This window comes from Oncorhynchus kisutch, linkage group LG12, assembly GCF_002021735.2.
Source record: "Oncorhynchus kisutch isolate 150728-3 linkage group LG12, Okis_V2, whole genome shotgun sequence".
In the NCBI taxonomy this organism is placed as follows: domain Eukaryota; kingdom Metazoa; phylum Chordata; class Actinopteri; order Salmoniformes; family Salmonidae; genus Oncorhynchus; species Oncorhynchus kisutch.
Genome location: NC_034185.2, coordinates 56,922,128 through 57,040,167, shown reverse-complemented (window position 1 = coordinate 57,040,167; position 118,040 = coordinate 56,922,128). Strand labels below are relative to the sequence as shown.

The following is a 118,040-nucleotide window of genomic DNA, read 5'->3' as shown; positions in this document are numbered from 1 at the left end:
GCACCTGAAAGTAGACCTGGTCTTTTATTTCATCATGGCCCCAGTCAGACCACTTAGCATAGTGACAGTGTTCAGCTTATGACATAACAATGTTACAGAAGTCTCAACACTGTCCTTTTCAGAAAAAAATGTGGGTGGCCAGCTGGCAAGTGTCTACACTGAAATGTTCAACTTTTCGCTGACCCAGTTTGTAATACCTTTACAGGGGTTTGTGCTTAGTTCCCCTCCTGTTCATCCAGAACTGCATGGAGTCGTGCGTGGCCAACACCATTAAGTTTGCTGACAACATGGCATTGGTAGGCCCGATCACCGACGATGAGACAGCCTATCCCTCAACGTCAGCAAAGGTGCTGCTCGTGGACTACAGGAAACAGAGGGTGCCTTACTGCTTGGTAGGGCAACTGCAAGGCGCTACAGAGTAGTGCGTACGGCCCAGTACACCACTAGGGCCAAACTCCCTGCCATCCAGAGCCTCTGTACCAGGCGGTGTCAGAGGAAGGCCCTAAAAATTGTCAGACTGTTCTCTCTGCTACCGCACGGCAAGCAGTACCGATGCACCAAGTCTGGAACCAACAGGACTCTAAATGGCGTCTACCCCAAACCATAAGACCTACTAAGTAGTTAGTCTGGGTAGCTATTTGAGTAACTATAAACTCAACATATAAAGTGGTGTTCTCATGTTTCATGAGCTGAAATATCCCAGAAAATGTATATATGCACAAAAAGCTTATTTCTCTAAAATTGTGTGTGCAAATGACTTTACATCCCAGTTCGTGAGCATTTCTCCTTTGCCAAGATAATCCATCCACCTGACAGGTGTGGCATATCAAGAAGCTGATTAAACAGTATGATCATTACACCTTGTGCTGGAGACAAGGCCATTCTAAAATGTGCAGTTTTGTCACAACACAATGCCACAGAAGTTGAGGGATCATGCCATTGGCATGATCACCGCAGGAATGTCTACCAGAGCTGTTGCCAGAGAATTTAATGTTAAATTCTCTACCATAAGCCACCTCACGACCACGTGTAACCACGCCAGCCCAGGACCTCCACATCCGGCTTCTTCACCTGCGAGATCGTCTGAGATCAGCAGGGTCTTGACCTGACTGCAGTTCAGGCATCGTAACCAACTTCAGTGTGCAAATCCTCACTTTCGATGTCAACTGGCACGCTGGAGAAGTGTACTTTTCACGGATGAATCCTGTTTTCAACTGTACCTGGTAGACTGCATGTACTGTATGGCCTTGTGTGGGCGACCGGTTTTCCGACGTCAAAGTTGTGAACAGAGTGCCCCATGGTGGCCGTGGGCAGGCCACAATCAACAGATCAACTCTATGCAAAGGAGATGTCGTGCTGCGTAAGGCAATTGGTGGTCACACCAGATACTGCCTGGTTTTCTGATCCCCACACCTACTTTTTAAGGTATCTGTGACCAACACATGCATATCTGTATTCCTAGTCATGTGAAATCCATAGATTAGGGCCAAATCAATTTATTTAAATTGACTGCTTTCCTTATACAGTATGAACTGTAACTTAGTAAAATCTTTGAAATGGTTTGTTTTTGTCCAGTGTGACTGCATTGACCCTCTTTGCACTAACTTATTTTGAATAATCACATATGCTGCTTCTACTGTTAATTATCTATCCTGTCACTTTTATTCCTAGTTATGTGCATATCTACCTCAATTACCTCGTACCCCTGCACATTGACTCGGTACTGGTACCCTGTGTATATAGCCACGTTACTCATTATGTATCTATTATTACTTGTATTTTTGTGAGGGGGTTTTCTATTTATTTTCTTTCTCTCTGGATTGTTGGGAAGGGCCCGTAAGTAAGCATTTAGAAGAATATGATGTACACTGTGATTTTGCTCTAGTGTATTAGGATAACAATCTCAATTCCCTTGAACCAGGCTAATATTTAGATATTCTATCTTGGTGGGAAAAGTTTTTCCAGAGTGCGATTTAGGCAACAGCAAAAAATGAAAGTGATAAAAACCAATGCAGGGTGAGAAGAACAGATGAAGAAATGAGAGAAACAGAAATAAATGTGAAACAGTCTGTAGAATGTTGGGAGAGAGGAAAAAGAGGTAGCTGAGAGAGAAAAGGGGCCACAGAAGCCGCCATGTGCGCCGGGTGCAGCCGTGAAATGGGACTGATCCAATAGATTCTGTTTATCTGGCACGACTACACAGTGAAAGCTATTGGAAATCTGGGGGAGATTTGGAAGTGGGCTGTGGATTTTTCGAGAGCGAAATGAGCAAAAGTAATACTGTCGGGTTCTGTTGCTGCAGTCTGGCATCCGGGAGTATTTTCAGATCAGCTTTTAATGAGGTTAATGGTGATTCTGTCTACAAGGGTGGCTGGCGGAAGGGGGTTATAATATTATAAATGTCTCTTTTTGCTTTTTTTGTCTCTGCTGTTTTCCATCTCCATCCCTCTTTCATTATCTATTGAATTCTTAAGTCTATGAGCAAAAAAAAAAAACATTTGATCAGTTCATGTTAGCAAAACAAACATGCATTTGGATAACATGCTAAATTCTCTCCCTCTCAACTCTCGTTCTTCTCTTCCTGGCACATCTTAATTAGTCATCTGGCTCTCTATCCCTCCTCCCATCCTCCTACTCCAATTTTCCCAGTCCTGGATCTATATATACAGATTGGATAAGCCAGTGGCCCGAGCTGTGTGCATTCCCTCTGGTTTTCCTCTTTCAGACTCGATGTTACTTACAAACTGCAAATCAAAAAATGACTTTGTTAACGGTTTTATTGGAATCTCTTGATAGTTTTGCAAACAGTAATGGCAAATATCTGCTTCAAGATATACAGTTTGTAGTAGGAACTAGTTTTTATTCACGCTGAAGGATATTCATGTACTGTGGATAGTTGCTGACAAATATTGTACAAAGCATTGGATTAAAAATGTATTTTGGGATAAAAACAAACCAGGTGCTATCAATAGGAAATGCTGAGCTTGGATGTGGCTTTGGGGATATGGCTTAGTCAATATACGGGGTTAATCTTTGTTAAAATGTTTAATGCTGTGGCTCCATTACAACTAACTGTCAAATAATCGGTGACGTAGGACAGAAATCGATGGTAAGCTACATAGTGAGCTCAAAGTATTAGGACAGTGACACATTGTTGGTTGTTTTGGCTCTGTACTGCAGCACTTTGGATTTGGAATGATACAATGACTGGAGGTTAAAGAGTAGACTGTCAACTTTAATTTGAGGGTATTTTCATCATCGGGTGAATCGTTTAGAAAGTACAGCACTTTTTGTACATTGTCGTCGTCCCCCCCATTTTAGGGGACCAAAAGTAATAGCACAAATTCACTTGTGTAATAAAGTAGTCTAAAGTTCAGTATTTGGTCCCATATCCTAGCATTATGATACACTTTAACCTCTCATAGTCATTGCATCATTTCAAATCTAAAAGTGCTGAAGTAGAGCCAAAACACGTGTCACTGTCCCAATACTTTTGGAGTTTACTGAACATCCATGTCCTTGCACAGAGAATTTAATGCTGTAAAGGTTGAGTAATATGCTTTTTTGTTTAGAATCTATCAGAATTGAAAGTCCTCATTTGATCTATATGCATACTGTAATTGAGATGGTTGGAAATCCCTTTGTACAAATGCATAGTGTTGTACTGTAGAAGGATGAGCAGATAACCACTAACTTATTTCTGAACAAGGCAGTAGGCCATATACAGTAGAACTTCCATTGGGAGCACTGCAAAATCTGAGACCAAGCCAACTAAACCTGTGAACAGTCATGATGCATCCATATCTCAATGATACAAATGGTTGTTTCTAGAAATCCCAGGGTAGCACAGTTTGGGTTCTATATTATCACCAGTATTGGAGTCGCATTCATTTAGGTGTCACTTTCAGTCAACCCAATAGTTATACCCCAATAAGCCTTTTCCTCTAATTCAAATGGTATGTCCAGATTATTTCCTAAATAGATTGGAAGTGTAGTCAAATGAATCCCAAGTGTGGTGACCACATCAACCTGTGAGTTGGAACCTTAATAGCTGAACAAACTGAAGAGGCAAGAGTATTTTCAACCTACTCTATTTCAGCTTTAATCAGTTTTTTGATTGCTTGATTTTAGTGTGGTGCTATTAAATCACATATCGCCAAGGGGTTTGGTAATCATGTCAACAGCATTGATCCATAGTTTGGTACTGTCTACTCTCTCTAACAAAGAAATTACATATGTTTGCCTATTTTTTTTAGTCACATTGACATAAAATGCAAAATAAAAGTACAAAACAAATCAGATAAACAGTTAACATTATTTGTAAAGGAAGAAGAAAAAGACGACATACATTTCTGTTCTTTCTCTAACATTCAGGTAGGTAAGTGTCTGTCACAATGTTTGGTACTTTCATAACTCACTCTAACCCGTTGGCTTTTTGTAGCCTGGTCCCAGATCTGTTTGTACTGTCTTGCCAACTCCTGCCAATCATTATCATGTTTGGCATCACAATGGCTGGCAAGAGTTGACAATACTGCACAAACAGATTTGGGAGCAGGCTAGCTTTTTTGTGTGAACCTTGTGCCATTTCTTTCTATGACCCAAAACGACAACATAAAGTGGGAGCCGCATGAACTGCAGATATTCCAACAATATGTAAATTAAAGGAAAAATCCACTCAAACTACCGATTTTTTTTTTAAATTTGTTTCATTAGTCCCCTGTTGATACAGTCTCAATGTTTTGCATGTCAGCAGTCAAAGTTTCAAGATATACGTTTTTTCAATAAGCAAAGTAACTTTGGTGCTTTCAAGACAAAAAAAAACGGGATAAAATCATGTTGGTGATCTTCAGGGTTAGAAAGTCAGAGCTCTAGAAATATGCCAGAGTTTCCAACTTGGAATTCCGAGTTGAAAGACGGTTCAAATTCTACATCTTGACAATTTGACAATTTGACTAATGAAGTAAACTTTTTTTTTATTCTTTTAAACGATTAACAGTGGACTAATGAAACCAATACCAAAATAGTTTCGGACCGGATTATTCCTTTTAAAGTAGAAATGTTTTTTACACTACTCAAACATAATGACTCTGTATTATTTACAATATATACTGTAAAATGTTAAATCAGGTGAGATAAAAAGGCACAATTTTCCCTTCTTAAATACAATGTAAACATCTCATCAAAAAAAGCATGCATAAACATTTCACTTTACAAAAAAAGTTCTGTTTTTAGACAAAGTACTTAAATATTGTTTCCAGCAAAATATAATTCTTTCAAAAATACTTTTCCCATCCGTCCTATGAACCTTTTTTGACACTTTTTGAAAAATAAAAAGGAGAGGGTAAAGGAGTAAAACGAGAAGAAAAAGAATAGCAGTTCTTTACAGCGTGTCTTTAGGGTCCTTCAGTTCACAACTTCAACACAGCAATGTACAAAAGGGATATGGATGGACAGTCTGCAAAATGAGACCGTTTAAGCATAGGGACTGGCTTTCTTTAATCGTGATCCTCCTGCTATTGTCTGTTCTATACGTCCAACTCTGGACAGCTTCCTACAAAGTAGAACCTATAGTGAAACACCAACAGCACCTTAAAGGGGAGTTCACATTTTTGAAGTGAACTATCCCTTTAAACTATAGGCCTTATTCATGCAGGGTCTCTCCGTATATATTCACATTTAGTTATCAACCAGACACACAACGTTCTAGCTGGGTTAATGCCTCAATTGTCACATCTCTTCTGTACAAATCTAATTCAGGCAATTAGGATATTCCGCATAATCCTATAGAACGTAGGAAAACTAACAATGCCCTCGAAAAAAGCAGATCAACTTTGCTCGTGCTTGCCAGGGGAAAAAAACAACAACCACACACCCTCACAAATGAGGTGAAACGATGGAACCAAACGCCCCCTCTGTTTTTCCTCTCGAAAGACTCTCTCTCACGCTATTCAGTAGCATCATAGTGTTCCACAATGATTAAGCAGTCAGTCAATCTGGTGTGAAACAAGTAAGAATCAGACCTGGGTTCAAGTACTATTTGAAATTGTTTCAAATTCTTTAATGTACTTAATTGAGCTTGACTTTTGCAATGGAACCAATTGAAATGCAAACCCCACCCACCTGACAGTCCTGGCAGACTAAAGCAAACGCTCTAAGTAGTTTGAAAGGTTTCAAATCAAGTTTGAACCCAGGTCTGGTAAGAATGGTCCAGATGACTGGCCATACATCTAGAGTTGGCCCAAAGACAAGATGGACAACACAAAATCAGGACAGGTGGTCAATGCAATGAGTCAATCATTTATCAGCAGTATCAACATGTACTTCCAAAACAGTTTCTGTACAACAGTGGGGGAAATGTGACTGTAACCTAAGCAAGTGCCATTGCATTTACTGTATGTATTTGCCTCTTGCCAGGTAAATTTGAATACATTATGCATTTACTTAAAGCACTGACTGTAGAGTAATGGCATTTTCCAACGTCCAGTTCCAATATCAACGCCATACAGTATGTTTGAAGGTTATTGTATCTAATCAGGGTTGGGGAGTTACATGTAATCTGATTACAAAAAAATGCAACTGTAATCAGTTACTTTACCAGCACAAATATTATCCGATTACGGATGCCTACTTTTAAAAACCTAGATTACTTTTAAATTCAGAATGTATGTTTGTGAAAAATCCATTACGACACCTTTCTGTTTTCTTAATGAGAAAGGCGCAAGTTTAAGTTTGTTCCACCTGAGCGGGTCTGATCACAAGTCTGAGACCACTGACACACACAATGCGTTTGATGGATTATTTTTGTCATCTTCTGTCTCTTAAGGGCAAAGTAATCCAAAAGTACCTGGAAGTAATCAGATTGCATTACTGAGTTTGGGTAATACGAAAATACGTTACTGATGAACATTTTAGACAGGTAGCTAGTAACAGATTACATTTAGAAAGTAACCTATCCAACCCTGTATCTAATGTTGATAATGTTAGTTACCAGAAAAGTGTTATTTCGTCATCTTTGCGTTTACAAAAAGAAGCACCTTAGGTGTGAATTGTCTGGTTTATGAAACCGAAAACCTTTGCAACAACACTCTTACAAAATGCTTCATTACTATTTCTGGAAACGGTAGATAAGTGTCGGTTGACTTCACAAAGGGTGCTGGTTTGGATGCACTGTAAGTACGTAGAAATAGACCAAGAAATGGGTGCTCTGATGTTTTCACTATGCTGTATAACTCAGGGGTTCTCAGTGGGCTCCACATCTCAAAAATGTATCATTTATTTTTGTACTTTTATTATTACTAACAGACTAAACAAATCTGGGCCAAGGGATCTGTGGAATAATACTATATAAAGGGTGTAATACATATTATTAATCTACTGTACAATTGATGTTCTTAACCCTGGGGAACATCGGCCTGGGAGGCTCACAGGGATATTGGTATCCACAGTACTCAATCAAAATTATCAATATTCCAAATTAATTATTCCCCCAAAATGTTTTTATATGCACTGTAATTCAACATTTAAACAGCTAAGTTTTATCTCTGCCTCATGGCAAAATGTGTAGAATTTTGGGATATTAGCTTTAAAGCTACAACAACGAGAAATCGACCCCATGACAAAATGTGTAGAATTGCAGGAATTTACCTTTGAAAATGGCAACGTTTTCTCTCCGATGCCAAGGGCCTTTTTCCCAGGGCCCAAGACTTGGTTCGTCCAGCCATGCACTGCCAAAGTCCTAGTAAAAATCATTTTATGCCATTTTTAGTCATTAGTTGTGTTCTGATTATGAATGGGTTTCTGATTTGCTATGAAAAAGGTGTCACAGCCCCAAAAAGTTGAGAACCCCTGGATAACTAACTGGGTGTACCGCCGTCAACCGCATTAAGATGTGAGGGAAAAGTCGTCATTGTGAATCCATCATGTGTTTCCATACTCCTGCACCTATTTTGGATGGAATTAATCTACTGACAAATGTTGCGTAGTTAATCATCTACATATCAGAAAGCCTTCACGTATGACATGGCAGATTCACTTTTAACTGTTACTCAACTTTTTTCACACTTGATCACACAAAACACCGTACTTTGAAAATTCTTAATTTTGAAGTTTTTGCATATTAATAAGAGTTTACGTTTTTGATCGTTATACAACGTTAAAACAATTTAAGTTATGTGGGCATTTGGGTGTTGTAATGCACACCACTGCAGAACAAAAGTGGAATTGGTTAGCTTTTTATGCAACTATTCAGTTTATTGTTAAGCTTGTATAGCCCTTGGAGTATGTTCAAATAGACCTTGATCCTCTCACAGAAACCCTACATTTAGTCTTTGTCATGAAAAAAGTATATGTTGCCATGTAACCTAATGACAATACACTGCATAGCAACATCTAAGCATTGTTTTCCATATTGTCAGAGTAGTAGTATCCATGAATCAATGCAAAAGCACAGTTATCTGACATTTTTCAGGATGGTAAGATGGTCTGTGTGTTACTGTGTGCGTGCTGCATTACTGTACACGTGGGTCTGTGTGAATGTATGGATTGTAGCGCAACCAAAAAAATGTATGGCTTCGTATCCATAGAAAAACATCATCGTCTTTGGGGGGTGCGCACGCTAAGGGTCGGGATGCTGCTTTGTCACATTTTTAAAAGTCCTCGTCAGTGCGTTTTCCTTGGCTCTGAGATGTCACTCACTCAGCGTCACCTCTAACCGGCGGACGGAGACTGCAGTGTGGGGGACTCAACTTCCTCCACCTCTCTTCCTGTCCCTCACGTGTCACTTCCTGTCCCATTTGAGAAAGGAGAGGGGGCAGCAGATCGACTGGCTGGCATAGTAGTTAGGCCACTCCTGAGGCTAGGGTCCTTCTTTAGCCTTCCTCCTCTCCCACTCCTCCCCCTCATTATTTCATTCTCTCTCCTCTCTTCCTCCCAAGGACTCAGTACAGTCACTTCTTGTGGAAGTAGAGGGTGTGTGTGTTGCCCGACTCCACCTTTGGTATCTGGTCACTGATTATCTCCACCAGCATCTCTGGAAACTCCACCTTCAGAGCCTGAGACTCACGGAACGTGTAGAAACAGAAGTCTAGCAGGTTCCCCACCAGCTAGAGGACAGAGAGAGAGAGGTTATTGATTGATCCCTCCATGTTATTTGTCACATAGAGACTAACAGTGAAATGTGTCCTTCCCAACAATGCAGAGAAATGTAGAAAAAAAGAACATGGAATAAATACACATTGAGAGCGGAGGAGGGAGAGCGGGAAGGAGTTGTAGTTTGATAGAGTCCAGCTGTGTTTGCATAGGGATTTCATTGGCTTATCATGAAGTGTGAATAATACACAGTACAATCAAAGCCTCGTTCTTGGAAGTTGGGGTTAACTTTGTGCCCTGGGAAACTTGAATTGGCATTTCCCTTTTCTGACGTGTGTTCGTTTACCGTACCTTATTCAGAGTGATGCCACCTACCATAGCCAGATCCTTAGGTTAACGTTGTCATGGCATTGTGTTCGGTTACCTTACTGTACCTTATTCAGAGTGATGCCACCTACCATAGCCAGATCCTTAGGTTAACGTTGTCATGGCATTGTGTTCGGTTACCTTACCGTACCTTATTCAGAGTGATGCCACCTACCATAGCCAGATCCTTAGGTTAACGTTGTCATGGCATTGTGTTCGGTTACCTTACCGTACCTTATTCAGAGTGATGCCACCTACCATAGCCAGATCCTTAGGTTAACGTTGTCATGGCATTGATGACTAATTGTTTATCGGTTAGGGGTCACGACTCATGAGTCTGACGTACCACTAGGGGGTGCTACTGATTCTCAATAGACGATACCTCTTCTACATAGGGCATCGTTTCCAAAACTAGGTGTTGCATGAATTGAAAATGGGATCACGAGGGAAACTCTGGAGGGGGGGAATAAATATAATAATGGCTTGGTTCATAGAACCAGGGTTACGTCAGTAACCTCTGGTAGCTGCTAGATGCAGTTGTAATAAACAGAGCGGTTTTTGTTTTCTTCCTACAAATGCGTCTCTTTTGAACGGTTTAAGCTACAAAATATTATGACCCCATCACTGAAGGAGAAGACTCTCAGGAACACATGTCTACAATGCCCACAAACAGTGCAGAACAGAGTGGACAAGACCAGGCACTAAATCAGACGGGGGCACTAAATGACCAGGCACTAAATGAAGATCTATGATCTTCAGTGTAGAAAAGAACAAGGTTATTGCCTGATGATCTTCTGAACTTCCCAATACCTTTCTGATGCATGTCAATCACTTCAAATCCTACTTCCTTCAAAAGTATGGTTTGGCAGACTGATTTTAGACTGTCATAGCCCCAATATCAGGGACTTTTCCCAGCATTTGTGAGATGTGAGTAGTTTCCCTAATGCTTCTAGCTCCTAATGTTTCACCACATGCTAAGTTGTCCTTGCATAACCCCTGCAGTCAGTGCATTTAGTTAGGGGGACAGTTGTATTGACCCACCACTCTGAGCCTGGACATTGATTCCTCCATGTTCCATTTATTCACCAATATAGGGCAATCTCTGCCCATTCCAAAATAAACACCCTTTAGGGCTAGTCATTGGAATGTAATCTGTTGTTTCAGAGATACTACCATACATTTTTAAACTCCAGTCAGGGGACCTGCTATTTGAACTTGCTCTGTGTATGTGAAATGGCTAGCTAGTTAGCGGTGGTGCGTGTTAATAGCGTTTCAATCGGTGACGTCACTCGCTCTGAGGCCTTGAAGTAGAGATTTGGATTTGTGGAGCGATGTGTAACAATGCTTCGTGGGTGTCAGTTGTCTGTGTGCAGAGGGTCCCTGGTTCGAGCCCGGGTCAGGGCGAGGGGACGGATGAAAGCTATACTGTTACATATGCATAGCATAGAGGAGGCTTGTTGATGGGACTTGGCATGGTGATGTGGGTCCAGTGCCTGATGTTATGGATACAGTGATGTGGGTCCAGTACTTACATCATGCATGGCGTCCAGTAGCTTGGTGAGCTGGAAGAAGCGTTGCCACGTCTGTCCAGAGTTGTTGGTGGCCTTGCCCACAGACCTCCTCAGCTCCTTGATGTAGTTCACTCTCATCTCCTCAAACGCTGCCTGGTTCTTTAGACCCTCTTTGGGAACTAAGAGGAGAGAGGAAGCCAAAAGGTAAGTATTAATGGGAGGTGTAAACAACTAGCCTGCATAACAAGACTACATAAAATGTATTGTATAAGCACATGGCAATTTGACCTAAACTTGACCTTACCGAGAACATTTGATTTGACCACCCTACAGTTATAACCATGACATAAGTTGTCATAACATGTCATTTTAATCAATTACCTTTTTTATTCTTTTTTTTTTTTCATTATTGTTGACCAACCACATCAACCCTTTGTCCCTTCACCCATTAATTCAGTACATGGTAGTTGTCCTCTTTTTTTTTTTACTTAAAGCGTCAGTCAAATTTATATATTTTTTTTATTTCACCTTTATTTAACCAGGTAGGCTAGTTGAGAACAAGTTCTCATTTGCAACTGCGACCTGGCCAAGATAAAGCATAGCAGTGTGAGCAGACAACAAAGAGTTACACATGGAGTAAACAATTAACAAGTCAATAACACAGTAGAAAAAAAAGAAAAAAAGAGTCTATATACATTGTGTGCAAAAGGCATGAGGAGGTATTAACACTGGAGTGATGAATGATCAGATGGTCATATACAGGTAGAGATATTGGTGTGCAAAAGAGCAGAAAAGTAAATAAATATAAACAGTATGGGGAAGAGGTAGGTACAATTGGGTGGGCTATTTACCGATGGACTATGTACAGCTGCAGCGATCGGTTAGCTGCTCAGATAGCAGATGTTTGAAGTTGGTGAGGGAGATAAGTCTCTAACTTCAGCGATTTTTGCAATTCGTTCCAGTCACAGGCAGCAGAGAACTGGAACGAAAGGAGGCCAAATGAGGTGTTGGCTTTAGGGATGATCAGTGAGATACACCTGCTGGAGCGCCTGCTACGGGTGGGTGTTACCATCATGACCAGTGAACTGAGATAAGGCGGAGCTTTACCTAGCATGGACTTGTAGATGACCTGGAGCCAGTGGGTCTGGCGACGAATATGTAGCGAGGGCCAGCCGACTAGAGCATACAGGTCGCAGTGGTGGGTGGTATAAGGTGCTTTAGTAACAAAACGGATGGCACTGTGATAGACTGCATCCAGTTTGCTGAGTAGTGTTGGAAGCCATTTTGTAGATGACATCGCCGAAGTCGAGGATCGGTAGGATAGTCAGTTTTACTAGGGTAAGTTTGGCGGCGTGAGTGAAGGAGGCTTTGTTGCGGAATAGAAAGCCGACTCTAGATTTGATTTTAGATTGGAGATGTTTGATATGAGTATGGAAGGAGAGTTTACAGTCTAGCCAGACACCTAGGTACTTATAGATGTCCACATATTCTAGGTCGGAACCATCCAGGGTGGTGATGCTAGTTGGGCGTGCGGGTGCAGGCAGCGAACGGTTGAAAAGCATGCATTTGGTTTTACTATCGTTTAAGAGCAGTTGGAGGCCACGGAAGGAGTGTTGTGTGGCATTGAAGCTCGTTTGGAGGTTAGATAGCACAGTGTCCAAGGATGGGCCGGAACAATACAGATTTGGTGTCGTCTGCGTAGAGGTGGATCAGGGAATCGCCCGCAGCAAGAGCAACATCATTGATATATACAGAGAATAGAGTCGGCCCGAGAATTGAACCCTGTGGCACCCCCATAGACTGCCAGAGGACCGGACAGCATGCCGGCATAACTGTAAGAGCGTGATGAACATATTGAAACAGGATGTACAGAGTATTTTGAGTGAGAAATGAGTCTTCTCAATATGGATAAAGGTATCCTCTTGATTTCTCCCTTTATATCTCTCGCTCGCTCTCTCTCTTGCTCATATCTCTGTAGAGGACAAACTAACGGCGATATGGCTGCCTGCCAACCTCATCTTAAATGACATTCTGCGTCTGGCTGGCTAATGAATTAAGAAACACCTAGTCTCCCAACGCAGTCTCTCTTAGATCTTTCTTCTAGTGGAGGCCTACAGGAACACTTCTGATATACACTGTGGTGTGATGAACAAAGTGCTGCAGGTACAGTAATCAAACTAACCAGCACAGTGCCTTTATCCCTAGTAGCCTGCAGCTCTGCCACTGTTATTCCACTGCTGCACTGGAGGTTGGTGGCACCTTAATTGGGGAGGGGGTGATGGCTGGAGCAGAATCAGTGGAATTGTATCAGCATGGTTTTTGTTATTGTTGACATTATAGTGAGCTGTCCTCCCCTCAGCAGCCTCCTGTGCACTGTTGATTAGCTGCTACTACTACAGTAGATTATCATAGTACACAGTAACCTACATTATTATGGTCATACAGAGGCATCACATGTTATTCAGACATATATTCAAAACAGGTCTATAGGTCAAAAAACAATTGTTTAGTTTTAAGTGCAATATCACGGGACAGTGTTTTGTTACTCCACACACACACACACACACACACTTAGTGTTGGCACACTAAGGCAGGTGTTCTCTAGCTAATGTTGGTAATTGACTAAGCCGCTTCAGGTAATGATTACCTCAAACCAGAGCAACCAACTGTTCCAAATGACACACTTTAAAGTGTAATTGACATCCTGTTTCATAGGGAGAAGGCTGACACACCGTAGCCCAGGTTAGTAGGCGACCTGCCGGGCTGGTCCCAAATCTGTTGGTGCTGTATAGGCAACTCCTATGGTCAGACGTGGCGTTAGCTGGTCCCAGTTCTGTATGTGCTGTATAGCCAACTCTATGGTCAGAATAATCATGCCGCACTAACAGGACGGGGATCATTCTAGGACCTGCCTGGTCCCAGATCTGATCCAGAGATGGCAAGATAACAACACAAACAGATCTAGGACCAGTCTAGGAGGATAGGCTACCTGCCTGGCTAGATCCTTCTGGTGTCACAGCGTAGCTCGACCTGCCTCACAGCCGTACGCTAATGACAAGCTGCTCTCCTTGTACTGTTTCTATGGTCAGTTTTGGAAACTTTAAAAATTTAAATTTAAAAAAGCTATTTTTGGGGTTGCCTATGGCTGAGTTGAGGCACTGTGTTGACCCCTGAGGCCTGCATTTGACAGATGTAGGATCTTAATTTGATCACCCTGTTACAGGAGACTTTTCCGGCTATGCAGGCCATTTGAAGCGTGTAGTGTATTTGAGGTTTAAAAACGCTTCTGACGTTTGTTAATACCACTTTGAAATTCCAGACTTGATTTTCCCTTGTATGAATCAACCACTACAACGATGCAGGGCCGGCGTTATGGGCGAGCCTTAGGGGGTCTGGCCCCGCCCTACCGTACCTCCTTGCCCATCCAAATAAAATATTGATCTGACTGAGATGCACGCCGACAGACTCGATCTCAGATGAAGTATCAGCGTGAGCGAAACGGCACCCCTCTGTCTCCGTATGTGCAGACCGTGTATCTGATAGTCTGGACAAAAGGAGTATGGCACGTCGTACTTCAATTTGTGGATTGTTTCATATCACATGCATAGGCCTATGCCTATTTGGGAAGCCAGCATTTTGGGCAGCGCGCTTGGCAATAGGCCTAGTTGATTATTTAGTTGCAGTTGTCAGTGAAAATGATCTTAAATGTGGGAAGATAATGTGTCCTTTTAAAGTGTTGCGACGAGAGGAGTGGTTTGTGGCGACGATATGGGCGTCTTTCTCCAGAATACATGCACTCAGCTCTCCAGAATGTGCTCCGCTGTCTGCTGCATTGTTTCATTGTGTGAATTGTTTTCCCCTTTTTGATTAGATTTTTTTTAATCAATTCACCATTACATATGTAACCAGTAGGTCTACTAAATGTACCGTTCATCCCTGTCATCTGGCTATTTTAATTTCTGTTAATGCATGTATTACAGACATTTATTATTCTAAGAGTGGAAATGTTGTTTGCAGAGAAATCTAAGTTAATTTTATATGCATAATTTAGAAGTTTGACAAAAACAAAATTCTTGTTTGGGAAGGCTCCATGTGAGCGATGAGGATGTGGGTGGTTGAGGGAGTGCGTGCCCACAAGCACACCAAACTGCTGAGTTGATACAATATTGCACTTTACTAGTGATGGCTCAAGACCGGTAGAAAGGGAGGCAGATGGGGGGAGTATAGAGATTAATATGATTGACAGAACCTGAATTTTCATCAGGCTTATTTATTAGTTGGCTTTGGGTCTGTTTTACTTAGTTGACGATAGAAGTTATAGGCCTACTGCTGCATTGGCCAATAGGCTATCTGAGTAACATGCACTCATTTCTTTAGCTGCCAAAGATCACGGTGTGTCTATATGGCAAAGGCTGGTGCCTTAGTTGAATTTAAACATTTAGATTTGATCGTTTTCATTCAGATTTTTATGATTAACCAAGTGACAATAATTGAGAAACAAACTTAATTGAAATGAAACTGTTCCACAAACATTTTTATATAAAATACAATCCATTACTGGAAAGTAGAAATGGTAGGATAAATTATAGACTTCCCTAAACTTGAAACTGAGCTGCCTGTGGTCTTTACTATAACGCAATTCCTGGAAAAAAACGGCCCGTTTTTAGAAATCAAATGCCCATCCAACTGATTCTCTGTTACCGGCCCTGCAACAATGTCCATTCATTATAATTCACACTTCCTGTTGCTGCAGGATTATTTTTCCTGCTGTAGCAAACTGGCTCAAATTAATATCCTACATCTGTACGATACTCCGTCTGTAGTAAATGTGGTGCACCTGCAAGTAAACATTAACATGTACTGTGTACACCATGTGTGTCATGTACATATGACAAATACACTTGATTTGATTGTGTTTAATTAGCCTAGATTGAAGCTTTGCATTTGAAGCCTTAACCCAAACCAACATGTGGCAGACAAACACACCTTGCTGTGCTGAGAGCCATGTGAGAAAATAGTTGACAGGGCTTTTTGTTTCTTAGAACATACAGCCACATGCAAGAGTAGGACTAGGACCTGTCAGTTAGCATTGCATCTTGGAGGAAATCGCTCAGCGAATGGCAATGCTCAGTTGTATGTACACAGGCACCACACACACACACACACAGAGGCATAGACACTGTGAGAGATGCAGACGCACACACACAAACCTAGCCTAGAACGTAGCAGAGACCAAGAGCAAAAGAACGACAAAGCAGTAACTAGAGCTCTCTGGAAAAGCATCAAGGCGAGAGAGAGGGATTCTGTTCTTTCTGTTTCGCGCCTTGTTTTGTGGCCCTTATTAACAGGAACATGCTAAAACCAGTGCCACATTTGGGCCCTTTGTTTTCGCCCCACTGACTCGGTCCCTAATTTAATTCAGCTCCAGTTGGCATTGTGTCTAGGGCCGGCAGACTGTCATTTAGGGGTGTGGCCAGCAGACAGTGTCATTTAGGGGCGTGGCCGGCAGTCATTTAGGGGCAATTACTCAAAGCAGGTACCCAACCTAGATGTGTCAACAAGGCTGTATTTCACACGCACGCACATCCATATTTCTTAAGCAGCCCGGGTTTAATAAATAATAAGCACCAAATGGAAGACAACTGACTGAAATAGGGAGGGACTATCTATACCTGAACTTATACCTGAAACGCTTGTTTTCATTTTCCATTGCATAACCTTTTGCTACGGTGCTCCCTAATGAATATGACCCAGGATTTTCTATGAATTGCAACCTGTTGAAACCCTCTTATTTTTTCACAACCTAGAAATACTTGCATTGCTTCTGCCTCATATGTTCTGTACATAGGATATTTTCACAATGACAGCCTATATATTATATTGGGTATCGTTAAACACACGACATGTAGCTTCCTGCTTTAATCTTACCAGCTCATACCTCCAAGACTGTCTTGGCCTTGATTCAAGCCATGATGTACCGGCTTACAAAGGGAAATGCAGGGTATTTCAATAAATAAAGACTGCCGTAAAAATATGCCTGTAGACTGTTCTCCTCCTAGATAAAAACTTAATCCAGAAAGATATCGCATCCTGTCGCACTGGAAACGTTTAATAAAACAATGTCAAAAACAGCCCCACTAATGAATAACACTCAAAGGATTATTATCTCTGACAAATAAATCAGATTATAATAATGGATTGTGGTTTATATAATGATTATAGTGCTTTTTTTTTACTAGTTTTAGAACACTTTACTTTGTGGGGTAACTCGTGTTATCTACCATTTAGTGTAGCAACCATCTAGCAAGCAAGGCTAATGCATATCAAGGCTAGAAACCATTTTATGACAATCATCCACCACAATATTTATTAGGCGGCGTTCTATTACGGAGTATTTTTTTAAAGGATCATGTTTCCATACACTGTCACTTTGGAGCCGAAGAGTTCATCTGTTTTTATCAGATCACACCCATTCTACAGGGTCTCATAAGACACTGCAGGGCAAGTGAACCCTTAACCAAGGTCAAATACAAAAAACACCACGCACAACTACTTCTCTGTACACACCTTTCCACAATAACTCAACACATATTATCCTTATCTCTCTTCATTAGTTGGTGACAGTCTGTCTGTTCAAGAAATATGGAGGAAGATGTTTTCTCTGCCTCGAAAGTATCAGATCTCATTTCACTGTTAGTCACAAATATTAAGAGGATGAAATAGCCTTTTACAAACCTAAAAAGTAAACAACATAAAATTCATAGTCACTTCGGTCTAGAAGGATTGAGATGCTAAAATGAGAGCCTCAATATCATCATCCCCAAGAAGACCTACAGTAGGATGCAATCTCTGATGGGCACTACTGAAACACTTCTGACAGATTCATGCAGCCACATACAATCAGTCAGATACCCACAGCACTCTCTCTCCCTCCATTTGGGCCATGTTTGAAGGAAGTAGAAGAAAAACAGCAGGTTTGGAGTGCTGCCCAGTGCTTGACTGGACTTTATTAAGTACAGCAGGGCTCTTTGGAGAGGCTCTAGAGGATGAGGAGGGAAGAGGCAACAACAACAGACGGACCAGAGAGCTCTCTCTCGTTCGTTCTGTGCTGTTTCTCTCTCGCTCTTTCTACCTCTTCCTCCATCTTACTCTCTCTCCCTGCTCTCGTGTTGTCAGTTTTCTATCCCTCTCTCGCTCACTCGCTCTCTCATTCCATCCTCTCCCCACCGTCCCACTTCCACTCCAACAGCACTCCTGCTTTCAGATTCATTTACTGACACTCCGGTTATGTCAGGCCAGTGTCAATGCCCTTTGGGAATGTTTAGAATTTCGGGACTAAAATGCAATTTTAAAATTACACAAGTGTGTTATGTCATTGATTGATCTCATTTAAGATACACATTTTAGTCAAATGTTTTTAATGCGTATCCCCTGAGTGGGGTCATGGCCAGTGTCGCTGGAGAACCCCTGGAGCAATTAGGGTTAAGTGCCTTGCGCAAGTGCACATCAACAGAATATTTTAAAATGTTTTACCTTGTCGGCTCCAATATTCAAACCAGCAACATCGTCAGTATTTCCTACTTACAAAGCAGGTAGAGGTCTGTAATTTTTATCATAGGTACACATCAACTGTGAGACAGAATCCCCCAAAAAATCCAGAAAATCACGTATTATTTTTAAGTAATTTAATTAGCATTTTATTGCATGACAAGTATTTCATCACCTACCAACCACTAAGAATTACGGCTCTCACAGACCTGTTTGTTTTTCTTTAAGAAGCCCTCCTGTTCTCCACTCATTACCTGTATTAACTGCACCCGTTTGAACTCGTTACCTGTATAAAAGACACCTGTCCACACTCAATCAAACAGACTCCAACCTCTACACAATGGCCAAGACCTGAGAGCTGTGTAAGGACATCAGGGATAAAATTGTAGACCTGCACAAGGTTGCGATTGGCTACAGGACAATAGGCAAGCAGTTGTGAGAAGGCAACGACTGTTGGCGCAATTATTAGAAAATGGAAGAAGTTCAAGATGACAGTCGATCACCCTCGATCTGGGGCTCCATGCAAGATCTCACCTCGTGGGGCATCAATGATCATGAGGAAGGTGATGGATCAGCCCAGAACTACACGGCAGGACCTGGTCAATGACCTGAAGAGAGCTGGGACCACAGTCTCAAAGAAAACCATTAGTAACACACTACGCCGTCATGGTTTAAAATCCTGCAGTGCGCGCAAGGTCTCCCTGCTCAAACCAGTGCATGTCCAGGCCCATCTGAAGTTTGCCAATGACCATCTGGATGATCCAGAGGAATGGGAGACGGTCGTGTGGTCTGATGAGACAAAAATAGAGCTTTTTGGTCTAAACTCCACTCGCCGTGTTTGGAGGAAGAAGGATGAGTACAACCCCAAGAACACCATCCCAACCGTGAAGCATGGAGGTGGAAACATCATTCTTTGGGGATGTTTTTCTGCAAAGGGGACAGGACGACTGCACCGTATTGAGGAGAGGATGAATGGGGCCATGTATCGAGAGATCTTGCCCAACAACCTCCTTCCCTCAGTAAGAGCATTGAAGATGGGTCGTTGCTGGGTCTACCAGCATGACAACGACCCAAAACACACAGCCAGAGCAACTAAGTGGCTCTGTAAGAAGCATCTCAAGGTCCTAGAGTGGCCTAGCCAGTCTCCAGACCTGAATCCAATAGAACATCTTTGGAGGGAGCTGAAAGTCTGTATTGCCCAGCGACAATGTGATTTTCTGGATTCCGTCTCTCACAGTTGAAGTGTACCTATGATAAAAATTACAGACCTCTGCATGCTTTGTAAGTAGGAAACACTGCCGATTTAGCAGGTTATCAAATACTTGTTCTCCCCACTGTAGTTTGGGGGTGGAGGTGCTGCATTTTTGTTGTTGTAATGAAGCCCTGTATTTACTTCCCCAAAGCCAGATTAACTTGTGGATACAATGTTTGTCTCTCTGTGCAGTTTGAAGGAAGTTGTTAACTAGCATTTGCACAATTGCTAACGCTAGTTAGCACTGGCTCGCGAAACTACCTCTAATACCTTCCTCTGTATGCAGAGACGTACAAATGTAATCCATGAGTTTATCCGACTCTGCAGAAGTAGATAAATGGCTTCATTGTCAAAATCCCAAAGCATCCCTTTAATAGTTTGTCATTTTCCGCTCTGTTTGCTCTAACAACACTCCTAGCCAGGCTTCCATTATCAATCAGGCAGAAATCCATGGAAAGCTGAGTAGTGCTGCCTCTGGCTCCACGTGAGACTACCCAGCATCCTCCAAACGGAGGCCCTGCCTGACAAGTCTAATAAACATTCCTACAAATCCGCACGGCAGCAGTTCAAAGCAGAGCAGAGGGCTGAAGCCTGGCCTCCCAAAATAGCTCCCATAACTGGCCTATGTAGCCTTGCCCTCCTGTAGCTCTGCCTGCTCTGCCCCGACTGCGTTTACTGCTGGACGCCAACAAGAACCTTGTTCTCAGTTGCCATATGGTGAAACAATATGGGGGTCTCTTTCTTCATGCCCCGTGTGGCTCAGTTGTTAGAGCATGGCGCTTGCGATGACAGGGTTGTGGGTTCGATTCCCGTGGGGGACCAGTACAAAAATGTGTGCACTCCCTACTGTAAATCGCTCTGGATAAGACTGTCTGCTAAACGCCTAAAATGTAAATCCCTCTCTCACACTGAGATTCTTCTGTGTACTTTCTCACAATTTTACCTCTCGCTCTCCATCGACTGCCCTCTCTTCTCTTTCTCTCTGGCACATTAGTGTCATGACAGGTTGTGTGCCAGAGGTATAGCATTATCGTTGCATCCTGTAGTGTCACCCAATCCCGCTTGCCATGCATACCTAGAATGTATACTACTCCAGCTTATTATAGACATGACCCTGTACACCTATTGTTATTCCCTGGTTCCTGTTTGTGTTCCAACTCCAAGCTCAAACAAATGACAAGTGATGTACCTGTTATTTACTCTGTCAACCTGCTTGTATACTGACATGTGGCTGATACACACTACCTCACTGCAGCTAGCTGTTGATTGGTGCAACACACACACACACACACCATATAGACTATCTTTCTCACTCACACTCTCTCTCACACACTGCTGTATGCACACACTCACTTAGAGTTGGATGTTTTTCTAGCAAAGGAACTCACACTCCCCCCCCCCCCCCCTCTTCCACACACCTTCAGCTGACTTACCTGTGCTGAGCAGCAGCAACACTTTCATGGAGAGGAACTCTTGGTAGGTGAGCTGCAGCCTGACAAACTCCTGGCTCACCTGCCTCATGCCCAGACACAGGTCGTACATGGCTGACTGCTGCATGCGGTCCCTGGGGGAGAAAGGATGGTTGGTCAGTGCCTGAGGCGTATTGGTTCTTGCTCTCACTATACAGCACTGTAAGGTCAGCTCTAAAAACAACTGAGTGCATTCCCACTGGGAACACACTGGTTGAATCAACGTTGTTTCCAAGTCAGTTCGATGAAATTCCATTGAACTAATGTGAAATAGAAGTTGAATTGACGTCTGTGCCAAGTGGGATGGCTCAGTAAGCTCCCATTAGCATTGACTGTATTGTCCAGCCAAACTAATCTCATAGAGTGGGGCAAAAAAGGATTTAGTCAGCCACCAATTGTGCAAGTTCTCCCACTTAAAAAGATGAGAGGCCTGTAATTGTAATCATAGGTACACTTCAACTATGACAGGCAAAATGTGAGAAAAAAAATCCAGAAAAATCACATTGTAGGATTTATAATGAATTTATTTGCAAATTATGGTGGAAAATAAGTATTTGGTCAAAAACAAAAGCTTATCTCAATACTTTGTTATATACCTTTTGTTGGCAATGACAGAGCTCAAACGTTTTCTGTAAGTCTTCAAGGTTTTCACACACTGTTGCTGGTATTTTGGCCCATTCCTCCATGCAGATCTCCTCCTAGAGCAGTGATGTTTTGGGGCTGTTGCTGGGCAACACAGACTTTCAACTCCCTCCAAAGATTTTCTATGGGGTTGAGATCTGGAGACTGGCTAGTCCACTCCAGGACCTTGAAATGCTTCTTACGAAGCCACTCCTTCGTTGCCCGGGCGGTGTGTTTGGGATCATTGTCATGCTGAAAGACCCAACCATGTTTCATCTTCAATGCCCTTGCTGATGGAAGGAGGTTTTCACTCAATCTCACGATACATGGCCCCATTCTTTCCTTTACACGGATCAGTCATCCTGGTCCATTTGCAGAAAAACAGCCCCAAAGCATGCTGTTTCCACCCCCATGCTTCACAGTAGGTATGGTGTTCTTTGGATGCAACTCAGCATTCTTTGTCCTCCAAACACGACGAGTTGAGATTCTACCAAAAAGTTATATTTTGGTTTCATCTGACCATATGACATTCTCCCAATCTTCTTCTGGATCATCCAAATGCTCTCTCAAACTTCATGCGGGCCTGGACATGTACTGGCTTAAGCAGGGGGACACGTCTGGCACTGCAGAGTCCCTGGCGGCGTAGTGTGTTATTGATGGTAGGCTTTGTTACTTTGGTCCCAGCTCTCTGCAGGTCATTCACTAGGTCCCCCCCATGTGGTTCTGGGATTTTTGCTCACCATTTTTGTGATCATTTTGACCCCACTGGGTGAGATCTTGTGTGGAGCCCCAGATCGAGGGAGATTATCAGTGGTCTTGTATGTCTTCCATTTCCTAATAATTGCTTCCACAGTTGATTTCTTCAAACCAAGCTGCTTACCTATTGCAGATTGTCTTCCCAGCCTGGTGCAGGTCTACAACCATGTTTCTGGTGTCCTTTGGTCTTGGCCATAGTGGAGTTTGGAGCGTGACTGTTTGAGGTTGTGGACAGGTCTTTTTTATACTGATAACAAGTTCAAACAGGTGCCATTAATACAGGTAACGAGTGGAGGACAGAGGAGCCTCTTAAAGAAGTTACAGGTCTGTGAGAGCCAGAAATCTTGCTTGTTTGTAGGTGACCAAATACTTATTTTCCACCATTTGCAAATAAATTCATAAAAAATCCTACAATGTGATTTTCTGAATTTTTTTCTCTCATTTTGTCTGTCACAGTTGAAGTGTACCTATGATGAAAATTACAGGCCTCATCTTTTTAAGGGGAGAACTTGCACAATTGGTGGCTGACTAAATACTTTTTTGCCCCACTGTATATCCATGAAAAACAGCCAACATCCCCAAAACACTGACTCATCCATATAAACTCTATGTACATTTCCCACCATCCACCACATGATAACATATTTGTATCCTCCCCCCTACACACACACACACACACACACATACTACTGTGCCTCAACCCTTTGGAACATCTTTCCACATAGTTTATTCTATTCGCTGAGATAGGATGAGTTGAGAGCCAAATTCCTCTAGAGTGCAGAGCACTGAGCACACACACAGTAACACAACGCAGATGACTTAGCTGCTTCAGTACGCTGTGTAAAGGCTGGGTAAGACTTACTGCATCACCCTAGTCATGGTACATGAAAACACACACACACTAGCATACGCACTCCGTCCTAAACAGTCACTCACAAACCATATCAGAGAAGTTGATCTCAATCCTGTCAACGTGCAAAAACAGCAACCAACAACAACGGGGGAAAGTAGAGTAGGTTGGGTGGGATGGAGGGGGAGAGCTAATGAGCAATGTGTTATGCAGATGCTGCAAATCCCAGGGATTTATGGGTTTTGGAAGCCACCTTCTCCACTTTAAATCACCCATCATGTCGAGACTCGAATAATCAAATGCAAGCGGTGTGGCTCCACTTGAAAGGGAGTTCACCATAGGAGCTGCATAGCAAATGGCACCCCATGCCCTATTTAGTGCACTACTTCTGACCAGAGCCCTATGGGGCTAGGGTGCGATTTGGGAGGCAGCTCATTTGATACTACTGCAGAAACCACATAGTAACACTAGGACAGAGGGAGATTCTGCTCTGGATAGAACCGGTCTTAACATTCTGAAACAGATTTGTAGCAACAAGGTAGAATTGGTGCATATGTTCTCATAAGCATAAAGCAGGTTTAAAATACAAATTAGTACAATTAGTTTACTGTATACGATGTACATCTGGCTGCACGAGGCTTGGTTTAGCTGAGTGTGCCTCGTTCTCTTTCTGTCTGACTTTGTCTATCTGACTTAAGAACATATGAAAAATGTATGTGTTTTAGGAGTAGCATTGTGTTGGAGTTCTGCAAACTGCAATTAATTATTGGGAGAACCTTGGGTCTGAGTTATAAAAAGTCTCTACATATTTTGTCTGAAATCAATTTTGCTGAATCATTGCCCAAAATGAGAAGAAACCCACTGCCCCTGGTTTTTCTCTCTCCGGCTCTTACCGTTGCCATGGAGAGAGATTCAGGAAGCAAGAGCGAGGACGTAGAACGTCAGACTCACTTCTGTGAATATCCCTGATAGATAGAGCAACTACAACTCTATAACCCCCACTTCAAATACACTAGTTTGTATTGGGAGTTGTTTTTCTTGGTCCCTGGATATTATTGGCAAATGTCTTTCAGAGTCTTGTTTATACCTGTATCTTCTGTCCTCTTGGGTCAAGAAGGAACTTTGCATGACCTTCTTGACCCTCCTCCGTCAATCACTACAGTTTAGGTCTAGATGCACCCACTACGGGCCCAAAATTTGGAACAATCGTTTTAATAGAGCTTTTGCAAGCTATTATCAAACTTTAATGCATAAATTAAGTTTAAAGAGCCACTGAACACAGATTGGCATGTGTTTTTTCTGTTGCTCATTAGATGAGATTTCAGTCTTGGAAGTGTGTTCCTGACCGATTCTGCATTTGGTTAATGACGTTTGTCCCCCATGAGACACTGTAGATGCAGAAGCCTATTTCACATCCTCATAATCCCTTTCATTCATTTGTATGTTTATGCCAACAATGTTTTAGTAGTGAAATGTTACATCTAAGGTATTTGGTGCAGTATTTCTCAAGTAAAGAATGTGTGGTGTGTTGTCTTATGTAAACAAAGTGGGAGTTGCTGGGTAGGTCTGTCTCACTGTCTATGCTATTGGATAGACAGCAATCACTGCAGCTGTTCACCCCATGTTAATGGACAAATGGACAAATCACCAAATCAAAACACAACCTTCATTTACATGTGACACACAGCGGTTCCAAACTCCATTTTAGACGAGACTGTATGACAAATTATCCTATTTACACGTTGTAGTCAATTTTGACACTAGAATAACCGTTTCTGACTCATATTTGAAGGCAGTCTCTCTTTAATTTAGATGTATTTGTCTTTGACATCAAGCACATTTGTCTTTTTGTTGTTGTCTCAATCAGTAGACCTAACTGAATTAGGATGAAAAATCCAAGTGGGCGGACTATCCAGCTCCAGGCAATCAATTCATTAAACAATGTCAAGACAAGGAAGTCACTAAAGGAGCCATAGAAATCATACAGTTAACAAACTGCTTCCTCCTCGAGAACTAGAGATGAACAAACTGCTTCCTCCTCGAGGACTAGAGATGAACAAACTGCTTCCTCCTCGAGGACTAGAGATGAACAAACTGCTTCCTCCTCGAGGACTAGAGATGAACAAACTGCTTCCTCCTCGAGGACTAGAGATGAACAAACTGCTTCCTCCTCGAGGACTAGAGATGAACAAACGTGGAGAAAGTATGGATTGTTTGATATACTGACGCTGTTAACTGACTGGCAGACAGAGGGGCAGACCATAAGACTAAGACAAACGGGCAGACAAAGGTAGGCCGACAGACAGTTTGAGTGATCGAGTAGCTTCCCTACTCTACGTCTCCTTTAGAGACATACAGGTTAGTTTCTCTACTCTATAGGCCGACAGACGGGTTGGTTTCTCTACTCTATAGGCCGACAGACGGGTTGGTTTCTCTATACGTCTATCTCTACAGGGACATGCTTTGCCTTCCTCCTAACTGGGGACCTTGGCCTGATACCATGGTCAGTCACTGACACACTGGGGATAGTGGGGACACTAGGGTGACATGCAGGTTTTCGTGACAGAGCACTGGACATTCTAGCCGACATCCAGGCCATGCAGTAAATCAAGTTGGTGTAGGATACTTCTCATGGGGATTGTCACCCAGAATACCTGGACCATCTGTCACTCAGACAGGCAGTTCCACTGTAACTGCGTCACACACAGGCATTTCAGAAGGTCTTAGAATATGTATCAGCAGCACATGCTTAGGAAGACATCTACTGTAGGTAACTTTGATCATGGATGGAATTAGTTAAATGATAGACTGTAACTTTCTCATTTTACTTAACATGTAATGGCATTGTATCCAAACATACTTGGTCTCTGCAATAACTTCACTATTGTCTGTCTTTTTGTGTGTCCCAGAAAACCATTGGATTGAAGTCCTTCTTTTACAAAATCAAATAAGCCAACTATCAATTCCACTCCATCTGGGATTGATGCACTTTCCCCAGCCACCTGTAGGGGCCAGTATTCTCCCTCTGCCCTGGACCTGTCCAGGTCCCATACCATTACCCTCCACTTCAATGCACCAGTCATGCACCACAGCTCCAATACGCAGCTGCCCCATATACATTTCCTTCTCCTGTTCAAATATATTAGAGCGGATCACATGCCCCATTGACTCTCCGCTCTGATCAACTGTGCTCTGGGGATCGAGGAGCCGTTCGGTACGTACAAAAGCCTTTGCTTTAGGGAGCAGGGTTATCCGACTTTCAGTCAAGATACTGAGCAGTTTTTGTTCAAGCCCGTCGTCGCTCAGAGAAGTAGAAGGAACTATGGACTTGCCGTTTGGCTTTGTTCGGAACTAACTTTTTTTTCTTCTGAATACTGCATATCTGTAAAGTGTGGCGAGCGAGACGACTAGGTCGGTGGTAGACAGACTTACTCGTTGAAGACGAGGTCGGGGGCGAAGTAGAGCATCTGTCCGTTGGTGTGTTTGTAGGACCTCCAGCTGAGACTGAAGGAGGACAGACACATCCAAGAGTACTGGATCAGGGTGATTTGGTCCTCTATGGGCAGGCCCCGGAAACCTGGAAGTGAGAGGGAACGATTATTGATGTGATATGTTCCTGCATGTTTGATTTGGCAATGAAAGTCCCTGACATCCTCTGTTAATGAAGGCTATTGAATTGAATCGAGGGGACTGATGGGAAGGGAAATGGTGAGGTAGTGAGTCTTAAATTGAGTACAGTAGTGAATGCAGGACCAGTGACTTACCTAGAGACACAGGTACAACAACCCATGAGGCATTCACCCAGTCTTTCCTCTCTGTCGTGTGTGTGTGTGTGTGTGTGTGTGTACGTGTGTGTATACGCATATGGCAAGGTGCCTAGCAGCACCAATATTTGTTCAGACATGAACAAACCACTGCAGAGTATTCACCCGGTGTTGTTTTGTTTTACACAAAATCCCCCAAGGCTTCTAATTATTGGCCTTGTTGTCTATGTGGGCCCTTAAATAGACTAATGGGAAAGTTGCCAATCTCTCACTCCGACTTTATACAGAGCATTACATATGAACTCTGCCTCATAATGCAGAGTCCCAACGAGGATGCCAATGCTGCAACTGAAAGTGACTGATCAGAGCTTAGGTACTATTCCAGGCTTTGCATGTCAGTCGTCAGCCATGCAGCCGCTGCCAAGCCCGCGATGTGTCACGGTATCAATTCATTGTTGAATTAGTGTGTGGGTTGTATTGCTGGCTACGCCTGTGGCTTTTTTTTTTTTAAAGACTCAAAGCTCTTGATTCAAATAACTGGCTTACTGTATGTCAATGGTGCTCCCTGGAATAATCTATAGCTGGGTCTAAGATGCTTATTAAAAGATTAACTTTTGGGTCGCCCATCAAAGTGCTTGAAGACTGAAGACACTCAACAAGTCAATAGTTTACAGTGACTACAGTACAGGATGCTGCACACAGCATATACTAGGCTTCCTGTGTACTGTGGCACTGGGCTGTCCAGACCAAGGCTTGTATATAGTCTACAGCAGCCATGTAGCGCAAAGCAGTCTGCCTTATTAGTGTGAGTCTTCTGGAGTTGAGTTTCTGAGCTTCTATTAGCAGAGCTAAGTCCAAATGTAAACTGAATGCTGTGGAACTTTCAAAGTCAGAGACTCAGAGAGAGAAGGAAAGGGGAGAGAGAGGGGCTGGTTTCCACCTACTGTCTGTCTTTCTATTTATACGCCCGGATACTGCAAGCAGACACCCTGGAAGAGGTATCAAGTATTTGCAATACAGCGAATTAAACGGCATCAAAGAGGTACCTGTGACTGTAAGGCATCTTTTGAATATTTCACCAACTGACAGTTTTTAGGAACTTACTCACCTTTAAAAAAAAAAAAAAATGGTATATTAAAAGTAAAATCTTGCGTAAACGAGTTCGATTTACATTATTTATAAAATGCTGATGAATGTAAATTAGCTCTGTTTCCAAATCTTGATTACATTTTGGCTTTAAATAGGATGCTATCGCTAATCTCATTAAAGCATTGCGGAATAATTTCCTAACGAGATCGGGAAAATTACTGCAGAATATATTCAGAAGGCGCAAATGTTAATACCACACCATGTCAAAATATCCCTGGAGTATAAAATACATGATAGGAGAAATCACTAACAGCCAATACGCCCACTCGAGATTTACCCATGTCTCTGCCCCCAAGCATTTAGAACGGAATAGGATCGGAATAAGTTGACTCTAGACATTTATCTGTTTCAGATGTCCCCATCAAAGATATTACTGTATAGGAAAGGAAGCCACTCTTCCTTACATCCGTAACCGCCCAATCCCATCCAGAACCCCCATGTCTGTCTAACCTGGATGTAGTTTGGCCTCCACCAAAGCCATCAAAAATATTAGGAAAAAAAAGGAAGATACTGTATCTCACTCTAACCTGGAAGTACTTTGGCCCACTTGACCACGCGGATCATCTGTTTCCCAGCCAGCTGGTTGAGGCTGGACAGCAGGTGGTCGGTGGTGTCAGGCTGGGTGTTGTCGTAGCCCGCAAACACCACCTCTGGCTCAATCAGCTCCAACACGCTGCAGATGGAGGGGGGCAGGTAGGGGGTCACCAGCCCACCTCCAGGGCCGTGGGGCACCAGGGCGTTAGTGGGGCTGGTGCTCAGCTCCTTCTCTCCCGAGGACAAGTACCCCCCTCCGGATCCAGGGCACGTCTGCCCCCCCTCCTTGGTGGGGGTCGAGTCTTCGTTCACACCCTTCAGCTTGCCTAGCTTCTTCGACTTCCGCGCTGTAGGGAGGAAGAGGGAATGACGCTACTTAAAGTACAACTTACCATGATGTTTCTGCATTGTGTTGTTTCAAAATGTTCTGTTGAGAGGAGAGCATGTAAAGTAGTGTACGTACTGAAGTAGCTACAAATATTCAAGCTGAATTTGAGCTCAACTTTGTTTGGCAATTGTTGGACTTTTGGAAGCTAAGTGTCGTGTTGACCATTCCATAGGGCGGCGCACAATTGTCCCAGCATCGTTAGGGGAGGGTGTGGTTAGGGGAGGGTGTGGTTAGGGGAGGGTGTGGTTAGGGGAGGGTGTGGTTAGGGGAGGGTGTGGTTAGGGGAGGGTGTGGTTAGGGGAGGGTGTGGTTAGGGGAGGGTGTGGTTAGGGGAGGGTGTGGTTAGGGGAGGGTGTGGTTAGGGGAGGCAGTCATTGTAAAATAAGAATTTGTTCTTAACTAACTTGCCTAGTTAAAGGTTAAATCAAAAATTCAAATAGAATATTTTATCGGCACTTTGATTTCTGTTTGTCAGATGTAGTAGTGCTCAAGATATCCTAACAGAAGTGTTTTCTGCCTCTCTCCAGGGACATTGTAACTTTGAGGGAAAGTATGTTAGGAAGTGAATCAGGATTTGGAGACTGTCCACCTTTGACAATGTACAGTAAGGAAAACATTTGTTCTGTATATTGCAATAGCGGTAAAACGGAAAACCTTTTCTTGCTGTATAAGCAAGTCTATTTTGGTTCCCTGGCAGTATCCAAACTCTGTATCACACGTTAATATTGGCCTTCAAACTTGGCTGTGGATTCTGTAATGATACAGAAAGTCTCAAAGTAGCACCAATTTGACTCCACACACTAACCCTCAACTTTGTTGTTTTTACGGTTCTACGAACTAGTCGGGGCACCGACATATTGAACCCGCCTATGATCAGACTAGGAATCTGATTGGCCGCTCAGCAATAATAGCCGTTAGTCCTAGAAAGCTCCCATTTCCTTGGAATAGGGTGCTATTTCGGATGCATCGGTTCAGATTTAGGATATCTGGCATTTATGATTCCGTACCTCCGAGATTCATCCCGGCTTGGAGACACTTCCGTACTCGACAGGCCGGACAGTTTTTCCTCCGGATCTTATCGATGATACAGTCATTTCTTCCGGCACACAGGTAGTTGTGCTGGCCTTAACACACACACACACACACACAGACACAGACACAGACAGGAAGACAGGAAGTTTAATAGTGAGCCAAATGCTGAGAAACAAGACGGCAGACATATGGAGGACAATAGGATAACTTACAGATGTAGGATCTTAATTTGATCACCCTATTGCAGGAAAACGTTGTGTACTTAATGTTTAAAAATGCTTCTGAAGTTATTTAGACTGACACTTTAGATTTGATTTTCCCTAACGAACATTTTATCAACTCCAACAAAAATGTCCATTAATTATAATCAACATAATCGTTGAAATCCTGTTGGCGGGATTATTTTCCTGCTGTAGAAAACTGGCTCAAGTTAAGATCCTACATCTGTACTCAAATGCATTGGAGTGTTTCCATAATGTACTGTAACAACCTAAAATACCAAGAAATCTTGATACCTTAAGCCATTCTTGCACACAGACATATACAGTACATATACTGAGAATTTCCTCAACTGGTCAGTATGGTCTGATATGATATGAATATTACATCATAGAAACGTAGGCTTTAGAATTGACTGCACATAACATCAAATGGAATTATTCCACTAGAACTATAAATGGTTACTAATGGTGTCTCTGTATGGTACATGGGTACTATATCTAAACACAAGTGTGGCTGGCTGAGGCATCGGTTGTGTGTGTGTGCGCACCCCGTTTATGCGTGTGTGTCCGTGTGTCGGTCTCTCTATCTCTCTCTCTCTATCTCTCTCTCTCTGACTAGTGCCTGGGCTGCTCCAGTCTCTGACAGTGACGCTAACAGGCAGAGAATCCCCCTCTGCCTCCCTGCCTAGCCCACAGCTAAACCAAATGATCTCCTGTTTCAGAGAGCCAGCTTCCGCTCCACTGGACCAGCGCTGTACGTCTCCTCTTCCTCTCCTCTATTCACCCCTCTTCTTTTCCTCTCTACACGTCCGCCAGCCTCAGAGTGCCACACGCGCCCCCACACACGCATTCGTTCCCCGGGCCAGGGACGGCCAGCTCAGCGCGCCTGCTCGCCGCACCACGGAAGCCATACATACACACACAAACACTGTGACTGTCATACACACACACACACACACACACACACACACACACACACACACACACACTGACCCAAGCTATGGCCCGAAAACCTTCACTATGGTATGTCACAGCCACAGGAAGTGGCCAAGCGAGATGCACCGAGTACAGCCAGAAAACAGGATACAGTGACTTTAGTTCATTACATTTCATCTGATGTTGACAAAGTCTGAGTGTCTATGAAAGTGGGGGTCTGCGTACGTGCCACAGGAGGTTGGTGGGACCTTAATTGGGGAGGACGGGCTCGTGGTAATGGCTGGAGCGGAATCAGTGGAATGGTATCAAACACATTAAACACATGGTTTCCAGGTGTTTGATGCCGTTCCATTTGCTCCAGTTCAGCCATTATTATGAGCCGTCCTCCCCTCAGCAGCCTCCACTGGTACATGTATGTGTGTTTTTGTGTGAGAGTGCCTACTGTACGTGCGTACCTGCATGCATGCATGCTCGTTTCTGAGCATGTGTGTGGGAGTGTTGGCATGCAAGCGTATTCTTGCATTGGCCTTCTGTGTGCATGCATGCATAACTGTTTGTCAATGTACAGTATGTGTGACCATACCGTGTGTGTGTGTGTGTGTGTGTGTGTGTAGTCTGATCTCTGCCAGGGGAGAGAGGAGAGGAGAGGCAGCAGCTGTAGCTAGGTCTAGCTCCCTCCAGTCCTCCACTATTTCTGTCTAAATCACATGACTCTTACATAAGCCCATTTTTCTTGCTCTAAAAAACAGTAAACTGCGACACAGGAAACACACAACGCTAACCCCACCCCCCCTCATGCCCTCTTCCCGCCCCCTCACTGGATGGTTCAGACTCTGAAAAAAGGAAAACTTGTCTTGGAGCCCTTCTATCCAGTATCCAGCTCATTCCCATGAATCCTGTTAATAATTGTCAGGAAGTTACACACTCCAAATTGTGTGTACATGTACAGTATTTAGTTTGTTCCTGTATGTATTGGTGGATGAGTGTGGATTTGATGTTTCTCAACATTTACAAAAGGTGTGTTTGCTGATAAGTGATGAATTCCTTTTCCAGGGATTTAGCCCCGTACACTTTATATGAACTGGAAAAATATTGTTTATCCTCATCGGCTCTACAGAGAATCTATTCGTTCACATACTTAGAAACTCAACTTACTCTAACAGATTTCCACATTTCCAGATTCATCACCTAGTCCTCAACTATAATAAATATGAAGATGGCATCCTTCCCCTCCGGCGCCGTCTTATTGGCTCTTAACCAACCATACTATTTTGTTTGTTTTTTCATAACTTGTTTTGTACATAATGTTGCTGCTACGATCTCTTAAGACCGAAAAGAGCTTTTGGACATCAGAACTGCGATTACTCACCTCAGATTAGATGACGAGTTTTTCTTCATTGAGTCAGACGGGAGGGAGATACTACAGACACCCGACCAAGCCCAGATCCCCAGCTTTCGCTGGAGAAGGAAACGGAGATTTTGCGGAAAAAGATCCGGGTGCCTTGTGAAGATCAGGCAAGGAGTGGCTAATCTGCCTTTGCCTTCTGTCCTGCTAGCTAACGTTCAATCGCTGGAAAATAAATGGGACGAACTGAAAGCATGTATATCCTACCAACGGGACATTAAAAACTGTAATATCTTATGTTTCACCAAGTCGTGGCTGAACGACGACATTAAGAACATACAGCTGACAGGTTATACACTATCAGCAGGATAGAACAGCAGCCTCTGCTAAGACACAGGGCGGGAGCCTATGCATATATGTAAACAGCTGGTGCACGATATCTAAGGAAGTCTCGTCTGAGGTAGAGCATCATGACAACCTGTAGACCACATTATGTACCTACAGAGTTTATCTGTATTTGTTGTAGCTGTCTACATACCACCACAGACCGATGCTGGGACTAAAACCGCACTCTGAGCTGTACACCGCCATAAGCAAACAGGAAGGCGGAGCTCCTAGTAGCCTGGGGCTTTAATGCAGGGGAACTTAAATTTAAGTTTTACCTAATTTCTATCAGCATGATAAATGTGCAACCAGAGTGGGGGAAAAAACATTCTAGACCCCCTTTACTCTACACAGAAGTGTACAAAGCTCTCCCTTGCCCTCCATTTGGCAAATCTGACCATAATTCTATCCTCCTGATTCCTGCTTACAAGCAAAAATTAAAGTGAATCACTGGTGCTCCCTGGTCTATAAAAAAAAGTGGTCCGATGAAGCAGATGCTAATCTACAGGACTGGTTTGCTAGCACAGACTGGAATATGTTCCAGGATTCTTCCGATGGCATTGAGTCCACCAATTCAGTCACTGGCTTCATCAATAAGTGCATCAAGGACGTCATCCCCACAGTGCCTGTATGTACATACCTCAATCAAAAGCCATGGATTACATACAACATTCGCACAGAGCTAAAGGGTAGAGCTGCCGTTTTCAAGAAGTGGGACTCTAACTCTGAAGCTTATAAGAAATCCTGCTATGCCATCTGACGAACCATCAAACAGGCAAAGCGTCAATACAGGACTAGGATCGAATCGTACTACACCGGCTCCGACACTTGTCGGATGTGGCAGGGCTTGCAAACTATTACAGACTACAAAGGGAAGCACAGCTGAGAGCTGCCCAGTGACATGAGCCTATCAGACGAGCTAAATAACTTCTATGCTCGCTTCGAGGCAAGTAACACTGAAACATGCATGAGAGCACTAGCTGTACCGAAAGACTTTGATCATGCTCTCAGTAGCCAATGTGAGTAAGACTTTTCAACAGGTCAACATTCACAAGGCTGCAGGGCCAGACGGATTAACAGGACATGTACTCCGAGCATGCGCTGACCAACTGGCAAGTGTCTTCACTGACATTTTCAATCTTAGTGTTCTTGAGCAAAGAGACTAAGGTAACCTGCCAAAATGACTACCGACCCATGGCAGGCTGGTCTTGATGGTGCAGCTTGATGGCGTGACTCCAACACCACCATTTTGGCAGGTTAACTTAGTCTCTTTGCTCAAGAACACTAAGATTGAAAATGTCAGTGAAGACACTTGCCAGAAAGGCTGGTCATGGCTCACATCAACATTGTCCCAGAAACCCTAGACCCACTCCAATTTGCATACCGCACCAACAAATCCACAGATGATGCAATCTATTCCACTCCACACTTCCCTTTCACACTTGGACAAAAGGAACACCTATGTGAGAATGCTATTCATTGACTACAGCTCAGTGTTCAACACCATAGTGCCCTCAAAGCTCATCACTAAGCTAAAGACCCTGGGACTAAACACCTCCGTCTGCAAATGGATCCTGGACTTGCTGACGGGCCGCCCCCAGGTGGTAAGGGTAGGTAACAACACATCTGCCACGCTGATCCTCAACACAGGGCCCCTCGGTTGCGTGCTCAGTCCCCTCCTGTACTCCCTGTCCACTCATGACTGCCATGCCAGGCGCGACTCCAAAACCATAATTAAGTTTGCTGATGACACAACAGTGGTAGGCCTGATCACCAACAATGATGAGACAGCCTATAGGGAAGAGGTCAGGGACCTGACCGTGTGGTGCAAGGACAACAACCTCTCCCTCAACGTGATCAAGACAAAAGAGATGATTGTGGACTACAGGAAAAGGAGGCCCGAGCACGCCCCCATTCTCATCGACGGGGCTGTAGTGGAGCAGGTTGAGAGCTTCAAGTTCCTTGGTATCCACATCACTAACATAGTCCAAGCACACCAAGAAAGTTGTGAAGAGAGCACGACAAAACCTATTCCCCTCAGGAGACTGAAAAGATTTGGCATGGGTCCTCAGATCCTCAAAAGGTTTTACAGCTGCACCATCAAGAGTACCCCCTACGCTGCTGCTACTCTGTTATCTATGCATAGTCACTTTAGTAACTCTACCTACATGTACACATTACCTCTATACCGGTGCCCCCGCACATTGACTGTACCGGTACCCCCTGTATGTAGCCCCGCTATTGTTTTATTTACTGCTGCTCTTTATTTGTTATTCTTATCTCTTACTTTTTTTTAGGTATTTCAAAAAAGACTGCATTGTTGGTTTAAGGGCTTGTCAGTAAGCATTTCACTGTAAGGTCTACACCTGTTGTATTTGGCGCATGTGACAAATACAAATTGATTTGATTTAATCCAAGAAACCATTGCCTCTATTTGTACTCCATAGAAGCATTCCTAGAATGTGAATGTGCACTGATGGACATGGTGGACCATTATTACATCATAATGTTTTCGTATACCAAGGAACAGATCAAATCAACATTATACTTTTATAATGATACCAAAAACACATTTTGTACATAGTTTTCTTTCTATAATGCTATACTTTAATACAATATAAAATCTCCTGCAATCATCGTAAAAGGGCTACGGCTACATTACTACTGTAAGTGCTCAACCAGCTCCAGGAGAGAGAACTCCATTACATTACATGGCAACCGAGGGAGTTCCTGAACGGACTCCATTGATGTCTCATTTTTGTTGCGTTTGTGACATCATCTGGCAACCGGCCTATGAGCGGACCCTGTCTGTCAACTGGAGCATAAAACTGCTATGGGGATATTACTATGTGGGGAATACGATGTCTCCCTATGGGAGACTCTTTTGATCAGCTTTTCTTTCTTTTTTGGCCCAGGTTGCCAGATACTGAGAACGTCCTTGAAAGAAGAGTCTGAGAGGCCCATGTCCTCCACAGATTCAGGTTTAGGCCATACAGTACTGTAGCCTTTAAGCAGTTCCTATTTAAATAGTCTGAACTTGAGACCGTGGCTCGTGTTTCGATATCTGTCCCGCATTGAGTGAAGAGGCGTTGTCTAAGACACTTGTGTCATTAGGCTAGGCTATATTTAGTGTTTACCGAGCGTCACACGCACACACGACGACAACGGAGATCCTGCCAGTGGTATGTCTATTCTAGCCAGGCAATGTCTTTTGACATAGGCCACCTTGGCTGCATACAGCTGTGTAACGACTGTTGTTGTTGAATGAAGGCAGTCGGCTCCTAAATGGCTTTCACTAGAAAAAATGTAAAAAACGCTGGAGAATTTGACACAGGCTCAGAATGAAAAGCAGTAATTTGTTTTCAATGACGACGTCTGTCAGTGGTATTTTTCAATAGAGGTTCTCAACACGTTCCTATTAGATTCATGGTACACCTTGAAGTCATTCAAACACACACACACTCCTATACATTTTGTATTCAAAGAGAGGGAATAGGCACCCCCCAACCAAGTTGATCTGGGTTTCCCATCTACTCCCCTATTATCTCAAACGTCTGTTATTTTACCCCAGGCTCACAGCCTTACATGTCTCCATGGTCATTATTCTTTCACCGGGACATTCTAATTAGGCTTTATTTCAACATGAAGGTATAGTCTATACCCATGAAGGTATAGTCCCCATTCTTTAACCTACCTCTCCATCCTTCCCTCTCACACACACATCTAGTGGCCGATGTGCTCTTGGACCTCCATTTTATTCATTAGGATCCCCATTAGTCAACGCCAGTGGTGACAGCTAGTCTTACTGGGGTCCAACACATAGCGAAAAAGACATTACAGACAAAATACTTTACAATTGACATTTAAAAACATGAACATCAAAGACAATATAATTGATTTCTATTTGGAAGGAAGGGGCAGCGTTCTTTTATAGAGCGGTTTTGAAAATAAACCTTTCCGGCAGTGGGCCAAAACAAACGTGACTTCTCTTCCAAATTAAACAAATGAGAAAGTGCTTCAGTGCCTGTTTCTGGGGCTAATAGGTACACATATACAACCCTCTTGGATTTCCCAACTGCCCTGTCTGTCACAACAGTGTGCGCATGATTTGCTGTTTTTATAAAGTCCCCTGACTCACTGCCGATCCTAAAGGTTAACCTAGTAACCACAGCAACCACATCTGCCCCTACAGGTTGAACTTCCCGCTTTACCACGACAACCACAGTGCTTAGTCCCTCTATAGGAATTCTACTATTTGTGATGCAATAATTCAACAGTCTATGTAATGACATGCATACTGTAGGTGTAGGATAATTGGCACACTTGCATATTTAGCATAATATAGACCTACGCAATTTAATCTGACTTGGTGTGGTAGATAGTCACACAAATGTAATTTCAGATACCTATCAGTCAAAACACACAAACTATATTTTCTTCAAAAACGTTCTGCAAAGCGCAGTCACAACACCCATACACACATCAACAGTACACACACACACACCCCACACCACAACTTTATCAACACTGCCCCTGCACATATCAACCACAAACCAATGGGCCAGTGATAACATTGATAAAGCCCATCTGATTGGCCTGGCGGTGTTATTTGGTTAAACACTTAAGGTGGATCCTACCCAGCGACCCAGTGCTCGGAACCCTCTTTGCATTGATGTCAAAGAACAAAGGTATCAGCCTGGAAGAGGAAGTAGATGGGTGGTGATCGAGGCCTTTAGTGCCACGGGGCAACGAGAGCATGAGTGGCTCCACACACCATCTACATGGGTCATCTCAGGTCAGGTTGAGTTAAGGACACTGAGGAAACACGGAGGGACCGGTCGGTCTGTTGGCTAGAAATTAACTGGCACTCACGGTTACGATACATCCGCATAGCACTGCCATAGGTCTATTATACAATGGACTAGGACTGCTACTAAGACTACTGCCTACCATGCATCTAAGCTGCACAATACTAGAATGACCCAATTAATAGTAACTGGCAACCGCTGATACTTTAGGCTCATTTGGGTCTGGAGCTGGACAAGTTGAAGGCCTGCCGTAGGCCTACATCCACGTAGCACTGTTTATAAGGCCTATACGATAAACCAGGACTGCTGCTAAGGTGACTAGCATTCAGAGCATAGACAATAGTTGAATGAACCTTTGGTAACCCCGGTACTTGACCTACTTACTCATGTTGCTAAACCAATTACTATAATCTGCAAAACAAATATATATATATATAGTATTCAGGCCTAGTGTTTTATCAATGCATCATTCACAGCTGTTGTTGCCTGCAACATTTAATTAATACAACTGTGGTGTGAAAGGGTTCGGCTTCCATTAAATGACACAATTACTTTTAATTATCTAGCATAATTACTAGAGGCTTAAGGAAATTCTGCACCCTCAGTCAGTCACTGTCTGGCCTTGTTCACTAATTACGTTGACAGTCGTTTAATGGGGTCAAGGGGAGGGCACTGTCGTCATGGATTATATAGGTGTCTATAGGCTCTAATACAGGTGTCTGATCAAAAACTGCTTTCACTTGGTAACTTGAATTTCTCGTGGACAGACTAGGTAAATATAAATGTTACGAGCATCTGACCTACAGTAATTAGGTGAGATTTTAGATCTGGATTTACCGGGATTAAGGTAACCTTAACGAACCTAAGAGGTGGTCTTAATGACTTCCTGTTAGTTTATGTAACGTTGTTAGTATGGATTAGATTGCTATAATGCCTGCTTTGATACAATCCATGATTGCTTACTTCACCTTACGTTAAAGGGACAAGTGGTGTTCATTGTATGGTACAACTTGGATAAATATGCCATTTTGGAACACCATGCTTATTGTTATGATGGGTATTAACCAGTTATTCTGCATATAGCATGACTAAATCATATCAAATATATCATAGTAGTCAAAGGACATCACATCTCTATAAAATGTGAAAATGCATATAGCATGATTGTAATAAATATACATTACATCAATGTAGGTTTATTGTAAGTCTGATAGAAGGACATGTATGCCATTCATCTGAGAGGGACTGAATCTAATAAATGGCTGGGTTTCAGACGCTGTTATATGAGACAACCTGAGGCACCCAGTCCAGCTAGAGGAGGCGTCACATCTGATTGGAGCACAGACCTATCAGTAAAAATATAAACCATCTGATTGGAGCACAGACATGTCAGTCAAAATATAAACCATCTGATTGGAGCATGGGCCTGCCAGTCAACTCATAAACAGTACCATTCGTGTCCTCAGATGAACTTTTCCACTGATGCCCAGAGAGAGAGCGAGAGCTTTACATCAGTGTAATGCTAACCATCCCCGTGCCACATACTGCAATACTATACACGGCTAGCCTGTAACACGGTTGAAAGGTTTCACAGTAGACCTTTGAGTTCAATAAAGTAAAATCCAGTAAAATAATAAGTCATGGAATAAAGGAACTGTACTGAATATTATTAAACAGAACGGTATGCCAAACCACTGATGACATGTGAATAATAAGCTAGCAGCACTCAACAGTTAGTCTTACAGACCAGAAAGGGGATGTGTCCCAAATGGCACCCTATTTATTTTAGTGCACTAGTTCTGACCAGAGCCCTATGCACTGTTTAGGAAATAGGGTGCCGTTTGAGACGCATCCCAGAGCAGCAGTCCACATGGAGTGGTTTACAGAGCCCAGCTGTCTTGTATCAACATACTGTCTCTGGGATGACTTCAGGGATAGGGGAGGGGTAAGGATAAGGGAGGGGAGGGGAGGGGTAGTGGAGGGGAGGGGGTAGTAGAGACTAGTTCAATGTGTGAAGATGCTTGGCTTGGAAAGGTACTGTATCCACACTGGGATAGGGTAGGGATAAGGGATGCGAGATGGTTGTAGAGACTAGTTCAATGTGTGAAGATGCTTGGCTTGGAAAGGTACTATATCCACACTGGGATAGGGTAGGAATAAGGGAGGGGGTAGTAGAGACTAGTTCAATGTGTGAAGATGCTTGGCTTGGAAAGGTACTATATCCACACTGGGATAGGGTAGGAATAAGGGAGGGGGTAGTAGAGACTAGTTCAATGTGTGAAGATGCTTGGCTTGGAAAGGTACTATATCCACACTGGGATAGGGTAGGAATAAGGGAGGGGAGGGGTAGTGGTGGGGAGGGGGTAGTAGAGACTAGTTCAATGTGTGAAGATGCTTGGCTTGGAAACGTACTGTATCCACACTGGGATAGGGTAGGAATAAGGGAGGGGAGGGGTAGTGGAGACTAGTTCAATGTGTGAAGATGCTTGGCTTGGAAACGTACTGTATCCACACTGGGATAGGGTAGGAATAAGGGAGGGGAGGGGTAGTGGAGACTAGTTCAATGTGTGAAGATGCTTGGCTTGGAAACGTACTGTATCCACATTTTTCAAACAGCTTTTATATACATTGTCTGCTATGCTAATTCAATTCAAGTCACGTACAAAACCAAATTCCTACGTGAGGTAACAGAGACTACAGTAAGCCTGAAAAGTTAGTTTTGTAGGTACTGTATGCGGTGAAACAACGACCAACAAGGCTCAGAAATGAATGATAATTTGTCTAACTTTATAGGAGATAATGATTCTACAGCAATACCTCTGGGTGTTATTCATAAGCCCCCGTAACCCTTTCCATTTAGCAACAGCTGCTAAGCTCAATAAATGATGCCTTGTGCTCAGCTACACAGAGAAGGCTATTTGTCATATCAACTAAATGTATATAAAAAGACAAACGAACGAGTATTAAAATGCATACACCGTTATTCTCTAAATTACGATGGAATATTTATTCATTGAAATGAGAGATCTTTAAGGGAACAGTTAGTGGGCGAACATTTCCATAATGAATTAAACATCATCCGGTTTCAGTCTGGTGGGAGGCAGCATGGAGTGGAAAGGGAAAGGGAGATACCTAGTCAGTTGTACAACTGAATGCATTCGAAGAGGGGTGCGGGTGGGGGGCTGCCTTAATCGACATCCACGTCATCAGGGGAACAGTGGGTTAACGGCCTTGCTCAGGCAGAACGACAGATTTGGACCTTGTCAGCTCGGGGATTCGATCCAGCAACATTTCGGTTACTGGCCCAAGAGGTGTATATACTGTATATGAGAAGTTCCATTGAGATCAGAGTGGTATACTGTTCAGCTGACCACAGTTTAAAGCTACACTTACCAAACCACCAAAAACTACCATTCACACAAACCCAGTCCATACCTAGTTTACGTCCAACCCAAAATTATAACCTGAATTATAGATTATATTCCAGTTCCTTCCACTACTCACACACTCCGTAGCATTGTCCCAGACCTGTTTGTACAGTATCGCCTAATCCTATGGTTAATGCCGCACAAAGAGATCTGAGACCAGCCTATAGAGTCCTCGACTTTATCATTGAAGGGAAGCGTACACAGGATTTTAATGTGAGCTGACGATGAGTAAAGAATACTAACTAGCTGTGGGTTGTAAATGGGTCTGAGACTCTGAGTCTGTAACTGGGTCTAATGGGCGGAGGCAGTAGGAGGCCATCGTGCCTGTGAGGCAGCTGGGGGGCGCCTTGACAGAAATGAAACATGGATTATTTCTCCCGTTGTATTGACGTTGTTCTGCAGTCTCCTCTCATAGCTCATTATCAGACTCACAGAGGCCAGGTTTTTCACATTGAGGAAGAGGAGGGGAGAGGATGAGGAGAAAGGGGGAGGAGGAGAACTAGAACGTCTCCTCACGTCCTACTTACACCTCTCCGGAGCTCGGTGCTGACACATCACTTTAGTTTTCTTTCTCTCGCTCTTGTTCCCTCTCTCTCGCTTACTTTCTTTCTCAGCCCCTCCTCTCTGTGTCTGTCTGTCTCCCCCTCTCGCTCGCTCTCTGTCTTTCTGTCTGCCTCATTCTCTCACTCCCCCTCCCTTCTATGTCTGTTTCTCTGCCCTCTGTCTCTCTTCTGCAATTCCCCTGTCTTTTTCTCCTACTTTCATTTTATACCCTACCTCTCTTTCCCTCCCCCTTTCTTTCCCACCCCCTCCCCCTTTCTTTCCCTCCCCCTCTACCTCTCATCCTCTCTCCCCCACCCTCCCACTCTTAGCAGCTATGCTGATGTAAGGTAAGCGCTAGCTGGGCTCACTGCACACATCACAAAGGACACACATACTACAGTACAAGCAACCTTGATGACATCAGCCCACTAGTTCACATAGTTTGACCAGGCAGCAGCGGCACCAGAACAGACCCCAGAGTAGTCAGTTCAAACATAATATACAAGACACTACATTACCCACAATTCCTATAGATTGTAACTAGGCTATTCCACATCTAAGAGAGAGAGTGATGGCCTACAATACCTGACAGTATCAGTTTAGATGTGACACAATCTTCTCCTTAAGTAATTTTAAGGAGTAGGATACTTGTCCGGATGCTTATAAGAAATCTCGCTACACCCTCTGACAAACCATTAAACAGGCAACATTCAATACAGGACTAAGATCGAATCGTACTACACCTCTCTGATGCTCCTCAGATGTGGCAGGTCTTGCAAACTATCACGGATTACACAGGGAAACCCATCCGCGAGTTGCCCAGTGACGGGAGCCTACGAGCGAAATGCCTTCTATGTTCGCTTCGAGGCTAGCAACACTGAACCATGCATGAGAGCACCAGCTGTTCCGGATGACTGTGTGATCATGCTCTCCGTAGCCTATGTGAGTAAGACCTTTCAACAGCATGCGCTGACCAGCTGGCAAGTGTCTTCCCTTACATTTTCAACCTCTCCCTGACCCAGTCTGTAATACCTACATGTTTCAAGAACACCACCATAGTCCCTTTGCCCAAGAAGGCCAAGGTAACCTGTCTAAATTACTATCACCCTCTAGCACTCACATCTTTAGCCATGAAATGCTTTGAAAGGCTGGTCATGGCTCACATCAACACCATCATCCCAGACCCCCTGGACCCACTCCAATTCTCCTACTTCCCCGACAGATCCACAGATGACGCAATCTCTATTGCACTCCATACTGCCCTTTCCCACCTGGACAAAAGGAACACTTACGTGAGTATGCTGTTCATTGACTGCAGGAAACAGAGGGCCGAGAACGCCCCCAATCACATCAACTACTTCGTACCCCTGCACATTGACTTGGTACTGGTATTCCTTGTATATTGTCTCGTTATTTTGTTTCCTTTTACATTTCTATTATGATTTCCTGTTACATGTTTTATACATTTGTCTTGAACTCTGCATTGTTAGGAAAGGGCTCGTAAGTAAGCATTTCACGGTAAAGTGTACACCTGTTGTTTTCGGCGCATGTGACAAATACAATTTGATTTGATCATTTGACATGGCTATCTAACACACAGAAAGAGGACATGTTTAGGGGCTAATTGAACAAGTGAACAAAGTAGCAGTTGTTCCACAGAAATCACAGCAGTTTCCCATGAGGCAAACAGTCTACAGATTCCAACTGTGTATCCCATTTGGAATTGAATGAGCCTAAAATAAGAGTGAATAGGCCTGGGTGATAACACTCTTAACCAACCTCATGTGGCCAACTCTGCTGCCTGCTTTCTGCACAAACAGCTGCACACACACACCACACAAACACACAGATCTTCAGCTGTTATATGTTAACTCTTCCCAGCCCTCCCAGGCACGCTCAGAGTGGAATGATATCATTTCTGATCCGATAACCCAGGAGACCTAATCCGGTTTCATAGGGATACATATATTGACTGTTTGTAAATATCATCAAATGAAGACATCATTCAATAGGAGTTGACTGTAGTTCCTCAGTTGACTGCTGAAAAAACACCTACCGACTGCCTTGTTGGTGCTTGCCTGCCTCCTCGGAGAGTGTGTGTGTGTGTGTCCGTGCACGTATGTGTATGAGATTTAGCCCAGCGCCTCACGCTACACACAGTAATGAAAAGCGCATTATGAGTTTTTATTTTTTCCCCAGCTAAAACACAGCATAAAGGGCTGTTATGGGAGAAGTATGTAGTTTGTGAGGTTTTTATGACGTTTTCAGTCATCTTAGGCCACAAACTGTACATGCGGAGCAATTTAACCTTATTTGTTTCTGACTGAGTCATACATTTCTGTTTAAAACTATAAATATTTGACAGGTAATTATCTAGAAGTTCCAAAAATGGAGTCATTCGTAAACACCAGTTTACGACTTCCTTTTAAACTTTATTGGTATTTCTTTAGACTGGTCTGGTGTCACCTCTCTCTGGGTGAGTATGTTTTGGGTTTGGGCTACTTTGTTGCTAGCTCAGCATTTTCTCCTGGAGGTTATTCCTCTGAGACTATATGGACACTGGTGTGAGTTAGCCTAGCAACAGGGCGCTAACTTAACTTAGCACTGAGGTTTAAACCCGCTAATGGAGGGGTTGTGTTTCGCACACAACCAAAATGGCCGACAATTATCTTTAAAGGCCATATTCACATCTTCTGACCAGGCATATTTCTGTCCCCAAACAACTGTACTACTATAGACAGAAAAGCAGATTATAAACAGAAGCTCTTTAAAATGCATTTCACACTTTCTTTAAGACTTTACTTTACAATGTGTCCCATATGGAGTCTGAGGCCATAGAAGGGAGGGTTCCTCAGACTTCAACAGGAGGCACGCTAGTAAGCACCCAAACCCAGACCCAAACGGAAATGCATATCATACTTTTCCTACCTTCTACGGCTCTCTTGAAGAAGACCTTGCAGCTGCCGCATGTAACAACCCCGTAGTGACATCCCGACGCCTCGTCCCCGCAAACCAGACACACTTTGGCTGTGGACGACGGGTGTCTCAGCGACGCGCTGAAACAAAAGCACACACAGAGACGACACAGTTTAGCCTTTAAAGCTGACAAAGTAATTGTTATCCAACAACATCAGAAACGGAGGCCTCTGAGATGCTGTGAAACATTCACAATTTTACTACGTAAACAGTACATTAGCCGCACAATGTGGCTAACCATGAGGATCCCTGCCAACAGAAAAGAGAAAGGACTTTGCACTTGTCAGATTTACTGCAGCGAGTTGGAAATGACGCTGACAGAAACACAGAGGAGACGTCTTTAGCAGGCTAAGAAAAACAAAGGACAGAGAAGAGGCTGTGAGGAGGGGTGTGTGTGTTTTTGTCTGTGTGTGTGTGTGTGTGTGTGTGTGTGTGTGTGTGTGTGTGTGTGTGCGTGCCGTGTGCGTATTTGTGCAAAATAACAGCAAGACTGTGGAGTTGATTTGGCCCAGATGACAGAGTACAGATTAAAGTCAGAAACACTACAGTCAAAAGGCAGAAACTGTTAGCAGATGTTACATTAGGCTAACCTAACAATATCTCCCCTTCAACTACCTATCGCTGATGTCTAAGGTCAACTATGAAACAACTGTTTCCTAAATAATGGATTCTAAGATATGAAGGCTATAGGTCTGACCTACACCGTTGTCCACATGTGGAGAGAGATGTCAAACCAATGTAGATAGACTATCAGCCAAGTTGATAATGGGACAGCTCCCACTATGGACTGACCTGGCTGCAGAGTTCACATCCTGTTATGTCACTGAGTCTTGCTCCATAGTTAATGATTCTCCAGGTGGTAATCAGGGGCGAGGACTTAACTTGTTATTGATGACACGGATAGGTCAAACACTTAGTCACACACACACACACACACACACACACACACACACACACACACACACACACACACACATAGGTGGATCGCTTAGTCACTGGACTCAGGGCATTGTAGGCCACTTATGTACGCGTTGATGTGATGACACATCACACAAGTTTGCTCAATCATGTTCTCCCTTTCTATGTTGTGAGTCATGCTATGGCTTACTGGGTCACTATGGCTTACGGGGTCATTATGGCTTACGGGGACATTTTCTATTAATATGCCAGACGAGTTCACCTATGCCTTAGGTCAACTTAACCAGAGCGTACTGGGGTTACGCAAGAAATACTGAGTGAAGACTCAATATTGTACTGTGTAGCCAGTGTGATTGGTCAATTGGCCTGCTGTACTTAGGCAAGGTCAAAATGAGTCTTTGATAAGATATGGCTATGCTGTTACGGTAGATAAGTTCAAATCTATACTGTAAGTTACACGCACCATAAAATACATCTCTAGAGAGAGGGAGGCAGGGAAGGAAAGAAGTATATATTTTGCCCAAACATTTAAAAACGGACCAGACCTGGGTGCTCCAAATAGTTTCGCTGAATCAGCAGAGATCAGATTAAATCGCTGGGTGAAACCTGACATAGTTTTCGGGGCAGGAACTCGACAGCGGCACAGTGATGTCCTGTGGAAAGGTTTGAAAGTGACCCTTTCAAATGATGCACATGGCATCAGCCTAAATTGCGGGAGTAAACTCTGGAGCAGTCGTGAATACACTGTGTACAGTGGGTAACATATTGAAGGCTTGTTTCTCAGGGCGGGACATTCATTAATGTCAGTTATTAATGTCTACTCCAGATACTGAGTCAGCCGTAACCAAAAGAGGATGTAGATGAGAGACGTAGAAACCAGACAGAGCACAGCGTTGTTATTGACAAGAAGCCTTATTATTCCCTGGGCATTTGAAGTGTTTAATGTAAGTTACATGTGGAGTAAATGTTGTACACGGTAAATATATATGTTTAGTCTATAATACACATTTTTGCTGATTTACACAAAAATAACCTATGCACACAAATAAACACACATGCATAGAAACACACACACACACACACACCCTACCCCCCACCGAAACAACAAAAACAAGGAGATGGGTACAAAAACAGGACATGTCGTATCAAGACATTAAAAACGACCTCCCTCCAGCCCCCCTCCTTCATCTAATTACCTCGCTCATCTCAATCAATAACACACAAGGTGATTGTCTGGTTAGCATTCTCCTGACATCCTTCATCAAACGAGCTATCTTCTCTCACAGACACACACACACTGGCTCTAACACACACACTTCCTGCCAGGGCTTGCTGGAGGGGGTAAACCAACAGCGGCAAGCAGATACGATCAGGAGCGCTGATCTAATTCAACCTTGACCATCTACACACACATTCAATTTCTTAGCGCGATTAGAGGAGTCTCTATCGAGATGCGTGTGTGAGTGGATCTGTCTGGCACTGGGCCTGTGTGTGTGTGTGTGTACGTGTGTGTATGTGTATGTGTGGGTGGTTCTATTTATGATCAGCCTGCTAAGCAGACCTCATTTCCCACAAACCCAGTCATCTTTCCCACACCAAAATGCATTGACTGAACTCTGTAATATCAGCAAAACGATGCAGAGATGTGTGGTGAATACAGGGCCAGTAAGCCAGTTGCCTTGCCACGTCACAATAAACTCATCCACCCACCCCCACCCCATGCCCCCGCCCCTGCCTCGCTGCCGGCCGGTCCCCGACAAGGTGACTTCCCCTCCCTGGGAGGAGTTATGTAGGTCATCCCGACTCCTGCTTATGAAACAAGCAGACAGACAGCGGGCCAAGGCTGGCTGCAGTGACTGTGCACACACACACACAGCTCCAACAGAACTGTAGTATAGTGAAGGAAGACAACACCCAGCCCAGTCAGGATAGAGAACTGACACATACATACAGACATGGATGCATATGAAATGGCACCCTATTCCCTATGGGCTATCTCTGCATACCTGTTTCTGGAATGTTTGTTGAATGTTTTTACATGAACCTACCAAACAAACATTCTGGAATCTAATACTTGTTAGTTGGTATGTCTTTATTTCATTAGCAAATTTCTACTATACAGTTAAACTGTTAAACCTCTATGGCAGTGGTGTTCAACGTTTTTAAGCTGGGACCCAATTTTTTTCGGCAGAATTTCCGGGGACCTTATTTTTCCCCAATAATTTCTTGTGACCCCACCATACCTCAAATCTAATGACACAACCTTAAAATTGGTAATTTCATTTTTAACCAATAAATACATTTGCTCAATAAAATTTAATTTTTCAAATTAGCTTTCTCAAAAATGTGCATTTTTGTACATTTTGGCGACCCCACTGCAGTTCCCCCGCGACCCCGACTTTGCATGGCACTGCTCTATGGAGAAACAGAGACAGTTGTCCATTTGTATGAAGAGCTCTATTGTACTTTCACCAGGATCAGCGTAACCACAGCTCTCTCCGGTAATGTCTGTTTATTGCAATGAGCTCAACCTCTTTTAATACTACAGCCAGATATTAGTGTCATCCTTCCATCTGTTCCTGACTAAAACCGTGCCAACACCCAAATGTGCTTTATAAGGCTGCAGCAACAAACTAACACTAATAATCAGTCATTTTATATGTTTCGCCGAGTACGTGTTGATGAACAGAATCACTTCCTTGGTCTGTGGAAATAATATTCTGGTGTTGTTGGTGTTGTTTTGAACATTAAGTATGCTATCAACCCTTGCAGTTAGCATAAGTATATAACGCAACATTCAACCAGCACTCTGCGATGAATCAGAATCACAATGTCAATCTACCAATTTTTCAGTTCAACTCTTTATACATGGAGTATACCAAACATTAGGGACACCTTCCTAATATTGAGTTGCATCTTCCCCATTTGCCCTCCGGAACAGCTTCAATTGGTCGGTGTATGGACTCTACAAGGTGTCGAAAGCGTTCCACAGGGATGCTGGCCCATTTTGACTCCGTTGCTTCCCACAGTTGTGTCAACTTGGCTGAATGTCCTTTGGGTGGTGGACCATTCTTGATACACACGGGAAACTGTTGAGCATGAAAAATCCAGCAGTGTTGCCGTTTTTGACACAAACAGGTGTGCCTGGCACTTACCACCATACCCCATTCAAAGGCACTTAAATATTTTGTCTTACCCATTCACTCTCTGAATGGCACACATACACAATCCATGTCTCAATTTTCTCAAAGCTTAAACATCATTCTTTAAACTGTCTCCTCCCAATAAGTTATTGACATCAATAAGGGATCATGGATTTACCTGGTCAGTTTATGTCATGAAAAGAGCTGGTATCCTTAACGTTTTGTATACTCAGTGTATATGACTTACTTAGTCTATAATGAATTAATCCTAATATATGTAACTACTTTTAAAGGGTTAGTTCGGGATTTCCCCAGAGTCAGATGAAATCGTGGATACCATTTTTGTCTCTGCATCCAGTATGAAGGAAGTTAGAGGTGGTTTCGCCAAGCATTAGCATAATGATTCGAAGTCCACAGGAATGCTAGCATGCTAGCTGTTCCAATAGGTGACTCCCTAAAACAAACAAACCACTTCAATACAGCTATGACAGGAACGGATTTTTCATAGCAGGTTAGGAGAGCATTTTCCCTATCCTTAATCCTAAACCTTTTCCTAACCTAACTTAACCTAATTCTCCTAACCTGCTACATAAATTATCCTAATCTGCTACAAAAAAGTAACTTCCGGTCATAGCTGTATCAAAGTGGTGTGTTTTAAAGGAATCTCGTTCCCATAGACCTCCAGTCATTGCACTAAAGCTAGTTAGCAATTGCGCTAAAGCTAGTTAGCAACTTTAAACTCCAAGCAGATACATAAAAACAGTATCCAAGAGTTCATCTGACTCTGGGGAAGTAGATAAAGGGCCTCATTGCCAAAATCCTGAACTATCCCTTTAAGAGCCCAATGTTCTACCACCACCAGACACATGCAAAAGCAGGTGATATATCTAGCCTCAAGATACATGTCTAAAAAGGAGCTCTTATTCTTTTCACTCTTGACCCCAGTCTCTTTTACGTTAGACATGTACCATTGGAGACTAACTCAAGCGGACTTCCAATGCTACCAGAAGATCAAAGCCCCCCCCCCCAGTCCTTTTTTATTATATTTCTATACAAAAAGTCCCAGGGAAGCATTTTCATTGTTTGTAGTCTACCTTTAATCTTCAAACAATAACACAGGTGATACAATAGCAGTTTATTTCATTGCACAAATCTCTCGTCAGAATAAGTTGAGCAAACAACCTTTATTTCTCGCCCTGCCTCGCTCCATATGAATCCGTAAAATATCTATGGGATTGATTTCCCCCCGCAATTTCTCACTAGAGACTCTATTTTGTCTCAGGGGACTAAATGATAATGGGAGAACTAGATAAGGCCTGGAGATGTGATTGTGGGTGTGAAGCCAGAAAAGAGCCACTCACTGACTGTGCGGCGAATGCGTTATTGGGCAACAGCAGGACAGATGTTGGAGCTCAAACTAGACACCAGGCTAATTTGGATGTCACACTGGGATAACACTGAGAATACTCAGAATGCTTCAAATATCAGGACACTTTCTCAGCTGTGTAAGGAATGCTTTCTCAGCATGAGTTAAGTTAGTGAAGATGGGTGATTTAGCTATAGTTAATGGTGGCGGTATTAGGGGGAAAGGCAGGGATGCAGCCTCATAGAGGCTCTGTGGATGATAAACAGCCTATTGGATATCCTACAATAATTGTCTGTCGATACAGATGTTTTTTTCATATGTCTTTTATTTATTCACTACAAATCTGTCTTAGTGTGTCAGTTGCCTCTGTATTTTGCCCGGCTAGAGAGAGAAAGAGTTGGTTTGTTTTTACCTCAAGACTGTCAGTAAGCCTCCAAGACCAGAACACAGGTCAGGAAAGGAGTGTGCATTTGGGGTCAGATGAACTCTGAAATGAGGTTGGATGTCGGGAATGGTTACCGTGGAAACTGAACAGAAAATAAGGTATCTGCCGTCATAGACAAAGTAACGGGAGGCAGTCTCAGAAGGTTACTCGTGTAAACGCATTACGTGGGTGATGTTAGATGTCATCGCTGTGACCATGAAGGCAGAACCCATGTGAGGGAATCAAACCCGTTGACCCCGATAAGTACATTAACATTACATATCACGTAAACAACCTGGATAACCTCACAAGGGCCCTGTTGGATAGAAGACAAAGATCTCATCAGGCATGTACTATACTGCTCTCTTTCTATCTCTCTGTCTGTCACTCATATCTGCACTACACACACAGAGCACATAAAGGATAGGGGTCATGGAAGTGTGTGTGTGTTTCAAGTTTTAATGTCATGTGCACAAGTACAGTGAAATGCCTTTATTTCAAGCTCCAAACCCAGCAATGCAGTAATCAATATCAATATAGCACTAAAAATAACAAGGTAGAACAAAAACACACGAGAAATAAGAAGAAGAAATAAGAAACTACATAGAGTCAGTTCCAATACCATATTTACAATGTACAGGGATAGTGGAGTGATAGAGGTACAGTAGATATGTATATGGGTAAGGTGACTAGGCACGTGTGTGTGTTTGTGTAGGCTTAGCTTGGGTACATAGATAGCGATATAGTCACTGAGTCATTCCACTTAGCTATACTGTATTACAGGGGTCAGACAAGAGCCATAGCCTCACTGAACCCACAGTCTTGAAAGAGAAGTACCCTTGACTTGTGCAAACAATAGCGCTACAGTACAGTGACCCGCTATGGTCTAGAGTACACTATTTATATAATCCACACCTCGAAATGTAGAAAGATGTTATGTAAAACAAACGGAGAGAGGGATAGAGAACGGATAAAACAAGTTATGTAACTTGTAGTCAGACAGCCTAAACATTAGGACACCCACTCACCACCTCCCAACGAGACACAGAGGTCTATTGAGGTGGAATTAGAGACTGTTGTTAGGGAGCTACTTTACTTCAGCCTCTGTGAAGGTGACCCAAGCATAAGGCCTGTTTGGAGAGTACCTGAGCACACAGAAATCTGATATGTGTATCCCTACGCCAGACTTCTGTTACAGTGATAGTATGGTTACAGTACTGTACACTGGCCACTGTGGTTGCACGGGTGGTAAAAGGTTAACTGTGGCCAACGCTGCTTTCAATGGGTTCTGATGCTTCTAGCCTTGAGTTGCATTTTTGACAACATATCTACAGTTTTTCACCTTTGAATGTGTATAGATTAAGGCAGACCCTCGCACTTCTCTGAGTCAGAGGGGTTGGGTTAAATGCGGAAGACACATTTCAATTGACTACATTCAGTTGGACAACTGACTAGGTATCCCCCCTTTCCTTTGTTTTGTATTGCTTACTGGGTATTGTCCAATGAATTCTGCAACCACTCCCTCTTCAAATCATGGCCTTTGATGGACTGTCGTTTCTTTTTGCTTAATTGAGCTGTCTACCAAGTAGGGCTATCTTCTGTAAACCACCACTACCTTGTCACAACACAACTGATTGGCTCAAATGCATTAAGAAGGAAAGAAATTCCACAAATGAACCTTTAACAAGGCACACCTGTTAATTGAAATACATTCCAATCTAAAATATGAATATTTGTTTAACACTTTTTTGGTTACTACATGATTCCATATGTGTTATTTCATAGTGCTGATGTTTTCACTATTATTTTACAATGTAGAAAATAGTACAAATAAAGAAGAACCCTTGAATGAGTAGGTGTTCTAAAACTTTTGACTGGTAGTGTACAATGTGGGGCATATCTGGGATTCTGGGTATTTCATCCCAATTTTGGGAAAGGGGGATACCTAGTTTTATTGCGCAACAGAACATGAATTGACTGTCCGATTGTATCTGGGCTGTGATTTCATTCCTTATTGTATCTTATCTGTGTTTGTGCTGTCTGCTCACCGCATAAACTGTCCCTGACCCTCCTGATAACAACAACAGATATTCTCTCTCCCTCTTCTCTCTTCTCTCTCTCTCTCTCTCTCTCTCTCTCTCTCTCTCTCTCTCTATCTCTCTCTGGAGACGAGGAAACATTTTTGACTAGGCATGCGGAATTCTACAAAACTATCCTCTTTGTACAACGTAAAACACCAAATAATGCATGCAGAGCAGAATTAGGCCCGATACCCGCTAATTATCAAAATCCAGAAAAGAGACGTTAAATTCTACAACCTCCTAAAAGGAAGCAATTCCCAAACCTTCCATAACAAAGCCATCACCTACAGAGAAATAAACCTGGAGAAGAGCCCCCTAAGCAAGCTTGTCCTGGGGCTCTGTTCACAAACACACCCCACAGAGCCCCAGGACAGCATCACAATTAGACCCAACCAAATCATGAGAAAACAAAAAGATAATTACTTGACACATTGGAAAGAATTTACCCCAAAAAATGAGCAAACTAGAATGCTATTTGGCCTTAAACAGAGAGTACACAGTGGCAGAATACCTGATCACTGTGACTGACCCAAAATGAAGGAAATCTTAAACTATGTACGGACTCTATCTATCTATGCTATTGAGAAAGGCCGCCAAAGGCAGACCTGGCTCTCAAGAGAAGACAGTCTATGTGCACACTGCCCACACAATGAGGTGGAAACTGAGCTGCACTTCCTAACATCCTGCCAAATGTATGACCATTGTATGACCAGACATATATTTCGCTCAGATTACACAGACCCACAAAGAATTCGAAAACAAATCCAATTTTGATAAACTCCCATATCTACTGGGTGAAATACCACAGTGTGCATCACAGCAGCAATATTTGTGACCTGTTGCAGCAAGAAAAGGGCAACCAGTGAAGAACAAACACCATTGTAAATACAACCTACATGGCTAGCAAAACAGCTCAACCAGATCCACAGGTCTAACTGCACCTCCCCTAGTGTATCTCCTGACATATAGCTGAGAATAGCCCGTTTTATGGCAAGTTAAAGGGATACTTCAGGATGTTTGCAACGAGGCCCTTTATCTACTTCTCCAGAGTCAGACGAAGTAGTGGATACCCTTTTTATCTCTCTGTGTCCATAGCGTTAACGCGATGAATGCAAGTCTATGGGTATCTGCTACCATGCTAGTATTTCACAACACAGTATCCCATTCCCGACCGAGAACTTTGCCCTTACCTTAAATAACCTTGAATACCAGCTGAAAGGTTAGTAGAGACATAGAGCTGACCTGGTATAACCCTCCTTTAAGCTAGAACCTTGACATCTAGTGATTAAAACTAAGCCTGAGGACAAAGTAATCCATTATGCAACTTAAATTTAGCCTCCATCACTCACTGTCACACCTATAGGCCTTGGTCAAATGTAGTGCACTATATATGGTATAATATGGGGTGCCATTACAGATGCAGCACTGACTGTAACTAATTGCCTAAGATAATGAAACCATCTAAGAATGTTCGCGTGAATCTCCACGGTGATGTGAGTGACAGGCTGTTATTAACTTCTGGCTCGAAACTCCCATAATTCCCGGTTGTCAACATCAGAGAGTATAGAGAGACAGAAGTAGTAATACAATCCATCGGCCTCAGTCATGTGATACGGCTTTGAATGAGCTGCTGTCTAACCTAGCGCACAAACTATGTCTCTGTACTACACTCGTAGGAAAAAAAGTTGAATAATATAGGGTTCTTTGGTTTGTCCCCATATGGGAACCCTTTTTGGTGCCAGGTAGAACCCTTTGCAGAGAGGTTTTCATAGAACCACCTGTAAATGGTTCTACTATGTTACCGGTGACTACCTCATTTGACTACCTCATTTTTACATGAGGTGACTGACTACCTCCATGAAGCTGGTTGAGAGAATGTGCAAAGCTGTCATCAAGGCAAAGGGCTACTTTGAAGAATCTCAAATATGAAATGTATTTAGATTTTCAGTTGTAAAGTAAAAATACTTTAAAGTACTACATAAGTAGTTTTTGGGGTATCTGTACTTTACTTTACTATTTATATTTTGGGCAACTTTTACTTTCACTTCACTACATTCCTAAATAAAATAATGTACTTTTTACTCGAACATTTTCCCTGACACCCAAAAGTACTCGTTACATTTTGACAGGAAAATGGTCCAATTCCTGCACTTATCAACAGAACATCCCTGGTCATCTCTACTGCCTGGCGGACTCACTAAACACAAATGCTTTGTTTGTAAATTAATGTCAGAGTGTTGTAGTGTGCCCCTGGCTATCTGTAAGTTTTTAAAAAACAATTAAAAACCAAGAATATTTGCTGTCGGGTTTGCATAATATAAGGAATTAGAATAGTTTCCTTTTACTTTTGATACTTAAGTTAATTTTAGCAATTGCATTTACCTTTGATACTTAAGTATATTTAAAACCAAATAATTTTAGACTTAGAGATGCTTTCTATTAAGGTATCTTCACTTTTACTCAAGTATGACAATTGAGTACTTTTCCAGCACTGTTGATTTGTTTAACACTTTTTGGGTTACTACATGATTTCATATGTGTTATTTCATAGTTTTGACGTCTTCACTATTATTCTACAATGTAGAACATAGTAAAAATAAAGAAAATACCTGGTACAGTATATCCTAAAACCTAGTTATAACCTAACACAGTGGTGTTAGGGAACTCCTAGTTTACCGGCCCCATCAGGCCTGCAAGTCACATTATGCTGGCTTGCAAAGTGATGTGTAAATCCTATTGGAATCCAGATATGCAACAATTTGAACTTTTAATCACCTGCTATCTGCATTCAGAATGACTGCCAGGATAGGCAAGACTGAGTAATGAGACTCCCTAAATCATCTAAACTGGAACAACCATCTCAGGGTGCAATAAGTCCAACTACTAACAGATTGGATTAGTTTAGGAAAATGAATGTAATTTATCTTTGTGTAGCATAAGATTAATCAACCACTCAATGTACATGCAAAACACAAATATTGAAACAAAGATTTCTGAAAATCAAGCTCCAATACAGAATGCTGGGAAATATGATAATGATGGGTGTGGTTTTGAGGGTATTACTTTACACATAGTAAAAATGACACAATCACACTCAACTCTGGTTACTAACACCAACACTGGGATTATTTTACACCACTGAGAGTTAAGTTAATTTAACTTCTGAATCAAGACTAGAAATGTTACACTTAAAAATCAACACATGGTAATATTGGCCAATTGGCTGTGTACCATCCAATACGGGTTCAATTTAAATAAAACATTTAAAAGATAAATACAATGCACTGCTAGTTCACTCATACTCTCTTCTATTCTCCTACTCTCTGCTCAATAAAATCACAGAAAATACTACTTTTAAAGAAAGAAATCATGGCAAAGATATATGTCAGTACTGTATGTAAAATGATTAAAGGAATACCAGATACATGCACAAATATTCCCATATAGGTACAAACATTTTAAAATTCTCACATATCTTTTTAAATTGATCAGATCACTCAAACTCCTGATGTTAAAGTGTTAACACTGAGGTAAACACTAATGCTCAGGCACTATTAAAAATAAATACAAAATACAATACAAAAGCTTATTCAGATTCAGAAGAGTAGAACCCTTCTTGACTCTCAAAGAACACTCCAAAAACGATTCTTGGTATGTTAAAGTTTTTAGGTAGAACCTTTTGTCTTACAAAGAACCCCTGTCTTCCAAATAGGATTCATCAGATTCAAATGGTTCTTGGTAGACCTTCTTAGATCTTTGCTGTTGTTTTGCAACTGAATTATCTACTAGGCCGATAATGAGTAATGATTGATTCCGGTTGTGCCAGCTATGTATCTGACCAGAGAAAACCTCTTGATCAACAGTCGAAGGATGCGTCCCAAAATGCACCATTACCCAATTCCCTACATTGCACTACTTTTGACCAAAGCTCTATGGGCCCTGCCGTTTGGGACGCAACCCAAGTCTGAACCACTTTGATCTGGAGCTGAGACAATATCTGTATTGACTCGAAGAATCAAGGCCTCACAAGTCCAGTACAGCTCTCTGATCAGTTAATGAACCTCATTGTTTCTGTTTTTAGCTGCAAACTTCCAGGAACGTTGTGCTGGAAGAAGCCAGAAAATTCCCAGTAATAGGCCTACACAGTCGGCAACCAGCTGGCAAGACGACTTGTTGAGAAATAAACTTACTGGGCATAGGATTGATTTCCAGGCCATGGGAAATTGTGAGATACCCCAAACAAGAAGCCTTGTCATAAACACAATGAGCTTTAAAAACAGAACAGAACATGAAATAAACACCACCACGCAATGACTTTGATCGTATTTCCCCCCTCAAAATAAACCTGTACAATAGCAAGGAAAACAAGCGAACGAGTTGGCGTTAGGCGTTAAATCTAATCAAACTGAAGAAAAGGCCATGTTTTCAGCACCTTTGGGGTAACCTGGCACACTATTTACACTAATCTAGCTTAGTGGCGTAGCCCATAGACATAAACAGAACCTGCTGCGTCAAAGCTGCACTGCTAAAGCCTGTTTCTCTGAGGCAACAAATCCTCTGCTTTCGGTGACACAGGTGAACTTGTGACCCTTGTCACCCTTAGCGTTTAACCTCCTACCCCCCCACACAGTCAGTTTTGAGTAGCTATGACAAACAGGAAAAGCAAATCTCTAAAGTGCAAGATTATCTTGTGAGGATCAGGCCCTAGCCCTGACCTGAGCCATGCACCTCGACCCAGGCTAACAGCTCTCTCTCTCTCTCTCTCTCTCTCTCTCTCTCTCTCTCTCTCTCTCTCTCTCTCTCTCTCTCTCTCTCTCTCTCTCCCTCCTCCCTCTCTATTGTACTTTGCAGCAACAGTTATTTCACACTTGAACTTTGTGTCGCATCACAGAGTACAGTAGTATTGGGCCAGTAAGATCGATTGTGCACAAGTAGGGAGAAAGTGTAGAGACTCAAGTGTGTGAAGAGGTCATGACCTGAGCATGCATAAATGTAAAGAGTAGGACTCTAGAAGCGCAGCTAAAAACAGATGTTGATCTAGGGCATGCAAGTAAACTATGTACCAATATTTACTTAACCTTTATTTAACTGGGCAAGTCAGTTAAGGACAAATTCTTATTTATAATGACGGCCTACCCTCGACAACGCTGAGACGATTGTGTGCCGCCCCATGAGACTCCCAATTACACCTGGTTGTGATACAGCCTGGAATCAAACCAGGGTCTGTAGTGACACCTCTAGCACTGAGATGCAGTGCCTTAGACCGCTGCACCACTTGGGAGTCCCCTAAAGAAATGATGTTTTAATACTATACAGCGTGTCCCATGTGTTCCACTGCTTCATGCCGTAGTCACGTGACTACAGTAAACCCAGCAGCCAGCCTCCCTTATGAATTCCATCTGTACAATGACCCCTAACCTCCTCTTGAGCTTTGAAGATTGCATCTAGACTGTGTTTACACTACAGCACAATAAACAACGAGCAGCCAAACTCAGGCCCAGACTGCTCCTCCTCCTGCTTGTGAGACAGCCAACTTGACCATTCTCAGTATCTTAATGAGTTAAATGTGAGAGTATGAGAGTCCCTGCAGTTCAATATAAACATTATAGCTACAGTAGCCAGATGTCCGCATACAAGTGAAAATCACTCAGCATTGATACAAAGACAAACACAGTGTTTCCCCTATATTCATTTAACTTGAACAACTAAACCAGATATACAGTATGTAGAAAAGATAATGGCGCTATTATGAGATCATCTTTGAGAACCAACAACCACCAAAATAAAAACTACACATTCAGGGAGAATGTAAAATTCAAAAAATGTCATGGCATGGGGCCCCCATTGTTATTATGTTTGAGTTTTCTCTCAGCCCCATGATAAAAATGTGTAGATTGTAGGAAATTAGCTTTAAAACTGATTTTTTTCTCTCTCTCAGCCCCATGATAAAAACAAGCCTTAAAGGAGGAGGCTGCGCCCATTGACCCCACCCCCCTCTCCTCCCCCCTGTTGATACACTACTATTTAATAGGCCTAGTCTTTCTTTAACATAGCCCACGTTGTGTATTGTATTGAATTGTGCATTAGTACGTTAATGGTTAAAACACACAGTCAAGGTTGGCATAACATTGGAATCTGCAGAAACGTATTCAAAGAATGACCTTCATCGTAACATGAGGATATTTAGAGAAAGTATTCCTCGCTCTAAATCTATGGGTGTTAGCTGGGCACAAAAAGCAGTAATGTAGGTAGGCAATCAATCAATCTTAGGTATTCATAAAGCCCTTTTTACATCAGCAGATGTCACAAAGTGCTTATACAGAAACACAGCCTAAAACCCCAAAGAGCAAGCAATGCAGATGTAGAAGCACAGGCTATACTGGCAGTGACGTGTTGCCAGCAACCATAGACATTAGCATAGCTGTCACATGCAATATCCATCACCTACCACCAGTCAGTGAATTCTAAATAAAAGATTGAATAGGTTTTGGAAGGAGACTGGTTGAGAGATGTCTTATGCAATGGGGATATAGCTTACTTCTAATGTACTGTACTATGTACACGATATACAGTACATATATACTGTTTGTATACTCCTGCAGTATAGTGCTGTGCTTCAAAATATTCTGTGTGTGGGGATGTAGGTCTGTAGCCTAATTCTCTAACCTACTGTATAAACATCAGAGGAGGATGGTGTAAGGGTTGAGCATCTCAGTAAAGTCACAGAGTATGAAACCGCAACCACAAGAAACTACAAGGCAGGCAGGCACTGCACAGGACTGCTTGCCAGCCAAGGCCCTCGTTAGCTGGCACACTGCCATGTGGTTAGCACTAGGCCAGCACATTCTGCATAGGACTGGGAGCGCAAGCTAGACTGCCTAGCACTGTTGAATCTTTCCAGTCAGGCTTTATGTAGTATTTGACTACGACTGAATTCTAAAATGTCACCCTATTCCCTACATAGTGCACTACGTTTGACCAGGGCACCTGACACTACATAGGAAATAGGGTGCTGTTTTGGATACTTTGATATGCTGAGCTATGGAATAGCTGCATTCTGGAGCCCAACAAGAAGCCCTATCCACAGACACTTATTCCCTCATCTAGGGCCAGGCAAAACTCTGTAAGCTGCTTACAGCCGTCACAACAAGGTGTCATGTGAGGCCAACCTCCACTTCAATACATGCCACTTAGCAGACGCTTTTATCCCAAGCAGTTCAACAGTAGGCCTACAGAATGCATACATTTAAGTATTATGCATGTGATCCCTGCACGAATTGATGCTTTGATGTTTACTGTGTTAAAAAAATCGCCCAAATATACATTTTGCTTATGCAGGTATCACAACTTTAGCCTATTTAAAGTCATGTCCAACTTCAGGTATAACTATGTCTATGTCTTGGGGCTGCAGGTGGCCTAGAGGTTAGAGCGTTGGATTAATAACTGCAAGGTTGCAAGATCGAATTCCCAAGCTGACAAGGTCAAAAGGTCATTCTGCCCCTGAACAGAGCAGTTAACCCACTGTTCCTAGGCCGTTATTGAAAATAAGAATTTGTTTTTAACTGACTTGCCTAGTTAAATAAAAATGTATATTGGGCAAGGGGGGGGGGGCTATTTCAAGTATAGACAGAGTGGCAAACAAATTGCATGTATTATGTTCATTTTCAAGAATGCACAAATTACCATTTGACTATGAAGAATAAACTGTATCTGTAGTAATCTCACAATGTATTTCTAAGATGATTCTGAGTTTGTACTTTGTCTCCACAGTCAACTCATTTCTAAAATGGACTAGTCCGGGCACAACTATCCCTCAGAGTTTGTTGACAGGTAAGCTGTGGTGAATATTACTCCCTCAAAAAATAACAACACATCAACTGACTGGGTGTAATGTCAGGTATGTATATGCAAAAATATATCAGGTTTTAGCTAGCTCACCAGGCTAACATTAAGCTAGCTGCTTGCTAGCTAGATAGCTGGACCACCAACTGAGATGTAGGTTTCTGCGGGCATTTTGAGTAAATGTAGTTACAGCCTACAATGCTATTGGCTACTGTACCTGTCCTTGCCTGAACCTGTACCTTTTCTCTAGGCCTGTACCATATACCATATGTCCTGATGATGCATGAAACTCTCCTGCCTCCCATCAAATGGGCAGGTCTTTTATAAATGACAAACATAGCTATCTGATACCTCTATATGATAACTTTGTTATGTTCGTTGTACAACTCTGTTTTTGTTGGGAGAGAATAGTGCATGACGGCGTCTTCCCTCTCATCACATTTTGCTACAAGCCTAACACCTGACCTGACCTGACCTGTGTAGCTGCACAGCTTCTGTTATTACATGAACAATGTCCAATCAGCCATATGAGGCTGGTAGAGTACAGTATAAGGGAGGTCACATCTATGATACTCAAATGTAACATAATACTCTCTGATCCTGGTTCAACTGAGGATAATGGATGTAGTCGGTGTTTCCTCTACATGCATTTAGCAGAGGCGAACCTAAATCGTGGCCGCCACTGCCCAAATGTTTTTATATATATATAATATAGATGTATTCCCCAGGAAGACCACATCCGCTAACTTTGCCACCACAGATGAAAAAAATCCTAGGGGAAACACTGATTTGAAATCGCATTTGACTGGCTTAACCCAGGGCAACACTCAAAACAAAGCAACCGTTTTTTTTTCTTCTGAAAGGTCAACTTTGAGATTCTGACAGTAGTACAAAAGGATCCTACACAGACGTGCTACAAAATGTTAAGGAACAAGAGCATTAGTACCACACACACACACCAACACACACACGTACCCGGTTCTGCTAAAGCTAAATGTGTCCTTGCCCGATGACCTTTATCGAATTTGTGCACGTCAGCGGATTACTGGCACATATGGCCATTGGACGAACAATGCCACACCTGTTCTAGGACGCGCTGCAATCACATCCCAGTGAAAAACATAACCATAATGAAGAAAAACCTCAAACAGACAATAATAGACTATCCAGGGAATGTAATGCATTTGATGACGCTTTTTCCACAATCCCAGCAGTGCTATATGTTGTTTAAAATCCTCAAACTCAGATGATATCACAGGTGGCTGGTGGCATCTTAATTGGGAAGGACAGGGTCATAGTAATGGCTCGAATGGAATGGTATTAAACACATGAAAACCATAAGTTCGCTACCATTCCATCCACTCCGTTCCAGACGTTATTATGAGCCGTCCTCCCCTCAGCAGCCTCCTGTGGATGATATCAATGTTCTTGTGAAACGTCTGATTCTAATCAGAACAATAATAATGCGGTCAGTCAGTCGCATGAGAAGAAGAAGCTGTGTCACATTAAAGTTGTAAGATGCTTTCTCGTTTAAACCAGTTCTACACACAATTTGGACTGTGTTATTCAAAAATACAAAGAGAAAGGTCACGGGTGGTTGTGCAACAAGGAGCATTGAAGACAGAGAAACCGTAATGGGAGGGAGACTATTCAAATGCACAGAGAGTCGATTTGGACTGTAACCGTGTGGAATGATTCACCATCAGTGTCTCTGAATCGACTGTGATCCCAGTTCCAATCACACAGTGGGTTCAGCACCCCAAACCAGGCACTGCCAGGCAGTCATGCCCGGCTGTACCCCACAGACTCTCTCTCTGCCCCAATCATTTGGTTGACATGAGAGAGAGAGACATGTTACAACACTGTATATAGACATAATATGGCATTTGAAATGTCTTTATTCTTATGGAACTTTTGTGAGTGTAATGTTTACTGTTCATTCACTTTTATGTATTATCTATTTCACTTGCTTTGGAAATGTAAACATATATTTCGAGAGAGAGAGAGAGAGAGAGAGAGAACCATGTGCAGTTAGCCAGTCAGAGATGCTTCAAAGATCAGAATGCTTTCTAAGAACACACTCCCTATCCTCTACCCCCCCCCCCCCCTCCCTTTTTGCATCCCTCTCTCCCTGCTGTCCTTCCACACAGACGACCGTTCGACGGGAGGGCAAAGCCCTAAAACTAAAAACCAGCCGGCCGTTCAAGACAAGAGGTTAGAAATAACATCAATCACAGTAACCTTGGCTCAGGTGAGAGAGAGCTACCTCAGATATGGCCCCGGACCCATCTACTGATGTATATTTAATAAGGTGAAAAATATTTGCAGTGGCGCGAGAAGCTGTGCCCTTTCAGCCGGGCGCCCATGTCACCTTGGACCACCATTTTCTGGTGATGTCAGCAGGCAGGCGGTACAGTACAGTTGAGAGGGGGAGGGAGAGAGAGAGAGAGAGCACTTCTCTATGGCATTTACAGGTTCATTTGGGGGCTGGAGAGATGGCCATGACCAAGGTCAAGTTAGCTACAGTACATCTACCAGCAGACAGTGTTGTGGTGGTGCTTGCACCAGTATGTAAACTATGCTTGAAATCCTGCTCATAAAATATTGCTACAAATGAGAGTAGCCTAGCTACCTAGCAGTGGAACACACAGTTATGTAAGCACCAGAAACAGCAATCTAGTACAACTGTTCCTCTCTGTCCCTTTCTCTCCTCTCCCCCACCTTCTCCTCCTCCTCTCCAGGCTCCCTCTCTATCTATCTGTGTCTGTCTTTCTCTCTCTGTGTCCGTCTCTCTGTCTCTCACTCTCTGTCTCTCACTCTCTGTCTCTCACTCTCTGTCTCTCACTCTCTGTCTCTCACTCTCTGTCTCTCACTCTCTGTCTCTCACTCTCTCTGTCTCTCACTCTCTCACTCTCTCTGTCTCTCACTCTCTCTGTCTCTCTCTCTCTGTCTCTCACTCTCTCTGTCTCTCTCTCTCACTCTGTCTCTCTCTCTCACTCTGTCTCTCTCACTCTGTCTCTCTCTCACTCTGTCTCTCTCTCTCTGTCTCTCTCTCTGTCTCTTTCTCTCTGTCTCTATCTCTATCTCTCTCCCTTTTTCCTCCTTCTCCAGGCTCCCTCCTCTCCCCTCACCTCATCTGACCCCTTCCCTCTCTCCTCTCTCTGTCTCTCTCCCCAGCTGATCCAAAGCAGCCCCATCATAATTCCTATCACGTCACACTTTTTAATGAATCATCACACCGACCAGGCTTTGCAGCTCAAACGCCCCAGTTCAAATAGAACGCTGCCCAACTCAAATATTCTTGGGGCCTCCGGGAATATCTCCCACAATTTTCCGTCCCAAGGAAATACTGTCAATTCATCCCCCTCTTTTTCGCTGCCGTCTTCTGCAAACAGTACGTCTCATTGTTGGAGGTGTATAAAACTCTGAAGATTAGGATAAATACATGACATCCCTCCGAGTTCACTCATAAATATTTAGGAATGATGGGAGACGGCTAGGTCTCAGGCAAGGATGGAGGGAGGGAGGGAGGGAGGGGGAATATATATAGTGCTTTATTTGGAAGGTGTGTGTGGGAGTTTGCTTTGTTTCAAGTGGGAAGTGAAAATAATGTATCATTTTCACAGGAGCTGGAGACGGGCTAGGGTTCTAGATCTGTGGAGATGGATCTCTTCCTAAAAGTCCTAACAGCGCTTCACTACTGCAGTCAGTCAGTCAGTCAGTGTGGATTTCTGGCCTCTTTAATTACACTTTGTGGGCTGGAGTTTAGTCTCAAGTGAGATTCGTTTTCAGGAGTGCTTAAATGGGAGGCCGTGGGGATTTGTACGGCGAACAAAGGATTTCCTATTGAAAAGACAGGGCTTTGTACGCACAGCGGAAAAGCTGCTTGTAGCCGTGGCATTTATATATTCACAATTCTGATTCATCTTGTGAAACCCTTTTTCGCTGTTGTTAATGGAAAATAAAGCATAATTGGTTGATTGAGAGCTAGAAATACAATACTAAGACGGGGGGAGTACAACGAGGGATATGCAATCTCCCATCTGCTCTAGTACTGATCTAGGATCAGTTTGGCCTTTAAGATCATAATGATTAGGATTATATCGACGGGGGGAACTGATCTTAGATCAGCACTACTAAGAGGCTTTTTGAATATGGGCCCTGTGCTCTATACTACATAGGGCTGTTTTGACACCAGGTATAGCACATTGGCAGCCTTTGAGGTTCGACTATATGCCCCTCTCTCTCTCTCTCTGTGTGTATTTTGCCCTTGGGGTCTGCCTGTCCTTAGCAACTTTTACAAGAAAGCTTGTCAAAACACGGTGTTATAGAGTAAGTAGTGCCCTGTGCTGGGATGATCCCGGGCCAAAACACACACACACTCGGGTTACAGAGTAACCCCAGAGGAGGTGACACACACACACTCCTTTGAACTGGTTTACCGCTGCTAGTCTTTACTGCTGCTAGTCATATTTTCCGTTTAGCACCTATGGTCTCTACACACACATTAGCGTCACAGTCTACTTCTACTAGATAAACTGCCCAGCAATGGTATATATAATCTGTTGTCTTTGGGCAACCACTACCGTCATACGGGTTGTCACTTAGGCATACATTACAGTCACTCCGGACTCAGAGCTAGGCTATTCTACCCCACAAGCATCAATACCGCATAGCCTTTAACTAAATAGGTGCCAGATGTGCATTCAGGGCCCATATTCATAGTGTCTGAGAGTGCTGATCTAGGCTGATCTGTCCATATAATATTATTCATTATGATCATACTCATACTCTGAGAAGTTTTGTGAATACAGCCCCAGGACTCTGATTGGATGTAGTTAGACATCTTCTGAAGTGTATCTTCTGAAGTGTATCTGAAAGATTCACTGCTGCACTCGTTCTAAATAAATCAGCAACTGGCTAGACCGATCAGATGATGAAAAAACATTATGCTTGCTTTGCTTCCATTTTTTGGGGTCTACCGTCCACTTCTTTGCCAGGGCGATGCTTTCTGTTCTGCACAGCAAGAACCAGGCAGTTAGGATACAAGGAGAAAAGACATCCTACAACTCAAATAAGTTTTTGATGTATATATTTTGAACTGGATATATGAACTGCCATGGTTGTTTCCAAAACCACTTTCCCCTCTGCTAACACATCTTATCCCAACACAAAAGCCCCCAGAATATATTAATAAATTCAAGAAATATACTGGAATTCCAATTTGGTTTACTTTCTGAATTGACCCCAACCCAGGTTTGTATACAATGTCAAACATACAGTAAATCTAACCTCCATGACCTCTGACCTTTGCTTTGAATTCCCCTCATGTCCTGGTATAACAGATGTCACGCTGCCTGCTTAGCGAGTACAGCTTCCTCCTGATTCAGCTCACACTGAGACTCGAACCCAGGACCTCTGCTTTGCTAGCACACGTCACCGCCCTCCTGAAACGCCTGACCAAGGCTAGCTATTCGGTGGCGCAAGTGGCGACACTTCAAGCTGAGGAGTAAGATTCACATTTTCCTATGTGCTACACTTATGCGCTACACTGGCTGTAGTAAATCCACTCGTCTGGCCAGTCCTTTCCCCCTGGTTCTCCTTTGTCCTCCTCTGTGGGGCTGCATCCAAATGGCACCCTATTCACTACAGAGTGCACTATATAGGAAATAGGATGCAATTTTGGACACACAGGGACTGTCTTTTTGTAGCGCCACAGGGCCTGTGCCTGCCACCACTTCTGTACTCTACAAGGTCTTGTAAACACCACATCTTTCTTCAGCTGTTTCCTCCTCCTCCTCCTCCTCTCTTAGTTCCTTCTGTTTGTCAAACATACACACAGTACTGTGTAGAGATTTTTTATTTTCTGGTGGCCAGACAATTCGACTCTTAATATATGGACAAATCCCTCTTCCTGTGTTCTGGTTTTGGGTAAATATGCTATAGGTTTTTGGCAATGCCATTTAGACAATTTATTTTTAATTCAGCAAAATACCAGTATACTGTATGCACTGAAGGTAATTCACATGAACATGCATACTAGTTTCTCCTGAAAGCCAGTTTCCCCTTCGGAGTCAGGATGTTGTGCAGAGCTCCATTTTGAATCCTGTTTGTTTTATTGTGATACCATCAGTTGTTATTAACGGCAAACAGGAAACGAAGGATAAATTAATCAGTCTGTCTGAGACGCTTGCCGTCGGCCATCAATCAGTAACAATACAGTCACTGTTGATTTAATTGGTTGGGAATGCTGGCTTGGCTACAGATTGTACTGAAACATCACCTCCTCAACCATGGCAATAACGACTAGTTAGCCTAATCCCAATTCTCTAGGAAAGTGTACACTTGTGCACTCCTCCCCATGCATCTAAACGCAATGAGGGGAAGTGAACTGGTGCACTCTTAGAGCAGAAGAGTAGTGAATTTAGATGCAGAGTTAGTACCATGTCAATCATTAGGGTTAGGGTTTGTACCATGTCAATCATTAGGGTTAGGGTTTGTACCATGTCAATCATTAGGGTTAGGTGTTAGTACCATGTCAATCATTAGGGTTAGGTGTTAGTACCATGTCAATCATTAGGGTTAATACCATGTCAATCATTAGGGTTAGGGTTAGTACCATGTCAATCATTAGGGTTAGGGTTAGTACCATGTCAATCATTAGGGTTGGTACCATGTTAATCATGAGGGTTAGGGTTAGAACCATGTCAATCATTAGGGTTAGGGTTAAAACCATGTCAATCATTAGGGTTAGTGTTAAAACAATGTCAATCATTAGGGTTAGGGTTAGTACCATGTCAATCATTAGGGTTAGGGTTAAAACCATGTCAATCATTAGGGTTAGTGTTAAAACCATGTCAATCATTAGGGTTAGGGTTAGTACCATGTCAATCATTAGGATATCATAACCGCCATCGATAAAAGACAGTACTGTGCAGCCGTCTTCATTGACCTTGCCAAGGCTTTTGACTCTGTCAATCACCATATTCTTATCGGCAGACTCAGTAGCCTCGGTTTTTCGGATGACTGCCTTGCCTGGTTCACCAATTACTTTGCAGACAGAGTTCAGTGTGTCAAATCGGAGGGCATGCTGTCCGGTCCTCTGGCAGTCTCTATGGGGGTGCCACAGGGTTCAATCCTCGGGCCGACTCTTTTCTCTGTATATATCAATGATGTTGCTCTTGCTGCGGGCGATTCCCTGATCCACCTCTACGCAGACGACACCATTCTATATACTTCCGGCCCGTCCTTGGACACTGTGCTATCTAACCTCCAAACGAGCTTCAATGCCATACAACACTCCTTCCGTGGCCTCCAACTGCTCTTAAACGCTAGTAAAACCAAATGCATGCTTTTCAACCGTTCTCTGCCTGCACCCGAACGCCTGACCAGCATCACCACCCTGGATGGTTCCGACCTTGAATATGTGGACATCTATAAGTACCTAGGTGTCTGGCTAGACTGTAAACTCTCCTTCCATACTCATATCAAACATCTCCAATCGAAAATCAAATCAAGAGTCGGCTTTCTATTCCGCAACAAAGCCTCCTTCACTCACGCCGCCAAACTTACCCTAGTAAAACTGACTATCCTACCGATCCTCGACTTCGGCGATGTCATCTACAAAATTGCTTCCAACACTCTACTCAGCAAACTGGATGCAGTTTATCACAGTGCCATCCGTTTTGTCACTAAAGCACCTTATACCACCCACCACTGCGACTTGTATGCTCTAGTCGGCTGGCCCTCGCTACATATTCGTCGCCAGACCCACTTGCTCCAGGTCATCTACAAGTCCATGCTAGGTAAAGCTACGCCTTATCTCAGTTCACTGGTCACGATGGCAACACCCATCCGTAGCACGCGCTCCAGCAGGTGTATCTCACTGATCATCCCTAAAGCCAACACCTCATTTGGCCGCCTTTCGTTCCAGTTCTCTGCTGCCTGTGACTGGAAAGAATTGCAAAAATCGCTGAAGTTGGAGACTTTTATCTCCCTCACCAACTTCAAACATCTGCTATCTGAGCAGCTAACCGATCGCTGCAACTGTACATAGTCTATCGGTAAATAGCCCACCCATTTTTACCTACCTCATCCCCATACTGTTTTTATTTATTTACTTTTCTGCTCTTTTGCACACCAATATCTCTACCTGTACATGACCATCTGATCATTTATCACTCCAGTGTTAATACCTCCTCATGCCTTTTGCACACAATGTATATAGACTCTTTTTTTTATCTTTTTTTTCTACTGTGTTATTGACTTGTTTATTGTTTACTCCATGTGTAACTCTGTGTTGTCTGCTCACACTGCTATGCTTAATCTTGGCCAGGTCGCAGTTGCAAATGAGAACTTGTTCTCAACTACCCTACCTGGTTAAATAAAGGTGAAATTTAAAAAAAAGGAGAAAAAAAAGGGTTAGTGTTAAAACCATGTCAATCATTAGGGTTAGGGTTGGTACCATGTCAATCATTAGGGTTAGGGTTGGTACCATGTCAATCATTAGGGTTAGGGTTGGTACCATGTCAATCATTAGGGTTAGGGTTGGTACCATGTCAATCATTAGGGTTAGGGTTGGTACCATGTCAATCATTAGGGTTAGGGTTGGTACCATGTCAATCATTAGGGTTAGGGTTGGTACCATGTCAATCATTAGGGTTAGGGTTGGTACCATGTCAATCATTAGGGTTAGGGTTGGTACCATGTCAATCATTAGGGTTAGGGTTGGTACCATGTCATTCATTAGGGTTAGGTGTTAGTACCATGTCAATCATTAGGGGTAGGTGTTAGTACCATGTCAATCATTAGGGTTAGGTGTTAGTACCATGTCAATCATTAGGGTTAGTACCATGTCAATATACAATATACAAATGTCACACAACTCACAGCATCTCACCAGTCCAGAAAGTGTTATTGAGTCCAGTTGTTGATGGGCAGAGACAGAGATGTTGCACCTGCCACTGCTTGAGAGAAACTGATGGTATTGTGTGACCCGAGTCAAGAGGATGGGCAGATTTTGGGGATGGCAGGGTAGCCTAGTGGTTAGAGCGTTGGACTAGTAACCGAAAGGTTGCAAGATCAAATCCCCGAGCTGACAAGGTACGAAATCTGTCGTTCTGCCCCTGAACAAGGCAGTTAATCCACTGTTCCTAGGCCATAATTGAAAATGAGAATTCGTTCTTAACTGACTTCCCTAGTTAAATAAAGGTAAAATACCTATCAGGGCACAGGTCCCACAGGTCAGGGAGAGTTTGAGAGGAAGGTTTATGGTACCCCCTAGACTCTCAGACTCCGGTCAGTCGTGGGGGATAGAGAGGAGAGTGTGCAGCTCAGGGTTGTGAGGTGCTGATAACAGTAACCGGCATGGAATTTGTAACAGTGGACTCCTCCCCTGTGGACAAACAATGTTGGGCCCTACACTAGACACTATTATACTGGGCCAACGTTTAGTGTTAGTACCAATGTAGAACCCCAAAACAATACCAACAGTACTTCCTTTAGGGCCTTTCTTTGTCCCTGGTAGAAAACAATTCAATCCAATCTAACTCTGGGCCACGTACAGAAATCAATTGGAGTGCTTAGCCGACAGCGGCTAAGTCCTCCTTGAGTGTAGCGTTGATGTGCCCAAGGTCAACACGTTGTAGAGGTAACTTTTGCTTTGCTCTCCCTTTCACTCTCTTTCACTCTCTCTTATACTCCCTCTCTCTCTCTCACACACACTTATTCTCCTTCTCTCTCTTTCTCTCAGCCCCTCCTATCACTTTCTCTCTCTCAGCCCCTCCTATCACTTTCTCTCTCTCTCTCAGCCCCTCCTATCACTTTCTCTCTCTGCACCTCCTATCACTTTCTCTCTCTCTCAGCCCCTCCTATCACTTTCTCTCTCTCTCAGCCCCTCCTATCACTTTCTCTCTCTCTCTCAGCCCCTCCTATCACTTTCTCTCTCTCTCTCTCTCAGCCCCTCCTATCACTTTCTCTCTCCCTCTCAGCCCCTCCTATCACTTTCTCTCTCCGCCTCAGCCCCTCCTATCACTTTCTCTCTCTCTCAGCCCCTCCTATCACTTTCTCTCTCTCTCAGCCCCTCCTATCACTTTCTCTCTCTCTCTCAGCCCCTCCTATCACTTTCTCTCTCTCTCTCAGCCCCTCCTATCACTTTCTCTCTCTCTCTCAGCCCCTCTTATCACTTTCTCTCTCTCTCTCAGCCCCTCCTATCACTTTCTCTCTCTCTCTCTCAGCCCCTCCTATCACTTTCTCTCTCTCTCTCTCAGCCCCTCCTATCACTTTCTCTCTCTCTCAGCCCCTCCTATCACTGTCTCTCTTAATTCTCTCTCTCCCTCCCTCTCCCTTGCATTCTCAGTGATAATTGAGTAATCTGTAAGCAAACTAAGAGTAAGACGCAGCGGATCAATATGGAATGTTTGTATTATTCTCCAGGAAGTAAGAAGTCATCAAAGAGGGCCACGCAGCAGTAAGCCAATAAGTAATTAACTGGTTAAATCTACATGTCGTCCAGGGTTAATTGCTCGTATTTAATACCAAATCAAGGTGACTTCAAAAGTAAATGATTGTCTCTTTAATATTCTCATCATGGAAATCCAACTAGCCGCCTCTTTCAAAGGCTTCCGAAGATCAATCAGTTAATGATGCACTTGTATGAATGACTGGATGCTTCGGGATAACTTGGAGTGTAGCACATTACGAAACCTGTTTGCTCTTAGCTAAATGGATTTTGGATCTCGCTCAATGCATGTTAATGGCCAGATGGGCGGCATACAGGGCTCGTAATCTGACTTCCTGTTTACGTCCTGTTTACAGAAAGGCATCGTACAAACACGGTAGTAAATAATGTCTTGTAAAGAGTTTGTTTTGTAATGGTCAAGTTCAAAGACCCTGATCCATTGTTGCCATGATATCTTCTCAGTAAAGTTCATGCTATATGTTAAGCCATGCAATTAACCTGTGTAGGCCGGTGTCTTGAAGAATGGTCTCTCGAGGGTGAAGAGTCTGTACCATGCTCGTACCTGACGTCAACTGCTCATGCCCTCAAGACTGTTGGTCATTAGATCTCTGTTACTCCCTTCATTGCAGAGTATAGACCCATAGTCATTTGAATGTTCTGCCTAATCTACAACCTTCATCTCTGAAAGTATGTCAATCTCTGAGCAAACAGAATAACACATTTTTCATTTTTTTTCTTCATTTCATCAGAGGACTTGTTTACTTAGCCTGATATCTTTTTACTTACTCTGTTAAAACGTTTACTTAGCCTGATATCTTTTTACTTACCCTGTTAACACGTTTACTTAGCCTGATATCTTTTTACTTACCCTGTTAAAACGTTTACTTACCCTGATAACTTTTTACTTACCCTGATAGCACGTTTACTTAGCCTGATAACTTTCGGGACTGAACTTGCAAGGGAGACGTAGCACAGGTAGTGGGTGAGGAAATCATATATGACTGCTATGAACACTGGGCATGTACCTATGCAGTGTGTGTGCCAGCCAAGGACTGTTGCGATGTGGAGATCCTCAGTCAAGTGAATAAACATTGGTAGTACTTAGCATACTTTCTCTCCTCGCTCGAGTCGAGCAGCGTGTATTAGCAAAGAAACGTTCCTCCGAAATTTGCAGAAGAACCTATTTTGGTTTCGGGTGGCCGAAACCAAAATAGGTTCTTCTGCCGCTCGAGTGCGAGCCCCAACCGCCGTGTTCATTCGGCGACGTCAGTAAAAATGACACATTGAAATTGACAGTCATCGGAGCTTTCTAACAAAAGCGGCTACGATGTCGTTTCTCTCCTATTCTGGGTATATCTTCTTTTTCCCCCTCCCCTCCCCTCCCCTCCCCTCCCCTCCCCTCCCCTCCCCTCCCCTCCCCTCCCCTCCCCTCCCCTCCCCTCCCCTCCCCTCCCTCTCGTCCAAAGACCTCATAACAGCCCTACGGATAGAAAAGCTTTCATGTCAGTCCCATCAGATCAGTGTCATTGGCATTAAGCGCCTTAAGTACAATATAAATAGGCCAATGAGGTGGCCCCATTCAATCCAATTACCCAGAATTCAATTCAGCCAGTCTCAAGGAAGGAACCTCAGGAGCCATTTCTAATGATTTATCCATTGACTATCTGACAGTAACAGACAGTCTATGAAGGTAGAAGCTATTTGTGTGGCCCAAATGATCACAGCAGCTGGAACGTAGCCCAGTAGCATCTGTCTATGCGTTTGCGCTGGCACTGTGAAACAGCACGGAGGAAGAGTATACCTCCACTCTGTTCTGTTGAGGCATGTAAGTGACTACAGGTGGACCAGCACAAACAGACCTCTCCCTTCCCGTTCTGCTTTGTCTGGCTTTCATTACACATGTTTACCCTCTGCACTGTTTAAATCTGATTCTATACCCGTGTGTAGTATCTGCTTATTCAAATGTTATGCATTGAAATGAATTGGGGCTGTGTGGAACGAGGTTACAGACAGAAGTAGTAGTACTTGTGTAATGTATAGGCTGTGGTCAGTCCAATTCAGGTTCCCATATGTTTTGAGCAGTTCCCCCTGCTCGTGGCTATTGCATTAACCTGTGTTGGGTCTGTTACCTAAGGGGCTGTCCTGTGTAGGTGATGTGAGGATAGGGGACTGGGATCACACACAAGGCCAGAATATTGATTAGGGAGTGATAGGGTCATAACAGACCTGAGGTGAGACTTGCTCTCCCGCTGATTCCAGGTCAGTCAGGTTACCTTGTCCTCAGCATTGGGGCTAACACCCTGTCTATGGCTTTTAACACTGCTGAACTGAACATTACCAAAACAAGTACTTAGCTGGCCTGGTTATGCATCCACCATCATTGATGGAACCATGCTGATAGGGACAAGGTGAAAAGGCCAGGTATCAGTAGATATTAATTTTGCTTTCATAGCCAATATACACTGAGTGTACAAAACATTAGGATCACCAGCTCTTTCCATGAGACAGATTGACCAGGTGAATCCAGGTGAAAGCTATGATCCCTTATTGATGTCACTTGTTAAATCCACTTCAATCAGTGGGGAGGATACAGGTTAATTAAGAATTTGTAAGTCTTGAGACAATTGAGACATGGATTGTATGTGTGCCATTCAGAGGGTGAATGGGCAAGACAAAATATTGAAGTGCCTTTGAACGGGGTATGGTAGTAGGTGCCAGGTGCACCTGATTGAGTGTGCTACGCTGCTGGGTTTTTCACACTCAACAGTTTCCCGTGTGTATCAAGAATGACCCACCACCCAAAGGGCATCCAGCCAACTTGACACAACTGTGGGAAGCATTGGAGTCAACATGGGCCAGCATCCCTGTGGAACGCTTTCGACACCTTGGGGGGGGGGGGTGTAACTCAATATTAGGAACGTGTTCCTAATGTTTTGTATGCTCCATGTAGAATCTCTGTTTCTAAGAGTGGGTTGAATGTACAGAACGCAGATAAAGCTGGGGCTTTAACACGTACAACACAGTCTACTGAACCACTGGACATCAGCCAGTGTTAGGTTAAGACGGACGGATGCACTGTAGACATTGTTGCTTACACTACATAATGTAACCTTCTACTACTATATACTTCAAAAGGGTCTGCCTTGAGGCTATACAGGTCACGACCCCTGCCTGTTTGTATAAAGTCAACGATTACTTGTTAAACTAAATCTATTTTGGACCTTACTATATATATACAGTGTATACAGCCCATAATATCCTATGTATTTCAATGTCCTGTTACTGAATGCTATTCCCCTTAGCGACTGTTCAATGTCCTGTTACTGTGTGCTATTCCCCTTAGCGACTGTTCAATGTCCTGTTACTGTGTGCTATTCCCCTTAGCGACTGTTCAATGTCCTGTTACTGAATGCTATTCCCCTTAGCGACTGTTCAATGTCCTGTTACTGAATGCTATTCCCCTTAGCGACTGTTCAATGTCCTGTTACTGTGTGCTATTCCCCTTAGCGACTGTTCAATGTCCTGTTACTGTGTGCTATTCAAAAATAAAGGAGAGCCACACACTCTATTAGCTCAGATGCAAAAATATTTATGTCCAACATTTCGACAGACAAGCTGTCATCATCAGGGTATAATGATAAACACTGCGGGATGACTCATTTATATAGTGTCAAAAGACACACAGGTGTCTGTAATCATGGCCGGGTGTGGCCTGATATCATTGGTTAATTCTCATATATTAACATAGCATACAAAAAACATAAATGGATAGCGTACGATCATAGATACAATTTGGCTACATAAGCCTACAAACATTTACTATAGCAAAATCACAAGAATGACTTCAGATCAAAGTCTACGTTGAGACCGAAGGGAGCAAGGGTCTTAAATTAAAGATCCAAGCAGCCTCTCGTTTTAACAATAAATTGTCGAGGTCACCCCCTCTCCTAGGGAGGGTGACATGTTCGATGTCAATATAACGTAGAGACGAAATCGAGTGGTTTTCTTCCAAAAAGTGGGCCGCAACTGGGTAAGTCGAGTTTTTGCACCTAATGGTGCTACGATGCTCCGAGATGTATGCTATTCCCCTTAGTAACTGTTCAATGTCCTGTTACTGTGTGCTATTCCCCTTAGCGACTGTTCAATGGCCTGTTACTGTATCCTATTCCCCTTAGTGACTGTTCAATGTCCTGTTACTGTGTGCTATTTCCTTTAATGACTGTTCAATGTCCTATTACTAAATGCTATTCCCCTTAGCGACCTGTCAATGTCCTGTTACTCCATGCTATTCCCCTTAGCGACTGTTCAATGTCCTGTTACTGTATGCTATTCCCCTTAGAGACTGTTCAATATCCTGTTACTGTGTGCTATTCCCTTAGCAACTGTTCAATGTCCTGTTACTGTATGCCTTTAGCGACATTTCAATGTCCTGTTACTGTGTGCTATTCCCCTTAGCGACGGTTCAATGTCCTGTTACAGTATGCTATTCCCCTTAGCAACTGTTTAATGTCCTGTTACTGTGTGCTATTCCCCTTAGCGACTGTTATTATACCTAAATGCAATCAATTGTATGCACAGATGGCGGCAGGGGGAAATTTTGTACACATAAGGCATAGATTACCAAGAATACTACTATTCATTTCCTGGGTAAACCTATTTTCTATCTAATAATAGGTCCAGTGAGGTCCAGTAAGTCCAATGAGATGTCCAATGATACAGTGTCGTTTTAGTTGTGCTAATGTAGGGGCTATATTAAAGGCCAAGTCCAGTCAAAAATGTGAATTATATATATTTACACACTATTAGGTTGAAATAATACTGTGAAAATTATAACAATGCCCTTTTAGTGTAAGAGCTGTTTGAAAAGAACACCTGAAATTTCAGCCTGTTTTGGTGGGATGGAGTTTTGGCCTGCCAATAAGAAAGAGAGTTCCAAGCCTCTCTGCCAATAACAGCTAATTTCAGTTTTCCCCTCCCCACTCAGACCCACTCCCAGACAGTCCTAGCAAAATTCTTGAGAAATTGCTCTTCGCTAAGAAGTAATTTTTTTTTGTTTATTTTTGACCATTTTAATTTAAAACAATTACAGTAAGGTACTTAGAAAAATAAATGATTTGATATTGAGATAAAAATGGCAGCATTGGACCTTTAAGGTTTTTGTGCTCTATAGTTGTTCCCATAGGAGAGCCCTTTGAAGAACCCTTTTTGGTTCTAGGTAGAACCCTCTTGGAATCAACTATAACCCTTTTGAGTTCCATGTAGAACCCTTTACAGAGAGGGTTCTAGATGGAACCCAAACGAGTTATACCTCGAACCCGACGGGTTCTCGGGTTCTCCTATGGGGACAGGTGAAGAACCATTTAAGAACCCTTTTTTTCTAAATATAAAGATTCATAGGAGACCTAGGGGTTGTCCTCTTGCCCTCAAGGGATTTTGCTCTCTCATCCTCTCTTCATTTCCCTCATCCTTTCTCGAATTCTACCACTTGCTTTCCTTCCCCACACTGTGATAAGAGCTGAATAGAGAGTAGAGAGGTGTATTGTATTGTTCAGATATGTAATTAAATAATGAAATGTTTGAAGGGGGAATTAGAATTCAGTTGTGAAATAGGAAAAATGTTAGCTGAAATGATTCTCTATCCAAAAGTTCACTGTCTGTTGCCAAAGCTTTTGTGTCGAAATGTGATATGCAAGTTACAAAATTAATTTTGAATTGCATGAATATAAGTATTCAATGCTATGCATCTACAGTATTATGTTACTGAACAATGAATCCTTAAATCGCTCAATCAATCAGAGACGATTACTGCTGACAGGCAGCACTGCCGCAAAAAAGCTGTTGGCTCTTAGATTACTGACCATTTTGAATCCCACCATACCTTCTCCGCTATGCAATCTGGTTTCAGAGCTGGTCATGGGTGCACCTCAGCCACACTCAAGGTTCTAAACGACATCATAACCACCATCAATAAGTGACATTACTGTGCAGCCGTATTCATCGACCTGGCCAAGGCTTTCGACTCTGTCAATCACAACATTCTTATAGGCAGACTCGACAGCCTTGGTTTCTCAAATGATTGCCTCGCCTGGTTTACCAACTACTTCTCTGATAGAGTTCAGTGTGTCAAATCGGAGGGCCTGTTGTCTGGACCTCTGACAGTCTCTATGGGTGTGCCACAGGGTTCAATTCTCGGGCCGACTCTCTTTTCTGTATACATCAATGATGTTGCTCTTGCTGCTGGTGATTCTCTGATCCACATCTACGCAGACAACACCATTCTGTAAACTTTTGGCCCCTCCTTGGCCACTGTGTTAACTAACCTCCAGACGAGCTTCAATGCCATACAACTCTCCTTCCGTGGCCTCCAACTGCTCTTAAAGGCAAGTAAAACTAAATGCATGCTATTCAATCAATCACTGCCCGCATCTGCTCGCCCGTCCAGCATCACTACTCTGGACAGCTCTGACTTACTCTGAATATGTGGACAACTACAAATACCTGGGTGTCTGGTTAGACTGTAAACTCTCCTTCCAGACTCACATTAAGCATCTCCAATCCAAAATTAAATCTAGAATGGCTTCCTATATCGCAACAAAGCATCCTTCACTCATGCTGCCATACATACTCTCGTAAAACTGACCATCCTACCGATGCTTGACTTCGGTGATGTCATTTATAAAATAGCCTCCAACACTCTACTCAACAAACTGGATGCAGTCTATCACAGTGCCGTCTGATTTGTCACCAAAGCCCCATACACTACCCGCCATTGTGACCTGTACGCTCTCGTTGGTTGGCCCTCGCTTCATACTCGTCGCCAAACCCACTGGCTACAGGTTATCTACATGTCTCTGCTAGGTAAAGCCCCGCCTTATCTCAGCTCACTGGTCACCATAGCAGCACCCACTCGTAGCACGCGCTCCAGCAGGTATATCTCACTGGTCACCCCCAAAACCAATTCCTCCTTTGGTCGTCTTTCCTTCCAGTTCTCTACTGCCCATGACTGGAACGAATTGCAAAAATCTCTGAAGCTGGAGACATCTCCCTCACTAGCTTTAAGCACCAGCTGTCAGAGCAGCTGACAGATCACTGAACCTGTACATAGCCCATCTGTAAACAGCCCATCTATCTACCTACCTCATCCCCATACTGATATTTACTTATTTATTTATTTTGCTCCTTTGCACCCCAGTACCTGCACATTCATCTTCTGCCGAACTACCATTCCAGTGTTTAATTGCTATATTGTAATTACTTCGCCACCATGGCCTATTTATTTCCTTATCTTACCTCATTTGCACTCACTGTATAAAGACGTTTTGTTTTCTTTTCTACTGTATTATTGACTGTATGTTTTGTTTATTCCATGTGTAGCTCTGTGTTTTTGTATGTGTCGAATTGCTACTCTTTATCTTGGCCAGGTCGCAGTTGCAAATGAGAACTTGTTCTCAACTAGCCTACCTGGTTAAATAAAGGTGAATGAATAAATAAATAAATAAGATGTTAACCACCTAACTCTCTCCCAATTCACCAGTGGATACAGTTACTGTTAGAAGTTATAACATTAGAATTATTGACAGCGAGAATGAATGGCGCTAGTCAAGGAACAATTGAGGCCTGGACAAAATACTTGACTCTGTAAAGAATAATCTTAGCTAAAGCCCAACACATACAAATAAACAATATATGTACACCTATTTTTGTTTAAATGTTCTTTGCTTTTGTTGGCTGGGTGGGGTTGGGGGAATGGGGAGGGAGGTTGGGGGTAGAGGCATGTTGGCTGGGTGGGGTTTGGGGAATGGGATGGGAGGTTGGGGATGGAGGCATGTTGGCTGGGTGGGGTTGGGGTTGGGGGAATGAGATGGGAGGTTGGGGGTGGAGGCATGTTGGCTGGGTGGGGTTGGGGGAATGAGATGGGAGGTTGGGGGTAGAGGCATGTTGTCTGGGTGGGGTTGATGGGATGGGAGGTTGGGGATGGAGGCATGTTGGCTGGGTGGGGTTGAGGGAATGAGATGGGAGGTTGGGGGTAGAGGCATGTTGTCTGGGTGGGGTTGATGGGATGGGAGGTTGGGGATGGAGGCATGTTGGCTGGGTGGGGTTGAGGGAATGAGATGGGAGGTTGGGGGTAGAGGCATGTTGTCTGGGTGGGGTTGTGGGGATGGGATGGGAGGTTGGGGATGGAGGCATGTTGGCTGGGTGGGGTTGAGGGAATGAGATGGGAGCTTGGGGGTAGAGGCATGTTGTCTGGGTGGGGTTGTGGGGATGGGATGGGAGGTTGGGGATGGAGGCATGTTGGCTGGGTGGGGTTGAGGGAATGAGATGGGAGGTTGGGGGTAGAGGCATGCTGTCTGGGTGGGGTTGTGGGGATGGGATGGGAGGTTGGGGATGGAGGCATGTTGGCTGGGTGGGGTTGAGGGAATGAGATGGGAGGTTGGGGTAGAGGCATGTTGGCTGGGTGGGGTTGGGGGAATGGGGTGGAGGCATGTTGGCTGGGTGGGGTTGGGGGAATGGGATGGGAGGTTGGGGGTGGAGGCATGTAGTGGGGTTGGGGGAATGTGATGGGAGGTTGAGGGTGGAGGCATGTTGTCTGGGTGGGGTTGGGGGAATGAGATGGGAGGTTGGGGTAGAGGCATGTTGTCTGGGTGGGGTTGTGGAGATGGGAGGTTGGGGGTAGAGGCATGTTGTCTGGGTGGGGTTGATGGGATGGGAGGTTGGGGATGGAGGCATGTTGGCTGGGTGGGGTTGGGGAATGAGATGGGAGGTTGGGGGTAGAGGCATGTTGGCTGGGTGGGGTTGGGGGAATGAGATGGGAGGTTGGGGGTAGAGGCATGTTGGCTGGGTGGGGTTGGGGGAATGGGATGGGAGGTTTGGGATGGATGCATGTTGGCTGGGTGGGGTTGTGAGGATGGGGTGGAGGCATGTTGGCTGGGTGGGGTTTGGGGAATGGGATGGGAGGTTGGGGATGGAGGCATGTTGGCTGGGTGGGGTTGGGGTTGGGGGAATGAGATGGGAGGTTGGGGGTGGAGGCATGTTGGCTGGGTGGGGTTGGGGGAATGAGATGGGAGGTTGAGGGTAGAGGCATGTTGGCTGGGTGGGGTTGGGGGAATGGGATGGGAGGTTTGGGATGGATGCATGTTGGCTGGGTGGGGTTGTGAGGATGGGGTGGAGGCATGTTGGCTGGGTGGGGTTTGGGGAATGGGATGGGAGGTTGGGGATGGAGGCATGTTGGCTGGTTGGGGTTGGGGGAATGAGATGGGAGGTTGGGGGTGGAGGCATGTTGGCTGGGTGGGGTTGGGGGAATGAGATGGGAGGTTGGGGGTAGAGGCATGTTGGCTGGGTGGGGTTGGGGGAATGGGATGGGAGGTTGGGAATGGAGGCATGTTGGCTGGGTGGGGTTGTGGGGATGGGGTGGAGGCATGTTGGCTGGTTGGGGGAATGGGATGGGATGGGAGGTTGGGGGTGGAGGCATGTTGGCTGGGGGGATGGGATGGGTGTTTGGGGGAATGGGAGGGGATGGGAGGTTGGGGGTGGAGACATTGGCTGGGTAGGATTGGGGGAATGGGATGGGAGGTTGTGGGTGGAGACATGTTGGCTGGGTAGGATTGGGGGAATGGGATGGGAGGTTGGGGGTGGAGACATGTTAGCTGGGTAGGGCTGGGGGAATGGGATGGGAGGTCGGGGGTGGAGACATGTTGGCTGGCTGGGGTGGGGGGAATGGGATGGGAGATTGGGGGTGGAGGCCCACTTATTTTGAGATTTTCTCCTGTATGTACTGATTGTTTTCTTTTGAGTGTCAGCCTACAGGCACTGGTTTTATAAACATATCATTTGAAATGGTTAATGTACCTGTAACCCCACCCCCAACAAAAAATAACAAAAAAAATACAAATGTGTTCATTTAAAAAACGATTTCATTTTATATATAATTAGCCTTAACAGTTCAATCTTAAACCAATTGACATTGCTTTCACATATGGCTACACTTAAACATCGGGGGCCAAAGCAAATACACTCCATTTATCATAAAATTCATATTTAGAAAATAGCAGTACCGTGAGCAATCAGTGAAAATGATAGAAAGCTCTTGCAAATGCATTATAGAAATACAGTAACCACAAGAAATTAACTACATTACTGTAGAAATACAGTGACCACAAGAGATGAACTACATTACTGTAGAAATACAGTAACCACAAGAGATGAACTACATTACTGTAGAAATACAGTAACCACAAGAGATGAACTACATTACTGTAGAAATACAGTAACCACAAGAGATGAACTACATTACTGTAGAAATACAGTAACCACAAGAGATGAACTACATTACTGTAGAAATACAGTAACCACAAGAGATGAACTACATTACTGTAGAAATACTGAGCAATGGAGCTAAGCCAGTGATGTTTCTCATTTAAGAACATACAATGTTATTTGATTCAGGTACAATATGTTTCATTGGATAAAAATAGTAGCCAATGGACAAAACAGCCAGTGGTCTTGCACAGACTCATGCAGCAGGAAATGTATTGTAAGTGTATGTCCCAGCTTACTGACAGTAATTTGAATATAGTATTAACTCATTGTAGATGGTTGATTGAGCTCATGGCAGTATATTTGACCTTCTTGGCTGGCCTCTGCAATAACGGTCTATGTGACATTCGTGAAACGTAAAACACATATTATAGACTTAGGTCTATATAATACAATCCTATACAGGTTTCGATGTTAACTAGGGTCCTTTAAGGCCAAGTCACAGTATTAAGTATTAAGTAGTAGAATGACATAGCAAATCACTCATTAAAACCCAACCAATCAGAGTATGTCCCTAACACACACACTAAATAGAATTCTTAATTCATTGGATAACGAGATTTTCATCAATGTCCTCCCCAGTCCTAAGCAATGTAGCGTGCAGTAAAAGAGTATGTCTGACACATTTCTCTGTCCTTCAGTATCTGCCCTATATCGTTACCCTTTTGCTAAATATAGATTGGTGTCGTCCCAAAAAAGAAATGCCCAGTCATACATTCACTCTCCTTGTAAGTGACTCTAGCCCTCTGTGTCACATTGCTCCTGTGTACACTTCCCTCCTTTTTTAAAGGCCCAATCCTTAATTAGAAAAACAATTGAAGTTTAACAAAGAGTCCACACCTGATCGTGATTCAAACGGCCTAGTCTTTGCCACAGACAGATTTCCACTAGACATTGGCGGTAATATGATGATTATGGGGTAGAAGTCCTTAATAAGGAAAGCATTTAGCCAATTCAGACGCAAAGGCCTATTGATTTCTAATGGGCCTCAAGGTCGGACCTCCGGCAAAGAATTCTCGTCTTTCCAATACGGATGTAATTTGTAATCCAACGCCACACCACAGCGTCCGCTCATTCTCAACCAAGAATCAATCGCAACTGGCCAAGAAATATAGGCTACCAAAACATAGTAGTTTGGTTTTTCAAAGCTCATCTCACCATGACCTTCATTCGGGCAGATTTGTGATGAAGACTTAATATTCTAGGTCTGCAATTATAACACAATTGAACATTGTACCATGAAACAAGACATACTGTACATGCTTACTTTGTGTATTGCTACCAGTTCCCCAAATCAGCAGCCACATCATCAACCCACAGCCCATCATACAGTCTGTCATACAGCCAATACAGACACGTGTGAGTCTATAGACTAGAGGACCACAGAGGAAGCCAAACCACAGTAAACCACAGAGGGAATGACTGGCATAGTATGGCCCTGCAGATGTTTACTGACTACCACAATTGGGAAAGAAAACGATGGAACTAGCACACCCTGTGGCCAAAACCAATGTAATGTAGGCCTATGCTTCAGGGTGGCACTGGCTCAACTAAGACAATGGAAGATTGGCTACATATTGTTCAGTAAATGTGTGAGGATCTGATTAATGAGTAGAATCCATTTCTATGATCTTTCGTCGTTAGAAATGCTGTGAACAGAGAAACGGAGGGTTTACGTGTGTGTGTGTGTGTGTGTGTGTGTGTGTGTCGTAGCATCCCAGACAGCAGTCATCTGCAGCAGCTGTTGAGTGTCAAGAGTACTGAGGAGTCTATACTCTAGGAAAATGTAAAGTAAAAATCTCCTAGGGCTGTACATTTCTGTATCTATGAGGGGGTGGACCATTAAACACTCACCCTGAGGTGAAACAAAAGGCTATGCACGGGACGGTATTCTCAGCATTTTTTTGTGTTCATGCTTATCTGTGTGTGTTCGGCAGACATGCTCACCTTGTTGGTAGAGACACACACACACACTGTTTTCGTCTTGTGATGAGGGACAAAGCTTACCCCACCGCTCAATTCTCAGTTCCCATTGAGGCAGTGCAGCATAGCCGCGGTGGTCTAGTCGTCCCGGTTGTCTGGCTCCTGCACCAGGATGTGGCTGTCATTAAAAACAATAACCTTAGGTGCCTGCATGGTGACTCGCTGTAATTGTTTTCTCATTTGATCTACTTTCTGCCCTCCCGCTCGTCTTGCCGGCAGACAGGAATAAGTGTTTCACCTCCTCCTCTCCTCCTCTCTCAACCTTTTCAAAATCAAATCGGTCCAGTACCATAATCAACAACTTTAGAATATGCCGGGTGAGAATATGAGGGGTGAGATAAGAAGTAAAACCTTTATGACCCATGCCCCGCTCTGCCAGGTCCAACCTCCATCACACACATACGCACAGACACACACACACACACACACACGCATGCATTGTGGGTGCACAGTTCTTATTAACAGGTTTTCATCCTCTGCCGTATGGAAATGTTCTCTTGTTGAGTTTTGGCTCTTACCAGTGTAATCACATGGGGAAATCACCCCTCACACTGTGAGTGTTTGGACTTTTTTCATAGTATGTGAGTGTATGTGTGCAGGTGCGTGTGCGCACACGTTTGTATGTGTGTCTTTGTGTGCCTGCGTTCAGTGTTAATGTGCGTGCGATTGTGTGTGTGCACGCCCGTGTGTGTGTGTGTGTGTGTGTGTGCATTTGTGGTTGTGTGTGTTTTCATATTTTATGTAATGAGATGTAGCTTTGTTCGGATGTTGAAAATGCCACTCCGGCACTGGAGCATGTCTAATACAACCACAAAGGGGATTCTAATAAACATTACAGCACAGCCGGGAGACAACAGGACACAACGGCCCTCGTTGATAGTGTTTGGTTTGACCCGTTGCAGTTTGACCTGTTTTTACGGCAGATGGCTTAGATTCACATCTGTAGCCTTCCGAGTCTTATATTGTAGTTTGGCCCGTTATTATTGTAGATTATTTCGATTTGAATCTGTGCTCTTCTGACTTTATAAGAAGTGTCGGCAAACTTCCGTCACAGAAATTGAAAGAGCCTCTATTTGTCACGTACTGTACAGCAGGGACAAACTGACAGTCACTCTGGTATGACTTGTCCGTTTTTATTGGCTTTCAACATCTGGTTCTAGAATGTCCGTGACCCTGTTCTTAGCACAGAGGACACCAGCCCAGCAACATAAACAGAATCTTACTGTACATAGATTTGTCCGCTCCATGGCATCTGTTAGTGACTGCCTCGGACATGGACTGTTAGTAGCAGCACTGTACTGTAGGAAACTGTACTGCACTGTACTGTGTGGGCTGAAGTATAACAAGCAATGGCAAAACACAATGTACATTTCCAGACTGAGCCTATGACCCGGACATTGTGGTGATTGGACTATTCAACCTCCCACACCTCGGTGTAATGTACACTGATGTTTTATTCCTCTCATTCAGACAGTCATTGAAAGAAATGTCTATATGGACAAAAGAATCCATACGAAGTAGAAAATATCCATAGTAAAATCTATGTATGAGCACGTGAAGGGTAAAGGGGCCCTATTAACAGAGTATTGTTAGTATAACTCAGGGCCCAGGGGTCAAGGGTTAGGGGAGTGCATCTGTCATGTGAGCAGGGACTGACGTGTTGGAATTATGGTTGTGATGAATAGGATCGGAGGGAGGGCGTTGGCCCAGGAGTGTCAGGTTAACATTGCGTGGGAAGCTCTACTGGCAAGAATAATAACCAAGGCAATGCATTATACCGCATCACCTATTCCATTGTAGATATAGGCTGTTAAACTGTAAGACCATATGTAGGCCACAAACTCTTTCTTTCTGTCCCCTGGTTTACTTGATGATTGTGGAAATGCCTCTAGGCTCTATTGTGAGTGACTTGGATCCTTCCCTGGGCTGGTCTCAAACAGGTCTGCTCAACACCTTTCACACGACCTGTCAAACAAGCTGTCCCGCAGGCCTGATGGAATGGTGTCAGCCGAGTACCTGAACGTCTATGCTCTTGAAACAGATGTTCTTACGATTCTAGAAGAATTACTGTGCACATGTTGCCAGGGTGTAAGTAAGTACACTGGAATGGAAGAAAGAACTCCAGGCATCTCAAACGTGTCAAAAACAACCCAAGAAAACATCCTCCTCCTCCAAAAACAAACCGGCTGCAGAAGCTTTTGCACGTGTTCCTTGTCAATAAACTGGGAAAGACATCAGAGGAGAAGTTTAGAGAATGAACTGACAATAGACTACTCTGTTCAAAGAAACCTACAGTATGTGGAAGTCAGGGTACATTTGACTGTGTGGATGGATATAGGGAAAACAAATCAGCTTTCAATGGCAAATGTAAGGCCAGTAAAGTGACACAGCCATTTACCATGGAAACGTTTGTAGCCTACAAGCTCTTTAGTCAGGTTACTCAGCTAGTTTTTCAGAGAGGCCCTAATGAACACTCCTGGATGTAGCTTGACAGACACTCAGCCCTGTTAGCCCTGGGGTGCGTCTCAAAAGACACCCTATTCCCTATGTAGTGTGCTATTTTTGACTAGAGCCCTATGGGCCCTGGTCAAACGTAGTGCACTGAAGAGAAAGGGGTGCCATTTGGAATGCAATCCTGGTCTACCCAAGGCCAAAGATAACAACTGTTGCCTGGGATGATACAAAATTAAGCTGAAGCACACTGCTAGCTAATGCATTGAGCATAAATAGGTCAGACTTCCCTCTCTGAATAATGGGGAGAAAAGTGGACTGGCTCTACCAGAGAGGGCACCACATAAACAACGTGTCACAGCCATATCTAGATGGGATACAGTGCAATGTTGGGGCAAGAGTTGTTGTTTGGCGTTGTTTACTGAAGCTGTGCCATAGTGTTAGCTATTAGCTGAAGCTGTGTCATAGTGTTAGCTGAAGCTGTGTCATAGTGTTATCCGTTAGCTGTGCCTTAGTGTTAGCTGTTAGCTGAAGCTGTGTCATAGTGTTAGCTGTTAGCTGACGCTTCTGCTAAAGGAGCTAGTTTCATTCCACAAAAACAATGTGCCACAGCCATCTAGAGGGCCTAAATTTAGTTGTTGTTGTTTTGAGTTGTTTACTGAAGCTGGGTTATTGTGTTAGCTAAAGCTGGGTTGAAGGAGCAAGCTAGCTAGCTGCATTACTACCTGTGTTTTAAGTGCCGACTGGCTGGCTGGCTGGCTGGCCCAAGCCTCTAAGTATGTGAGTGAGCCATCCATTTAGACCGTAAAACTGCAAATTATCCCTCCAGATGTGTGCTCCAGTTATGCCTTAAGCGCCGGATTAAATGCTAATTTGCATTAGGAAGATTTACTCTGCAACGGGTATTACTTGAATTTGCATCGAGAGGAAAAAACACTTTTTGTTTTCTCTGTTTCTTTTTTTTTTTGACATGACGGTGCTCCTGCAAGATAAATATGTTTTGTGTGCTGAAGGAGGTAAATCTCCTAGAAATCAGGAGTAGCACAAGAAGAATCATATGCATGGACACCTGAAGCATGCAGGATCCTTCTACCCTCTAAATTACTTTGCCAATGAATACATTACTCAAAGAAGAAGACAACAAGTATTGTGTTGAGAATAATGTATAGTAACTATTCAAAAGTAAAACTAACATAACTTCATAGGTGTCTTTTGTGGCTGGAACCATAATCTCACAGTATGGGCCACTGTAACTAACAACACAACCACCCTAGCCCCTTCTGGCTTACTAACCCAGGCAGTTCGTATATAAAACATTGCTCCTATTGAAGCCGGGACAGAAACCCACCTGCTTAACAGGGCTAAATCCAAATAAAAGCCGCCCTGTCTCCCTAACCGATTAGACTGAACCAAGCAGCTGAAACCAAGTGGCTGGTGTCAGCCGAAACAACAGCAGACAGTAAACAGGGAATGTCTGGCCTGTGCCAGGTACAGTGCAGTAAAACCAGGGCCAGGGGGTGCCAGTCCTAGGGCAGTGCACTGTAGAGAAACGTTGTGGGTCCACGGAGCCAATTGACAAGGAACACAATGGTTCTAGTGTATCCTGATCTGCCATTTTGGATCTAGGTTGGTCCAGGTTGCCCTATGACCAGGTCTTCCCCTAAAAAGACACCAGTCTATTTGGACATGGCAGCCAGGCACACTCGTAAACAAGACATGGGAACAAATATCTCTCACCATTGCTGTATGGAAAATATCACTGTCAAGTCAAAAAAAAAAAGTGTGCACAACAATACAACAGCCTGTAAGTCACACAAGTGTTCTAGGGCGCCAGAGCCACCCCAACACATACCTTCACACAACCTGTACACAATACCGTTGGATCTGTTCTACATAACAGGGGCCATTGTGGGCCAATGTCATTGTCATTAACACAAAAGCCCTGGCAATTACAGGACGATTCTCTAACCCTACCCTCCATCCCTTCCTGCAATAGGCTGCCATTTTGATTCCTGCTAAACCAGTTTACCCCTTTTTAAGTCTTGGTCACCCAATTGCATCTGTGTCAGCTCTCTGTGTAATGTGATAGTGTCTTATCTATGGGCTGTCATCAGACCCCTGGAAGTCTCCTTTTACCTTGGCTGGGTCACTGTATCAGAGTTTGTCCCAAAGGTGCTACATTATCAGAGCCTGTCCCCAGGGTGCTACATTATCAGAGCCTGTGCCCAGGGTGCTACATTATCAGAGCCTGTCCCCAGGGTGCTACATTATCAGAGCCTGTACCCAGGGTGCTACATTATCAGAGCCTGTCCCCCGGGTGCTACATTATCAGAGATTGTCCCCAGGGTGCTACATTATCACAGATTGTCCCCAGGGTGCTACATTATCACAGATTGTCCCCAGGGTGCTACATTATCACAGATTGTCCCCAGGGTGCTACATTATCAGAGATTGTCCCCAGGGTGCTACATTATCAGAGATTGTCCCCAGGGTGCTACATTATCAGAGCCTGTACCCAGGACACTACATACGTGAATTTTGTGACAAAGCCGAGCTCCCAATAGCCTGAGTCATAACAATCTACCAGGGATTTTATGGGGTGGGTTTTTATGGGTGCAACACAAGACCCGACAAAGCACAGAGCACACTGACTGACACAGCCGTTGTTGTTTCCCATAGACCGGGTTAGAATATAAAGAGAAGCTCTGTGTGAGAGTATGCTACTACTAATATAGGTCGATGCCATCACATAGCCATAGTGCTAGCCATTTCTTCAGATGTATTAGACATATTCTGAAGAGATCAGAGCGTATATGTACGTGGGTGTGTGTTGACCTAGTTAACGGACTGCTGAAGCAGAACAATTAACATTTTTTGGAAGTGTTTTCCTTAATGACATCCATTTCCACCTATGTCAGTGAGTCGAGTCCCGTCATGTCCAGCGATGACTAAGTAAACACAGCAGTTCAGAACTTGAATACAAACTCCAATTAAACATGAATGATGAATCGAGCCATGCCCTTATTTGGTCAGTAGAGCAGATCAGAATGCAGGGAGGAAGACAATGATGCGCTGAGGAGGGAAATCCACTCAGAAAACTCAACTAAAATGTAGTATGGATCTCACTCAAAGAACTAAACTAAATGTAGTATGGGTCTCACTCAAAGAACTCAACTAAATGTAGTATGGATCTCACTCAAAGAACTAAACTAAATGTACTATGGATCTCACTCAAAGAACTCAACTAAATGTTTTATGGATCTCACTCAAAGAACTAAACTAAATGTAGTATGGATCACATTGCTTTTTATAGCTCGGATGAATGTGAATTATGTCCTTGTCCATCAAACCGATAGAAATCAAACATTTTCTAACTTAAAATCCATCTGGACACAATTAAGTTACCGTAATATCAAAATCGTACAATCAAATTCTGCTGTTATGAATCGTAGCCTACACCAACAATGAAGAACAAACTTAAAGGGGCATTGTGGAAGCTCATAAACAGTCATCTATATAAATGATAGGAGCCTCAGTGTCTTTAACTCTTTCATCAACTAGAACTGACACTATTTTCATCCATTTCACACAGCTTTTATTGATAGAAACCAGGGCAGTCGTCACAATAATCTCATGCTTTGTGTTGCAGTGGTAGGAAGTATACAGTTACATTCTCTTCATACAGTATGTAAAAGAGCTCAATGACGGACAGGGACAAGCCTCTGTATGTCAGCGATAGGTAATAAAGTCTGAACACACACACACACACACACACACTCTCACACACTGTGCCCAGTACGGCCCACCCTGGAAATTTGGGCAAGTTTCATCAAACCCTGTTTCAAGAAGAGGTTGAAATGAGGACAGGCATTCTGATCCCAGCAGGGAAGGAGAAGGAGAAAGGTACAGTCAGGGAGAGAGAGAGAGGGAGGGAGGGAGGAAGGTACAGGGAGGGAGGAAGGTACAGGGAGGGAGGGAGGGAGGAAGGTACAGGGAGGGAGGAAGGTACAGGGAGGAAGGTACAGGGAGGGAGGAAGGTACAGGGAGGGAGGGAGGGAGGTACAGGGAGGGAGGGCAGGACAGGGAGGGAGGGAGAGAGGGGAAAGGAGGGAGGGAGGAAGGTACAGTAAGAGAGAGAGAAGGAGGGAGGGAGGAAGGTACAGGGAGGGAGGAAGGTACAGTAAGAGGGAGAGAAAGAGAGGAGAAAGGAGGGAGGGAGTGACAGTCAGAGAGTGAACGAGAGAGAAAAGGGGGGAAGGGAGAGAGGAATGTACAGTCAGAGGGAGAGATAGAGAGGAGAAAGGAGGGAGGGAGGAAGGTACAGGGAGGGAGGAAGGTACAGTAAGAGGGAGAGAAAGAGAGGAGAAAGGAGGGAGGGTGGGACAGTCAGAGTGAACGAGAGAGAAAAGGGGGGAAGGGAGAGAGGAATGTACAGTCAGAGGGAGAGAGAGAGAGGAGAAAGGAGGGAGGGAGGGAGGAAGGGAGAGAGGGGGGGAAGGGAGAGAGGAATGTACAGTCAGAGGGAGAGAGAGAGAGGAGAAAGGAGGGAGGGAGGAAGGTACAGGGAGGGAGGGAGGAAGGTACAGTAAGAGGGAGAGAAAGAGAGGAGAAGGGAGGGAGGTACAGTCAGAGAGTGAACGAGAGAGAAAAGGGGGGGAAGGGAGAGAGGAATGTACAGTCAGAGAGTGAGAGAGAGGGGAGATGCAGCAACAGAGAAAGACGGGGAGGTAGGAAACTAGTAGTTACCGCTGTATGAGTATCAATTCATTAGGTCATATCCTTCCTTTCTCCTCTCATCTTTTAATGAAGAGAATCATGTTCAGTGTTTTTAACTAAGGCAGTCTTTGAATGTCATAATACATTTATTTCATAAGACAACTGTAATAATTATTTTATTTTAGTCCATAGCTTCAAGTAATTCTTTTTGAGCACATTTCTCTCTCTCTCTTGTAGTGATGATAATGACTGGTGTATATCACCCCTGTGATATCTCCAGTCTATGACTAACTTCCCATCTGTTAGCTCTGTCGTTTAATAAGTCCTCTTTTATCCAGCATTATACCGCACTCAACATAAAATAGTGTGTGTGTAAGTCACACACACAAACACAAAGGTGAGGACCCGACATACACTAGTTCTCATGTGACCACGTGGAATTAGCAAAGACCCAGGCTTCAATGTCGTTACCTCTTCAAGGAACACCTTCCTTACTAGGGCAGGTAAAGATACCATGGACATGACCCCTAACACCCCTGTCTCACATTCACATCCCAAACGAGCAACTAACGTCCCTCACAGCCTCACAACCCACAATGCACCGGGGCCAGCCGTACCGAACCACACCACGAGGACGTGGATTTAATTAGATATTAGTATCCAGCCGCGTCTGAATTAATCAAATCAATGCTACTCATTAATTTAGTAGAAGAACATACAATTAAAGGGCTATTAGCGTTCTCTCAGGAGTCTGCCCTTTCATCCTGCCAGTAGAACATTGGGACTTGGCCCAGGTCCAGAGGCAAAGCGTTCTCTTTTAACCGGCACTTCCTCTCCTCCGCCTGACTCCATTCTACTCCTCTTCTCCAGGCTGGTGCCATAGAAGTACAATGACTAGATGTAGTATGTGCAAAAAATAAACGTCGGCGTCACTTTAAATCAATACTCTCTTTTATCCATAAGCATAACATTTAGTGGGAGGATGAGAGAGAAATAGGTTTTCTTTTTGTATTTGCATGTTTGTGGTACTGAACTAGACCCAGCCACCAGGTACCTACAAGTGTACTGGGCCTTTTGGGTTGTATCTTCATTTGGTCCCTGGCCACATTGATTTAAACAATAACACCATTCCCATGACTTAATAATGGTGCTTGACAGCATTTATCCTGTAAGTAGCTCGTCATTTAGGATGGCGTCTCAAGAGTTTTAAACTCTAGAAATGTCAACACACTGTAGCATAGTCCCAGTCAATGCTTAACAGGGCACTCTCTAAATAGGGTGACAAGAGATCTGGATGATTTAGGGAATGAGCACACAAATAATCCAGCACCCAAAACTAGGTCATTTTATAGTAATATATTTTGTTCAGATAATTTATCATTTGATCATGGCTGTGTATATCTCAATTGAGGAGGTAAGGAAACTAGACTGAAAATAAGATTGTAAGCGCTTACATAGACTTTAAAGTAGTACTGTATTGTACATGGAACTGTAGGGTCCCCCTACAAGATTTAAACAGTAAATACTTCTATCGGATTCCCTACAAAACATACAGTCAAATATAATCTTATTTAAATACATCAGGGGAAATCCTCTGTGTTCAAAATGTCAATCTCTGCACCGCATACAGCTGGCCACCTGTTTCTCCCAAAGCACTGAAGCAAACCAGGCTCTGACGGAAAATCATTCTGGGCCAAGGAGAATCTTTTTCTCTTTTTTTTTTTGCTCTTGTGAATTAAAGTTAAAACGCTTTCGCTCTGAGTAATCCAGACTCCTCCGATGAACAGTCATTTTTAATTAAAAACATTACCCCATATACAGAGGAAACCAAAGTTGAAGCCTGAAAAAAATACTAACTGCACAGGGATTTCTCTTTCTACTTCGACCTAGCAGTCTCTCGATTTTCTCTCTCTCTCTTGCGCTCTCTCACTCTCTTGTCCTTCTCTCCCTCCTTCCCTCCCTCCCTGCCATCCAAGGCTTCAGTTGATCAAAGGAAGTTCCAGTTTCTTGCTGGTTTTTAACGGTTATGTAACTTTCTCCTGATGAAATACTGGTCTGGGAACAATACTAACCCACCCAGAGCTGAACTGGACCATAGAATTCCTGCAATTGGACTTTTTGGGGTTATGTGATCCTGGCAGGAAGTCAATCCAACTCACACTGCGGCAACGCTTGGCTACTTGGAACGATTGTAAACACCCTAATAAAATTGTATTAATAGGTACCATATACATTGTTTCGTGTAAAACTGAGTCCAAAAAACTTTGATTAATCACATAAAAACAGCAACCTCAGCACAGGAATATAACTAAATAAAGCAATATTTCTTAACCACAGGCAGATGGGTCTTCTGCAGTGCAGTTTTGATTGAACCCCTCCTCTTGTTTCCCTGAGAACAGCAGGACTCTGGCTAGTCTTCCCCAGTGCGTGTTTGACCGAACCTCTCCTGTGAGGAGCCAAGTGTATAGTTTTATAGAGAGGGGCAGTTCCAGTGCTGTATCTGGGTCTCTGCCATACGGCCAGGCCAGGCCCCACCTCTGACTGTCATCCTGCCTGACATTAGGGGGCTAAGCTGTATCTCATTAGGCCTAGGGTGGCAGTGATCCCGTCAACATCACTTGAAGCTCTGGCTCCCACCATAGGGGAAGAAGACAGGTTGTCTCCAAGGTAACGGCCAGATCATTTGGCAGGAACTGCATGTCTTGTTATCCCACAGAAACCCACAGATACTGTAGGCAGCGCAGCTGGCACACACGCACACATACATACATACATACACACACACACACACACACACACACACACCAATACACGTGTGCAAAGACAAACACACGTTTAGTACCTCCACTGCACATAGACATCAGCTCCCTCTCTGCCAATCAAACATCCGGCTATTCCTCTGTGTCCAGTATTGATTTAAAACACAATGAAGCCAGGGGCGGGCCAACCGTTTAGGAAAAACCATTGAGTTCATTTGCTGCTCGTACCCTAGGGATAATCATTCTCACTGTTGAAAGAGAAATTGATTTCTGTTAATCATGAGCCAGCGTTATTCAAATCAGTGTGGGGGGCTTGGGGGGGAGGGGGGTCAAACCAGGCCAGATATCTTGAAAGAGGGTGTTAGAGAGGGTTATACAAGCAGAGTCAAGTATTTAGGTCATAAAGGGCAGTAGAAAATAGTTTTTTTATTGGGTTGTTATAGTCAATGACATGAGTTTGCATATAACCATAGAAATCGAACTGACAGAATGGCATGTAAATCTAACTCATTCCCACCTGATCTCAACTAAGTCTCTTGGCCCATATTCACAAAGAGTCTTTAGAGTAGGAGTGCCGATCTAGGATCAGTTACGACTTTTAGTTCATAATGAATAACATTTTTTTAACATTTTATAACCTGACCCTAGATCAGCACTCCTATTCTAAAAACACTTTTTGAGTACATGCCCTAACCCCCTGTCACATACTCTACTGTACTTCCTGAATGCCAAAAGTGGACTGACCATTCCATAGCCAAGTATCACAAGAATAGCCCTGATCAGACAGCCAGAACAACTGGATGAATTGTAGCATGGTCTATCGATAGGAGGTCAATGGGACAGGGACTAACCTCCTGGACCAACATAACAGCCTCAGGACAAAGGCTGACATGACCATTGCCCCATTTTTAACCAGCCTGATGGTGCTATTTTGAGTGAGACTGGATAATTGTTGTAGATCTGTTTGTGAGTGCGTTCAAATAAAGTGGTTGGGGAGAGAGAGAAATCATTAGTTACGACCAATGATGTATACAAACCCTTGATTGCTGATGCTATGTATTGGCCATTGAGAGGCTTTGAAGTCACTGGTCGGCCATATTGGCACTTCCCCCAGTAGGAGCAGTCCTCCATAGGAATGAATGGAATTCTACAGTATTTCAATGAAATGTTTTAATGACAAAATTACATGTATTGGATTATCTTTTGCTATAGTGGGGAAAGTAACATTAGTAAGCTAAAAAATATATACTAAAGGAAAATAGATTATGTATTTTATTTTTTATGTTTAATGTTTATTAATGTAGGCATTAATAAATGCATTTTTAAAGCTTCCAAATATTTTTTACAACGTAAGGGAGTGGTAAAATGGAGGCACGGTGGTTTACACCACCATTAATAAACATCCCCTCTGTGAAATGAACAAAAATGAAGAAATATATCACACCCAAAACAAATCCCAAACTCTCCAAATACCAGAGCCATAATCATAACTTCATATCTTTCAATTAACTGTAAACAAATAAACTCCATCTGCAAGGAAGGGATTCCTTATGTAACTCCTTCACATACTGAAATTGCAACAAAGTTGGATAATTTTTTCCAATTTCCTGGTTGGTTTCATAGCTGTGATACTTTATTCATCCTGGATCTTAATATCATAAGGCTGTATTTAGCTTCACACTCAACTGGGACATCAGATAAACTGTCCGAACAACAACTGTGTCAAAGTTAGACGTTGCCATATTTGACTGTGCAAAACATACCGTTTTTGTTTGGTGGCCGGGGCTCTGCCCTGCAAGGCAACTGTTTGTTTCCTACATCTGGCAACAAAAGCATGTGATCAATCATTCATAATAATTTATGACGTCGCCACATAATGGCCAGCCCAGGCTCGTAAAAATATATTTGCATTACACAAGGTCCCGTCAGGACCTCTCAATAACAGTACAATAAATGGTGTTTTTGTCCATACACATAGCTCTGATAAGATAACAAACTTTAGCCTCTGTTACACTGCTGCCCTGGCCCTATTTTCTACTGTATGTTGCGATGTTGCTATCTAATGCTGGACCCTATCCCTTAGTTCCTGTTCTCCCAGCCAAGCCAACATCCCGCTACTTTTCCCTTTCCCAAGCCTTGTTGTTATTAGTATATTGGTAGTCCTTCTTTAACCTCTCAGTCCTGAGCAACATGGTCTTTAAGTCAGACACAATGTCCCCTTCATTCATCCTGTCACACTGTAGTAAACAGACTCAGTTCCACCCAAAAGCTACATAGCAGGGAGCATCTCTCTGCACATGAGAGCCCTTGGATTATACCACTGGGTGTGCTTTGTGCAGATGCTGTGGGCAATCCATCATGTCTTATAACAAGTCTAAAGTAACATAAAGTAACAAGTCTAAAGTAATAACAGTTTCTGAGCCAGCACTCTTACTGTACTGGAGTTGTGCAGCAGCACTACAATCCCACAATGCTGTTTGTTTTCTGCTTCAACTTTTCTATATTGAAAGTAACAAACATTTCTGAGCCAGCCAGCTGCTCTTACTGTGCTGGAGTTGTGCAGCAGCACTAGAGTACCCACAATGCAGTTTGTTTTTGTCCATACATCGATTTCTTTCTTACCTTGACATGCTGTCTGGCATGCAGCCGTGACCTGGATAGCCCTCTCCTCTTGGACCCTGCGACATGCCAGGCCGAGATTTCCACGACTCCATTAACGCGGTAACAGGCGAAATTAGATTCAACAAGGGGTTCGTCCCGTGATCCCTTGGGTCATGCCGTGAGAAAGACATTGTCCCCTGCGCTCCGATCTGGTAGTGAAACGAGTGTCCGCCTGAATTAACACCCACAATGGCCGAGGTGGGCACAACGTTGTTGTTGTTCTCTTGGTAGTAGCTGCCATCGTTGTTCTCTTGTTTAACTTTAGACAGGAGGTTGTGGGGGAACACGCCGGCTTCGTAACTGCCATTCATCTCCGTGCCCGGAGGTCCCAAGATCCCAGAGAGACTGTATTCGTCAATGTTGTCCCTCAGAGACAAGTAGGTAATCTCGGACGGACCTGACTGGAAGAGACCCATAGAGTGTTGCTGCTGCTGCTCAGTGTAGCACTGAGGATTCATGCATCCGCCGCCATCTTTGTTTGGCTCACTTTTTATCTGTGTGATGAAAGGTGAGCCATTGCCGGGGCAGCCGGTGGCCTGGTTACACTTTGTGTTGCTACCATTACCCAGACACATGCTCCTATAGTCCGTGTCGGGTTCATTCTTGATGAACTTTACCATACCCATGTGGTCCAGGCCTACGTTGAACATCTCCCCGTCCACGCTCTCCACCTTGGGGAACTCAAACTCCTTGAAGTCCTGCTGGTCTCTTCGTCCCTCGGGACTGTTGGAGTCATTCTGGACCAGGCCCAGTTCACTAGCAGGGCTGGACACAGCAAACCCACCCCCACAGCCAGAGGGGTTCCTGGGGCTTGAGGACATTGCCATGGGGCCCCCGGTGGTCGGACTGGAGATAGACGATGAAGCCCTCATGTTGTTGGTGCTGCCAGTGGGGCTGGAGACAGACGATGACCTCATGTTGGTAGAGGTGCTGCATGACGGTGGGGAGCGCACGCTGCTCATGCTTTGTGGGCTGGAGATGGGTGAGCGCATCACGTTGAGGGGACTGGTGAGTGGAGGCGACCCCACCGTGCTGGAGCCTGCCGGGCTGCAGGTGGACGAGTTCCTTCTGTGGACGTGGTTGTGGGCCAGAGCTGGCCCGGCAGCATTATGCTGGTTGACGGGGTTACTGATGCTCGTACAGGCGAACGGCCCCCCAAAGCAGGTGGGGCTGGTGGTGGACGAAACTAGGTTGTTGCTGCCCCCGGGGCTGGAGATGGAGCTGGGCGCCTGGGGGCTGCAGGACAGAGACAAGCCCAAGACTGCTGACCCTGATGGGGTTCCAGATGAGCAGCAATCCCCTGGGGTGGAGCTAGGCTGCTTCAGGAACCCCGTAGAAGGAGACATCAACTTGGGGCTCCCCGTGGATGCAGCACACTGGCTGTCCTCGAGACAGGGGCGCCCGCAAACTCCCGCTGGGTACATCTTCCCCGGACTACAATGACCCCCCTGTTGGCCGAAGCCGCCAAAGTCTGTGGCCTCCCTGGCCGCGTTCATATACAAGCCCATGGACTCAGCCACAGTTTTGGACAACTCCTTGGAGTCCATCATCTCTGGCTTCCTCCCATGGAGGGAACTGTTAAAGAGGGGGAGAACAAAAGGCTGGTGTTGGTTCGGGGTCAGTTTGAGAGTAGGCTGCTGCTCTGGCTTCTTCTTCTCTTCGTTGTTATTGTTACTCTCCTTGCTGTCGGCTGTGTTGCTGCTGGGGGAGCAGCTGACATTGACTATGTCCATCAGGACATCACTGTTGCTGTTCAGGTTCAGGCTGTCGGCCTTCTCGGCTCCGCTGCAGCAGTAGTCCATGGCACTGCTGGGGACATGGGACCATCTGTTCTTCTCTGTGTCCGTGGATCCTTCGAAGAAACGTGGGTATTTTTTGGTCTCCATCGCTGGGTCATTGATTTACCTGCAGGTTGAAGGAATACATTAATGTGATAAATGCTGTTTAAATATGAATTCAAAGTGGTAGGGTATTTTTGTGCATTATTCACATAGCATGCAAAAGCCGCTAGAATCTCACATTGCCGAAGCTGGGGGGGGGGGGGGGGGGTCATAGAACGATTTGTGTTGTCATGTCTGAGTAATACTCGTTCTGACTCAATTCCCCATCACACCTTATCATACATTGCAAGTTACTTCTTATAAAGCATTTCTTTAGATGTATGACATGATACCTTCTGGTTTGCAGGATTAATTGCACTGTACTATTAAATCGCCAAGTCAGTACAGTTTGATTTAAAAAAAATACATGACGTAGTTTAATAGTTTTCATTTCCTCCTCTTGGACACTTCCATTGGATAGAGACAGGCACAGCGTCACATAAACTTTCATCACGGATTGGTCCGACGATTCTGTCAATCCCCTATTGTTTTTTCAGACACAACATAGCTGCGACATAACTTGAAAATGGTATCTATCTTTGAGCGTCTTCTGGAAAACATATAACAACTTTCTAGAATAATTCAATGCGCAATATTGACGCATGCTATCACATTTAGCCCTTTATATTATGCGTATTGTAATGTTGTTGTTCCTAAACTTATGCCCTGGTAAACTTATGTTTTTAGCCTACTGTCAAAGAGAAGGACTAAAGAAAAACACTGATATTTTGATGAGGTGACCTAATTACGGGTTAGGCTATACTAAATGAGAAAGCTTATGAGATAGGATAGTTGTCGACGCACAAACTACAAAAAACAGGTAGGCTACATGCCAGGTTGTAACGACAGATGAAGGCTATGCAATATTTGGGGGGGGCAATCTGATCTACCAAAATGCACATCACAGTTTTGACATTGATGGCAACTGATCGAAGAGTGTGCAAAACTATTTCAAAAGTGCATTAATAGTTAGCAAGCAGGTCATTTCAGACATCTCAGTTCTGCAATGACAGCAGAGCAAGCCGTACTCTTATCCATTATTATTATTATTGTAAAGAATGATTATCTGATGGAAATGTCGCTGGAGACAAAGTTCAAGTTGTTATTAACTGATCTTTGAAAAGTCATAAACAACTGATTTTAAATTTAGATTCCATAATAAATAAATGCGCCCAATAGCCTGCTGGGCGCAAATAAGTACAAGTATTATTATTATTATTATTAGGCTATTTTTATTGTTTAGAGAGAAAGAGAAAGAGAGCAGCCTTTAATTGTATTTATAGCCTATACTGTAGGTCACAATCTGTCCGAGCGGTCCCTCAGGATATAGTTCAAAGTTAAAGATTTCCTGGGGATAATTCAGGTGACAATTAAAGTGATTTACATTTCGTTTAGGGAGTTGACATATTAATCTAAGTATTATAATAACCACAAGTATTTTACCTACCTCGAGCTATATCATTCTGCGCCCTTACCTTAATTACGACATTCAGATTTGTCAAGTGGCTGTGTTGCTGGGCGGCAATAATCCAGAAGAGAGAATAAAGACACGAAACCAAGCCTGTACCTTATATCTTCTTCTTTACAATATCCCCCACTTCAGCTTTTCTGCATTTTCTCTTTCCATACATGTAGTTTCAGTTCTGACAGCTCAACGCACAGAACAGTAGGCTAGAACTCTGCTGAGCTGCGTAGCCTATATCACTCGTAATCCTCGACATCAAGACGCTGTTTGGACACACCGATCGAGAGCGACATATAGATCGGACGCATCAGGTATTCTCACATTCGGACCATAATTCCGCAGATTTATGATTTTCTAGCCATTCGATAGAATGACTGATAAAAACAGCGAAGGAGTCAGACAGACTTGCAGTGCGACGTCATTCTGTGCACATGAACCCTCCTTCTGTAACGAGTGCAATACAAACTCTGAAGGGGTGGCGGGGACGAGAGAGGGAGAGTGGTGTGGAGGGAGGGAGGGGAGTGCGTTCGGTCGCAGACTCCTGAGCACAGGTACGCTATTGCGCTGGAAATAGGGTGCCTTTACATTTGAAGTATGGTTGAGTTTCTCCGTTTTAATACTCAATACTCAAAATGCTTTTTGGATAGGAGGAGACCCTTCTCAAGAGCGTTGAACGAGATGAAATAAACATGACACCTGTCAATTTTTTTTTTAGATAGTGTAGAACAGAATAATACATTGCAGTGGGCTATAAATACGACATTTACTAATAGGCCTAAATTCAACATGAATAAAATACACAGTAGGCCTATTGATGTTGCAAAAAAAACTGGTATATTATGCATAGTATGCATCGTTTACCACTTTGAAATCTAACTATTGCTCTTTGGCAATGGCACTGTGCTTTGCAAGGCTGACATTTTGCACATTTATCTGTAATAATGGGCTGGTGTGAGGTTATACTAACTGTATGCCAACTTGTTGTTTGAGTACTAGACAAAAACACCCACAGACCCTGAAGTGGATATATGTTAATAGCTGTCTGACATATAGGGCATAGGTCTAATGAGACTGTTACATCTTCCCCCTTGGCAGAAACTGGCTACATAATCTATCAACCTTTCTTAGTCAGAGATAGGTTATGAAGATAAAACCATCCACAACAGTAAGTGTTTAGTGCCTATGAATCATAAATAAGCATTAAATGATCCTTAATGATGATATGTAGTGGGCATAATACATGATAATACACAAGTCTTGTTCAGATGATAAAAAACATTCTGCTGTATTGTTAGCCGAGTGAAATCAAAACAGGATGTTGGTGCTTTTCCTCTGACTACATCCTTTGATCTTAGATAGGAGCGACTAATAATAAATAAATACCACCACACTGGACACGTCACAGTCATAGAGGTGAATTCAGTGATTTCTCTCGGCTTTATAGCCTATATACATACAGTGGAGAGATACAGTGGAGCTCAGTTTTAGTACAGTATTGCAACATGTTATGACTGGAGAAATTGTGTCCACAGGATGGCGCTATATTTCAGTTTCTGATCTGGCATTCCAAATCGCATTAAATCAAATCGAAAATTGTATTTGTCACATGCGCGGAATACAAGAAGTGTAGACCTTACAGTGAAATGCTTACTTACAAGCCCTTAACCAACAAAGTTAAGAAAAAAGAACTGTTAAGTAAAAAACAACTATAACAAATAACTAAAGAGCAGCAGTATAATAAAAATAGCGAGGCTATATACAGGGGGTACCGGTACAGAGTCAATGTGCCGGGGACACCGGTTAGTTGAGGTAATATTTACATGTAGGCAGAGTTAAAGTGACTCTGTATAGATAATAAACAGAGAGTAGCAGCAGCATAAAAGGGGTGGGGGGGAGGGGGGTGCAATGCAAATAGTCTAGGTAGCCATTTGATTAGCTGTTCAGGAGTCTTATGGCTTGGAGGTAGAAGCTGTTAAGATGTGTCTTTTGGACCTAGACTTTGCCACCCTAGTCAACGCACTACCCTCTGTAGTGCCTTGCAGTCGGAGGCCGAGCAGTTGCCATACCAGGCAGTGATGCAACCAGTCAGGATGCTCTCGATGGTGCAGCTGTAGGATCTGAGGACCCATGCCAAATCTTTTCAGTCTCCTGAATGGGAATAGTCTTTGTCGTGCCCTCTTCACAGCTGTCTTGGTGTGTTTGGACCATGATAGTTTGTTGGTGATGTTAACAACAAGAAACTTGAAGCTCTCAACCTGCTCCACTACAGCCCCGTCGATGAGAATGGGGGTGTGCTCTGTCCTCCTTTTCCTGTAGTCCACAATCATCTCCTTTGTCTTGATCACGTTGAGGGAGAGGTTGTTGTCCTTGCACCACACGGTCAGGTCCCTGACCTCTTCCCTATAGGCTGTCTCATCATTGTCGGTGATCAGGCCTACCACTGTTGTGTCATCAGCAAACTTAATTATGGTTTTGGAGTCGCGCCTGGCATGGCAGTCATGAGTGGACAGGGAGTACAGGAGGGGACTGAGCACGCAACCCTGGGGGGCCCTGTTTTGAGGATCAGCGTGGCGGATGTGTTGTTACCTACCCTTACCACCTGGGGGGCGGCCCGTCAGCAAGTCCAGGATCCATTTGCAGAGGGAGGTGTTTAGTCCCAGGGTCCTTAGCTTAGTGATGAGCTTTTAGTGTTGCGTGCTGAGCTGTAGTCAATCAATGAACAGCATTCTCACATAGGTGTTCCTTTTGTCCAGGTGGGAAAGGGCAATGTGGAGTGCAATAGAGATTGCATCATCTGTGGATCTGTTAGTGCGGTATGCAAATTGGAGTGGGTCTAGGGTTTTTGGGATTTATATATTTTTTATTTTACCCTTATTTTATCAGGTAAGTTGACTGAGAACACGTTCTCATTTACAGCAATGTCCTGGGGAATAGTTACAGGGTAGAGGAGGGGGGGATAATGGTGTTTATGTGAGCCATGACCAGCCTTTCAAAGCACTTCATGGCTACAGACGTGAGTGTTACTGGTCGGTAGTTATTTAGGCAGGTTACCTTGGTGTTCTTGGGCACAGGCACTATGGTGGTCTGCTTGAAACATGTTGGTATTACAGACTCAGTCAGGGACAGGTTGAAAATGTCAGTGAAGACACTTGCCAGTTGGTCAGCGCATGCTCGGAGTACACGTCCTGGTAATCCGTCTGGCCCTACGGCCTTGTGAATGTTGACCTGTTTAAAGGTCTTACTCACATCGGCTACTGAGAGCGTGATCACACAGTCGTCCGGAACAGCTGATGCTCTCATGCATGTTTCAGTGTTACTTGCCTCGAAGTGAGCATAAAAGTAATTAATCTCGTCTGGTAGGCTTGTGTCACTGGGCAGCTCACGGCTGTTTGTCCCTGCCACAGCCACGTCCTGCAACATCCGACGAGCGATGAGCCAGACATCACCCTACAGTTGTATACAGTGGGCTGAATTCAGTATCCCCTGATCACAGTTCAGTTTCCCCTGAGCCAGACATAATCGACAGCTGGGAGTCAGTGGAGAGCAGTGGAGGCTGGTGGGAGGAGCTATAGGAGGACAGACTCATTGTAATGGCTGGAATGGAATAAATGGACCTGAGTCAAACGTGGTACCCATATGTGTTATGTGTTTGATACCATTCCATTTATCCCATTCCAGCCATTACAATGTGCCGTCCTCATATAGCTCCTCCTACCAGCATTCAGAGAGACACAGAGACACAGAGACAAAGAGAGACAGAGAGACAGAGAGACAGAGAGAGAACTTCTCTATGGTATTTACAGGTTCATTTGAGGGCCATGACCAAAGTGAAGCTAGCTACAGTACATCTAACAGACAGACACGACAGACCCACCCACCCACCCACCCACCCACCCACTCCAACCTGCAGCCTTGCCCTGGTCTGCTCTGCTGGCTGTTAATCCTGCATGGTTGGGAACCTGCCTAAAAGAGCAGGAAATGTGTTCCCAAGGAGGTGATAACCACCACAGTTTCCCGCCTCCGCTCTGGCAGCCAGGCAGCTCTTCCTCATTTATCTCACAAAATGGCCGCCAATCAATCCCTGCCTGCTATAGGTACAGACCGGATCATAAACATGTCTGTTTCGTGATGGGTTAAATCATTTACCTGGGCTTGACTTCTCTCTAGAGTATGGATCTTTAAAGGCCAGGTTGCAATTTAATTTTGCCCCCAAAAATGGAATATACACCACTTGTAGATGGCAATACCCCCCCCCCCCCCCCCCCAATGTGTGTTTCTTATTATAGTTTTTTAAATTTGTATTATGATACATGACCTTTAAAGTCTTTGGCGAACTTTCACTATTAGGACTTCACTGGTATAAATCAATGCATTTACTGTATATAATTTCTGATTAAGATTTTACGTAGTTTCTGGGATCTCACTTGCTCCAGGCATTAAACCTGATGTATTTTCGAAGCAGGATTCAAACTAGCTGTGTCTAAATCTGCTCTAAGATTAAGGTCTGTTTACTACAGCAGGAAAATAATCCTGCAGAAACAGCTCATTTTTATTATTATGTGGATTATAATTAATGGACATTTTTGTAGGAGTTGATACATTTTTCGTAAGGGAAAATTATGTCTGAAATTTGGAAATGACAAACTTCAGAAGTGTTTTTAAAGTTCAAATACACTACACGTTTAAATGTTCCTGCATTGCGGGAAAGTTCTCCGGCAACAGGGTGATCAAATTAACATCCAACATCTGTGGTGACAGTTAGTCCTCGTGGTTGAATGATAACTATGATTAGAGGCATCATCCGCTCCAGTGATCGGAGTCAGGCGGTACGGTAGACGGTACGGCAGATTACTCGAGCAGCAGCAGCGACGTGATCATGAGAGGGAGAGGTACAGGGTGCCTCATGGGGACAGGTGAATTGGAGCATGTTAACTCCAAAACAAAACACTTCCGCAACAGCAGAAGTTACTGTCCCCACTGTATGTAGTAATTATGGTGTTAGTTCTAATCAGCCAACCCGACATCCCCCGTTTTGTTAAAGTCCCATTCTCGAATGTCGGTAGTGTCATTTTTCTTCTCAGCCATTGACTGGCTAATGTTCAATTCCAGCAATAGTAAAGAGATTTTTTCGGGATACTACCAGTCACCAGTTGTATTGAGTACAATACATTTTTTCCCCCACAACTTTAAGCCATTTCTTCCCTATATTATTGTGTCTTTAATTTGTCTAATGACACAGTATGTTTTGTCTCATGACGCTATTCCTCAACCTCATCTTCTTTATTTTAGCTCAGTGAATATATTTAGCTGTCAAGCGGTTGGATTGCGATAAACCCACGCTACTGGTCAAGTGTACAGGCCAGTACCCACTTTCACCAATTTAAGCAGTGTTCTTCCACAGTCTTGCCTGTGTGTGGCACGTTTTGTATCCGTCGTCCATGCTATGTGTGTCTGACGTTTCAGTGGGCTAACAGGCCCATGGGTGTAGGTTTCAATAAGGTTGTTTGTTTGGACACAGTGACTCATTTGGGGAACACACAAGACACAACTCTAATGACAGCCTCTGTCCGTTTGCCACCGTAAACCATTTTTTTAGTAAATGAGTTGGATCCTCGGCAGTGCCAGGAGCATATTGGATGAGCAACCTGGTCTCACTGTGTGTGTCCGACTTTAGTTAACACGTCCATGATGCATTGCGGCGTCACACCATAATGCATATGGGGCGTAGTACATGCACACACACACACACATATATATTCACAGTGAGGTTCTAACTCTCTAGCTAGTCCATAAAGGTCAACTAAAGGGTATGTGTTGTTAGCATGGCTTAACTCATCTCTTTTGAAACCGGAGCTAGCCAGAGTCTTAATGTGCAGTATATAGGTCAGGGAATGGTGCTAAGGTACTCAACCATAATTACATTTAGTCAAAACAACATGTATAACTCATGTTAAGACTGTTAGGTGTCATATGGTTATTGGGTCAGTGGAGTTAGTTGAACATGAATGTGATGTGGCTGGTTGATAACAAATATATAATGCCAGTTATTGTGAAATAACATAACCAAAGCCTACTTAGAAACTACAGCCTACAGCCTACAGCCAGATTCTTTAACTTATGTTTCTTTTATATGTACTTATTCAATTTGGTAAAAGAGCAATTAGCCATAATGTACTACAATGTAATAATCTGTCCATCCATCCATTTGTCTCATTGAACTACATTGTGATTCAGAGAGAAAGAATGAAAATGGACGCATGCGCAAAGCAAACCTACAGCAGTGATACTAGTAACATTAAAAAACAGAGGTGGGGTTATGGAGGTTGCATCATCTCATAATCGTTTCAGTCTGATTTGGTGGAAATTCACGTGCAAATATTTTGGAAACTAAAAATGATATTGGAAAACTGATTCAATTCAATGTTATTTCTCCCCTCAGGGCAATTACTCATGTTTTTCAGAGGAATCCATTGTTGGGCACTGCCTGGCCATGGCTTGTATGTCCCTCTTGGCAATACCAAGGAAAGGCACACTGAGAAAGGTTACAGTGTTTTCACAGGTGCCCAGACCACATAATAACCTCATGTGGAGAAAGAGCGAGCGACATAGCGAGAGAAAGAGGGAGAGTGGGGAGGAGAGAGAGAGATTATGTGAGTGAGTGAAAGAAAGAAAGAGATGGGGAGAGAGAGAGCCATCAAAAAAAGTCAAATTCTCCAATATATGGACTTTAGATCCCTCAAAATAAAAGTTTAACCGCTTTGATTCGTTCCCGTAATAGAGGTAGATGGAAATCGAAGACAGACTGTCTAAATATCCTTTTTGCCACGTACCTTAAGCCCTCACATGTGAGACTTCAACTGACTGTTAGCTGTCTCCTTTTACTAAGTTCATTCAGAGACAAAGCACAAGATCTCAGAGTAGGAATGCTGATCTAGGATCTGTTTCTTCTTTTAAATAATAAATAATAAGATTATATGGAAGAGGAGACCTGGTCCTAGATCAGCACTCTTACTTTGAGGTACTTTGTGAATATCAACAATACCATCTCCAGCCTTTGACACAGTAGTACACTGTAACATGTTTTTGTATTGATATAAATATAAGACAGGTTGATATAACACCTAAGCCTGGAATAACCTACTCCCTCTATAAAATGCTAACCAGTATTTATGTGAATACCCCAAGGAGATTTAGCCTACAGATGTAGGATCTTAATTTGAACACCCTTTTGCAGGAGAACTTTCCTGCAATGCAGGACATTTAAAATGCGTAGTGTACTTCAGCTTTAAAAATGCTTCTGAGGTTTGTAATCTCCAATCGCAAAATTGATTTTCCTTTACAAAAAATGCATCAACCCATACAAAAGTGGTTAAACTGGTTCAAATTAAGATCCTACAGCTGTACACTGTTAACTAAAGCATAGGCGAGCCAGCTGAAACGTGTTTATTATTGAATAACCTGTTTACTCCTGCTGCCTGGCAGTATGAGACACATGATCAATATTTAGTAGGAACACCGGGTATAGAGGCTACATCCCCTGACTCCAGATCAGCACATTAACACGTCCGTTTTCATCACTACATAATGGGATGTTTGACGAAATTGTGTCAAGTAGATTACAAATTGATATTCCCCAGTTGCCTTGTAGCACACGCTTCCTTCCCCCTTGCCCGGGTTGGACCAGATGCCAAAGCAGCATGGGATGCAGGGAAAACATTCAAAACATAAATAGCCCAAGGTGCCAGCGGCCTCATTTATAAACATTGCGTAAGTACATAATATACCTCAAAACCTGCGTGCGCAAGTTTTCCTGCAAAAGTTGTCATTTCTAAAAACCAAATTCTTTTAAAATGTTATTTTACTTGGCGTGAGAATGTCCTTACCTCCACCCAAACTTCAGACCATGCGTAAGCACATTTTCTAGTGGTTGAAGTATTGTATTGCAAGGAAGTACTTGCAATATGATGGCATGCTTATTAATTGCAATACTGTATATTACAAAATTAAAACATAAGATGCAGCCGTTGTCTGTTAGTGAAAACCAAATGTTTTGGTTTTGAAATCTAAAATAATTATACAGGAATCGAATTGCTATTTATTTCATCTTCATAACCATTGCAGAATAAATGTCATCTTTTCTGGCCTTGATGCATTTCCGAAGTTGCCATACAACAAATGACCATGCACATCTCTCATTTAATTGAGCTAGTGCTGTGTGCATTTATAACATACAAATGTAATGGGTGAACAGACCTTTTACATTGAAGTATGTATTCAACTACTGTAACTACTATTATTACATTTTTTGGGGCATAGTCTAGACAATGTTTCAGAATTTCAGAATCATCTTTATTCACTACGTACATTTACACATACCCAGAATGTTGGGCGGCAGGTAGCCTAGTGGTTAGAGCGTTGGACTAGTAACCGAAAGGTTGCCAAATTGAATCCCCAAGCTGACAAGGTAAAAATCTGTCATTCTGCCCCTGAACAAGGCAGTTAACCCACTGTTCCTAGACCATCATTGAATTTGTTCTTAACTAACTTGCCTAGTTAAATAAAGGTACAATTATTATTATTATTATTTTTTAACTTGGTGACATGGTGCAGCTAGTGATTGACAACATTTACAGTCATAATATAGACAACAGAGTTTTAACAAAGTTGACTTATATTATACAACTAGGTAGAGTGAGCATAGAGCTAATACAGAATTAGCAGATATACAAATGTATAGTGGGTATTTGGTTGATATACACTGGATGTACAAATTTACACCATCAGTATGAATATATCTAAATGCAGAGAGATGGACAGAGTGCAATGCAGTATAGTGCAGTTAATTTGTATAGAGTTCAGAGTAGGCTTATGGAGTGCACAGTCCTTTAGTCTCTATGGGCCAGATGGCCAGTTGGTGAGGGCCACATGGCCAGTTGGTGAGGGCCACATGGCCAGTTGGTGAGGGCCACATGGCCAGTTGGTGAGGGCCACATGGCCAGTTGGTGAGGGCCACAGCCCGGGGGAAGAACGTTTTCAGGTCGCGGGAGGTTTTGGTCATCAGTGACCTGAACCGCCTGCCAGAGGTGCATTTTTGGAGGAGAGGGGGACCGGGGTGGGAGGGGTCGGCGAGGATATTTCCTCGATGGAGGGCAGGTGGCAGCTGACGGTCCTCTCTGACCAGACAATGCGTTGCAGTTTGTCCTTGCAGCGGGCAGACGCAGACCCAAACCAGATGGCGATGGAGGAGGTGAAGATGGACTCAACGATTGATACGTAAAACCGGATCGAGATTGACTGGGAGAATTTGCTGCCGCAAGTAGTACATAGTTGTTGGTGATGAGACCGACCAGAGTTGTACCATCTGCAAACTTGAGTAGTTTGACAGATGTGCAGGTAGAGGTGCAGAGTGAGTAGAGTAGAGGTGATACCACGTATCTTTGCGGCGCTCCAGTGCTGAGGGATAAAGATGGACAGATAGAGCTGGACACATTCAGCTGGGAGAGTTTGTCTTGTTGCAGTTCTGGGATGATGGTATTGAACACAGAGCTAAAGTCCACAAACAATATCCTTGCATTTGTCTTTGAGTTATCGAGGTGTTTGAGGATGTAGTGTAGGCCCATGTTGACAGCATTGTCCACAGACCTGTTATCTCTGTAGGCAAACTGCAGTGGGTCGAGGTGATGGTTTTGAGATGGGACAGTACCAGGCGCTCAAAGGTTTTCATGATGACCGAGGTGAGCGCCACAGGTCTGTGGGCAGTAGGTTGGGGAAAAAATGTCAATGCAAAACATTGTTGAATTCAAACGTTCTGCTGACCGGTCCGCACCAACTTGCCATTGCTTTTTCTTTCAGAAACTCAAATAAAATAACATTCTTTGTCACATGTCACCATTAAATGTTTACTTACAAGCCCTTAAACAACAAAGCAGTTCAAGAAATAGAGTTAGTAAAATATTTACGAAATAAAACATTTAAAATCTATCAAAAAGTAACACAATAAATGTACATAACAATAACGAGGCTATATACAGGGTGTCACGCCCTGACCTTAGAGAGCTTTTTATGTCTCTATTTTGGTTTGGTCAGGGTGTGATTTGGGTGGGCATTCTATGTTCATTTTTCTATGTTTTGTATTTCTTTGTTTTGGCTGGGTATGGTTCTCAATCAGGGACAGCTGTCTATCGTTGTTTCTGATTGGGAACCATACTTAGGCAGCCCTTTTTCCCACCTGTTTTTTTGGGTAGTTGTCTTTGTTTGTTGGCACTATAGCCTTAAGCTTCACGGTTTGTTTTTGTCGGCGTCATTTAAATAAAAGGAATATGCACCTTGGTCCAGTTCTTTCAACGGCCGTGACACATGGGGTACCGGTACCGAGTCAATGTACAGGTTAGTCAGTGTAATTTGCACATGCACTGTAGGTAGGGGTAAAATGACTATGCATAGCAGCAGTGTAAAAACACCTGTAAATAGTACAGGTGGCCATTTGATTAGTTGTTCAGCAGTCTTATGGCTCTGGGGTGGAATCTGTTAAGGAGCCTTTTGGTCCAAGACTTGGCGCTCCAGTATCGCTTGCTGAGCGGTAGCAGAGAGAACAGTCTATGACTTGGGTGACTGGGGTCTTTGACAATTTTGGGCCTTCCTCTGACACCGCCTAATATATAGGTCCTGGATGGCAGGAAGCCTGGCCCCAGTGATGTACTGGTCCATATGCGCTACCCTCTGTAGTGCCTTACGGTCAGATGCCAAGCAGTTGCCATATCAGGTGGTGATGCAACTGGTCAGGACACTCTCGATGGTGCAGCTGTAGAACCTTTTGAGGATCTGAGGACCCATGTCAAATCTTTCCAGTCTCCTGTCACTGTAATGAAACTCAGGGAGAAAAAGGGTGTAGATTCACGCGCAGAGCACGGCAGATGTTTATTTCGCCTTCGCAAAAGGAAGGAATCGTGGTCACAGGCAGGCAATGGTCATACACAGGTAGGCAAACAGGGAGGTGAATCAAGGCTAGGACTGAAGGCTATAACTGGTTCTCACAAACGAGCTAGGAAATCCTTAGTAGAGTCGAAACAAACAATACCTCACAAAGGCACAAACAGAATGAACTGAACTAAATAAGGAGCTGATGAGACCAGGTGAGTAACTAACACAGGTGAAATCAATGAACAAAAATGAGACAGGGCTACGTTCAAAAACACAATGAAACAGAACACAAGGTTGACTAAGAAAATAAATAAAGAACCTTACAGTCACAGTCCTTTGGCAAATACAGCATAAGTTACTACAAAATTTTAAGATACTCTGCCAAAACCAACAAAAACATTTGATTTAAATTTTAAATTTTAATTTAACAGTTTCAAATAAGGCCCCTGGTTCCAATCCGAACACACAGGACACTACTGTAAATTGAATTATGCATTACCACATTGTGTCAGCTTTATTTAAACAGCGTTTTAGGGGGGAGGATCATCAGTGGCCATTTTGGATCAACAACAACAGCTAGAGAATGGTTGATTGTTGACATAAGTGGTGTTTTTGTGCAGGTTGACTTCAAGCGACTAGACACTTAGAGAGGTGAAAGGCTTAGTAAATACGACAAATTAGTGGTTTGAATTTACCATCCTCCTTTTTCTCTGTCCAGGAAAGTTATTTATTTATGAAAACAAAAAGGTTTTAGCTCATTATCTGTTGGAAAATAGGTGGGCGCCGGTTTCAGTTAAGCCGCTGAGGGGAAGGCAGATTAATTTGCATAGCAGTTCACCTGAGTTCCTTGTTTTTCCATGACACGTTAGTCACTGTTTGTCTATGTGAGCGTGAATTGGTATCCATGATATACTGCATCTCTCTTGCAAGGTCATCTTATTTGGCAGTACCTTGTAAAGATTCAGAGGCTCACACCTGCGCAAATGCAGACTGAGATATACTGTAGATACATAAAATTGCACATACAGTAGACAAACACACACATCTCTCTCTCTCTCTCCTCATACACACACACTCAGCCACACACACACAACATATAGAATAGGCTTGCGCTGCGCTCCGTGGGCGGTTTTAGATCCTGGTGACCTGATCTGAACCTGTTGGATGTGAGCCCTAATGTGGAGATGGAGACAAGCTTTCTGAATGGGTCAGACTGACTGTGATATAACTTTCCAGGCAGGAGGGGAAAGGATTAGTACAACCACCTCCAGTGTGTCTGTGTGTGTGTGTGTGTGTGTATATGTCTGTGTGCCTGTGTGTGTGTGTGTGTGTATATATCTGTGTGTCTGTGTGTGTACATGTCTGTGTGTGTGTATATTTCTGTGTGTCTGTGTGTGTGTGTGTACATGTGTGTGTATATGTCTGTGTGCCTGTGTGTGTGTATATGTCTTGTGTGTGTATATATATGTCTGTGTGCATGTGTGTGTGTGTGTATATGTCTGTGTGTGTGTATATATGTCTGTGTGCATCTGTCTGTCTGTGGATTTTGTGGATTGTTGTTGGCTTTGATCAAGATCTATATCTAGCTAGACTATTGATGGTAATCTGTGGAGTTTCCGATCTCTTTAGTTAATCTGTGGAGTTTCCGATCTCTTTAGTTAATCTGTGGCATTCCCCATCTCTTTCGTTAATCTGTGGTGTTCCCCATCTCTTTCGTTAATCTGTGGTGTTCCCCATCTCTATAGTTAATCTGTGGTGTTCCCCATCTCTTTAGTTAATCTGTGGTGTTCCCCATCTCTTTAGATAATCTGTAGTGTTCCCCATCTCTTTAGTTAATCTGTGGTGTTCCCCATCTCTTTAGTTAATCTGTGGTGTCCCCATCTCTTTAGATAATCTGTAGTGTTCCCCATCTCTTTAGTTAATCTGTGGTGTTCCCCATCTCTTTAGTTAATCTGTGGTGTTCCCCATCTCTTTAGTTAATCTGTGGTGTTCCCCATCTCTTTAGTTAATCTGTGGTGTTCCCTATCTCTTTGGTTAATCTGTAGTGTTCCCCATCTCTTTAGTTAATCTGTGGTGTTCCCTATCTCTTTGGTTAATCTGTAGTGTTCCCCATCTCTTTAGTTAATCTGTAGTGTCCCCATCTCTTTAGATAATCTGTAGTGTTCCCCATCTCTTTAGTTAATCTGTGGTGTTCCCCATCTCTTTAGTTAATCTGTGGTGTTCCCCATCTCTTTAGTTAATATGTGGCGTTCCCCATCTCTTTAGTTCATCTGTGGCATTCCCCATCTCTTTAGTTGATTTGTGGTGTTCCCCATCTCTTTAGTTAATATGTGGTGTTCCCCATCTCTTTAGTTGATTTGTGGTGTTCCCCATCTCTTTTAGATAATCTGTGGAGTTGATTTGTGGCGCTCCACATCTCTTTAGTTGATTAAAGTACTGTATTCAATCTGGTCGGCCAGCGGCTGTAGCCAGCTTCCTGAATGTCTGGTAAATCTCTCCTCGCCGTCTGCCCAATCTGACTCATTCTAGCCCCACACACGCGCACGTACGCACACACACACACACACACACGTGTGAATGTACGCATACACACACATACACACACATATGAATGTACGCATACACACACGCACACACACACATACACTCATCTCAGCCAGAGTAGGTGGGATACAGCAAAGGATTGCCTCAGAGAAGGTTGGAAAAACATGGTGAATATGGTGAAATGACCTTGTCACTAACTCACACAGACACCTTGAAGCTATGCTATTCAGAGAACAAGACAGTCAAAATGCACTGGTGATCAAGTTTGAGACTGAGATCTCATGTCATTCATGGATGCATGACTTCATTGGGCATTCGTGTGGAGAATAACAAAGAATTTCTGACCAATAAGGAACTTCAGAATCAATAGATATCTAAAGAGCAATGTTTGATTTTTTCACATCTTTTTCAATGTTGTTTAAAAAATAAACGAATTGTCTGTCTGCTCTCCGTCTTAAAGATGTCTCCACGGAAAAGGCAGCAACTTATTTTCTTTGTATTTTTCAGACAAAAAAAACAATCTGAGCAATTAGACTTCGAAGCCCTCCCCGAAGATCAAAGCTAATCATAGACCCCTGGAAAGAAACACGGTTTACCAGCATGTAAACATGATCCCAACCTAATTTTAACACTCATTAAACAAAAGCGAGATGTCAAACGAATTAGCCTGTGCTTCGTCCCAAATTGGGCAGCTTACTATCTCTCCATGCCGGGCGTATGTGTTCCAAACATCAGAAACCGGTCAGAACCAGCCCTTCCAGAAGTTAAAGTGTACTAAATGTGAAAGGCATGTCACATCGATTATGCTCGACTCCTTCTATGTACAGTCATGTGTGTTTCTGAGGGAACCGTTCATATATTTATATGCTAAGAAAACAGGAGGGGATAAACTACTCTTCATGGGTGCCCAGATACAGACCATTTCCAGTCTGAGTCTGAGGTCTCCATTTTACCTGCATTACCTCTCCAAACAAATCGAGAGTTTGGGACTATAAGGTTATATCTGCATTTTTGTCCAAATGTAGTCATTGACATAGTCTTGTTCTGTTCAATGTTCTCTACCTATATAGTACTCATACAATATAAAAATTGCTGACACCATTCAAACCAATGAGGTTTTGGAACTTTAAAGCCAATTATCTCAGAATCATCTTGTTGCAGATATAGTCCCAAGCTCTCGAAATGTAACTTCATGACATTCTATCTTCACATTATATCTTATTCAACCTATCGTGACAATAGAACAACTATATTATTAATACCAGACACAACATTAATAGCTCAGTCATTTGGAAATAAGGATACGTTTACCAAACTGTTCTGAGCTACTGTAGATATGGAACTGTCGAACTCCAGTGTCCTCTTCTCTGTTCACTACCAGAGTCTATTTAAGCAATAAGGCTCGAAGGGGGTGAGATGTATGCCCAATATACCACGGCTAAGGGCTGTTCTTACGCACGACACAACATGGAGTCAAATAGCCACCCTTTGCCTTGATGACAGCTTTGCACACTCTTGGCATTCTCTTAATCAGCTTCATGAGGTCTCAAAAACCAACAAGCGCTATGATGAAACTGGCTCTCATGAGGACCACCACAGGAATGGAAGACCCAGAGTTACCTCTGCTGCAGAGGATAGTTTCCAGCCTCAGAAATTGCAGCCCAAATAAATTTGTCACAGAGTTCAAGTAACAGACACATCTCAACATCAACTGTTCAGAGGAGACTATGTGAATCAGGCCTTCATGGTTGAATTGCTGCAAAGAAACCACTATTAAATGACACCAATAAGAATAAGAGACTAGCTTGGGCCAAGAAACACAAGCAATGGACATTAGACTGGTGGAAAGTTGCCCTTCGGTCTGGAGTCTAAATTGGAGATTTTTGGTTCCAACCGACTGTCTTTGTGAGACAGGTGTGGGTGAACGGATGATCTCCGCATGTGTATATCCCACCGTTAAACATGGAGGAGTAGGTGTTATGGTGTAGGGGTGCTTTGCTGGTGACACTGTCAGTGATTTATTTAGAAGTCAAGGCACACTTAACCAGCATGGCTACCACAGCATTCTGGAGCGATACGCCATCCCATCTGGTTTGGGCTATCATTTGTTTTTCATCAGGACAATGACCCAACACACCTCCAGGCTGTGTACGGGCTATTTTACAAAGAAGGAGAGTGATGGAGTGCTGCATCAGATAACAAAGCCTCCACAATCCCCCGACCTCAACCAAATTAAGATGGTTTGGGATGAGTCGGACCGCAAAGTGAAGGAAAAGCAGCCAACAAGTGCTCAGCATATGTGGGAACTCCTTCAAGACTGTGAAGCTGGGTGAGAGAATGCCAAGAGTGTGCAAAGCTGTCATCAAGGCAAAGAGGGGCTATTTGAAGAATCTAAAATGTAAATTGCATTTTGATTTGTCTAACACTTTTTTAGTTACTAAAACTTTTGACTGGTAGAGTATCACAAACCCAGATAAACTGGTTACCAATGTAATTAGAGCAGTAAAAATCAGCTTTTTCATATCCGTGGTATACGTTCTGATATACCACAGCTGTCAGCCAATCAGCATTCAGGGCTCGAACCACCCAATTTATAATGAGCTTTGAATGTATTTTGAGTTGGATGTACAGCATGGTCCTAAATACAATCAGTTCTATCTGTCCATGCTGTACCTAGAAGCAAACTGATTCTGGATATTGCTCTTAAGGCTGCATTTACACAGGCAGCCCAAATTAGTTTTTCACTAATTGGTATTTTGCCCAATCAGATCTGCTATGAAACAAATATGTTGGGAAAAGATCTGATGTGATTGGCAAAAAGACCAATTAGTGGGAAAAAATATAGAAAAAAAAGATCTGCTTGGTATTCTGACTCGGAGTCCCCCGCATCGTTTTACAGGTGGCCGATGATCATTTAGACATCAAGTGTCTTGTAATGTAGCTCATTGGTATTTGTGTTGCATGTGGTTTATTAATTAGCTCTTCTGTTGTGAATTACAAGCCGCACTGGGTGTAAAATATGTAGAGCTGCCTGGCGCTTGTGTTGTGATTAATTTCACAGTAAAGCATTCTGAGCGATGTCACTGGCAATTAGGAGGCTGTGACACTTGATTGCATAACGCACCATACTATGTGTCAGGGTGGGCGGCTACCAAACTCGTCACAAATTGGGTTGCTTACTGGGATTGTGTTTGAAATGGCACCCTATTTCCTAAATATTGCACTGTTAGTAGGGATTAGGCTATAGTACAGAACACTATGTGTTGTCACTGGTGATTTAGTTGATACTGGTTGCATAACATGCCATACAATGTGTCAGGGTGGGTGGCTACCAAACTCAGTACAGCACTGCTTTGACTCACTCACACTGAATGACCTGACTTGGACTACATGGAGTGATAGGAAAGTAAATACTGTTTATAATTATAAACTGCGGGGTTCGAGCCCTGAATGCTGATTGGCTGACAGCCGTGGTATATCAGAACGTATACCACGGGTATGACAAAACATTGTTTTTTTCTGCTCTAATTACATTGGTAACCAGTTTATAATAGCAATAAGTCACCTCAGGGGTTTGTGGTATATGGCCAATATACCACGGCTAAGGGCTGTATCCAGGCACTCCGCGTTGCGCTGTACGTAAGAACAGCCCTTAGCCGTGGTATATTGACCATATACCACACTCCCCCGTGCCTTACTGCTTAATTATAATGCATTTAAGGCCAATTACTTTACTCCATATGGATTAGAAAATAATTGGTCTAAATCCTAATAGGTCTATATTCTAAAAGTTGTGAAGATGGACAAAAGAAAACAAACTAGAACTACTGTAGTCTTGATTTATCACAACATATTGAAACAGCATGAATATACAGAACGTATCAAATACTGTATCCATAAAGTAGAAACATGCGTCTACATAGAGTACATATTCAGCCAGTCTCTCTCTAGGTTTGGAGTCACCAGAGCAAAAAGAAATCACTGCCTGTTTCCCAAGAACGAGGGCAGTTGCTAAAAATAAACAATGACCCACACTCAAATTAACACAGATTGAGATTTGATGTGCTGTGCTGCACAGATCGGCGAGGCGAGAGACGGCTGCCTAGCTCCACTCAGAGCTCGTGGTACAGTGCAGCTGAGGATGAGAGACGAGGGCTTCCAGAGCGGATTTGAAAAGAAAATCTAGGCCACAGCCGGCTGTTTTAGTGCCTCTCTCGCTCTCACTCTCTTTATCTTTTTATCTCTCTATCTCTCGCTATCTCAGGCATGTGTCTCTCTCTCTCTCTCTCTCTCTCTCTCTCTCTCTCTCTCTCTCTCTCTCTCGGAGACTTGTATTTCTCTCTTGTTCTTTCTCTCTCTCTTGGAGACTTCTCTTTCTCTCTCTCTCTCTCTTTTTCTCTCTCTCTTTTTCTCTCTCTCTCTCGCTCTTTCTCTCTCTCTCTTTCTCTCTCTCTCTCTCGGAGACTTGCCGCAAGTGCTGTCAGGTTTTAGTGCCTTTTAATTTTGAGGAAGGAGTAGCTGCTGCTAGGTGGAGAGCTCTGGGGAAAGTGGGGTGGAGGGGAGGAATGGAGGGAATGCCTACTAGCCTGAAAGGAGTAAAAAGGAAGTGGATTCTTCAGTGAAATGTAACATATTGGAGGATGTGTGACCACTCACTGCAAGCTTTCCTTGTGTATTTCTCCTTCATTTCACCTGTTTATTTTACATAATATAAACACTATATACACAAAAGTATGTGGACACCCTTTCAAATTAGTGGATTTGGCTATGTCATGACGTTGGCCTGTGGGTAAGGTTTATGACCCCTCCCATAAATACCTTTCTCCCTTCCCTCTCTCTCTGACTATACTGAAGGACTCTTGTATAGCCTTTGTTAAACATAGAGAGTCTGGGAACATCAAACAAGTGGGGGAAAGGAACCATATTTCGGTAATAGAACCAGTTGAAAATATGCGTTGGTACTGAATGAATATGATGTCAGTTCGGTTGTCATCTGAGACATTATGACTGATGACAGGACGACATAAACTGTATCTGGGAAGGTCTACACATTCTAGTTATCAGATTCACATGGAATTGTTGTGCAATTGAAATGTTTAAATATGACACTTTGTGAAAAGATTAAATGTAGTTTTAGCTTCCAAAT

General features: G+C 43.4%; 1 protein-coding gene across 5 annotated transcripts; it reads right to left on the bottom strand.

The window, feature by feature from the left end:
* Positions 1–2,759: 2,759 nt before the first annotated feature.
* LOC109901290 (mineralocorticoid receptor) lies at positions 2,760–99,893 on the bottom strand. Of its 5 annotated transcripts, none has more exons than XM_031837873.1 (9): positions 99,441–99,893; positions 96,047–97,990; positions 44,912–45,048; positions 30,303–30,419; positions 28,901–29,254; positions 26,893–27,037; positions 21,198–21,328; positions 10,986–11,143; positions 2,760–9,101 (listed from the first exon to the last, which is right to left on the bottom strand). In XM_031837873.1, exons 2-9 carry the CDS (start codon positions 97,969–97,971, stop codon positions 8,946–8,948), a joined length of 3,123 nt encoding a protein of 1,040 aa, XP_031693733.1. In that variant the 5' UTR covers positions 97,972–97,990; positions 99,441–99,893; the 3' UTR covers positions 2,760–8,945. The 5 variants fall into 5 exon arrangements, with proteins under 5 accessions (XP_031693733.1, XP_031693735.1, XP_031693734.1 ...); XM_031837875.1 differs by having other exon boundaries at positions 44,921–45,048; XM_031837874.1 differs by having other exon boundaries at positions 99,533–99,893.
* Positions 99,894–118,040: the final 18,147 nt, after the last annotated feature.

Bases quoted from the DNA above. Each gene is read 5' to 3' on its own strand.
- LOC109901290 (XM_031837873.1), bottom strand. From the start codon at position 97,971: ATGGAGACCAAAAAATACCCACGTTTCTTCGAAGGATCCACGGACACA. The intron at 45,049-96,046 runs GTAAGAAAGAAA...CTTTTGTTTCAG, and splicing joins ATGCCAGACAGCATGTCAAG to CGCGTCGCTGAGACACCCGT. The intron at 9,102-10,985 runs GTAAGTACTGGA...TCTGTCCTCTAG, and splicing joins TACTGGACGCCATGCATGAT to CTGGTGGGGAACCTGCTAGA.